The sequence below is a fragment of the Symphalangus syndactylus genome, chromosome 7, assembly GCF_028878055.3.
Source record: "Symphalangus syndactylus isolate Jambi chromosome 7, NHGRI_mSymSyn1-v2.1_pri, whole genome shotgun sequence".
Taxonomy (NCBI): domain Eukaryota; kingdom Metazoa; phylum Chordata; class Mammalia; order Primates; family Hylobatidae; genus Symphalangus; species Symphalangus syndactylus.
Genome location: NC_072429.2, coordinates 21,339,415 through 21,483,593, shown reverse-complemented (window position 1 = coordinate 21,483,593; position 144,179 = coordinate 21,339,415). Strand labels below are relative to the sequence as shown.

At 36.2% G+C, this 144,179-nt stretch overlaps 1 long non-coding RNA gene across 1 annotated transcript; it reads right to left on the bottom strand.

The window, feature by feature from the left end:
• Positions 1–43,936: 43,936 nt before the first annotated feature.
• On the bottom strand, positions 43,937–115,878 carry LOC129486051 (uncharacterized). The gene is made up of 3 exons (XR_008658842.2): positions 115,373–115,878; positions 71,270–71,327; positions 43,937–44,201 (listed from the first exon to the last, which is right to left on the bottom strand). It is a non-coding gene; the product is annotated as an uncharacterized lncRNA (long non-coding RNA).
• Positions 115,879–144,179: the final 28,301 nt, after the last annotated feature.

Here is a 144,179-nt window from a genome sequence, read left to right as displayed (position 1 = left end):
CAGTTTTATCTTGTTCTTTATTGTAACATGGCTTGCAACAGTGTAGGTGCCTAATTCATATTTACTGATTTAATCTACTCTTTAATTTCTTGTATGCAATTATCAAACATGTATATGGCATTAGTCTGCCCCAGGCATGTTTCTCAGCCTCTTATAACTAAGATAACAGTCTTATGAGGTAGGCCTGAGAAGTATGCCCATTTACAGATGAAGAAATTGGAGCACAGGGAAGTTAAGTTACCCACCAAATGTCAGAAAGCTGGTGAGGCAAAGCAGAGCTTAGAACCTGGACAGTCATGCATGTACCACGGTCTGTGTTACGAGGACAATACTGTGCCAACGTTACTGTAAGCTATTAAGACAATCGTAGACATAGAGAAGAACTGCAAGGTTTAGGATAGAGCCACAATTCAGTCTATAGGTGGAAAAGGTGGCTGGTTTTCAAAAAGTTTCAGAATGTATACGGCCATTAATTCTGGGGCTTCTCTTAAAGCAGTTTCCCCTTGCATTTTAGTCTTCAGCTGTTAGACTCTTGCTTGTTTTCTATGTTCTGTTTTCCTGACCTACTGTCTGAGTGATGGTGTTTTATTCAGGGAAGGGAAGAGAAAAACATCTTAAATTAGCATGTTTTAAATTATGCTTAATGAACAATAGTGTCCCATGATATCTAGATAGGTGTTCCTACCCTCCCTGCCAAAATGTTTCTGTAGTAAGAAAAAAAAAAAAAAGTATGACTACAGAGAAGTAAAAGGGCGTAAATAAGAATACTTTGTAGCACATATGAGAAAAAAAGTAATATGAGTAAATTGTCCCCAATTTGTGAAGCCATATGATGTTTACAAAAAGTTATTTTTATATATTTCCAAGGTCTTGTATATTTATTAGAATGCTTTAGGCTAAATTGAATTTTGAGCATTAAATGAGATGTCAAGTGACTAATTCTCTAAATTTTTGAAGAAATGAGAGCTGCATTTAAAAATATTTTAAAAGCATTTTTATTCCCATGTTATTATGCTACTTTTTCCTACTTCACCCAAATAGTGGATGCTGATTTGCAGGGTTCTTGTGATCCCAGTTTCTACCTCTTCATTAAGAAAATGCAAATGACTCTAGCAGCATTTTCTCTGTGGTCCTGCTTTGCCAGGGCTCCTAAAGAAACTCAGCTAAAATCTAAGATAAATGCCCAACACTACAGGCTGCAGAGCCAACATTTCATATAAGAGAGATTTATATAGTCTATCACCTAAATTTAGCTTTTCAACACAGTTATTAATCAGCCTGTTGTGATCCTAGTATTTCTGAATGACACTATTTTCTGTAAGCCAAGCAACCTACACCAAATTATGAGTGGGGACAAGGGGGTGGACAAGATATCAAACATGGCCAGAAAATGAATGACCCCTGGAAAAACTGTGAGCTAACCTGAACACTTGAAATTTTCAAAATGATCAACAATTGATGTGTGTGTGTGTTTTGTTGTTTCTGCTGTTCTCTTTCCTTTTCTTCTCCTTCTTCCATTTTACTTCTCCTATTCCTTACTTGCCAAGTTTTTCATCAGCCTTGTCTAATTTTCCATACAAATCAGTGGCATGATAGTGTCTATTTTAATATCATCTTCCACTTATTATTTAAATACTCTCATCCTAAGGACACAGGGCGTGGAGTCCTAATATGTTAGCATCAATGAGGAAAGGGCTCCAAGGTGGGGGAGAACAACTGTTCTAAGAAACGGCTAACCACAAAACAAACTGCTTGTACAGCATCCTGTTCCCAAATACTTCTTTCTGCAGGTAGCCCCAGCAGAATGACTACCTGCACCTAGCCTCTCCAGCATAACCCTATGAAACTTACCTACAAGCCCTGCCTCTTGACAGACAGCCTCCTCTCTGCTGTGCTGCCCACTGCTCTCTTACAACATGTCTTCATATTTTCTCTGATCAATATGCCTTTATTTGCCCACAACTGTCTTGGTAAATTCTTTTATCTCCCACAACGGCGACCCCAGCCAGTCACACCCACGACAAAGAGGACATATTTATTGGAGTTCATACTATAAACCAAAATAGAAATTGGAATTTTCTGTTTATAAAATTTAAACTTCGATGAGGAAAACAGAGTGTGAGCAAAAGTCAAGTATGTCATTCTTGTCGCTATGTTTTAAGGAGAGAAATAGTTTTAAGCAAACATTTAGAGTCTATTTGCCCAATTAAAATTGTTCTATTGTTTTTATATTTGAATGCCTCAGGGTGGAATCTAAATTATTTTAAATTTTACTTTTTTTTCTGTGTCCTCCTATAGTTTGCCCATCAGTAATATTCTTTGACAGTCTTTATTTTTCCTTCTAATTCCCATTAGTATTGTGTTCGTTTTTCTCCCTCATTTGTATCACCATCTCCCCCCCGCTTTTTTTTTTAACTCCTTGGCGTCTGTTGAGATAACTGCACTACAATCATAATCTGTGTCACAATAATTACTTGATAGGTATTTCTCCAGGATATTTATGTTAGAAATGCTTAAGATCCAAACAAAATGAACCAGCCGCATCTATTGTAGAACCTCTCCTGTGATCTCTCTGATTTAGGGGTGGGAGAAATTTAGGCAGGCTTAATTAACTGAAAGAGGGGGCAACTGAGGCAGAGTGTCATGTGATCTGAATTAAACCTTTCTATTTAAATGACATACACAGCTAGCAAATGCAGATGGGGAAAATATGTGGAACTGTAGCACCATCAACAGATATATGGTGGATTACTAGGAGGAATAGGAAGTGTTATAATATCGTGAAAATATTACTCACATGTATTCTTTCAATGTACCATGACCAACAGTCTGTCTGACCAGGTGCTTGTTTTTTCTTCAAAAATATTACAGGGAAATGAATCAATTTGTAAGTGGACAAGTGGCTTCATCATGGCAAATTTGAATTTTCTCACCATAAAATAATAACCAGGCTTTCTTCATAGATTTTGTACAAGGATTAAATGCAATTATACATGTAAAACTCTTAGAACAGTGCCAAGAACATGATAATTAAATATATACTTGTTATTATTACTAATTGATATTTATATCAAAATATATTAGGTCATGTGAAAGATCCAGAAATGTGTGGAACTGGCCCTGCCCTTAAGATGTTCTGAATCAAGTTGGGAAATATAGTGGAAATTGCAGAGTACTAGTCAGCATGTAATTAAGTGCTAAATCATGTGACAAGAAGTATAAATACTGGGGAAGATTAGAGGTAGAAATATGCATTAGGGATAGTGTCATTATGGAAGACAGTTGTACCTAAAACAAATATTTTCAGGAGTTCTAAATTATATACTAAATAACAAAAAACTTATAGCCTCATATTTAATGTCTCCTATTATGTCTGCCATGATGTACCCTTCATTCCTCCCATATCTGCATCTTCTAAATCCAACCCATCATTTAAGACTATTATTGTATATTGTAATAATTGTTCCCACCTCATAATAATTGCTCCCAACTCCATAGCCATGAAGTTGATTTTCATAAAATGTAAATAGCTTCCTCACAAATTTGGAATAAAATCCAAATCCCTCTCCCAGCTTCCTCACAAATTTGGAATAAAATCCAAATCCCTCTCTCAGCTTCCTCACAAATTTAGAATAAAATCTAAACCCCTACAGGATCTTTCCTGGGGCTGTTTTTCTAGCATCATCTCACAGTGCACACTCCTTTGCTCACCTGGCTGGAGTCTTTTTAATTAATTTTGAGAACAAGTCAAATTCTTCCCTGTGCCAGGGACATTTGCATTATCTGCCCCTTTGTCTAGAAAGTTCCATTTCTCTCATTTTCTTGTAATTCATTTATTAGCTAGAATATCACAACATTCCTCCAGCCCTTCCTAAACTCCCTACCTTACCCAACCATCCATACTCTATATTTTAGCTCCTTGTTTTCTTCATCACAGAACTTACTGCATTTTTAAAGTAATACATTTGTTTGTTCAGGAATCTTTTTTTGGTAGCTATTTGTCCTTTCCTCCAGGAGAATATCAGTTTCCTGAAGGTAGGAAACACATCTGTCTTATTTACCGTTGGATCACAGAACCACAATAAATATTTATTTTTAAAATGAACAAATCATTCATTACAATCTTTTCTGTCATTTCTATGTTCTATGTTTCTATATGTGTGAAGCAGGGTTATTCCTAACCACTGAGCACATATTGAACTTGTCTTCCCTTAATCACTTTGCTGGTGTTTGCTGTGTTCTCCTAATCTCTGAAAATTTTATTCATACTTTTATTTTCTCCATTAAATCTCTTTTAATTTTAGTAAACATGAGCTAGTTCTGCCTCTTTCATTATACCCCTTGTAATATGTTGTTTTTCCTTTATGGTACTTACATTTTTGCCTTGTAATATAGTTCTCTTAGCACTTACATTATATCTATGAGCTTTGCTATCACTTTTTTAGTATCAGTTAGGATTCTTTTGTTACAAATAATAGAAACCATCTATGGCTAACTTAAAAGGAAGAAAAAAGGAAGGAAGAGAGGGAGGAGGGAAGGAGGGAGAGAAGGAAGGTGGGGATGGAGGGAGAAAGAGAGAGAAAGAAAAAAATAAAATACAACCCCTATGGAAAAATGGTATGGAGATTCCTCAAAGAACTAAAATTAGATCTACCAGTAGATCCAGCAATCACAGTACTGTGTATCTACTCAAAGGAAAAGAAGTCATTATGAAAGAAAGCGAACACCTGTAGGCAGCACAAGTCACAACTGAATACATGGAATCAGCCTAAGTGCCCATCAACCTATGAATGGATAAAGAAATGTGACACATACATATATATTACATATATAATATACATATACACATATATCATACATAATTATATATTATATATTATATATAATTACATATTATATATAATTACATATTATATATGATATATATGATATATCATATATATGATATATGTGATATGATATATATAATATATAGATATATATCAACTATATATAATATATAATAATTATATCAATAATTATATATAATTATATATTATATATGATATATTATATATAATTATATATTATATATGATATATTATATATAATTATATATTATATATAATATATCATATATAATATATTATGTATACATGCTATATAATATATATTATAACTTATATAATATATATTATAATTAATATATAATATATAATTATAATATATAATATATAATTATTAATTATAATATATAATTATTATATATTATAAATTACATAGACATATATAATATAATATATAATTATATACTATATAATATATAATTATAATTATATATTATATAATATATAATATAACATATTTTATATTATATATGTATATGTATATGTAATATATATACATATATGTATATATACACACATATATAATATATATAAAATATATACACATATAATATACATAATATGTATACACATATATAATATGTGTATATATACACATTATATTATATATGTGTATATATATACACATTATATTATATATGTGTATATATATACACATTATATTATATATGTGTATATATATACACATTATATGTATATATAATATGTAAATATGTATTATATTTATATACATATATTATATGTATTATATATGTATATGTAATATATGTAATATATGTATATGTAATATAATTATATATTATATTTGTAATATATGTAATATAATTATATATTATATGTAATTACATATTTGTAATATATGTAATATATTTTATATATATTATATATTTGTAATATATATTATATTATATTATATATAATATATATAATGTAATTATATATTATATATTTGTAATTATATATTTGTAATATATGTAATATAATTATATATTTGTAATATATGTAATATATGTATATGTAATATAATTATATATGTATATGTATTATATTATATTTATATACATATATTATATGTATTATATATGTATATGTAATATAGATACACATATATAATATATAATATATATACACACATATCTATATAATATATATATACACACATACACCATGGACTACTACTCAGGCATAAAAATGAAGAAAATAATGGCTTTCGTAGCAACTTGGTTGGAACTGGAGGCCACTATCCTAAGTGAAGTAAATGAGGGACAGAAAACCAAATACCACATGTCCTCACTTGTAAGTGGGAGCTAAGCTATGGGTATGTAAAGGCATACAGAGTGATATAATGGACATTGGAGATGCAGTGGGAGGGGCAGGGGTGGGAGCAGAGTGAGAGATGAAAAATTACCTATTTGTTGGGTACAATGTACACTATTCAAGTGACAGGTACACTAAAAGACCAGACTTTATCACTATACAATTCATCCACGTAACCAAAAACCGCTTCTTCCTCTAAAACTACTGAAATTTAAAAAATAAAACATATGGGACAGCTCATGGAATGGATGGAAAAGTAGAACAACCGGACTTCAAGAAAGATAGAAATAGGAAAACTCCTCAGATATCAGTATCTAAAACAAAGGAAGAGAATCATCAAGTTCCCCCCCAATGTCAGAATAAATGAACTCCAACTGTTTTCTATCCTTACTTCATTTTACTCAGGATTACAATTCCTGAGACAGATTTTGGTTGACCTAATTTGGGTTATTTGCCATCCCTTTGTCAGTAACTCAAATAAGTGTTCCACCAAAATTATAGCCAAATGAAAGAAATGTGATGAGATCATTTGCTTACAGAAGATGGAAAGATGGTTCTGGGTGGGCTAACACAACACATTTCTCCTGCAGCAATGTTCAGTTAGAGGAGAATAAACCACTTGTTCTGAACAGTTAATGGTACGTAATAAAATATATGATATGTGTAATGGTACATGTTTGTTACATTGATGGCTGAAACCATAAAATAAATTTCAAAAATTTTAAATGTTATTGTTTGACTAAATTATTTCTTTTGGAGGTTTTAGACTGAGAAGCAGTTATTTTTTTCAGTTGGATGCTATAATATGACTATAACTTAATGGACGATTAGTGATAGCATTTAAAATTTAGCATAATATGATGTTTTACAAGTATAAAAGGATACAATATAATTTCTATGTATTATCATGTACTAGGGATTTATAACAACCAATGTTTACCAGTTTGTTAACCTGAACTGAACTATTTTCAGTTCTATTCAGCAGAACTATGATTTAGTTCGTTCAATAATTCTGTTTCTAGGCAAGGTGTGGTGGCACACATCTGTAATCGCAGCACCTTGGGGGGCCAAGGTGGGAGGATCACTTGAGGAGTTTGAGACCAGCATGGCAACATAGTGAGACCCTATCCCTACAAAATATGAAAAAAAAAAATAGCCTGGCATGGTGACACATACCTATAGTCCCAGCCACTCAGGAGGGTGAGACAGGGGGATCACTTGAGTGGGGGAGTTGGAGGCTAGAATGAGTCATGTTCTCGTCATTGCACTCCAACATGGGTGACAGAACAAGACCCTGTCTCTAAACAAATAGTAATAATAATTATATTTTCAGATCACCACGTAGGTATTGAAATGCGTACAACTCAGTCTAATCCAAGTTGATGGAATAGTAGTTTAAATCTAGTGCACAAAGTTCATTTATGAGATCAGAAACTACCTATAGGTTCAGCAATTCTACTTACAGTTAGTAAAACACAGTATCCGTTTGTACCCACCACCTGCAATATCTAATCGTTTACAGTTCTTTTTTTGTTTGGAGTTTAAGGCAAAAGATAATTGGATGGGGGCTCTGAAACTATCAACAGAGAAGCAAGCCCACGTGGTGACTAGTGTTCTCCTGTGTGAGAGGACAAAAATCCAAAGAGTTGCCACCGTGCTTATACATCCCAAACATGGGCTTCTCTTCCCTCTTCCCTCTTTGTCAAGAAATTTAGTTTGTGGCGATTCCTCAGGGATCTAGAACTAGAAATACCATTTGACCCAGCCATCCCATTACTGGGTATATACCCAAAGGACTATAAATCATGCTGCTATAAAGACACATGCACACGTATGTTTATTGCGGCATCATTCACAATAGCAAAGAGTTGGAACCAACCCAAATGTCCAACAACGATAGACTGGATTAAGAAAATGTGGCACATATACACCATGGAATACTATGCAGCCATAAAAAATGATGAGTTCGTGTCCTTTGTAGGGACATGGATGAAACTGGAAAACATCATTCTCAGTAAACTATCGCAAGGACAAAAAACCAAACACCGCATGTTCTCACTCATAGGTGGGAATTGAACAATGAGGACTCATGGACACAGGAAGGGGAACATCACGCTCCAGGGACTGTTGTGGGGTGGGGGGTGGGGGGAGGGACAGCATTAGGAGATACACCTAATGCTAAATGACGAGTTAATGGGTGCAGGAAATCAACATGGCACATGGATACATATGTAACAAACCTGCACATTGTGCACATGTACCCTAAAACCCTAAAGTATAATAAAAAAAAATAATAATAATAATTACAACAACAACAAAAAAAAAGAAATTTAGTTTAAAAACTCACTTTACATAGAGAATCATGCAAATCCACGTTTCAGTCCAATAAGTAGCTCAAATGACTTTGTTTCCACACTTTAGATCAAATAGACATTAATACTTAAAATATACTTTTTATTATTTTGTTCAATTGGCTGTTGCATGTTCATTAGATAAAAATAAGTTACCTTGCAACATATTTAGGTTTGCCCTCATAGTTCCAAAAGATAGAAGAGTTTAAAAAAAGAAACAAAGAACAAATGAAAGAAGGAGAAAAAGAGGGAGAAAATAATACATGTACATACATATGTGTATGCATATTTATATGAGAGCCTATATATATCACTCTGTGGACACAAACTGGTCCATTTGCAAACAGCCATCTTATCAGCATCCCAGCTTAGCCAAATCCAAAGAAAAACTTGTTTCTTTGTTCAGTCTTTAAAAAATAAAAGCTGGTTTCTTTTTTTAAAAAAAATTACATATGTTACATATATTCATTTGATTTAAGTCCCAAAAGACATTAAATTGAAACTCTTTAAAATTAGCTTTAGAAAAACTTTTATTAATGAGTTAAAAGTAAGTTGGTTAACATAATTCAGTAAGACTTTCTTAAGGCCTCCAGTGAGCCTGACACCCTGCTAGGCATTGCTCTTCTTACTCAAAATCTGATTGTAATTTGCAAGTTCAAGTCGCTCCTCTTAAACAAGGCGTAGAAATCAAGGTGAGATTTGTCTCCTCACCTTTCCAGTCTTTCTTACATCTTCATGCTCTTCATTTTCCCCTTTCTTGTACACGCCTCTCTGGACCTGCAGCTCTGAGGTTCTAACTTGTTTAAATACTGCACTTCGTTCAGCTCTCTGGTTGGGTGACTTTTCTGCTGGGAAGGCTTCCCTGACCCTCTTCTTGCCTCCCAAGTTTAGGAAATTTGTAACCTCCCACATAATCATGCACATCACCTACCATCACATTTATCTCATTTCACTATAATTGCATGTTTGCTTATTTTTATCCAGTTGCGGTGTAAACTCTGGAAAGGCATAATCTGTAACTACTTTGTTCATCATTGCAACTGCATGTAGAAGCCATTCCTTATATAAGTATTGAATAATTACATTGCTCAGAATTCTCCCTCCAACTCCTCTCACCCTTGCCAGCCCTGTTCTCAAACAAAATGCAGCAACATCCTTTGTAAAAGCAATTCTCAAAACAAAACTGGAGTTGTATACAGTAAGAGTCCTCTGTTATTTATTTTTTTTCCTTTTTATACTACCTGGATGTGTCTTAGCCTCTCCACCCTTTCCCCGCATTGAGCAAGTTGACTGCTATAAACAAGATGTTTCTGTTTTACATTCCGGAATGCACAACAACTGAAGCAAAGGCAAGGTGACTTTTCTGTAACTCAGCAGTCTTTTTAAAATGTTATTTTCCCCCCTCTGTAGGTCCTCAGAACACTGCCATAAAGGGCTTCGAGGTGAAGATACATAGATTAAAAACATGGCAGACAGGGACCCTGAAGCACTTTAAGAAAGCTTGGTCTGCAGGAAATCCTCATCTTGGCTCCAATCGTCAGAAAATTTGATCTTTACCAGAGGTAGGTTCATCAACCTGCATTTCTTTAAGATTTTTTTTTTTAACAAATTCCTTTCATAGGAAAAAGAGTTTTATTTTTCCCTTATTTCTAAAATGTAAAAATAAAATTAACTTTCAATATGGGAAAGATCTCACTAAAGTCTTTCTAAATTGGAATGATTTTATTCAGTAGAAAATGTACTCGTTTCTTTCGGAATTCCACAGGTGACTTATGGTTTATTCTAAAGAAGGCTGCTTTAAACTATGTAGTCTGCTGACAGCCATTTTGATAAATCTGCATGCCTCTAGCCGCTGAATATCTATGGATACAAAAATTGTGTTTTTTTTTTTTTTGAAAGACAGGTTATTCTGTTTATGAACGCAAAAACAGAAGCATTTTAGAGCTGAGTGAAATGGTCTGAGTAAACAATTTTCTGTTACTCTTGTCCCATCATCTCCACAAGGGAGATAAACTCACTATGACAGAAGGTTAGGCTTTTTGTTTGTGATTTGCAGACTTTCAGGAAAGCCACACCAGGTTAGCAGCACTTTTTCTAAGGATCTGTTTCTTAGATTCCCTATATAAAATTGGTTGGATTTTTTGTTTTTGATTTGTTTTCTCTTCTGGAATGATTCTCGGTAAATTTGCCAATCTCCAGAAGGGGTTATAGATACATTCTACCCGAAAAGAAGTGACACTTGGATTCAGTTGAAGATGGCACTGAATCTTCAGGATGAATAAGCATCTGCAAGGATTGTGGAAGGAGAAACATCAACCAAAGTCAGTAGTTCAAGCCTTTATTAAAAAGTTACAACATGGGAGGCAGCTTAAAGTTTGTACAGGATAAATTAAGGAAGGGCATTGAAAGTTCAATTTTGTTCCAAGAATAGTTCACTGTTTGATTTCTTGGAAGCTATGGGGTAACTTCGGTTGTGTTAATCATAGTGTCTCTCACAGTATCAAGCCATGGTGCTTCAGGTTACAGAATTATTATCAGTATTATCATATTACTTGAATATGTAATCCATTGGCATAATTGATAAGATTTTATAATAGATAATTTTCTGAAATGATAGATGTACACTATGTTTTCACCGTATTATTTGCATCATACCCTTTGAGAGGGCAGAAGAGCGTTGTCTTCAGCTCCTGGAATACTGAGAAATAAATCTGAAACTGTATTTCACTCCCACCACTTTCACTCATACTCACACGTAAATGTCTACAATGTAGATTTCTAAATATTGAACAGATATAAATGTGTCATTGATTCAACTTACTTCAATTAAGCTAATTATCTTTCACTTCATTTATTTTCCAATTTTGCTGTTCTCTGTTTTCCAGGATGTATGCCACTATCATGTTTTTGATCTCTCATCTTTTTAAAAATCCTGATTATATAATTAGTCATTTATGCTAAATGTTTTTACTTTCAGATAAATGTTTTACTCACTCTTTGCAGAGTCCCAATGCAACTTAACTGTCTTCAAGTTTTCATGCTCTCTTTTCTGATCTAACACATTTTATTCCTAATAGGTCTCTTTCTCTACACCCCCAAACTGAAACTCAGCCTATACTCAAGTAAAATAATTGGATTTCTTAAATAGTACTTCTGTTGTTTCTACCATTTCATAAAATTTTACATGCATCTCATTGCCTTATTTTTAATCTCGAACTGAATGGCATTTTCGTCTCTGAAATCCCATACCATCAGTCAATGCATGGCTTTATACTTTGAAAGCATGCAGTTGAATGTACCAGGAATGAAATAATTTCAGTTTCTTGTTTTTTTGTTTGTTTGTTTGTTTTAGATGGAGTCTCGCTGTGTGGCCCAGGCTGGAGTGTAGTGGCACAATCTCAGCTCACTGCAATCTCCAACCTCCAGGTTCCAGCGATTCTCCTGCCTCAGCCTCCCAAGTAGCTGGGATTACAGGTGGACACCCCCACCCCGGGCTAATTTTTTGTTATTAGTAGAGACTGGGTTTCACCATGTTGGCCAAGCTGCTCTCGAACTTCTAGCCTCAAGTGATCCTCTCGCCTCAGCCTCCCAAAGTGCTGGGATTACAGGCATGAGCCACCATCCCTGGCCATGATTGCAGTTTTTAAAGGATCTATGTTCCCACAAATTTGTAACTGCCCATTCCATTTATTAATTAGAATTTGTAACCTAGTAACAAGACCTTTCAGTTTTAAGGCTTTGGATGTGGGAAAACAGAGGTGGAAGTTTGGAAGCAATATAAGGTAAATTACTAGTTAAAAAGGAGCCCCTTCCCACACAAAATACAACTTCTCTGTGACAAGTGGAAGTGTGATGGAGGGGACATGGGAGAACAGATTTCAGGTAATTTAACATTGATAAAATGAGTAACAATACTCTCTTTCTCTTTTTAATTCAAAGTATAAACTTTCTCAGTGGGTCTCTTTCCTAAAGGGAATAAAGCTGCCTACATACACAGCTTCGTCATTGGCCTGGGGGCATTTTAGTTTATTTCAGCCAATTAAAATAGCAATTACTGCAGGAGGTGCTTACTGGAGTACCTTCTGCTGGTCGAGTCCCCACCACTCCTGGTATGATTAAAACTCCTCAACTTCAAGTTTTCATATTGCAATGACTACTTCTACTTCAAAAAAAATACTTGTACAGTAATTTGGAAGAGTGCATTCTATTTATTCCCTTCATTTTCAAATTCTCTTCTTAATGTTTTACAGACTCCTTTCTATAGTATTATAGCCTGGGCTTCACCTCTTCTTACTCTTCTCAGAAACAGTTTGTACCTACTAAATTATTACATAAAAGCCCACACCATTGTTAAATATGATTTATAATGAGCTGAAGTCAGTAACCGAAAAAGCAAAATAAAATAAAATGTATAAGAAACCACCGTTTTGGCCTGAAGTCCTGCACTAGGTCCAACAGACCAAACCAAAACAGTCACTCAGACTAAACTTCCATGTAACCAAGCCAAAACTAAATGGCTTATCTAAGCTTCCCAGAAATCAGAAGAGAGATAATAGCCAAATTCCCCAGCAGGCCAGTTTTAGCTGGCATGTTAAGTCCCCTCTGCTTTAACCTTTACAAGGGAAATAACTTTGAAAACCCAAAAAGCTTTTTGTTCCTCTGTTTCTGCTTTTCTCAGCCCTTTTCTCTCTCTGAAGCCAACCTCTTCTTTTCAGCTCATTGGAACACTCTGTTTTGTAGGATGAGGTATTGCCTGATTCTAGAATGGCAAATTAAAGCCAATTAAGATCTTTAAATTTGTTACAATTTTGTCTTTTGCCACGACGCTTGCTTTATTCTGTCAGGAGAACTCTGAGTTCCATTTTATTGAGTTTGTTGAAATATTTCCATAATAGATTTCCAGTGTAAGCTGCTTTATTGCTGACAGCAAAATGATAATTCCAAGCATCCTAACTTGACATATGAAAAATCTTAATGCTAATACTGATTAACATATCTTTTGCATTTAAATGACTACGTTTTTTAAGAAGAGAAAATTGTACATTTGGTGGGTTGTTTGTATAGTCAAATAAACATACATCAGGATGTGCAATCTAGTAATTAGGTGCATTTATCTGTTTGTGACACCACTGGAAAATAGTTTGAATGAAGACTTTAGGGGCAAAATACTCCCACTTGAATTGTCATTTCAAAAAACATGACCTCCCGTAGAAAAATCAGTGCTTATGCCTAAACATAGGAAGCATATGCCTAGTGCTTGGTTACTTCAGCTACATATATTTATGAAAAATCTTTTTTTGAAATAATATATCATTTACATTTTATAGATTTGTTTGCCTTATGTGTCATCATACTTTATTTAGGGAAAAAAAGACGTATTGGACTAAGGCATTCCCATTGTCCTAAGAATTTAGGTATTTAGAAAATATTTAGCATTTTAAAGTACTTGTACTGACCAAGTTCAAAGAAAGGAAGGCTGAAAAACACAAGTCATTTCAGTGTGACATGACTGTCTACACAAAAACATGGCAGTTCAGATATGGAGGTTTCCAGCAAATACTCTACGTAGGATTAAGCAAAGTTAGATTTGTTTTTTGGAGGACTGTTTGTTTTTGGTGAAAATTCCACAGTGATCATAATATTTGCTTTTTTCTAAAACATGTTTAAATCTTATCATGAATATTTATCAGTTCAACAAGTACAGATCCATTTTAGTGTGTCAGTGAACTTGATAGTGACTTTTAAGATTGAGGCCAGACCAAAGCAGCAAGTTGCCCTTTCTCCTCCCCTCCCCACCTAGCAAAGGTAAGATAATACCCATACTTACTATTTTTACCCCTACAGATTCAAGTGCTCTAGATAATCTATGGGAAGTTTGTTCTTCCTGATGCCTCAATTTTCTGATCTTCTTTTAACAGCTTTCTTCTTTTGATACCATGTAACTTTAAATATACTAACATAATAGACTATACACTATATTCAAGTCAGGCATATGTTTTAGTTGACTCCATTTTACTGAAAGGAAAGAAACATGAATTTGCTCTTTACTTGTAAAGAGGGGGGTAGATCTGAAGAAGAGCAGCTTTTGTTCTTGTGAAGTGGGAGTGGATGGAATGTCAGTCTGAGAATTCATTTACTGTACATCAGAAGGGTATGTCAAAATGTGAGGTGAGGGATTGTGTGCCTTAGAATAAAGAGGGGATTTCAACAAGAGAAAAGGAAAGAGAGAACGAGAGAGAGAACATGATTGTGAGAGAGATACAGACATTTTAAGAAAGAAAAAAATTAAAATGAAGAAATTTTTCTCTGTTAGGTATAATTCACTCATGACATCATGAAATCCTCAGTTAGAAACATTACTCAATAGTGCTGTTGGAGAATTTGCATTTCTAGTATTAGCTTGATTAAAAATGCATGCAGACCTGGTTGTAGGAGTCGGTTGAGAGCAGGATGATAATTTTATTATACTAATTTGCATCCTGGAGATGACCTCTTCTCACTGTCTATAGCTGTGGTTTTCAATTTAGTTGAGGGGCCAAGAGGTATAAATCTGAAAAATTCTTCCAAAACTAATACCAGATGATACTTCCAATAAGATTTCAATCTACAAAAGTAGATAGGCCTGTGGATTTTGAAACTACTTTGCTAGTGATTTTGATATGCATCTGTTATGGCAAGAGAAAGAAAACTAATTACCATGATAAGCAGAAAGAAGAAATACACTAATGATAACTATTTTATTTATTATACCTGAACATTCAATTTTCTTTTGGACTTTAAGCAGTACTTTAAAACATATTTGTATATTTTCAATAAAACATGATATTTTATGATATCAATATTTGATTTAAAGAATATTATAATATTTTGTGAAGTAGTACCCCCCTTATCCATGGTTTTGCCTTCCATAGTTTCAGTTACCTACAGTCAACTGCAGTCCAAAAATATTACATAAAATAAGATTATTTTGAGAAAAAGGAAGACCACATTCACATAACTTTTATTACAGTATATTGTTATAATTGTTCTACCTCATTATAAGTTAATGTTGATAATCTCTTACTGTGCCTAAATTATAAACCAAATTTTATCACAGGTATTTATGTGTAGGAAAAGACACAGTATATATAGGGTTTGGTATTATCTGCAGTTTCAGATATCCACTGTACGTCTTTTTGTTTTGTTTGTTTGTTTTTTGTGACGGAGTCTCTCTCTGTCGCCCAGGCTGGAGTGCAGTGGCGCCACCTCGGCTCACTGCAAGCTCCGCCTCCCAGGTTCATGCAATTGTCCTGCCAAGGCCTCCCGAGTAGCTGGGACTACAGGCGCCCACCACCAAGCCTGGCTAATTTTTTTTGTATTTTTAGTAAAGACGGGATTTCACCATGTTAGCCAGGATGGTCTCCATCTCCTGACCTCGTGATCCGCCTGCCTCGGCCTCCGAGAGTGCTGGGATTACAGGTGTGAGCCATGCGCCCGGCCCATCCACTGCAGGTCTTGAAATGTATCTCTTGCAAATAAAGAGAAACTGCTGTAGCCAATTCTTATATCACTAATTAAAGCTAGATGTATAACATTAAATTCAATAAAAATGTTTAAGAGCAGGTTATGGAGGTAGAAAGCGAAACAGCTATTGCCTAAAGTTTGTTATATATTTAGAGTGAAAAACAAGTATTGCCTAAAAAACTTTTATATAATAAACATGCAGTGTTTATTATATGACCTAAGAATGGCTAGCTGAAATACTATGTGGGTTACTTGTTTCAAATGCAAATTCTAAGTCCTTATAGACTTCATCATATGGAATTAGACTCTCCAGTGTGGAATTCAAATTTTTACAAGATCTAAGTTCAAATTATGCATAATAAAATTTGATAGCTAACCTGTACCTTAAAACTTCTAGGAAGCTTTAGATAGGCACTCAGAAGTAGATAATTCAAGATACTGCCCTTCGCTACAAGCAGGAAATGTTGGCATTCAATAATGCTGACTGAAGGAAAGTAAACTTCTTACTTTGATTTGCCCTCCTGTGGAACTATTTATTCTACTTGGCACAGTACCCTCCACTAAAATAAGAACAACAGCAGCAACAATCAGAAAGAAAGTAAAACAAAAACATAACCATTGCTGTTATATACACATGCATTTATTCTATATCTATTGAGTGACTTAACTGCACATAATGACTTCTTAACATTACAGTTGCATTATTGGAAGTGAAATGACTAGTATTTTACAGTATTTTGTTAAGAATAAAGTTTGACAGTAATTCATTCAATAAACACATGCAAAGTCCTTAATTTTCTTGATAGTTTGGGCTAAAATACTGTTTTCATGGATTCCTCTGGAAAATCACTTCAGTAATCTCCTTCTCTGAAGTAAGGGACTCAAGAGACTATTTTGGATGAATTGGGATAATGGAATGAAAATATAATTTAAAAATTACTTAGTAATTTAAATCTTATTTACCTATAAAATATGTAAAGCCATTTGTTAGTTATTTCACTTTCTGTTAAATAAGAATTAAATCAAGACTTAGCAGAAGCTGTTTTTAACTCTGAATTTCCTAAGTAATTGTAATTTCATAGACCTAGTCTCTTGACGTACAACTTCATGTTTTTAATAATTAGAAGTAACAGTTGATATTTGCAAAATATCTAAAGACATAGATGATTACATGACAATTATCTATGAAAATTATCTCTTGAATACAGTATTTATGATCATGTTATTTTTCTTTTGAAAAGTCTAAATACTGTATGTAGAGATCCACTTTTTAATTATTACAATTAAATTAATTATATATTATCATACAATAAATAAAACCATTTTGATACTTACTACAAATGCTGTTTAGAGCTAACCAAGTACAAGATCTGTAAATTGGAGATGTTTTTTTCCACAAATACTTATAATAAATCAAACACTTTAAGCTTATAATACAATACTTATAATAAATCAAACACTTTAAAGTGTTTGAATACTTGAAGCTAAATATATCAGTGTTATGACTAAATAGCATGATATTATCAAATAGAATAAACTGTCTAAAAATAAGATAACTATAAAAGCAAGTGAAAAACTGAGAACTGATTGAAAAGAAATTACCAAGAAGTAGGTATGAACCTACTGGCAGGATGAACATAAATTTGTAAGACCTATTTGTGGATATCACCCAGAATACCTATACCTGATGTTATGTACATTTCATTTAATCATAGAAAATATTCTGAGTCAAAATTAAAATGAAACACTGAAGGATAAAGTTAGTGAAAACATTTAAAAGGCAAATAGGAATCACCTAGAAATAGTACAATAGAGATTTATATGATGTGATCATAATAGCTGTGTTACTAAGACATGAAATATCTTAACTAACAGTCCAAACATTAGGATAAATTGTTCTATGTTAGAATCAGCAACCTATTGATTGAGTTTTTTCCACTTTTCATCCAATTATATTGTGGATTTTTTACTTTTACCTTTTTCGAAGAATTTGTCTACTGGTATTCGCATAAAGTTAAAGAATAAAAATTTTCCATGACGCATTCAGGACTATCAGGGTAGGTAAAGAAGGCTACTGCAGTGAGGTTTTGCAGTAGGGAAAGAGAGATTGGGCTCAACTCTGGATACAACAAGAAATAGTGGGGATTTATAGCCAAGGAGTAGAGTCAGGGGAAGCGGGGGCTGGTGGTCAGAAAATTACTGTGAGGGCAGGGTAATTCTCTGCTAAACCACCTAACAGCATTCTTGCTCAAAGACAGCCAGAGTGGTAAGATATTAACTAGGGGATAATGAGGGATGAGATATTTGGTCAAATATCAAGAATGATCAGACACCTGGGGTTTGTCGGGTGGGGATTCTGACTTAGGATGCTTGCTAAAACTGGACTCTACAAGGCCATTTAAGTACAGTTAATGAGTGAGGTGGGGTGGATAAGACAAGAGAGTCTCTGGTAGACTGGAGAGCAAAAGCTCCACCTCGAGGAAGCGATAGCTACTTAGATAAATTTGCCATGTAGATGTTCTGGTCTAATGCTGTGAGATTTTCCAGTTTTTCAAGAGAGATTTAAAATCTAAATCACTACTTCTCAAGATTTCTTGAATATTAGCATAGTAAACCAAGGCTTTTATTTTTATGTTTTTTTTTTTTTTTTTTTTTTTTTTGAAACAGTTTCTGTTGCCCAGGCTGGAGTGCAGAGGTGCAGTCTCAGCTCACTGCAACCTCCGCCTCCTGTGCTCAAGCGATTCTCCTGCTTCAGCCTCCTGAGTAGCTGGGATAAAAGGCATGTGCCACCACCTGGCTTATTATTATTATTATTTTTTAATAGACATGGGGTTTCACCATGTTGGCCAGGCTGTCTCAAACTCTGGGTCTCAAGTGATCCACCCACCTTGGCCCTCCCAAAGTGCTGGGATTACAAGCGTGAGTCACTGTGCCCAGTCCAAGCCTTTTAAAACCGTTTAAAACAGTGGTCCCCAACCTTTTTGGCACCAGGGACCAGTTTTGTGGAAGAAATTTTTCCAAGGACCAGAGGAGGGGTGATGGTTTGGGGATGATTCAAGCACATTACACTTATTGTATACTTTGTTTCTATTATTATTACATTGTAATATATAATGAAATAACTATATAACTTAGCACAATGTAGAATCAGTGGGAGCCCTGATCTTCTTTTCCTGCAACTAGACAGTCTCATCTGGGGGTGACAGGAGACAGGGACAGATCATCAGGCATTAGATTATCATAAGGAGCATGCAACCCAGATCCTTCACATGTGCAGTTCACAGTAGGGTTCCTGCTCCTATGAGAATCTAATGCTGCTGATCTGACAGGAGGTAGAGCTCAGGTGGTAATGTGGGTGATGGAGAGTGGCTGTAAATACAGATGAATACACTCACCTACTGCTCACCTCCTGCTCTGCAGCCTGGTTACATTGCTCAGGGGTTAGAGATCCCTGGTTTAAAACATTTGCCAGCAAAATATCTTTGTGGGCTGGTATTTAGGGTGCACCCTAACTACATGTGCAGGGCAAATTAGGGTGAAGGACACCCTAATACAACCTAAGGTTTTCCTTTCCCAAAATCTCCTTTTGTGTTTTAGAATTTTCTTCCCTGCTATAGATGAGGAAAATGTAAAAGAAAGTTGCATATTAGCCTTACAAATTAGTAATAGACTGAAAAGAAAGCTACAGGAATTCAAAGATTCTGGCTGTCCTTTAAGTTATTGAATCTACTACTCTGTGTAATTAGGAGATGGCATTAATCATTAATTAGAAAACAAACCCTAGGTGAGCAGTGTGAGGTATCTCCATGGGAACACCACTGGCTCAATCTCAACCACAGTGAGTGACACGAGGGTATACGAGCAGATTTCGTGCACGACTAAGCAAGTCTGATTTAGGCAACTAATGTATCGGTGTAAAAATCAACTAAAACACATTATTTTCTGTGTATACTCACATTTCCTCTTTCATCTTTTCCTTTTAAATCTTTGGTGATATGTTTCTGTTTGAATGCAGAAGTCGACCTGTGGTACTCAGGAGTGAAGTATCTTCTCTACCTGTAACATCAAACATTGAAACAAAAGAGCAGTTGTAGTGAGTTCATTGAGATTCACTGAAAAGTGTGGCTTGCCTGCAGAGTAGGTGAAAGTTTCCTGCCAGCTTCTCATTTAGGAAGAACCTCTTGGTTTACTCCTCAAAAACTGTACAAGCCTCTAAAGAGCGGCAGTGGAAACTAGATACTTTTTTTTTTCTTTGCCTATAGAGATAGTTGTTAAGTTATACAATGGAATAAGGATCAGAGAATTAATGAGGAAAGAAAAAGACAGCTGTGATGGACTTAACAGTCTGGGTCTTTCTCTAACAAGCTGTCTGCATGTTTTTTGCCCATCTGCTGGGGAGTTTGAAATACCACCTTGCTGGAGAAGTGCATAAAGAATGTGTTGCCACTTGTCTCCTCCTTAGAAGCCGGCTACATTGTACCTTACATTTGACTGGAAATATTTGCACCAGTTCCTATAACATGATACAGTGATTTCAGATCATTGCATCAAATCCTGAGAAAGCCCCATATATGATTTGAGCAATGGGGGATTATCTGGATGTACTCAGCGAAAAGATAACTGATTTTGGTAGAATTTGTGAATTTAAAAGGTTGGAAAACACAAGGAAATTTTATTTGCTTAGATAGATTTTCTTATTTAATGTGACAAAAAGTATAATGGAAAAATGTTTTCATTGTCATCATTGTAAACAGCTAAACTGACTGTGTGCAGACACAGGAGTGGCTTATCCCACATGATCTCAGCTACTTTTTCCCCCGCCTAAGGAAGATACTGTTATTATGCCCATTTTACAGATGCTTAAAATGGCTTACGATCACCCAGCTAACTGGTGGCTCAGGACTTGAATTCAGTCTCCTCTGACTCCATAATTAACTCTTAAATAATGACAAGAACAACAAAATAGTAGCAACCATTGCATTACATTCACTATGATCCAGGAACCCTTCTAAGCACTGCACTATATATTAACTATTTAATCATCACAGCAACCCTCTGAGGTGGGCTTTATTATTATTATCCTTGTTTTACAGAGGAAGAAACTGAGTCACAAAACACTAAGCAACTGGCCCCATTACCTCCAATAATTTATTAACATGATATGTAATACACAGAGTAAAACTGGTCTTTCTGAAAAGAAAAACATTAAATTTACAAACTGCATAAAAGCTTGTGGATGGGATTTCTAACAAACAATGGCCAGAGAAAATGATTTTTCCTCTTTCACTGCAGTAACACAATTAACTTATTCATTATCAACGTTTCTTGCTTTGCAAATGTGGAGCCTGGAGATAGTTACTTTAGTCAAGGGACTGCCCTCGTCAAGGTCCAACATAATTTAAAGACAAGGTACCATTATCATCCTTAAGTTCTAAAGAAGATTCTCTCTTGACGATTTGTGGTTTTGTCCTTCTGGTGCTGTTGGTTTCTGTTCTGCTCTTAAAGCCCATCTGTTAGTCCAGCTGTAGGGACTGAGTACCTCTTACATCCGACTACGTATATATAGTTGATTGAATAATTACTAACAAATTTCGAAACTTTTTTGTTGTTCCATTTCAACATGATTAAAAAGCAAGCTCACACTTTCTAGAAGACTGCAGAATAAGAAATAAATGATCTGAAGAATACACATCTCATGATATCTGATCGAATAGCTTGAAGTCTATAGATCCCTTCTCATGAAAATAAATAAGTCAGCTGAAGGCTAGAATCAGAGTGACTAATGTAGTACAGCAATGGAATTGTGTCCTTTCCCCCTACTTAAAAATAATGATAGGTTCTTCTGGAACCTGCTTAAGTAAGTGACACATGGAGAGATGGATTGCGATGCTGTGACATATGGTGCACTGGTATTGCAGTCGTATTGTAGAGATTATTACTAGCAGCAAGATTTTATAGTTATTGCCCTGTCAAGCTGGTGTTTTAATCACTATCATCAACGCCGCCTTCATGTTTTACCTCATCTTCTTTTCGGCAAGGCAGACCAGTGTGTCATCCAAAGAGAAACTCATTTGTTTGGACCGATTATTTCATTAAGATATATATTTCAGAGGGACATGTGAAGGATGACTTTATGAGGCGGGGGAAAATACTCACCGTAAGGAATAGAATTTAAGGACTGCAATTATTGATCTGAGGAGGCACAAGACTAGTGAGTCTGCTAAGAATACCACAAGCCTATCTTAGGGATGAGCAAGGACTGAGGGTGCAGGTGTTTCCTCTTGTTCCTGAGAGCAATTAGAGATCCAAATGATTTCCACTGTTACCTAATAAGGCAACAAGTGTCACCTGTCGAAGTTGATTCCAGGCGCTATTAATGCAAACATAGCTCAGCTTCTCCAGCTCACTAACATTTTGTGTATTTTACAGGCTCAGAGAGGAGAGGCAAAGAATGTAAACCATCACAAGTAAAGGAGAATATGAAAATGGGTTAAGCATTGTTTGTCATTTGATCTTTAGTTATTTTACTTTATTTTTTAATAAAGTAAAATCCTTTTTATATCAACCAGATCCCACCTTCACCCCACTCCCAAAGTTTTCAAAGGTAACTATTCTCAGTGTGGGTTGTCAGTTTCACATGGTAGAATACACCATAATATTTTCATTTTGTCTTGTTTAGAGGGAAACTAGACTGTTTCCTCAAACCTTTTTCTGCCTCCCATTTGAAATACAAATCTGGTTGAGAAGCTTTGATGGTGAAAGTTACAGCTGTGGGGCTCTTTTCCCCTCTGTTTGTTACAATTGACCTCTTTCCAAGCACATTAGATTCAGCCTCAAACTTAAATTGCAAGGTGTTGTGAATAACAACGCACGTCACTTCAGGCTTTGCTGGTAGAGCTGTTCTTTCCCAGTGTCTCAGCACATAGCACCTCTTAAAAAGCCAAGAGAGAGAAATTTCTCATTTGTGGAGCACAGCAGGTCAGCCCCTTCCATATGCTCAAGATTTGTGGCTTGTGTCATAGGCAGCCCATTCCCATCTTTCAAGTCCTAACAGTTCAAGAACCCCAAATCCCTTTGAGCCCAGATTAAATGGGTTCTGGAAAACATGCTACTGTGTGTAGCGACTTACTGTTTTCCTGAAGAACAATGCATTCTGAGCCCTCCTGGACTACCCTTTGACTAAGGAGCTCCATACTAATCTTTCATCTGTTTATCACCCAAACATGGTATGTGGGGGTGGCTATGTATATATTCATATTTATGTAGAATTCAGCATGCATATTTGCATCATTTTACTCTCTTGGCAAGCACATTTCAAGACCCAGCTTTCTCAGCCAAGATGAGTTTCATGATTTAAGTACGTTATAATGCCACATCTCTTTCTTGCCAAGTACAGGGGACACATCAGGATGATTTCTCCCCATTGAGCTTCATCTGCAAGTACTATAAGACACCTTCACTGCAATGTGATCCTAAAAGAAGAAATACCTAATCGATCTAACCATTCCCGATGACACATCAGGAGACGTGAGGTCATTTTAATCTCCTTTCCATCAATATCCGTATTTTAGGAAGGCATCCCAAACATTCTGGTTTATCTTAATGATGCAATATGTTTTCTCATTGATTAGCTTAATCCCTTTTAGGTTTATGCTCTGTCCATTTTAAGAGTAATTTTTATTTTATTTCTCTTTGAGACAGGGTCCTCCTCTATTGCCTGGGCTGGAGGGCAGTAGAGCAATCACTGCTCATGGCAGCCTCAACCTCCTGGGCTCAAGGGATTCTCCTACCTCAGCCTCCCAAATAGCTGAAATAGCTGGGATGGCATGTACACACCACTATGCCACACTATTTTTTTTTTTTTTTTTTTTTGTAGCCATCTTTCTGAAGCTGGCCTAGAACTCCTGGACTCAAGCCATCTCCCCACCTCAGCCTCCCAAAGTACTGGGATTACAGGCATGAGCCATCATGCACAACCGTTTTAAGAGTAATTTATTTCGACCTTTGTTCAAGGTTATATCTTTTTTATCATTGCTAAACATGCTTATTGAAAGAATATTTTGTTCTAGATGCCTAGAAACAGTGAACAACTCTGTTCTGAATATTAATGTTTCTACAGAACCAGCATCCCATCTTCACTTCTTTGTAAGAGCCCCTCTTCCATCCCTCCGCTCCTTTGGGAAACTTTTCTTCTATCAATACTTGTGTTTCTGGTACAATCATAGTAGTGGAGACAATTTCTCATTATTATTGCTTTTGAAAATGTTTCTGACATTCCTTATTCACATATTATTCCAGATGAAATTTAGAATACATTTCATATACTGTATACTCCCACATTCCACCAAAAAATGAGATGTTGGCTCACATTGATTTCTATTAAAATAATTAGGGAAGAATTGAAATATCCCTATCTTAATTATTACTACTGTTTACTTTGACAAGACTCTCCATTAATTCTACTGCATCTATGTTCATTTTTCCAGTTTTATAGTTTTGTATTTTGCACATCACTTACTCAGTTTGTTTCTGTGACTTTTTAAATTCTGTTGCTATTCTGAGTTAGATCTCTACTTTACTCAGTATCTTCTCTAATTGGTTATTGATGATTTCTAAGACAGCTGTTGATATGGGTATCTTTTAGCCTTCTATCAAGTTATTAATTATAAAATATGTGAATTTAGTTTTTTGTTTAGGTGAACAACTATCATATGTGGAAAGATGAAGATAAAACAAAAGACAGTGATAAATTTGAGTCTTTTGTTCTTAGTATGTACATTTCTCATTTTTTCAACCATTATCTGGTTGAAAATGCCCTCCAGACTGTCCCAGTGTGAATATATCCTATGCATTAAGACTCAGGTCAAATACTTGCTTTAGAATAAATACTTTACTTACCTTGACAAGCTGTAATATCTTCTAATGGAATCATTGCTTCTCTACTCACAACACTTCTGACACCAAATGTGTGGGTTTTATTTCACATCAACAACCAGTTGTCCAACCATGTGAACACCAACTGGGTATCTGATGATTCCATTCAGTTCCGATACCAACCAGTCCAAGTTAGTGCAGACCCACAGGTTGAGGACTCAGTCCTGCAAGACTGCCCCCTACTTCTGATGCCAGTCGCAAGTAGTGGATCCCCAGATTACACACACTTCTGTCCAACTCGGGTATACATCGAATATTCCCAGGACCTCCTCTTCATTTTCAAAAATTTGCTATAATGGCTCTCAAAACTCAGGGAATTACCTTACTTACCTTTTCCCATTTATTATAAAGAATACAGCTCACAAACACCCAAATAAGAGATGGGTAGGAAAGGTGTATGGGTGGGAAGTAGAGGGTTCCCATGTCCTCTCAGGTGTGCTGCCCTCCCAGCATCACGACATGTACACCAACTGGGAAGTTCATGAAATCTCATTGTTCGAGATTTTTTACAGATCTTCGTCTCCAGCCACCTCCTACTCTTTTCCAGAGGTTGGTAGGTGAAGCTGAAATTTCCAACCCTTTAATCAATTGGTCTTTCTGGGGACCATCCTCATCCTGAAGCTATCTAGAGATCCCACCCTGATTTACCATATTAGCATAAACTCAGGTATGATCAAAAGTACACTTCTTTTATAAATAATAAAGGACACCCCTATCACTCATAAAATTCCAAGGCTTTTAGAAGCCTTGTACTAGGAACAAAGACTAAATATGTTTCTTATTATACCACATCCCCCTTCTGGAAGTCTCTAAACTATGTTACAAATCCCTCTCTTATAGACTATAACACTATAGAGAAGAAAATTATGATTATATAAATGGATTAACATAATCAAATTATGAATAATAGGCGTAACATAATTTTTCTTTATAAATGTATGTCACTTTCTCCCACATTTTCTTTAATTGCAGATCCCACCAGCTTGCCTTGTGTAGAGGAATCTGCAATTAAAGAAAGAAGGAATGGCTCTGGCACTCAAGAGCCATTCCAGAACCATTTTTTATGGATTAGTGTTATATTGGCAATGCACATGTCTCCAGCTTGTTAGCCTGGTTGTAAGGACAAGCCATACATTTTATGTAACAGTTAAAATTTTACCCTTCAGTTTTCTCAAAACGTTTCAGTGTGTGCCATCCACATGCTGTGATTTATCTATATCAGGTGTATCTACTTCATCTTCTGCGCATTTAACAAAATTTGACCTAGTATCTCTAAGGTGAATGGTTCAAAATCCTTTTTTTTCTTTTTGGCTTACACTCGAGTCTTTCAATGTACACTGAAGCAAATTAATTTTTTTTGCTGTACTATTTTTATCCCTTACTGCACGTTTCATTCCAGGATCATCAAATGGCCCCATTGTTTCGCTACATCGTATATAAAGATTATTGTGTTGCTGACTTTGAAGTGTTTGTAAAGTTATCACTCGATTTACTTTATTGGCCATTTTTCATGTCTAATTGCATTCACACAATATGTGTTTCTATATTCGCCTCACTTTGACTGCTCTTCCCTTTAAGGTGGTGTATTTTTACTTCCCATACACACGTGGAAGCTTTTTGCATCTTTTCAAGTCCTTCCTGACCAGTATCCTATGGTCCTCCTGCCCAGGGTTTTAAAAAGGTTTTCAAGTATTCTGTAAATTTTCTGTTTTTCTCTGCTTTTGACATTTCAAAAATTCTATTCTTCTGCTAATTAACGTTTTTGCTAGTCATAGTCTATATTTCATGCTTACATTCCCATAATCACCGGTCACTTAATTACTTACTAGTCACATGCTGGGGGAAAAGGCTTCTCTCTCAATGCTTTGTCTCCATTCTTTTCATCAGGGTCAGTGACAGCAGTTAGTCGTGTCCTTCACTTGGATACCAAGATGAGGGGGCAATGTAGCTGAATTTTCAGTCTGTTTTCTTCCTGCAAAGATGACCTGGACCATGTGCCCCAGGGAAAAAGATGCTTTTTGATAACTTACAGAAAAGTCATTGTATATGCTAAATGTCATCTTGCCCTCCTCATCTGGAGACAGTATTCTTTAACCAAAATATTAAAGGTTAATGAAAGAAAGGAAGGAAAGATTAAAGGAAGAAAGGAAGTGGGAAGGGAAAGAGGAGAGGAAAGAAGAGAGGCTTGGAGGCAGGGAAAGAGGAACAAAGAAAGGAAGGGAGGGAAAGAAGGGAGGGAAGGGCAGGAGGGAGGAAGGGAGAGAAAACAGAAAAAATGAAAAAATAAAATCAGATAAATAAATGAACTACACTTCTGACTATTAACATATTCAAAAGAATTAGTTAACTGTGATGATAGAAAAGTGCACACAAACACACACACACATATATATATTTCTTTTGTTCACAAGATCTATTAGAAAAGAAATTAAAATGAAAGACCTGGGATTATGCCCCTGAGTAGATACTGGAGTTAGAATGTGTATTTCTGCAATTTTAAAGCTATTTTTTAGTGTATGTGTATTACATTAATTTTTTTAAATATCAGTTTCATTTAGGGATCTGATTATGAAGCAATGTGATTAAAATACTGTTTAAAATACATTTACTAAATATGTCAATTTTTAGAAAGTTTATTTTGTAATTAAGTACACTATAATGTTTAAAATATCTGATGAGGCATATGTATAGATAAATTTTATATTTTTACAAAAGCCTGCATCATTTAAACATAGCTCAATGTAGATATATTAATGGTAATGAAACCATGAAAGTCGAGTTCATTACTTGTTGTTTAGTAACCATTTCACAAACACCAGAACTCTATTAAATCATTGTTGAGCTTTGTCTTAAAAGCAAATATATATGTATTTTTAAACTTCAGTGTAAAATATATCAGTAGCTATATTTAATAAGTTCAGTTTATTTTATTTATTTATTTATTTATTTGAGACAGAGTCTCACTCTGTCACCCAGGCTGGAGTGCAGTGGCATGATCTCCACTCACTGCAATCTCCGCCTCCAAGGTTCAAGAGGTTCTCGTGTCTGAACCTCCTAAGTAGCTGGGATTACAGATGCATGCCACCATGCCCACCTAATTTTTGTATTTTTACTAGAGATGGGGTTTTGCTATGTTGCCCAGGCTGGCCTCCAACTCCTGGCCTCTCTGATTCGCCTGCCTCAGACTCCCTGAGTGCTGGGATTTACAGGTGTGAGCCACTGAGCCCAGCCAGTTCAAATTATTTTTATCTGTGAATCTTATTGACATATGTATGGAAGAGTTTACTGATCATATATTCAATTAATTGTTGCAGTGTGAACACCATGCAACAGCCAACCAGATTGAGAACTAGAGCATGACCAAAATGTCAGAGTCCACACTTAAACATTATCTCAGTCTCTATCCTATTGACCTAAAAGGAAACCACTACGCTGGCTTCTGATGTTGCTTTCCATAGATTAGTTCTTTCTATTTATAAACTTTGCTATGTTGGCTTTCTTCACTCAATATTATCTTTGAGAGTGTTGTCTACATTGCATAAAGAAAATAGTTTTTTCATTCCCATACTATAGAATACTTAGCAATTTCTCTCCCCATTCTACTGCTGATAGATTGAGGTATTTTTGAGGTTTTACTATTATAAATAGCACAGCTCTGAATATTCTTGTATATGCCTTTTAAGCACGTATTTACATATTTCTGTTTAGTATTTTCCTAGACTGAAATTGATGAGCCATAGGATATTTCTAGGTTCAGCTTTCGTTTTTTCCTTTTACTATTGTGTGGAGAAAGCTCTCTCTAACCATGTTTCTCTCTACTCTCACACCACAAGCATCAACACAGAAGACATCCATGACTAAATGTCTGGGGGCTTCTCCCCACACTCTGAGCAGTGGACACCAGCTTAGTGTCCTCTAACTCAATTCTGACATCATCTACCTGGAGAGAGTGTCAGATCCCACAGGCTAGTTGCTCAGTCCCCAATATTGTCCTTCACAACCCCAAGCAACAGTTACAAGTCTGGGCCTCCGAAATTTCTGATTAACTGGTTTCAAGTTGGATTTCCCATGACTTTGGGTTTCGTTAATTTGCTGGAGTGGCAAAGTCAACCTCTTTGTAGATTTGAATTTAAACTGGGTCTTCTGTAGGCAGCATATAGTTGTATGTTGTCCTTAGTTTATTTTGACAATCTTTGACTTAATTAGATAATTTATTGAATGTATGTTTAATGGTATTATTGATATCACTGGATTGATATTTTCCATTTAAGTTTTTTGTTTTCTGTATGTCTTTTTAAAATCATTTTTGGAGACAAAGTCTCTGTCCTATGGGTGGAAGCTGGGTGGATGAAATAAACCCCAAACGTTTAGCCATATTCATGAGGAATTTAGCCTCTTCAACTTGGGGTTAGAAGAGATAAGAAATGCTGGGGGCTTACTGCTCCAAGTGAGATATAGTTAACCCTGACTGACAACTAAAGGGGAAGAATGCTCTGTTTGTGGGCCACATCTTCCCATAATGGAGCCTGTATCAAACTGAGTTGAAAGTGGGAAGGTAGAGATCATGCTATGGCTAAAATACCACAGGTTCTTGATTTTTTTTTAAGCCCATGTTTTAGTAGATTTTCATTAATACATGTTTTACAATTCGTCCTATTCCCTTAGAACAATGCCAAATATATTAAATTGTGGGGGTTAGGGTTTCACTTGAGTTTTTTTATAGTTTTCATCAGCTTTCTTGTTTCTCTGAGAAGTAAGTCTACATAGCTCCTCATACTATTTTCCCAGAAGTGGAGCCACTTGTATTTTTTTAAGGCCACTTTTTATTGTTATAGAATTCTATGTGTTTTTTTTTTTTTTTAGCACTTTAAATATGCTTAACAGTTTTGAGTGTAGACTCCTGGTTCATTGTTGTACCTTCTCTCTATTATCTTGAGCCCTCAGTTTCTGCCTACTTTAGCTGGACTCCTAAGCATCCAAAATACTTTTAAAAATATATTCAGCTTTTTTAGTTGTTCTCAATGGAGTTTTGGTCTCTTCCAAGCTGCTTCATCATATGCAGGACGTTTTAATTAATGTACTTAAAGCTGGAGTCTGGTGAAGTGACCAAAATTTTTTAAAAATATGAATATCAAAAAATTAACAGTAAAGCTAAAGATATTTTTAAAATGACTCAATAATGGCTGATTTAGGTATTTTCTAAATGAATATTAAGTAAAGCTTCAGGAAATTGAGAAATGTAACTTTCAGTTTTTCAAATAGCCCTTTTCTGTTCCTCCCCAATACCAGATTGAATAAATTTTGATGGTCTCTATGGCACGAACAGTTTATGGAGTGAACACTTAAATGAAGAAGGAAATGTCTCTGACTCCTGATGTGGTATAAACACCTGTCTAAATCATCCTGACAGACTTCAGGTCCTCTTATCTTTAACTCAAGTGTTAAAATAATGATTAAGTTCATTATCATATATAAATAACAAATCTTCCTGACAAAGCAAAAATAAGGGAACTAAATAAGAGCTTAAAATTTTAAGATACTATGAAAAACAGACATCACAATTTTACCTCTAAGTGTCAACAACTGACATCCAGCAATTGTTTTAGAACTTAAAATATTTAAAAGAAATTATTTATATGCCTGTTTTTTTATACAGTCATTGAATCTACTCAAAATATTTAGCTATATTTAGTGATTTAGTGTTCAGTGCTATTTAGAAGAAATGAAAACAGTAAAAAGAACTTAGTTACAATAAAAAGACCCAGTCAACATAAATTTAACTTAAAACACAGTTTGACTTTTTATTCTAGGAGGTCAGCTAGCATGTAAGTTTCTATGTTATAATTAAGGATAATAAAGATTTCCCAATCCTAAATTCTAACTTCTCTGATCATCTCTAACTTAACTTGTAATTAAAAAGATCACAAAATAAAGAAGTTGATGTCTCTATTTACTTGCTAATCAATTGTTTATTTGTTCACAAATTCATTATTTTTCCAAAATGCTGATCTAATTTTCAGTCTTGATTACATGGAGAACCAAATTAGAGGGTTTGTTTTTTTCTTCAATTCTTATGTTACATTGTATGTACAATGTACAAAGGATGAACAAAAACATACAGAAAACCTGTCCATCTTTGGGTGAGATTTCTTTGCCAGGTTTAAGTATTTGTCAAAACAAAATCTGCTTAACGTGTCAAACTTGTCTATTATTCTTACTGTAAAATGTGGAATGAAAAGGGCTTAATAGATGCAAGTAAAATAATCATAGCTAATATTTACTCACTGCTTATTATTTTCATTGTGTTAACATGCTTTGTGTACCTTGTCTTCTTTAGCTGTCACCCCAACCCTATGCAGTGTTTTATTTTTATCTGTATATTACAGACTGGATAAAAAAATCAACCTAGAGAGGTTAGAGAAATTGCCTAATGTCATGTGGCTTTTAAATAAGTAAATCAAAACTCTTATTCGCATAATTTGACTTCAAAGCTGGTATACATAAACAGCCAATAATTCTACCATCATTTTTTCTTTGATTTTAAAAAATTGTTTAGTTTTCTTCACTTCATTTCTGAAGGAATAGATTCATGTGCTATTTAAAATATGTAATTTATGCATATTATCAACATTTTTTAAAGTTTGTAGTTTCTCTTGTTTGTATTTTGAGAGGTTAGTAGAATCAGAAATTGTATAATAACTGAATCCATATAAAACATTTTAGCAAATTGGAAATCCAATTGGTATTTTCAAACTATTCTACAAATTAAACTAATAAAATGGATTAGGTACTAACCTATTGGTCTGGTTGAGATAGTAAGATTATCTAGATCACAAACCGTCTGCACAATTGTTCTATTTATTTTGTTTGCTCTAGAAAAGTGAATCACATTGACCATGGAGGAAGTGAATCAGTTCTATCATGGCATCTAATCTACTGTGCAGCTTCAGAAACTGACCCTTGTCTATAAATTGTAGAAAGTTTGAAATGATAGTAAGGAAAAATATATTTGGATTCCAAATAAACTACCGATCTTTGTAGGTATCTGCATAAATCACTGCTTCTTGAGCGACTCCTGTCCTACTCTTTCAACTAGGTATCCAAAGTTGTTGCATAAACTATGAATTATTTTAAATAACAGTAAGAATGCTTAATCACAAACACTTGCTTATCTTCATGAAATCCGAAATGAAAGCAGTAATAGTGTCAATCACTTATATATGCGTGTAGATAAGACAGTATACAAGGTCAATGCTGAAAAGCAGGATTTCTTTTTTTGTTTTTTTGCCTCTTCCAAATTCTTAAACCCTTACTCATTGGAGCTTTCAATGCATCTCATACAATGAATATTTCTTAGTCTCTGAACCCAGTAAAATTTACCTATATGGTACCCACATTTTTGAAAACATTTTCTGTAAACTCTCTGTTAATATCTTGGCTGGGTGCGGTAGCTCACGCCTGTAATCCCAGCACTTTTGGAGACCAAGGTGGGTGGATCACCTGTCAAGAGTTGGAGACCAACTTGGCCAACATGGTGAATCGCTGTCTCTATTAAAAATACAAAAATTAGCCGGGCATGGTGGTGTGCACCTGTAATCAATCCCAGCGACTGGGGAGGCTGAGGCAGGAGAATCCCTCAAACCCAGGAGACAGAGGTTGCAGTGAGGGAGATCGTGCGCCACTGTACTCCAGCCTGGGTGACACAGCGAGACTCCATGTCAAAAAAAAAAAAAAAAAAAAAAAAAAAAAATCTTGTTTGACAACTGTTCACCAGTTACCATATTTAATGCACTTAAATATAATGGGATAAACTATCACTTCTTAAGCAGGTGGTATGCACCAAATCTTTCTTTCTTTCTTTTTTTTTTTTTCTGAGACAGAGTCTCGCTCTTTCGCCCAGGCCGGAGTGCAGTGGCGCTATCTTGGCTCACTGCTAGCTCTGCCTCCCAGGTTCACACCATTCTCCTGCCTCAGCCTCCCGAGTAGCTGGGACTACAGGCGCCCGCCACCACACCCGGCTAATATTTTGTATTTTTAGTAGAGACGGGATTTCGCCGTGTTAGCCAGGATGGTCTCGATCTCCTAACCTCGTGATCCGCCCACCTCGCCTTCCAAAGTGCTGGGATTACAGGCATCAGCCACGGCGCCTGGCTGCACCAAATCTTATTTAAGATATTTTACATGTAGTATCTCTAACCCTCACTACAAATCTGTGATAAAGCTATTATACTTCTTACAAATAAGAAAATTGTTCCTCAGAAGTGTTAACTTACTTACTCATGGCCACATGGCTACCCCAAGTAGTACGAGAGGATTTATATTATAGTGTTTAATTTTTTAAATGGGCATTCTTTCCATGACACTTGAAAGTCTGAACCTGAAAGAAATGACTCTGATGCCACATGTGACTTATATCATTCACTCAGGGGCAGTGTTTATAAGATGTACAATAAGAGTCCTAGGGAACCTAGGACTTTGGGAAAAATATCCCAGCCAAGCTACATGGCTGGTTTGAAACCTTGCTCCTCCTCCATACGAAGCTGTGAATTACATTTATCCCTGGATTGAAATAATTTTTAAAAATTCTCTGCATCCAGCAAGCCAACTGACATTATTAGTGGTTAGGGACTCAGGGATCTCCACAGCCAGAATTCAAACTACTGGCACATCGCTGTTTAATAGCAATCGCGGTTCACTCTTAATCACTAGAAGCAGTATATGGTAATTAGAAATAGCACCCCAGAACAGGTGTATATGGAATCCCAAATACGAATATTAACACAGAACCCAAAATTAACGAGCATCTGAAGAAATTGATGAATTAAAAGATAAACAGTCAAACTGAAAAATGGAAGAATGTCCAAAGCCTCAAAGTTAACAGGGCCAATGCAAATTTTTTAAAAAATATGTTTTATATTCTCAAACATTCAGAGTGGATATTATATCCTTGGGGATATGGGAGTGACTATTTTAAAAGGAAGACAATACACATATTTTAAAAATTGTATTAATTATTTACTTTTAAAGAGACGAGGTCTCACTCTGTTGACCAGGCTGGTGTCGAACTCCTGGATTCAAGCGATCCTCCTACCCAGGCCTCTCAAAGCACTGGGATTACAGGCATGAGCCACTGCACCCAGCCTGCAAATCAATATCTTGAAAAAATAAAAATATTATCAAAGAGGAAAACATTTAATTAGGCCCATGGATAGAGTAGACGAATTTTTCAAAAACTGAAAATGAGAAGAAACTTACTAAAAATAAAGAAGAACAAAGTTTAATGATATAAGAATTTAAAGTGCCTAAAGGAAAGAAAAATCATTATTTATCTAACATGATTTCTAAGAAGAGAAATTAAAAATATGGAAAAAGAAATAAATCAGAGGTAATAGAAAAACATATTACAAGCTAATGAAGTCATAATTATTCACGGGAGGGGACTGCAAATGCTCATGGAAAATAAATGAAAAACTACATCATATATGTTGTGCAGAGATGTCATTAAATCAAGAATGATAAAAACATCTTAAGATTTCTAAAAAGAATTTAAAAAATAATGAACTACAAAGAATAAGAGTGTCCCAACAGAATCATGACAACCACTGAATGATAGATGACAATGGAATTCTGTACTGAGCTGTAGCAACATTCAAGAGAGAATGAAAAGCAAGGATAGTTTCAGTGATACAAGAACTGAGAATCCTTACCTCCCACAGACATATTCTAAAACATTTTATGAAAATAAAGGTTAGCAAGACAGATTTAAACATTCAAAAGGCAGATGTAGAATAAGAAAAATAAAAAAGCAGAGAAACCAGTGATATGATTAAATATAAAAGTCATTCAGTAGTAAAATATAATCTGGAAAACATTTGAAGGAATTAAAATGGTGGGGAGAGAAATTCTGGAATTTTGTTAGAAGTCTGAATAACTTAAATGTAAATCTGAAAATCATGGAGAATTCTCATATTTAATCTTTGTGACTACATACAAATGTAGAAAAAATACAATCACATGAATGTGAATGATGACCAGCTGCTTCAGGACAGTAATAATCTCTAAATAGAGATGAGAATAATATCAAGAATGGAAGGGACTAGTATGTATACTGAATTTTTTCTCCTATAATCTCAAACAAAGAAAAAATGTTGTGATTAAAAATGCAGCTGGATGGTGGCTACCTAATTTGTTGCTATAATATTCACTGTGATTTCTGGATGTCTGTAATATTTCATAATGACATAATAACTAAAAAAATGGACCAACTGAACTTTTCTTTAGAAAACAAAGTCAAAATTCTAAATTATAATATAGATAAAAATACTTTCCAAATGGGCTAAAAATTTAAGGCCAAAGTATGAAAGCATTAATAAGAAGTTTTGAATACCTCCTGTGATCTTCTGGTAAGAGCAAGGCTGCCTAAGCAAAAGAATGCACCTGAAATCCTAAAGGAAAAGATTGATAAATTTATATAAAAATGAAATACTTTGTAGAAATGAAACATGTCAACAAAGATAAAATTTAAACTGACAGATTCAGGTAAAATATCTATTTCCCCTCTATAAAATAGATAAGCATTAATATCAATAATATAAGAAAACTACTAAGATTGATAAGAAACTGACAGTTATATAAAAGAAGACAAAATATATGAATAGTCTGTGCAAAAGATAATATATTTTAATAACTGACAAAATAAAACAAAATTAGGTTTAATTTGCTTATTACATTCACAGGAATAATAACAAATGATTGAAATCAATTTTTGTTAAGGTGGTGGTAAACGACAATATCTCATGTATCAATAAAAGTATAAACTTATACAGCATTTACAGTAACTATCAAAATTTAGAATTTGCTTATCTAATCATCCACTGACTATTGTATTGCTAGGTACATAGCCCAAAGAAGTAGATACACATATGCACAAAAAATATATGTGCTTGAATGTTTAATGTAGCAGCATTTTGAATAGCATGAAATACTTGAATATCACCTAAGTTTCATTCAACACGGAATATAAAACAGTGGTGCTTTTATGAGTTACAAGACAGCAAATAAAAAGTATGAAATTACCACTGTATGAACACATCTGGATTTTCGTGTCACATTAATAAATGATGAAGAAATGTTTCAAAATGGTACACACATTATCATTCCTGGCTAAATCATATAGAACTAAACCATATATGTATATATGCTACATATATAGGGATATAAATTCTTAAACAGAGATATTGAACAGCTACTTATTTTCAATGATTCCTCTTGATAAGGGAATTGCGTCTGGGGTTGAGGAAAGTTGTATGGTGTGTGTTTTTCACTTAATGTACTTTTCAGTATAATTTGGATGTTTATCATGAAAATGCATTCACATATTTTGTTATGTTTATTATTTATTAGATCAAATGTTTTAGCACCAGCTGGAGACTCTCTAGTTTTCCTTTGAGGCACTTGTCTGAACTATAACACTTGAAATTATTTGAGCAAATCTCTGTTTAATAACTGCAGTCCCCTTGGCCCTTCCCGCCTGGCAGCTTGAAAAGCTCCAGGCAACATCTCTGTGTTGAAGGCAAGAATAAAGTAGGAAGGGACGGTGCTGGGTATATCTGTCTCTTATTATCAAGGAAGCAGAAATTCCCAGAATCCCAAGAAACTTCTACTTAGATCTCATGGTATATAACTGTGTTGCATAAGCAAACCCAGCTGTAAAGAAGACTGTAAAAGTGAGTACTTAGTTTTCCAGACTTTATGCTTCTAAAGATCAAAAGAAAAAGCTTGCCAAGGGCTGTCGGGTCAGCATCTGTCACATCAGGTTTTACAATTTTTACCTGATAATGTAAATTTTACATAAATTCTGTCGATTGCTTTTAACTGATAGCAGAAAGTATCTGCCCTCCAGACATGCCGGATAATATAATTTCCAACTCACTGTGTCTAAGTAAGTATTCATAATTAGACATAACTTTGGCTAAGAGAACCAATGTTTAGGAAGGCTTTACTGAGGAATGTGGCCTGCCCATTCCAAGTTCTTTAAGTTCCATTCTGTAAATAAGCCATCCAGCTTAGCACCATGCACTCTCCTACCTCCCTTTTTTTGTGTGTGCTAAAGTATCTTTGAATTGCTTTTCGCAAATTGGTCTTGGCAGTGACACCATCATTCATTCATGAAGAATATAATAAGAAACCACCCTGTGAAACTAATTACTACGTTTCCTTATAAATTATCTCTGTAGTGTTGCATAATACACAACTTCATCAATTAAACAATTACTATGTTTTTAAATCGTTTTTCTAAATTTAAGAATAAACACTAAAATATTTACTGCCATGATTTTTATAGTCGTGATTTTTGATGCCTGCTTTAGTGTTGTGTTGATGTGTTGGAATTCATTTAACTTATTGTCTTCTAATCATACAGCTGTTTCTGATGTTGTGTCTATTATAAACAAAGTTTCAGTGAACATCTTTGTCACTAAATCTTTTTGATCCTCAATGACTATTCCCAGAAATGGATCAATGAGTAAGGATGGGTGTCTTTTAATTTGCAGTAAAGTGGTATTTTAAGGAAAGTCAATGACATGAGCTGCTGAGGGGGAGGCTGGGGAATATTTTATTTGAAAGAACTATAATGATCAAGGAAATAGCAGTAAGTCTAATATGCGGTTTGACACAGCAAACATTGATTTGGTGGGAATGAGGGTAATACTGAGGAGTTGAGGTTAGAAATGCATTTATAAAATAAACTGAGAAACAAAAAAGAGGTCTTAGAGAGATGATAAGACAGAATCTTCCACCATAGTTTGAGTGAGTTGAACTGGATTTGCAGATGGTGTAACACCTCTGATGCCATTTGTAGAAGGATGATAATGTGAAAATAGGTTTGGAGGAGACTTAACCTGTGGTGCATGCAATGAAATTAAGTGGGAAATGATTGAGTGCAGAAAGTTGTGCTAGAGGGCAACTGGAATAATAGAGGCATGAAATAATTATCACTGGGATCATAGTACATTGCATATTAATACTGTACGTGTGTTTTCCCATGTAATTTTTATTCAGTAAGAAATATGAAGAAAGTTTATATGAATGCCAGCAGTGCTTATGCATTTGGATTTGTATTCTTAGTGTAGTCTTATTTTTTTTGATCCTACCCTTCATAATTCCTAGTGTATGAGTGCGTATTTTTTCTATAAATACAGTCATCCATTGCTTAATGACAGGGATACATTCTGAGAAATGCATTATTAGGCAATTTTGTCATTGCGGGAACATCTGGCGAGTGTACTTACATATAGCTAGGTGGTATAGCCTACTGCACCCCTAGGCTATGTGGTATAGATATAGCTTATTTTTCCTAGGCTACAAACCTGTACAGCATGTTACTGTATTGAATACTGTAGGCAACTGTAACACAATAGTAAGTATTTGTGTATCTAAACATATCTAAACATAGAAAAGATACAGTAAAAATATGGTATTATAATCTTATGGGACCACCATACTATATGCAGTTTGTTGTTGATAAAAACATTGTTATGGGATGCATAGCTGTTCAAGGACTCCTATCTATTCCTACATGTACATACAACTATGTATACATACTCAGGTATACATTTCCATATAGTGTAGTCATATATATATGTTTATATTTTCACTATCAATTCAGGAGTATGCCTTTTTACACATTCCTACTATGGAGTGTTATAGCTCCTTATAATTTATGCTAAGTAGGTAGTTGTAAAAAATAACTCAGTATCACTTTAGTTTTATTTTAGCTGACTACTGGTAAATTATAGCATTTTAATAAGTTAGTTGGATATATGCTTTTTCTCTTCTGTGAAATGTTTATTCATGCTCTTTATATCTCAAATGAATTATTTGTGTGTAACTTGTCAATGAAAATTTCTTCGGGTATTATAGTCACAACCTTTGTCATCTGATTTTCAATTGTTTTAATGTCTTTACTTACATATGAATTTTTGTCAGTTTATTTGTCACAACTTTTTAAGCTGTATATTTTCAAATTTGGCTCTATTTATTTTGAAACTTCTGGAAGTCCAGTCTCATAGTCTGTCTCACTTTGTGTACTATGTACCCATCACCCTTTTTATGATTATTTTTTGCAAGAGTTTAATATTGTGTATTATTTAAATTTTTGCTTTAATCCATCCATAATATTTAATTTTGTAAATGTAAGAACTAAGACATTTTAACCCCCCTCGCCCCAAGGATAGCTAGCTTTGTCAATACAATTTATCGAGAATATTTTCTCATTGAGTAACCACCAAAGCTCTATATGTACATCTTATATATAGGGGTCTGATTCTGGATTCTCCACTTAGTTCCACTGATCCATATGTATTTTTCTGTACTAACACCACATTAAATTTATCACAGACACTTTACAGCATATTCTGTTGCCTAGGAAGGTAGTTTTTTTCCTTCACTGTTCTTTTTCTACTTTATTTGGCTATTTGTAGGTATTTGTTCTTCGATTTGCGCTTCAAAATTATTTTATTCAGTTGTTCACAAAATACGCTTTTGATAGTCTTTTTTTTTTTTTTTTGAAACACAGAGTCTCACTCCATCACCCAGGCTGGAGTGCAGTGGCACAGTCTCTGCTCACCGCAATCTCTGCCTCCCAGGTTCAAGCCATTCTCCTGCCTCAACCTTTCGAGTAGCTGAAATTACAGGTGTGCACCACGTCCCTCAGCTAATTTTTGTATTTTTAGTAGATACCGGGTTTCACCATACTGGCCAGGCTAATGTGGAACCCCTGGCCTCAAGTGATCCACCCACCTCGGCCTCCCAAAGTGCTGAGATTATAGGCGTGAGCCAGCACACCCAGCCCACTTCTGGTATTCTAATAGAAATTGCATGGAATTTATATACTAATTTGGGGAAAATTACTATTTCATGATAAATTCGTACACAGTTTTCCTTAGTATATTCCTTTAAATAGGTTTTCAAATTTTATAGTTTTTCCTGTTACTATAAATGAAATTATTCTCTCTTTGATTTATAGCACTTATTTATAAGACTAGAGAAATGCTCTCATTGCTTTTACGTTTTACTTTTTTTTTTTTTTTATTTGGAGACAGAGTCTCACTCTGTCTCTGAGGCTGGAGCGCAGTGGCACCGTGTCAGCTCCCTGCAACCTCCGTCTCCTGGGTTCAAGTAATTCTCCTGCCTCAGCCTCCCGAGTAGCTGGGATTACAGGTGCCCACCACCGTGCCTGGCTAGATTTTATATTTTTAGTAGAGACGGGGTTTCACCATGTTGGACAGGCTGGTCTTGAACTCCTGACCTCAGGTGATCCATCTGCCTCGGCCTCCCAAAGTGCTGGGATTACAGACGTGAGCTACTGCACCCAGCCTATATTTTTCTTTTATTCAGCCATCTTACACATTTTTGAAATTAAACCTAGTGATTTTTACTGAAGTTGTTGGGTCACTAGAAAAAATTAAAGAATTCAATATGTGTTCTAAGTATTAATTTTCCTGTCATTGCATTTAAAAATGTAGATACAATATTAAATCAAAATTATATTAGCAGATATTACTCTCTAATTTCTGATTTACTGTAAAATAAGTTTAATATCTCAACAATATTAGTACAATATGTGCTTAGAGTTTATAATAATTGGGTTCTTTTTCTTTAAATGTAAAGCCATTTACTTCTATTTCTATTTTAGTTAGAATTTCCACAAAGAATGGCTGGTTAATTTTTCCTGATGCTTTTCCAACATTTAATTGATATGACATTTTTTTCAAAATGTCTATTATAAGATTTTTTAAGCTGGGCATGGTGGCTCATGCCTACCATACCACCAATTTAGTAGGCCAAGATGGGAGGATTGCTTGAGCCCAGGAGTTCAAGAACAGCCTGGGCAACACAGTGAGACCTTGTTTCTACAAAAAAATTTATGTAATTGGCCAAGTGTGGTGGCACCTAAGCTCAACTCTTCTTGTGGGAGTGTCTAACATTGCAGGTATCCTGTCTATGGTGGAAGGAATAACATTCCTTTAAGACTGACTTTTGTAGAGAAGTTGTCATCCTTTAGATTGGCACTCTTCCGGTGCTCGGGTCAGAAAGACTCGGCTGTCCTGGCCTGGAATTCATGGAGATGTTTGATCCTTTTGGAGTTCAAGCATACTCATGCACATTCAATAGTGACCACCCTGTAAGAGGTCTACAAGTTCTATAAATTGAGAACTTTTACCTGGATTTGCTGCCTTCTTGTCCTTGCCTTTGCCACTTAATGTTCTCTTGTCCCTCTCAAGAACTTCTGAGAGGAAGACCCCATCACATTTCTGCCATGATCTTAGCAGAGCCCAATGTATCAGCACACCGACTAATGTACGTGTCCAAATAGCTGCTTCACTCTTAAAGTGTGACAGAGTTAGAAGTGCAGATAATCCATTGTTGTCATAATTTCCCAGGTACTGCAAGAGTCTTGTTTTCAAAGAAAAGCAGTAGCCATATTTATGATGGTCTTAAGGATTTACACACTTCTCCTGAGAGTGTGGCTTGGATTGCACAGAGCCATGTTGTCTACGTATTCATAATACTTTTCATTAGAGCTTTATTTTTAAAAATAATTGGTTCTTTTACTCTATAATGGAACATGGACCGTCAATAATTAAAATTAAACCTTATTTGTCTCTTAATATAGTGCTATGTTCTTGTGTAATTGAGTAGGGATCGATGCCAGCTGTGTGATGGACAGTAAACTTATACAACATGACAGAGATAGATTTCCAAGAAGACAGAATGTGATGTTTTTATGTAAAGTGGGATGAGCAGATGATATCAGCAACATTTAATTATTCTGTTGGTAATTATTCATTTGAGGAACACAACTTTTCAGAGAAACAGAAAAGAAGATAGACCAATAATACAATTACTATTTGTCTAAATATACTGGTAGAAAACCATAATTAGTTTTTCATTAAACTTGCATGAGGTGATTTTTTTTTAAGTAACAAGAAGTCAAATGCATGCATTTAAGAACAGAAAGTTTGATATGAGTTAACATTATAATGTAGGGTGATTTTTTGGGCGAAAGTGCAAGTGATAATTTCTCAGATTTAAATTAAAAGCTAATCAGAGCTTTAAAAAAAGTCACTTAAAATGCAAAGTTTCATGAAACATATTCTGATAACCCAGTATAAAATTCCATTATGAATATTTTCTTGTCTTACTTGTGGGCTAAATTTTAAGGGTTTATTAATGTGCCTTCAATTATGGGAGCTCAGTTCCTATGATTATTATCGCATCCCCAGAACAATACATAACTGTTTGTATTCTGTTTGCTAAACCAAGCTTTTCAATATGCTCTATTATTAATGGAAAAGAAAAAAAGCACTATTTGAGAAGTGTAGAAACTATGTTCAAACATATGTCCTTAAGCAGAAAGACTCACTATTTAATTTTACAGAGCAAAGAATCGCTTCAAAATGTAAACTGAATAATTGAAATGGAAAGGTGGATTACTGCACTCAGACAACTCAACTTTTACTTGAATTAACTTCTTTCTAGGTAAAAAATATTTTATTTCTTATAATAATTTCATAAAACTTACCAATACAGACTAAAGACTGTTTCCTTTGAACTACAAATGCATTTGCACTCAGTCATTTTCACCTGATAAAACCATGCCCTTGTTCAAATACAACCTGCTGCCAAACCACACCTGCACCTGCACAAGTGAACACAGGTGGAGAAACACACACAACTCGTACTCTGCCATGTTCTCAACTATTTTAAGTCTCCTTTTCTCCAATCTCAGTTCTGGCTTCCAGCAGAAGCACTCAGAAGAGAATGTCCATAAACCTCTACCACTGTGTACCCTGAACTATCTTATTCTTGCCAAACACTCTGCCTTCCTGGAATACTCTGAATGACTGATGGTTCTGGCTAAGGCCAACACATTTCTTGTGCATAGAATTTCTTCTGTTGCTTACCTTAGACCATTAGTCCCGCAATTCTCCCCTTTGTTCTACATTATTATTTTCCTCTGTTACGAACAGAAATGAATTCAAACTTTGGGATAAGGCAAGATTATTTTGTGCTTTCCTAAAGTAATACTGGAGCACTTTCTAAGAATTTTACTTAGGAGCTATTTAATCTTTGGCATTTTCTCTAAGCTTTTTGGTATTTTTCCTAAAATTTTTATTTAAAACTTTTCAAACATATTGCAGATTAAAAGAATTTTACATTGAACAACTCATGACCAAATTGATAATATTTTACCATGCTTGTTTTCTCACCTATCAATCTATCAATCTACTTTACTTTTCATCCATTAATTGATCTGATATTTGGTGCATTTTAAAATAACATAAAATCAGTAAACTTCAGGCCTGTAATTTTGTTAGATTTACTATCTACATTAGTTATATCCCCAAACCTGTAAAATTAGACATTAACTTGTGAATTGATAAATTTCAGATTATTTCATCTGTAAAGATACACATTATTTCTATCCCCCAGGGAAAAAAATGATTCCCAAAGATAATAATAGTTCAATTGCTGTAAGATATCAGTCAGTTTTTTATATAATTTTTCAATCTTGTTCCTACATTCTTATTTCTAAACTATCTTTTTCTAAATCTTCTTTACCACCTACTGATTTTCTCATTAATAAGTTAAATAAAGAATTGACAATCATTTGTTTGTGGATAACTTTTTTTTAACTTTTTGAAATTTGTATTTTCACACCCTCTATCAAATCTTTTTCATCATCACTTAAATATGCTATAATTTCTCCCACCTTCAAATATTCTTCTACTCACCCCACTTTCATCTGTAATTACCACTCCATTTATTTGTTTAATAGCAGAACTAATCAAAGAATTAATGCTCTCCCATATTCTCCTGAACTCACACTAATCAGGTTACCTCCGTCAGCTCTTTATCAAACTATCTCATCAAGATCACCAATCTCTCCACCATGTTTAATCCATCATTCCATTCCACGTTTCACTTATCAGCAACATTTCCTGCCAGTTAACGTTCGTTTTCCTTGAAACGCTTTCATCCTTGACTTCCAGAGCATCACTTTCTCCTGGTTTTTATCCTCTGTCTCTGGATGCTCTTAATCTCCTTTGCTGGCTTCTTCTCTCCCAGACCTCTAAATGATGATTGCTCCAGGGTAAATCTGAAGTACATGGATCTTAATGGATTTGGCTTGTGCTGTGCTTTCAATCTGCATGTAATCAAATACAATTTAAAAAAAAAATCAACCGGTTACTGGCCATTGTAGAAATGTACTCCTGATCTTTTGCATTCTGCAAGGATTGATCTCTACAAAAAATTTGGTCAAGTAGCAGTGCATTTAAATTAATTACATTAAGCCATCAGATATATTTGTTATACTGCAATTTCTAACATAACTGGGTACTACTCTACTGATAAACAAAGCAGAACTTTTATTCTAACCATATCTTCATAGTACTTGCAAATACTGGATTTATTATTATAATTACGGTAGACATTGTTTGGTAATTTGAGACTTTTCAACTACCCTAAGATCTCAAAGCAATTTTTTCAATTGCATTTTTTAAAATATAGGAATATTTAATATAAATTTACCCTTTTAATGTGTATTTTTAAAGTATACTAATTTTAGTAGCATATCTCTCAATTCAACAGGAATTTGAACATACTCTTGGAAATTCTCTGGTAAACTGAAAAGACGATTTAATTGTAATTTTTAATTCTGTGACCTCTAGCTTGACCGAAACGGAAAGCCACCAATGTAGGCAGTGGTTACCATTTTGCATTTGAATCTCTACTTAAAGTTTCTAATTCTTTTGTCTGAGTTCTAGCTAATGTGTGTTGTTTGTTAAGAATGGGGGACTTTAACTTATAGCATAGTACCACTCTGGTCATTTTCACCAGAGTTCAAAATTCTCTCAGAAAATATCTGGTTGGTTTGGGGATATATCATTTCTTGGCAAATCAGAATTTTCTTAAAAACTTCAAAATAAGTGATAGAAGTTTCTGTTTTATCACACTCATGATATCTGTAGGCTTTATGCACATTTGTCCATATATCTCTAAATTAATGAGGGATTAAATAATCCTTTTATGTAAGTTTAAATGCACAAATGAAGCATGTGCTTCAGAAAAATAGCCATAATAGGTTATAGATGTTTTCAGATTCCGTGGCCATTATCCCATGTATTTATAAAGTCCCTCTTGTGCAATTGTCTCTGTGACTTATAAGCTTAAAAAGTCTTACTGCAAATATAATTTTTTTAAGTCTCAACCATATGCTGTGTCTTCTAAATCACTCACATTTTAGCTCTGAATAACTTTAGATTGTTTTCAAAAAAAAGTAAAATATTCCAGGAAAAATTATTTGGATCATTAAAAAAATACTTAAATAACATGCTATGAAAAGCTGTTTTTAAAAAAGAAGTGACATGATTTTGAGGAAAGACAACATCACTGGAAAACATATAATCACTCAATATGACTGTATATATCCACATTCTTGGATTTCTAGCTTTTGATATATTCTAAGGATAATCATTTCTCACATATAATCAATAGAGGTTCTGTGTGTCTGGATTTAAGACTGCATTTAAGCAAATATATTACACTTTCTGAATTTGGAGATTGAATAATAGGCTCATTTTCCATTTAATTTGTTCTAGGCCAAGGAATAATTATTGGTTTATTTGTGGAGTGAAGCCAACTATGTAATTTTTATCTTGGGGGTAGGGGACTTCTAGATGTGGAATGTACTCATCTTCGTCCCTGCAAGAAATCTGCTGCAAACCCTGTCAGTTTATGGGTGCTCAATGCATGTGAAGGAAGAAGAATGTCAGTCTCATCTGAAGAACTGCAGAGTTAAACAAAGTTTCAGAGAAAGCTAGGAATTTGGGCTCCCTCACAACAGCAATCATCCTGAAAAGTATCTATGTGGAATTTTAAGGAAATTAGATCTTTCTACTTGTTAAAGATACCTTCTCTAGTGTCTTTAACTTCAGTTTTAGGCAAAATGACTTATTAAATCAAAGTATACACTTTCAATTTGTAATAACAATGTATCACTTTAGGCAATACATTTATGAAGAAATAGTGCTCTTAAAGATTAAAATCTCCTGTCCCTCCCATGACTGCTTTCAAACACACCTGAGGCATGAAATATGTACTCAAATATACTCTCTTCTTGTCCTAATACTCAGTAGTCCCTAATTCTGCTCACATGTATTTAACTAGGTCAAGCCATTTTTATTATTTTCAAAGGAATTCCACTGATAACTTAAAGAAATATCCCCTGGTCAAGTCTAAGAGTTTCTCCTGGTTAAAGTTCTATGTTATTTTTCCTGCATGTGCTTCCTAGTACTGCAATGAAATGAATGAACCAACACAATGCCTAATCCATGGAACCTATTGATCAGGTTCACTCATCATCTTACTCATAAAAATACTGCTACCATTTGGCAGATTTATATCTTGAAACTACTTTATTCTAGATTTTATTTTCATATGAGAGTAGTTCCTTTGCTGGCACCAACTACAAGAAATATTTCATTACAGCAACCCTCGAGAATCTTTTAAACACATTTTAAATGCATATTTTATCTTTCTTTTTCAGTAATCAGATAGCATGCGATCAAAAGCAGATGTCTTTTGAAAGAGCTCAGTCCTGAATTCATGTTTTTCAAAAAATCAGGAATGACTGTGAAATAAAAAATAATAAAATAAAATCCTTATTGATTTTAGCATGAACATTCAGACTGTGAAGGGCCATACCATCAGGAGAAAAACCTCAATACTTTGTTTTTTAGGACATGATTTTAAGTAAATTTTGATAAGCGTTGGCTTGGTTTGAAAACTTAGCGATTCTTTCAGAAGTAAGATTTCCTTTGAATGCCAGTCATCTAATCTTTTAACTTTGTATGACATAGGGTGGAGGCACTGGGTGGAAGCTGACAGAAATTTTACAGTAAAATGAGAATACTGTAATCAGCTTATGGGTGACTATTTTCCAAGAGTCAGCAGTCAGTGGATCGAGGAATAGAAAAGATCCTGGGGGGATCTGATGAATTACCAAAAATCTGGATTCAAATTTAGAAAGCTATTTTATCCTCCCCAGGATCATTTGCCCAACTACAAAATAGATGAAAGTCAAGCATTCGCTTTTTTAAGTTGTCACATATTTTAATGAGCAATAAAATATTGTGTTACCTTATACGATGTTATCTTTGCATATGCAGCTATCAATTTGTTTATTTTTTAGTGATAAGAAGTTTGTGTTTTCTTCCAAAGAAGTTTTTCCTTTTTAAATAGATTAGGGAACATGCAATCTTCATTACTAGAATTTATTTATTTATCTGATATTCATATTCCTTACTCAAAAATGGTCCACCAGCTGCTGCCAGTGTAAGAATTGTTCGTTGCTTATCTGCAATGTGATGCACGCAGAAATGGAGAATGACCGTTTAGAAACCTTTTTTTACAATTTGACATTGTTGTGTCATCCATGTGTGAGATCATTTTTCTAGTAATTCATGTATTTACAAAAGTATCACATTGCAACTGATAGGAAATTGAACAACAATAACAAGCTGGTGCTTTTTCACAGCAGTCTTAGAAGCACTGCCCTATAGACTTCGAATGATGCCGTGCAGTGCACTGATCTATCTATCTATCTGTATAACATTTAGGGCACTGCATCTTTTTGCTTACCTTTTTAGTGCCCTACTCTAATACCAGTAGTGTTGGGAAAAGAGAAATGCAGAATAATGAAATGAAAGTAAAGGGAATAATTGTCTTCTTTCCCTTTTAGTTAATAATTACACTATTATCAATTACATCCACTGCTTTAAAAAATATAACTGCTAATCCTTCTAATTATTGTTCTTTCATGTTTCCCACAAGAAAAGAACTTCAGTTTGTTAGATGACATTTTCTACAATGGGCATTCATAGAAGTTTCTGTTTTATCACACCCATGATATCTGCAGGCTTTATGCACATTTGTCCATATATCTCTAAATTAATGAGGAATTAAATAATCCTTTTATGCAAGTTTAAATGCACAAATGAAGCATGTGCTTCAGAAATGCACTGCACTCCAGCCTGGTCCACAGAGTAAGAACTGTCTCAAAAAAAAAATGAAGTTAAAATTATAAAACGGGATTAAATAAAATAAAATACACTTGTTATCTTGCATAGGAAAGCTAAGAGAAATGAAACAAAATAAAAATTTCAATTTAGGGAATTCGGGAAAATGAATTAAGAGATGGATTGTAATATGTTCTGCCCCTCATTTCACCTGAAATAATCTTTAAAAAAATCCTGAAGATAAATGTTTGCTAAAACTATTTCCTAAAAGTTGCATATGGTGTTCGACATGTTCATATTTTTGACAACTATAATTGTTTAAGTTAAGCCACTTCAAACTCATTTTTATAAATTTATGCTGAGAATAACCAGGTAAAATGTCCATTGTTAACATAAAACTCAAAATGTATGTTTCACATTATGTCATTGTTGCATGTCTATAATTGTTTGATGGCTTCATTAATGATCACCATTAAACTTAAATCTAGTAAAGCAAAATGTCCTTAGCCCACAGTCTCACAGTTACCAAGGTGATGTTACCATCAACACCATATGAATGGAAACAGCCTCAAGGTCAGTTTATCTGGGTAAAAACGTTGAAAAGTCCTTTGGCTTTGTAGGATTAATATTTACAATTCTTCACTGAGTACCTAAATGAAGATGGTCAATCATTCTCATATTAATTTCTGAATGTATTCAAAATGTGGTAACTTAACTAGCAAATTTTCTTGAGACTCAATCTCCTTTGCGAAAAAAATCTAACAACTGTTAGAAACTCCAGTCATCTACCTGTAAGTTATTATGGCAATATAATAATAATAGAATAGCAAAAATACTAATATTAATAGTATTGCATTTTGGACACTTATTATAAACCAAGAACTTTGCTGATCCATTTTTTTGTGTATATATATATGTATATATATGTATGTATGAGTATATATGTATATAATATACAACCTCATTTAATCTTTACAACAATTATATGATCAAAAACTTTCTCTTATTTTACAGATGAAGAAATTATAGCATAGGGCAATTAATTATCTTGTTGAAAATCATATGTATAGCAAAATGGCAAATCTAAGAGGTTGCCATATTCTGGCGAGAGTTGATTCATGGTTTTAACCTATTCTGTTTGGGAATGTATGATGGATTTTGAAAGGGATACTAAAAAGAAAAAAGAAAACAAAGAGAGTGTGAGAGAGAGAGAGCAGAGAGAGAGGAAGGGAGGTAGGGAAGGGAGGGAAGTCAGTCATTAGGAATACACTTTTACCACTAGTGTTTCCCTTACAATATATTTGTCAGAATTGAACATAATCTTTATGAGTTTCCAGAAGATAATTTAGTGTTGTTACCCCATCATCTTTATACCAAATCTCTATTAGAATAGTCAAAATCCTGTTTGCTTTTGAATCACATCATCATATGTTTAGTGTGTATCAACCTTTACGTGTCGTGACAAATAGGGATTAAGCCTTGTACTTGAAAGTTATTTTGTAAACTTACTAGATGTCACTAATATTTATTTAAAAGAGGAAATATACCATTAACTATGTTCCTAATTTAAAAAAAATTCCACAGTATCTTTATACAGATTGAGTTAATTAAACCTGGATCAGAGATGTCATAGTGAATTAATTATCCAAATTGTTTGTGGATAAAATCAACCACTGTGGTAAACATAGTTTAGACTTTCAAGTGAGTACAAACATTTTTCTACAACAAATATTTTAACAAATGTAATTTATTGTAACATTCAGACTTACCTAGGAAGAATTTAAGAAAACTTTCACAATTTCAGCAAAATTTTGCCCTCCTAAGGAAATAAACTTTTACAGAAATTTAATTTCATAACAAAAGGTTACACAATAAGAGCCTACTTAAAATAAGTTGCATAGTAACTGATATGTAAATATTTCCTAATCACTTCCCTCCCTTAATATAGCTAATATGCTGTAATGGGTATTTTAGAATTTGTCAGCTCAAAGCTTTCCTGTCAACAAATATCTATTATTTTAAGGTTCTCCATTACTTTGGAGATCAATTTGTTCCTGTTTCCTTTACTTTCTAGCCAAATTCCTCCTGGTCAACTTCCTTAGTGACTTTGTTCATAGGAAGTGCCTCAATCATATTTTCTTGAACAAATACTTAAGCAGTCAGTATTTATTTTCATTGAAATATATCCTGTTACATTGGATCAATGCTATGTACCCAGTTTTTCCTATCTATGAACTTGAGTTTAAAAAATACTAAGGTAGAATACTGACTTTAACCCTGCTATGTTTTCCTTGCAAACTGTCACTGAATCAGTTCTGTTGTTGCTCTTGTTGTTTTGTTTGTTTGTTTGTTTGTTTGTTTTCTTTTTGGTCTTCAAGGTCCTTTTCTTATTGAGCTACTCAGCCCTTTTATCAAGGGGCAACCATAGCTCCAAAAGGCTGATAAGTATTAGTCTAGTGCAGTGATTTTCTTTTTTTTAACTTTTAAGTTCAGGTGTACATGTGCCAGATGTACGAGTTTGTTATATCAGTAAATGTGTGTCATGGCAGTTTGTTGTACAGATTATGTCATCACCCAGATACTAAGCCTACTATTGATCAGTTATTTTTCCTGATCCTCTCCCTCTTCCCTCCCTCCACCCTCCAGTAGGCCTCGGTGTGTGTTGTTCCGCTCTATGTATCCATGTGTTCTCATCATTTAGCTCCCACTTATAAGTGAGAACATGCAGTATTTGGTTTTTTGTTCTTGCATTAGTTTGCTGAAGATAACAGCTTCCAGCTCCATCCATGTCCCTGCAAATGACGTGATCTAATTCCTTTTTATGGCCACGTAGTATTCCATGGTGTATATGTACCACATTTTCTTTATTCAGTCTATTCTTGATGGGCATTTGGGTTGATTCCATGTCTTTGCTATTGTGAATACTGCTGCAATGAACATATGCATGCATGTATCTTTATAGTAGAATGATTTATATTTCTTTGGGTGTATACCCCGTAATGGGATTGCTGGATCAGATGGTATTTCTGTCTCTAGATCTTTGAGGAATCACCACACTGTCTTCCCAATGATTGAACTAATTTACCCTCCCACCAACAGTGTAAAAGTGTTCCTTTTCTTCTACAACTTCAGCAGCATGTTATTTTTTTGACTTTTAATAATAGCCATTCTGACTGGCATGAGATGATATCTCATTGTGGTTTTGATTTCCATTTCTCTAATGACCAGTGATGTTGAGCTTTTTTTCATATGATTGTTGGCCACATATATGTCTATTTCTGAGAAGTCTCTGTTCATGTTCTTTGCCCACTTTTTAATAGGGTTGTTTGTTTTGTTCTTGTAAATTTTTTTAAGCTCCTTGTAGATGCTGAATATTACACCTTTGTCAGATACATGGTGATATGGTTTGGCTGTGTCCCCACTCAAATCTCAACTTGAATTATATCTCCCAGAATTCCCACATGTTATAGGAGGGACCCAGGGGGAGGTAAGTGAATCATGGGGGCTGGTTTACCCATGCCATTCTTGTGATGGTGAATCAGTTTTATTAGATATGATAGGTTTATTAGGAGTTTCCACTTTTGCTTCTTCCTCATTTTTCTCTTGCCGCCACCATGTAAGAAGTGCCTTTCACCTGCCACCATGATTCTGAGGCCTCTCCAGCCATGTGGAACTGTAAGTCCAATTAAACTTCTTTTTGTTCCCAGTTTCGGGTATGTCTTTATCAGCAGCGTGAAAACGAACTAATACACATGGTTTGCAAAAGTTTTCTCCCATTCTGAAGGTTGTCTGTTTACTCTGTTGATAGTGTATATGGTTATGCAGAAGCTCTTTAATTAGATCCCATTAATCAATTTTTGTTTTTGTTGCAATTGCTTTTGGCATCTTTGTCATGAAATCTTTACCCATGTCCAGGTCCCGAATGGTATTGCCTAGGTTTTCTTGTAGAGTTTCTAAAGTTTATGGTTTTAAATTTAAGTCTTTAATCTGTCTTCAGTTGATTTGTATATGGTGTAAGGAAGGGGTCCAGTTGCAATTTTTTGACTTGATCTTATATCTAGAAAACCTCATCGTTTCAGCCCCAAAGCTTCTTAAGCCAATAAGCAACTTCAGCAAAGTTTCAAGATACAAAATTAATTTGCAGAAATCACTAGGATATATAAACACCAACAGTCAAGCCAAGAGCTGAATCACAAATGAATTCTCATTCATAATTGCCACAAAAAGAATAAAATATCTAGGAATACAGCTAACAAGGGAAGTGAAGGATCTCTACCAGGAGAACTATGAACCACTGCTCAGAGAAATCAGAGCGGACACAAACAAATGGAAAAACATTCCGTGCTCATGGATAGGAAGAATTAATGTTGTGAAAATGGCCATATTGCCCAAAGCAATTTATCAATTCAATGCTTTTCCCATTAAACTCATTGGTATTCTTCACAGAACTACAAAAAACTATTTTAAAATTCATAAGTAAACAAAAAAGAACCTGAATAGCCAAGACAGTCCTAAGCAGAAAGAAGAAAGCTGGAGGCTTTCCGATTTCAAACTATATTACAGGGCTGTAGTAACCAAAACAGCATGGTACTGGTACAAAATCAGACACACAGAACAATGGGACAGAGTAGAGAACCCAGAAATAAGACCTTCCACCTACAACCATATGATCTTTGACAAACTTGACAAAAACAAGCAATGGGGAAATGATTCCCTATTTAGTTAGTGGTGCTGGGGTAAGAGTTCAAAAGACGCACACACACACACACACACACACACAAAAACAGCAACTCACTGGACAAATCCATCCCACAGATATGTTTGGTTTGGACTATGCAATATTTGTAATCTGAATTAGTTACCAACATTTAAAAACCGATTGCATTAAATGAGAACATCTGGCTTCTTTTGAAGAATCTAAAGATGTGGCTATATTGGGCCTACATTCTATTTCAATTTCCATGCAAATATTGACCAGAACTAGATTGTAGCTGCTTCCTGTACATGGGTACAGGAACTCTGTGCTTCATTCCTTTCCCCATCTCTCCCCTGAAGCAACCGCTCTTAAACCATTTATAATACCTGCTTGGCCCCTGCAAGCATTTGGGTTTGTAATCCTAAGTATTTAAAACATTTGCTCCAACAATAGCAAAGTGTGAATAACACACCAGACATGGTACACTTTATATACATGGAAATTATGAGAAACATAATAAATGTTCTGCAAAATAAAACTGTTCTATATTAGGGCACAACATCTGTGAATCATTTTAGAGCTTCCCAAGAATATATATTCAGTTTTAAATTTCCTAATTTTGCTGTGTGCTTTCAGGTCTTAATGAAAACAAAGAACCAACATGTAAAGAAAGTGACTAAAGGCTGAGCACAGTGGCTCATGCTTGTAATCACAGCACTATGGGAGGCCCAGGTGGGTGGATCACTTGATCTCAGGGGTTCAAGGCCAGCCTGTGCAACATGGTGAAATTCCATCTCTACAAAAACATAGAAAAATTAGCTGGGCATGTTGGTGGACACCTGTAGTCTCAGCTACTAGTGAAGCTGAGGTGGGAGAATCACTTGAGCCCAGGAGTCGGAGGTTGCAATGATCTATGATCACACTACTGCACTCCAGCCTGGGAAACAGAGTGAGACCTTGTCTCCGAAAAAAAAAAAAAAAAAAAGTGACTAACTAGAGGATAAATTAGCAGACAGAAATTTAAATTTTGTTTTCTAGGGTTTAGAAATGACACTTGATAACTTTGATGATTTTAAAAGAACCTTTTTTCTCACTGTATATTTCTATTAACTAAACTTATTGAATAACCTCAAATATCATTCAAAATGTGGATTTGGTGGATTTTTAATGTGTAGTATACCACTATATGCATGGGCAGTTTACACTAAGTCAGCAAAGAGGAAAAATATCGAAAAAAGAGAGAAAGAAAATAAACCTACTTGTGAATTCTTGGTTTTAATATTATTTTGTCAAGTATAATTTGTTAAAGTGGGACTTTTCTTTCATAAGTCCCAATATAGCCACGTTTCTGCATGCTAAGTGCTGCAAAATTTATGAAAGGCGTACATATGGCAATTCAAATTTATTTTCATTCATTGTTAAGTAACAATGGCAACAGAAGATAATAATAAACAATAATAATAAAATTGAGAAATGAAATATAATCAAAATTAAGCTTGCTGTATTACTTCTACATGTATTTTTGCTAATTTTTCCTGCTACATGTTTTGATCAACCTTGTGCTTAGGCAATCACAAGTCTAGAGGCACATTTAATCCACTATGTAACATCTTACTGATGCAGGGCAGATGAGTCCCAAAACTGGGGCTTAGCCTAGTAGGGTTCTTGGCTTTGCCCAGGAAGTAATTCAAGGTTGAACAGTGGTGTTACGCAGCAACGTTTACTGAAGCAACAGTACACAGCAGCAGCAGAGGTACTATTCCTTGTGGGGCTAGGCAGGGTGCCCAGAGTAGCAGCAGCACAAAGGCAGTTCTGCAGTTGTATTTATACTCACTTCTAATTTCATGCATATTAAGGGGCAAATAATGCAGAAATGTCTAGGAAACGGATAGCAACTTCTGGGTCATCTAGTCATTGCCATAGAAAGAAGCAGTACCTTCCAGGTGTTGCCATGGCAATGGTAAACTGACAAACTCTGGTGGATGGAATTTATAGAAAGCTGCTTCCACTCTGTCCCTTTTTAACTAGTTTCAATTTGGTCCAGTGTTCGAACCCCATCCCCGAAGTTGAGTCCCACTGCCTACCTCCTTACTATTTGTTAAGATTGACTATACAATCTTTGTACGTTGAATTGTGCAGCTAATCTGCATTTTAAAAATGCAGACATGGGATTCCCCTCTAGATTTAATAAAAACTTAAGAGCTGTGACACCAATATCCAATGTGGTAAAATTGCTTAAAACTAAAAGCTGCATCATGTCCCAAGGGACTGACAAACTTAAAGTGATGAAACACTATAAGCTATAAAAACAAACTGACAATATTGATGAAACACACACTAAGAGGAATTCAAAATGTGGGCTCTATATAAAATCAGTAAACATGTAAGAGAATAAGTGTAACTATTCTCTCATTAATTTCTTTATTTGCATTATTATCCATTAGGAAAAATATTGGGTCTTATTTTAGTTTTGTTCTATCCTTTAAGATATATGTTCCATTAATTTATTCTACTTAAAAATAAGTTTTCATTGCTTGTTATAATTTTTCTTATTCTACAAAGGAATTTGGCATAGCACTCAAGAAGGCAGACAGACATGAGGTGAATCCTAACTTAATACTGTAGCTGTGTAATCTTGAGCAAATTAATTAACTTCCCAAGCTTCAATTCTCTACCGCCAGAAATAACGTATATGAAGCATTTGGCCTGGCCTATTTTATAAATACATATACCTAACTGTGTCTCTGTCTACACTTAAAACTGTACTAAAAAGAGCATATATGTATTTGCATAAATTATGTTTTTGAAATCTAATAAAGTTAGAGGAATTGCAACATATTTTTATTCACCATGCTTTTGATGGCTGCCTATTCCTTCATCGTGTGGATTTATCATAATATGTTGTGAGTCTCTTGTTGTTGAACAGTTAGTCTATTTCCAATATATTGCTATTATAAACAAAGCTGTAATCATGGTTTAAAGTACATTTATTTCCAAATTTTCTGATTAAAAATAATTTATTGCTCTGTCATGTTCATGCTTGTAGGTTTAGTAAGTATTTTCCTTTTTTTTCCAGCCTGGCCAACATGATGAAACCCCGTCTTTATTAAAAATACAAAAATTAGCCAGGCATGGTGGCATATGCCTGTAATCCCAGCTACTGGCAAGGCTGAGGCAGGAGAATCACTTTAACCCAGGGGGTGGAGGTTGCAGTGAGTGAAGATTGCACCACTGCACTCCAGCCTGGGTGACAGAGCAAGACTCTGTCTCAAAAAATAAATAAATAAAAATAAAAATAAAGTGAAAATAAATAATAAAAAATATTTTTCCTTTTCCTTGAAGTAGATTTTTTAAAGTTAGAAAATTACAGAGAAATTATCAAAAAAGGAAATAAGAGGCTCTGAGAAGTATCATTTGTTAGATTATTGCCCTACCTTTTAGTTAATTGAGTTTTTTTAAATGTAGGCAACACTGCTCAGTGTGATGACACTGCTGAAATGTTTAATTATTTTATACCAGTTCAGGTTAAAGCAATTTTGTGTTATGCGGAGGATAACAACATCTCAGATATCCTCAAGAAATGCGGTCACTGTTGCTCTTCTAGTGAGAATCTATTTTATAAGTTGTTTTCACAACATTAATGTACTGTTCAGATTTCTAGAGTAATTGTACTTCAAAATATTGAAGGAAATATTTTTTTTCTACTAAGAGAGCACTTTTTGTGGAAGGAGACTGACATGGCATTTTTATATTTTAGCATTGTATCAAGCATTAGAAAAATATGGAAATCCTGCATAATTTTAAATAGGGCATGTCAAACTTATCAGTTATTGGGGAAGAAGAAACTAACCAAGCATGGGGGAAAATATCAGAAATTGGATCTCAAGTAGGAAGAAAATAAAAAGGTTCCACAAATGTTGACAGTTCAAAGACAAAATAAAGTGATTAATTGTATAATCTAAGGAAACTTTTTGAATACACACATATCAGCTTATTACAAAGGCAAATTTATGGTCATTTATTGTTGACAATGATGACAGAGAAATAGCTTGGAGAGCAACAAAAGAAATGTGTTTTCTAGCATTTTATGTTTATAGGATTTTGAAATAAATGATCCATAGCTATGAAGCCATAGTCAATTATGGGTAAAATTTCTGGATATAAATATTAGAATAATTGTATGTTTAAAATTGTGTCAACATTGATATATATGTTTAGCAGCAATTATAAAGGAAAACTATCTGTAAGCTGAAAGGTTTGTAGTTAAAGAAGCTAAAAGTAAGTAATACCCAATAATATTAGCTAACACTTATTGCACTTCTTGTGTGCCAGGTATAATTCTTAGCACAGTAAGTAAGTAACTGAATAAATGCACTCATTTAATCTACGAAATAACCCTAGGAGGTGGGTAATACTTGATTTCAAAACACTACCTCCATTTAATAGGAAAGGCCAGGGGGCAGTGGCTCATGCCTGTAATCCCAGCACTTTGGGAGGCCGAGGCAGGCGGATCACGAGGTCAGGAGATCGAGACCATCTTGGCAAACACAGTGAAACCCCACCTGTACTAAAAATACAAAAAATTAGCTGGTCATGGTGGTGGGCACCTGTAGTCCCAGCTACTCAGGAGGCTGACGCAGGAAAATGGTGAACCCGGGAGGCAGAGCTTGCAGTGAGCTGAGATCGTGCCACAGCACTCCAGCCTGGGCGACAAGCGAGACTCCGTCTCAAAAAAAAAAAAAGAAAGGAAAACTGATGAATGGAGAAGGTACAATATCTTCCCGAGGGTAAAATATCTCACTACAAATAGTAGCTGAAAAAGCTAGAATCTGAACTTGGGTAGCGTATGGTTCCCAAATGTAACTCTTAAAACTATATTGAACGATCAGGCAGCAGCATTTGCTGTTAACCAATATCCACTGTTCTGCAGCCTCCGCTGCTGATACCCAGGCAAACAGGGCCTGGAGTGGACCTCCAGCAAACTCCAACAGACCTGCAGCTGAGGGTCCTAACCATTAGAGGGAAAACTAACAAACAGAAAGGACATCCACACCAAAACCCCATCTGTACATCACCATGATCAAAGACCAAAGGTAGATAAAACCACAAAGATGGGGAGAAACCAGAGCAGAAAAACTGGAAACTCTAAAAATCAGAGTGCCTTTCCTCCTCCAAAGGAACACAGCTCCTCACCAGCAACGGAACAAAGCTGGATGGAAAATGACTTTGACGAGTTGAGAGAAGAAGGCTTCAGACAATCAAACTACTCTGAGCTAAAGGAGGAAGTTCAAACCCATGGCAAAGAAGTTAAAAACCTTGAAAAAAAATTAGACAAATGGCTAACTAGAATAACCAATGCAAAGAAGTCCTTAAAGGTCCTGATGGAGCTGAAAACCAAGGCACGAGAACTACGTGATGAATGCACAAGCCTCAGTGGCCGATTCGATCAACTGGAAGAAAGGGTATCAGTGATGGAAGATCAAATGAATGAAATGAAGTGAGAAGAGAAGTTTAGAGAAAAAAGAATAAAAAGAAATGAACAAAGCCTCCAGGAAATATGGAACTATGTGAAAAGACCAAATCTATGTCTGATAGGTGTAACTGAACGTGATGGGGAGATTGGAACCAAGTTGGAAAACACTCTGCAGGATATTATCCAGGAGAACTTCCCCAATCTAGCAAGGCAGGCCAACATTCAAATTCAGGAAATACAGATAATGCCACAAAGATACTCCTCAAGAAGAGCAACTCCAAGACACATAATTGTCAGATTCACCAAAGTTGAAATGAAGGAAAAAATATGAAGGGCAGCCAGAGAGAAAGCTCGGGTTACCCACAAATGGAAGCCCATCAGACTAACAGCTGATCTCTTGGCAGAAACTCTACAAGCCAGAAGAGAGTGGGGGCCGATATTCAACATTCTTAAAGAAAAGAATTTTCAACCCAGAATTTCATATCCAGCCAAACTAAGCTTTGTAAGTGAAGGAGAAATAACATCCTTTACAGACAAGCAAATGCTGAGAGATTTTGTCACCACCAAGCCTGCCCTAAAAGAGCTCCTGAAGGAAGCACTAAACATGGAAAGGAACGACCGGTACCACCCACTGCAAAAACATGCCAAATTGTAAAGACCATCGAGGCTAGGAAGAAACTGCATCAACTAACGAGCAAAATAACCAGCTAACATCACAATGGCGGGATCAAATTCACACATAACAATATTAGTCTTAAATGTAAATGGGCTAAATGCTCCAATTAAAAGACACAGACTGGCAAATTGGATAAACAGTCAAGACCCATCAGTGTGCTGTATTCAGGAAACCCATCTTATGTGCAGAGACATGCATAGGCTCAAAATAAAGGGATGGAGGAAGATCTACCAAGCAAATGGAAAACAAAAAAAGGCAGGGGTTGCAATGCTAGTCTCTGATAAAACAGACTTTAAACGAACAAAGATGAAAAGAGACAAAGAAGGCCATTACATAATGGTAAAGGGAACAATTCAACAAGAAGAGCGAACTATCCTAAATATATATGTACCCAATACAGGAGCACCCAGATTCATAAAGCAAGTCCTTAAAGACCTACGAAGAGACTTAGACTCCCACACAATAATAATGGGAGACTTTAACACCCCACTGTCAACATTAGACAGATCAATGAGACAGAAAGTTAACAAGGATATCCAGGAATTGAACTCAGCTCTGCACCAAGTGGACCTAATAGACATCTACAGAACTCTCCACCCTAAATCAACAGAATATACATTCTTTTCAGCACCACACCACACCTATTCCAAAATTGACCACACAGTTAGAAGTAAAGCACTCCTCACCAAATGTAAAAGAACAGAAATTATAACAAACTGTCTCTCAGACCACAGTGCAATCAAACTAGAACTCAGGATTAAGAAACTCACTCAAAACTGCTCAACTACATGGAAATTGAACAACCTGCTCCTGAATGACTACTGGGTACACAACGAAATGAAGGCAGAAATAAAGATGTTCTTTGAAACCAACGAGAACAAAGACACAACATACCAGAATCTCTGGGACACATTCAAAGCAGTGTGTAGAGGGAAATTTATAGCACTAACTGCCCACAAGAGAAGGCAGCAAAGATCTAAAATTGACACCCTAATATCACAATTAAAAGAACTAGAGAAGCAAGAGCAAACACATTCAAAAGCTAGCAGAAGTCAAGAAATAACTAAGATTAGAGCAGAACTGCCAGAGATAGAGACATAAAAAACCCTTCAAAAAATCAATGAATCCAGGAGCTGGTTTTTTGAAAAGATCAACAAAATTGATAGACCGCTAGCAAGACTAACAAGAAAAGAGAGAAGAATCAAATAGACGCAATAAAAAACGATAAAGGGGATATCACCACCGATCCCACAGAAATACAAGCTACCATCAGAGAATACTATAAACACCTCTATGCAAATAAACTAGAAAGTCTAGAAGAAATGGATAAATTCCTTGACACATATACCATCCCAAGACTAAATAGGAAGAAGTTGAATCTCTGAATAGACCAATAACAGGCTCTCAAATTGAGGCAATAATTAATAGCTTACCAACCAAAAAAAGTCCAGGACCAGATAGATTCACAGCCGAATTTTACCAGAGGTACAAGGAGGAGCTGGTACCATTCCTTCTGAAGCTATTCCAATCAATAGAAAAAGAGGGAATCCTCCCTAACTCATTTTATGAGGCCAGCATCATCCTGATACCAAAGCCTGGCAGAGACACAACAAAAAAAGAGAATTTTAGACCAATATCCCCGATGAACATCAATGCAACAATCCTCAATAAAATACTGGCAAACCAAATCCAGCAGCACATCAAAAAGCTTATCCACCATGATCAAGTGGTCTTCATCCCTCGGATGCAAGGCTGGTTCAACATGTGCAAATCAATAAACGTAATCCAGCATATAAACAGAAACAATGACAAAAACCACATGATTATCTCAATAGATGCAGAAAAGGCCTTTGACAAAATTCAACAACCCTTCATGCTAAAAACTCTCAATAAATTAAGTATTGATGGGATGTGTCTCAAAATAATAAGAGCTATCTATGACAAATCCACAGCCAATATCATACTGAATGGGCAAAAACTGGAAGCATTCCCTTTGAAAACTGGCACAAGACAGGGATGCCCTCTCTCACCACTCCTATTCAACATAGTGTTGGAAGTTCTGGCTAGGGCAATCAGGCAGGAGAAGGAAATAAAGGGTATTCAATTAGGAAAAGAGGAAGTCAAATTGTCCCTGTTTGCAGATGACATGATTATATATCTAGAAAACCCCATTGTCTCAGCCCAAAATCTCCTTAAGCTGATAGGCAACTTCAGCAAAGTCTCAGGATACAAAATCAATGTACAAAAATCACAAGCGTTCTTATACACCAATAACAGACAGAGAGCCAAATCATGAGTGAACTCCCATTCACAATTGCTTCAAAGAGAATAAAATACCTAGGAATCCAACTTACAAGTGATGTGAGGGACCTCTTCAAGGAAAATTACAAGCCACTGCCCAGTGAAATAAAAGAGGATACAAACAAATGGAAGAACATTCCATGCTCATGGGTAGGAAGAATCAATATTGTGAAAATGGCCATACTGCCCAAGGTAATTTATAGATTCAATGCCATCCCCATCAAGCTACCAATGACTTTCTTCACAGAATTGGAAAAAAACTACTTTAAAGTTCATATGGAACCAAAAAGGAGCCTGCATCGCCAAGTCAATCCTAAGCCAAAAGAACAAAGCTAGAGGCATCACGCTACCTGACTTCAAACTATACTACAAGGCTACAGTAACCAAAACAGCATGCTACTGGTATCAAAACAGAGATATAGACCAATGGAACAGAACAGAGGCCACAGAAATAATGCTGCATGTCTACAACTATCTGATCTTTGACAAACCTGACAAAAAGAAGAAATGGAGAAAGGATTCCCTATTTAATAAATGGTGCTGGGAAAACTGGCTAGCCATATGCAGTAAGCTGAAACTGGATCCCTTCCTTACACCTTATACAAAAATTAATTCAAGATGGATTAAAGACTTGAATGTTTGACCTAAAACCATAAAAACCCTAGAAGAAAACCTAGGCAATACCATTCAGGACATAGGTCTGGGCAAGGACTTCATGTCTAAAACACCAAAAGCAATGGCAACAAAAGCCAAAATTGGCAAATGGGATCTAATTAAACTAAAGAGCTTCTGCACAGCAAAAGAAACCACCATCAGAGTGAACAGGCAACCTACAGAATGGGAGACAATTTTTGCAACCTACTCATCTGACAAAGGGCTAATATCCAGAATCTACAATGAACTCGAACAAATTTACAAGAAAAAAACAACCCCATCAACAAGTGGGCAAAGGATATGAACAGACACTTCTCCAAAGAAGGCATTTATGCAGTCAAAGGACACATGCAAAAATGCTCATCATCACTGGCCATCAGAGAAATGCAAATCAAAACCACAGTGAGATACCATCTCACACCAGTTAGAATGGCGATCATTAAAAAGTCAGGAAACAACAGGTGCTGGAGAGGATGTGGAGAAATAGGAACGCTTTTGCACTGTTGGTGGGACTGTAAACTAGTTCAACCATTGTGGCAGTCGGTGTGGTGATTCCTCAGGTATCTAGAACTAGAAATACCATTTGACCCAGCCATCCCATTACTGGGTATAAACCCAAAGGATTATACATCATGCTGCTATAAAGATACATGCACACATATGTTTATTGCGGCACTATTCACAATAGCAAAGACTTGGAACCAACCCTGATGTCCAACAATGATAGACTGGATTAAGAAAATGTGGCACATATACACCATGGAATACTAGGCAGCCATAAAAAATGATGAGTTCATGTCCTTTGTAGGGACGTGGATGAAGCTGGAAACCATCATTCTCAGCAAACTATCGCCAGGACAAAAAACCAAACACCGCATGTTCTCACTCATAGGTGGGAATTGAACAATGAGAACACATAGACACAGGAAGGGGAACATCACACACCAGGGCCCGTTGTGGGGTGGAGGGCAGCGGGAGGGATAGCATTAGGAGATATACCTAATGTTAAATGATGAGTTAATGGGTGCAGCACACCAACATGGCACATGCATACATATGTAACAAACCTGCACGTTGTGCACATGTACCCTAAAACTTAAAGTATAATTTAAAAAAACTATATTATACAACTTCTTTCAACAAGTTGCCACTTTGATCCACATGAAACTGTAGATACTAAATCCAGATAATATTAGATTCTCTTCTAATGAAGAGAACTGCGGTCTAATAGCTTAAGAAATGCCACATTCTCAAATCCTGTTTGTAAATTCTGATTTAGGATATTTGTCTATTTTTTGAAAAAAGTTTTAATGCAATACAACTTAAAAGTACTTGATCCTGTCCAAAAATAATCAACCTTTTCGACTGAACTGACTAAAATATCTAAACTAGCTATTTAATCAAGAAAGAGACAGAACATGTCATTAAACCAGTCATAGGATTTTTTTGCTTTTTAATCTCCTTAGGCTGACATGTCATGGCTCAGTCAACAACAAGCACAATTATCCTTAACCTGAGGACATATATTAACAAGAAGCCATCTATTTCTGGTTTTAGATACTCTTCTGCACGTGCCTGTGGAAAAAATATGGATATGAATTAAGCAGATTATTGGAGCTATATAAAAAATCATGATATATTCTTAGTTATTAGGGATGTTAGGGAAAAAAGAAGTGATGAAAATTGCCAACTCAGGACATCTAACTTGACAGTCAGTGCAATCAAAGTTGTGATATTAATGGCACGTTCACAGTTACACTTCTGATTTTCTGATTCTTCCCTTAAGCATTTGCATTTCTAGTGACATAAATTATGGTCAGATGTGGGTACCAAAGTGAAGAAGAAAAAAAATAGAGATAAGTTTCTTAATAGTGGAAAAATAGAATATTGTTACATTAATTTTCTTGGTCAGAGGAACTTAACCTATGATCTCTGTATGTTTCAAAAAGAATATGGCGTGCGTGTGTGTATTTTTGTGGGTATGCATGTGAGTGCACATATGTATGCATGGGTGTGTGGTGCGTGTTGGTTTGTAAAAAGAAAGTTCATAGTTTTCAAGAGATATTTCCTCTGGAATATATGGAATAACAGACGTTTCAATGTTTGCTATTCCATATATTCAAGAGGGAAGTATAAGCTGAATTAGGTGGATGACTTTTAAAAAAAATTAGTATTTTAGCAAAGACATCATATAAACTTGGAGCAAAATAGAACAAAGTCACATTTAAAAGAAGTCACACTACACCAGTCATATTCTTCTGCATCCTATTTTTTATAATTTTGTCTAGCTTACTACAGTTCTGACTATGGGCTTCTACTGAGCGTAAAACCCATACTTTCTTTTTTCTGTTTGGATTTTGCTGGTGTGGGTGTTAGTTTGCTTATTTGGTCCTAAAGAACTAAAAGGATTGCATTTTGTGAGGAAATTCCAAAGAAATGATATAAGTGAACATTTTTTTTCTTTCATTTTATTCATTGTATAGACATAATGGACCAGGAAGTTGTCTGATATAAAATAATCTTGAAATGGAGCACACACAAAAGATAATAAATATTGAATATTTTTGTTCAAAAATGAGTTTATTTCAGGTAATACTTTAAGAAGATATGAAATATTTTATACGTTATTATAAAGAAATCTACAACTGAAAAATTTGGCTTTTCTGTATGAAGTATTTCTTATTAACATGTAATATATGAACAGTTTTGCATCTATACTTTATTAGTAGTAAGCATAGACATACCAGTTCATTGTACAGCTGTTTTTAAAATACCCAATTATTTTATATTTTTGGTCTTTACTATGTATTTGGAAATAGAGGACTATTTTGATGTCAGTCATTCATGAAGGTAAATCAACTAAAACTTGGCTAGTCTAGAATGTACTCAAAGCTGCATAAATGCTTTATAAAATTCATATGCAAAACCATTTGGACAAGTGGATGCAGCAGTTAGGTGATGTTATATAAATTCATCATTTATATTAAAGTCTCATGATCTCGTCCTCACGGTTTCTGTAGATGTCAAGAGGATAAAAGGCTCAAAAGGGTGAGGAAAAGAGGATGTTTTCATTACAAGGGGTACTTAAGGCTCTTATATATTCATATTACCAGACATGTTAAAGGCTCATTTGTCTGCCAAGAGCATGTGAACATAGTACCTGAGTTATTTGAAGTTGCCACACTTATGAAAGAACCATTGTCCTAAGGAGGAACTTGAATAAAAGCCTGCCAGGTTAAGGTTTCCTTGGAACTGCTTTGGAGTTTTTATAAAAACTCACAGGACTTTCTGAAATTCTGATTAAATATTGTACTTCTGAAGGTTAATTTTCCAACAGTAACACATCATGCTGTTTTGGAATTATCTTAGTTGACTTTCTAAACTCTTAATTTTTAGTTGAATCTTATTTTTCATATTTCTTCTCTCTCTCCTCTCTCTCTCTCTCTCTCTCACTCGCTCTCTGTAATGTAAAAAAATTGAAATGTTAAAAGGCCTTTACAGCATTTCATAAAAGGTTGGCAAAATCATCAGACGAGGAATTATATTAATGAAGAGAAAACATTGTTGTTGCCTAATAAATTTGATGATTCTATTTTCCCTTGCAAGTAGATTATTAAATATCCACATTTAATTAAAGTAGGGAAAACTTATAAGGGGGAGAAGGAATAATAGAACAGCAAACAAGAGTAGCAAACTGATATGATTAGAAATATCTTTGAATTCCAGAAAGCTCTGGACAAAATAAGGACATAGGAGACAAATAATTTTCAGCAAGAGATGTGCTGAATACTGTCAAATATTTTAGGAATGAGTTAGTGAATGTTATGACCAGTAGTGACGCTTATATAACAGATTTCAGCTTTAAAATAGGTCTTTATTTGTGATGTTACTATGACATTTTTTCTAAGAGGTCTTGTTGCCGAAAGACTGAAAATCAGTGACATGGGTAATAGCTGTGTGACAAAATTGAATTTCAAAATATGAAAAACAAAACTCCTGAATATCTATCAGGTCAGTGACCCTATATAAATTACTTGTTCCCAAGCTGGGTTGTTGAGATACCATTTTTACCAAAAAAATCCACATCTCTCTTTAAATATATGTTGACTGGTTAAAAATTACCATTTAAAAAAATACTTGAAAATAGTTTCATACTTGCAATGATACGATTTTCGAAAGTGTAACACTGCATTATTTGATAGTTTAATGTGAATTTATTATATCATAATGTTTGGCAAATGCCAGAAAATCAATTAGAATTTACTTAATTGTTGCCCATAGACCATTCTTTCATGGAAATTAAAGCAGAACATTATGAGGCGCATCTGATAAGTAGGTGATTCCTTAAAGCAAAGTCTATAAATATGTTTAGTCACCTTCTATCAATTTTTCAAAGAAGCATATTGCCACCAAAATGGAAACAAGTATATCTTAATTTGTTTTGAAGGATCATTATTTGTTTAATGGGTAGCCAAGAAAGGCATTTAAGGGCTTGGTATGGAGCCATAAAACATGTATTTTTGTGAGTTCATATGAATGGGGTGAAGGGAATGGAAAAATGAGTTTAGTGAGAAAAATATGAGTGTGGGTTCCTGGGAAGAAACAAGGGTTATATTTATTAATAGGCTTGTTTTGTTTACCCAGCATGATTCCATCTGTCAGAAAGAGAACTATACATAAAAGCTGTGGTGGATAGTTTTCTTAAGGATTCTATAAAAGCAGATGCCCAAGCTGAGATATTTGGAAGTCCCAGAGTCAAAGAGACTCAAAGTTAAAGAGATCAAGCGGCCGGGCGCAGTGGCTCATGCCTGTAATCCCAGCACTTTGGGAGGCCAAGGTGGATAGATCACCTGAGGTCAGGAGTTAGAGACCAGCCTGACCTACATGGTGAAACCCTGTATCTACTAAAACTACAAAAATTAGCTGGGCGTGGTGGTGGACACCTGTAGTCCCAGCTACTAGGGAGACTGAGGCAGGAGAATCGCTTCAACCCAAGATGCGGAGGTTGCAGTGAGCCGAGATTGCACCATTGCACTCCAGCCTGGGCAGTAAGAGCGAACTCCATCTCACAAAAAATAAAATAAAAAAAGGCCAACTTCCCACCACCTCTCTGCCCTCTCCCATTTCTCATGGGATATGCCACGGACCTGTCTCTGTAAGAATAAAGAAGAAACAAGTGTCCTTTCTCAATTCGCAGAAAGCACATACATGCAGTGGAAAGAATGATGTTCAACAGAACAAGATCATATTCCTAAATAACACAAGCATCTATAGTCATTGATCATAAAAATTGATTCACTTTTTCAGCAAGAACCTGGGATGCTGGTGGTCCATATGCTGGAATCTTTTTAAAGGAGTGAAGGCTGAATTTCCTAGTGTCCTATGTTAAAAAAAAAAAAAAAAAAAAAAGCAAAAAACAAAAAATTGGTTTTTGCTTGAATAAAGATCCAGCCCTCTTTTGGCACAACAACGTAAGTTCTGTAGTGGGCAAAGAGAATCAGTGAAAATACCTCACTTTAAAATGTGATAAGGTTTTCCATAAATCAGTGCCTTTATTAGACTCACTGTGTCATTGACAATAAAATAGCAGAGCTGGATGTCTTCACCAATATTTCATAGTTTTATTTTGAAAAAATATCTCCAGTGTTCTGCCAGTATTGTGTGATTTACTGTTCTACACTTAATTTTGCAATATCCATCCCCATCTCAGCTATTCTATTCTTGGCACCAGGAAAGATTTTGCTTCAGGTTTTATTTATTCAGAGCCTGTTAATGTTGTAATTTTTATATCACTGTCTTGTCATTTTGTCACTATGTCATATATCTGATAAAAGAGCACAGGGAGAGAAGCTGTGTTCTTAATAATTAGAGAGGTCCGATAAATGGATTATCTTATTTAGTAAGCAAGTTCTTGACAAGCAGGGGAATACAGATGGGCTTATTAATGCCGGCTTCTCAGTTTGCTGCTGTGTTAACACTAGTTTCATTCTTCTTGGTAAATCTGAATATCTTCCTAAATCCTGCTTTAGTAATAATAGCTAAACATTATTGAATGACTAGCATGATTAACTATATATACTATATTAACTTGAATTATTTCATTTATTTCTTATACCAACCCTATGATCAATGACCTGTTATTACAATCTCCGTTTTACAGATGAGGAAAGCAAGTCAGAGAAAGGTTATAGTCACATAAGATTTCACAGCTAATAAAGCTAGACTTGAAATGAGTGCTGGTAATTCTTCCTTAGAGATACTTTTCTCACACTCCTGTCTTAGATAATGTTCACCTCCAATTATTCTCAGGCTGACCTTGTGATGGAAATAGAAATATTTATATAAGATACAAGTTGGTACAGGCTGGGCGCAGTGGCTCACGCCTGTAATCCCGGAACTTTGGGAGGCTGAGGTGGGCGAATCACAAGGTCAGGAGATTGAGACCATTCTGGCCAACATGGTGAAACCCCATCTGTACTAAAAATACAAAAATTAGCTGGGCATGGTGGCACGTGCCTATAATCCCAGCTACTCGGGAGACTGAAGCAGGAGAAACGCTTGAACCCGGGAGACGGAGGTTGCAGTGAGCCGAGATCGCACCACTGCACTCCAGCCTGGTGACATAGCAAGGCTCCATCTCAAACAAAACAAAACAAAACACAACAAAATGAAAAAAGAAAAGTAGAAAAAAAGATATAAGTTGTTATAAAACAAATGGTAATTTTGTCATCTGGATTTTTATTTTATGTTATTGTTTGCTCATTGAGGAAACATGCAGTTTCTGTTTCTGTCCTATAACATAAGGCAAACTTGTTCATCATGTCTTCGGCTGGGGATACTAAGTAATACTGTATTTTAAAATGTAACAGAATTTTATCAAGACTTATCTTGCTTTTATATGGAAAAGGTATTTTTTTCTCCAGTGTCATTATTCAAATAATTTCAACTTTGAAGATAAAAAGTGGAATCTACTTCCTCCTTATGGTTTCCTTTGTTTTCAGTGGCTTATTCCCTGACTGGTTTCTTGTACAGAAGGTACGTAACATGCTAAGTTTCTTACCCCTGTGGTATAGTTTTTGTATTTTAATATTTAGCTGCTGGAACTTTCATTAACACTCACACACACCGAAACACACACATACACAGAAATTGGGTTTTTAGCTTTCATTTTAGGAAAGCTATGTGAAATAATAGAAAAGTATGATAATCCCTGGGTAGATATTTATTATTTTGGGGCGAATAAAGAGCTTTCAAGAAAAAAAGAGATTTCAAGAAAAAAGATATATTTGTTTTAAAAGCACTATAAGACAAAATTGGATGCATTTCTAAAGAAAACTGAATTGTTTCTGTCTTACCTGTTGAATGATTCTTGCTCATTGTGCCATAGCCCATTCACTGCCATTTCTTGCCCCAGATTTGTAGGGTGTTAATAACCCTGTCCAATCCTAACCAGCTGGACTTCATGATGCCCTGGTTTTTTTTTTTGACATGGAGTCTCACTCTGTTGCCCAGGCTGGAGTGCGTTGGTGTGATATCGGCTCACTGCAACCTCCGCCTCTTAAGTTCAAATGATTCCCCTGCCTCAGCCTTCCAAGTAGATACGATTACAGGTGCCTGCCACCATGCCTGGCTAATTATTGTATTTTGGGTAGAGACGGGGTTTCACCATGTTGGCCAGGCTGGTCTCAAACTCCTGACCTCAGGTGATCTGCTCTCCTCAGCCTCCCAAAGTGCTGGTATTATAGGTATGAGCCACTGCACCTGCCCCATGATGCCCTGCTTCTAAAGGCTCAGCTACATCTAGTTTCTGTGTCTCACCGAACCAACTCAGGGAGAGCTTTTTCATCTTCCACACTCTGGAAAAACGGGTCAGAGTGGAAATCCATTAGGGTTTCTTAGACCTAGCACTTTAATTTCCTCAAATGTGATACTTGTATTTCAGTTTTTAAGACTGCTCTTCTACTTTGACTTCCATTTTAGTATGATAGTTGTTAAATCAAGTTTGGCCTGGAGTCCTCTCCTTACATATTTTAAGTTAGGCCCAAAGGGTTCTCTGTACATAGTGAACTATAACCTAAATGAACTTAGATTATAGTTATAACTTAGGTTATAGTTATAACCTAAAGATACTGTAGGCTGTTCATGTTCTGATCACCAAGTTTGGGCCAATCAAAGGTGGCCAGCTGTTCAAACCATGTTCAAATAAGGCAGATGCTGAGCTGTAACCAATCTGGCTGTTTCTGAACCTCACTTCCCTTTTTCTGTAGGTCACTTTCCTTTCTCTGTCCATAAATCTTCTACCACATGACTGTGCTGGAGTCTATGTGAGCCGACTCTGGCTCAAGAGGCTGCCCAATTCGTGAATCATTCTTTCCTCAATTAAATATTGTTAAATTTAATTCGGTGCAGGCTTTTCTTTGAACACAGTCTTTGATGGGGGCTTAAAGTCACTCTCAAAGCTATAACTTCCTCAGCAGGGATACTAACTCTTTACTGTATTGTCAATGCCCTCTTTGGATGCTTCTCCCTATTCTCCCATTCCTCTCAGTGGCCCTTCCTGTCCCCAGTAATTGGTCATCTGGGACCAAGCATTAGACTCCTCTGACTTTGAGGATTATCAATTTTAGAAAACCCTTGCTGTCCCCAATACCAGAGAGCCCCTCTTGGACAATGGCCCTGGCCTGGTTCAAACCTGAGTGTACTGAATATTATGATTTAAACTGTGACCTGGGGAGCTCAGCCATGGGGATGTTTTGTCCTAGTTTATGGCCCCCTCACTTTCCCCATTAGCTTTTTAGGCTACAAGGTCCCAGCATGTCTGTGAACTGAGCCCATCTGGGGAGCAACAGTAAATATATGGCATTTCTTCTCAAGCACTACTGGCTGTATCTCAAATAAAATATAGCTGACCCTTGAATAACACAGGTTTGAACTGTGCAGGTCCACTTATATTTGAATTTTCTTCTGCCTCTGCCAACCCCGAGACAGCAAGACCAACCCTCCTCTTTTTCCTCCTCAGCCTACTCAACAGGAAGATAACAAGGATGAAGACCTTTATGATGATCCACTTAATGAGTAGTAAATATATTTTCTCTTTATGATTTATCTAGCTTATTTTATTTTGAAAATACAGTACATTATATATATATATAAAACAAGTACATAATGTGTATATATAACAGTACATAATATATATGCCAAGTATGCATTAATTGACTATGGCAGCAGTCTCCAACCATTTTGGCACTAGGGACTGATTTTGTGGAAGACAATTTTTCCATGGACAACCAGTAGGGGATGGTTTCAGGGTGATTCAAGTGCATTATATTTATTGTGCACTTTATTTCTATTATTATTACATTGGAATATAAAATGAAATAGTAATACAACTCACCATAATGTCGAATCAGTAGGAGCCCCGAGCTGCTTATCCTGCAACTAGATGGTCCCATCTGGGAGTGATAGAAGACAATGACAGACCATCAGGCATTAGATTCTCATAAGGAGCACTTACCCTAGATCCCTCACATGTACAATTCACAGTAGAATTCGCGCCCCTGAGAATCTAGTGCCACTGCTGATAGGAGGCTGAGCTCAGGCATCAGTGAGCAATGGAGAATGGCTGTAAATATAGATGAAGCTTCACTTGCTCAAATGCTGCTTACCTCCTCCTGTGTGGCCTGGTTCCTAACAGGCCAAGGAATGGTACCAGTCTGTGGCCTGGAGGTTGGGGATCCCTGGTCTGTAGTATCAATAAGGCTTCTGGTCAAGTAGGCCAGAAATTTTGAGGGAGTTGAATTGATACATGGATTTATGAGTGTGCGAAGGGTCAGTGTCTCTAACCCCCATGGTTATTCAAGGGTCAACTGTACTCATAAATGCATCCTGGGTATTGAATACCACTTCCACTTTTGTTTTTGAAATGTAAAGGCCAAAACAATCTGGAAAAGGCCAATAACATCACTAGGTTTTTGCTGATAGGAAAGCTGGCAGCTAACTTGGTAAGATGCTCCCGGTGTGCACCACTACTGTGACACACCCAGCAGTGAATTTCTTGTAGAAGTTTGTAAGTGACAGAGCTGGAATTTCAACTCTGAGGTGCATGATTACAAGGTCCTGCCTTTTGTATTAATACCTTCTCTCACTGCCTCACTTTCGGTAATGCTGCTAAAATTAGCCGTTCTGACGTGGATCAGTCCCTCACCTTTCTAAGCTCGATAGTTTTCGTTATATCAGGAAGGTGGATAAGATGCTGTCTCCTTTCAGTCTCTGATCTAAGATGCCGTATTAAGTGTCAAATTATAATTCTAGTGAGCAGCACCCTTGAAGCAGCTTCTAAAAGATGAGGGAATTGCCTCTGCCCAGGTGACTGTCTCTACTGGGGACTAGCTCAGGCTTGAATCTGTTTCATTGTGATTTGGTATTTTGCATACATTGCTATCCTGCCTCTTATATTGAATGGCTTTATTTTAAGTTTGTATCATGAATATTTTCAAATTTCTATGCAAACTGTATGAGAAATATGATTTCTCTATCATCTGTGTTACTCAAGAAAGGCTTTCAAAATGTCTTATAAAGGAAAAAAGCCATGTTTTTATGACAATTTGCATGAGTCACTTTCCTACTTTTTATTTTTGCTTAACTTATTACCAATACATATATTGGAAATCTTTCTACTTAAGAAAACCGAAAAAGAGGGAAAGAACCTCTTTTTAAAATTTGCATGGATTCTCTTTTATTCCTTCAAGTCATGAAGGTCTGGACATATGGTCAAAATTTTCAGAGGTAAATTCTTAGAATTCTGAATTATATTTGTAATAACAAAAGTATCCCAACAATTTTTTTTAAGGATTCAGCTAATTACTACAGATTTGGTTGCAATTCAAGTAACTTTAGTTAGTTAAGTAAGATGCTTCAGGCAAGACTATCAGCATAAGAATAAGTGAGTTAGCAAGCATTAATAAACCTGGAGAACAACAGTGTTAAATGTTTCACGCCCTATTTGAGAACATGCCACTGCAGAAAATTGAATGAACAGCTCTTTGGCTATGAATGTTAGAAGTAAAATTTTTAAGCATTGTTTTGCTTTTCTTTTGGTGACAGACTTATCAAACTGAACATTTTCTGATAGAGAATGCCTTCTAGGCATTCTTTCTCTTAGAGCTTAGCAGTATATGTAAAAACTGTAGTCACATCTACCTTCTTTCTCTCCCAAAAACCATTCACCTGTTAAGTGTTTACTGAATGCCAACTCTGTGCCAGAGTTAGGGATACACTATGCTCAGACTTGGAGTTAGAACAGTGAAAAAGAATTACGTCACATACTCTAGAAAGTCACAAAGTCCACACTGGTTCTGAGCCAATATTTAGTGTTCAAGTTTCACTGGATTCTTGAACAATGAATGATGAAATAATATCAATTATTTTCATTACAGCAAAGGTTTGCTGAATGTCTACCATGCCCTTAATGATCTGCATTTCAAATATAAGATGTACAATTTCTACCTTCAGAGAGGGTATTCTAGTGAGTTTACATATGGATTTTCTGTTCCCCCATAAGTAGGAGGAGAAACATGAGCAGGAGGAGGAGCATAGGGAGGAACCATATTTAAAAAATAATTTTTAAATCTAATTTGTGCTAGGAATTCTTTGAATTTCAAATGAAGTATAATGTGCTTTCTTAAAAATTACTTCTCATCTAGCTAGGGTAGAAACTAACATTTATTGTGTTCTTGTATGTATCAGGGACTTTATATAGTAATAGCCAATATTTATTGAGAAGTACATAAGTGACTCATAGATTATCTTTACATAGATTGCTTAATCCGTTAACATGATTTTTTTTCAATTCTGTTTATAAAGGTTGTTTTATCTAATCATCTCTAAAATGCCTTGAAATGGATATCATGCCTGTCCTCGTTTTCTAGATGGAGAAACCTAGGCACAAAGAGATTGATAAGTTAGACAAATTCACATAGTTAATAAAGTATGGAGCTAGGATTTAATTTTAGGCAGAGAAAGAGATTTCCCAGGAAACAAATAAAATTTAAAATTCAGGAGCAATTACTTCTAAAACCTCCTTCCAAGAACTTATGCTTAAATCACATTTGTAACTTTGAATTATTTATCTCAAAAAGGACCCTAAAAAGTTTGCTAAGCTTCTGCCGGGCATGATGGCTCACACCTGTAATCCCAGCACTTTGGGAGGCCGAGGCGGGTGGATCACTTGAATTGAGGTCAGGAGTTTGAGACCAGCCTGGCCAACATAGTGAAACCCCGTCTCTACTAAAAATGCAAAAATTAGCCGGGCGTGGTTGTGGTGCCTGTAATCCCAGCTACTTGGGAGGCTGAGGCATGAGAATCACTTGAACCCTGGAGGCGGAGGTTGCAGTGAGCGGAGACTGTGCCACTGCACTCCAGCCTGGGCAACAGAGCGAGACGCCGTCTCAAAAATAAAATGAAATAAAATAAAAGTTGTCAAGCTTCAGACCCAGACAATTGGAACTTACATGACAAATTCAACTTCCCATTAATAAAACCTCCCCTCTGCTTATTGAGCCATCTCCAATTTTCCTCCTCTGACCAAACGGATCCCCTGGAAATAAAGGCCAATTTGGCCACTTCTCCTCTGGGCCTGTTTTCTTTCTGTTTCTCAAAGACTGCAATCTGCCAGTTATATTTATTTTTATTCCCTCTCCTTCATCTCTATTATCAATCTATTTCTCGCCATTATATTAGTTCCATCAGCATTCAAACATGCTCTAGTTTCACCATTTGAAAAGAGAGTTTAAGAAAGGAAAAACATTTTAAAGCTCTCCATTTCCATTGCAGCTATTTTTATATCTTTTGAATCACTTTCCTCACTAGCAAAAAAGCTATTGACTTGATCTGTCTTCACTATGTTATTTCCTCATTTATTCAACAAATACATATTTATACCTGCTAGGTGTCAGACATTGTGCTAAACCACAGGATAAAAACAACAACACCAACTTCATAGGTATCACAGCTTATAACCGAAGTTTGTGTCGGGTGTGTACTATTATCTCAAGTGCATTCAAGAAATAATAATATGGATCTTAGTTTTCCGATTTTCATCCTAGCTCTTATGAAGTAATTTCAGGTTTTGGGTATTTGGTGTTCCCATATTTGAGAAAAATCAATCTTCTAAAAAAAATTGCAAAATTTAAAGAAACTTTTAGATGTCAAACCTGGTATTTATTTGATCTAAATTTATCATGCATTATCATCTAAGGGCATTAGTCTGCTTTTAATTTAAGACCTTGGCTTCACCTAAATATTTTGGTTTGGTGATCAAAGTGGATACACACTGTTCTTATCATGCGCCAAAAACAAGAGGGATGCTAACCCACATAATGGAATTTTTCTGGCATTTCTATTAATATAGGTACGTTTTATTGATCCCATTTTACAGATAAGGTAAGCATTTCAGATAAGCTAAAATTTGCCCAGTATAACCTAATCAATTATGTACAAAAACAAGATTTGAATACAGTTCTCTTAATTACACAGCCCAAAGTTTTTCAAATATATTTTATAAGTGCAGCAGACACAGGAGACCGAATGGGTGAGATTAGATAGGGACAAAAGAATCATAAAGGTGAACATTGTGGAGCATGGCCTCAGAAAAAGGAGACAAGGAAGACACCTGCACAGAAAAACTTTATGTAGAAAATGTCCAATTATTTATGCCCAAGCAAGGCAAAACCACAAAAAAGTAGCAATAGACAATTTAGTGTCGTTTGAAATATTTCCTAGTCTGACCCTCGTCCTTATCAATGGAAGAGAAGCTTTTTAAAAGTTCCATCCAAGAGTCTTTAGTAGACAAGTGACTGAGCAGTTGGCAAATTGTTTGTGTTTCATCATCGTGTTCTATGTAATCAGATTGGTAGTGTTTTTGTAGAATACTCACAAGCTCCTGTTATGTTTTTCTTTCCAAAATATTCTATTCCTTTGCTGTTTTAGGAGAAGCATTTTAAAAGGAAGATTTGTTCCTAGTTTCATTTAACTGAATTTAAGCTTATTTGAAAATCTCATGATTTAGTGTTCTGCAGAGAGTTTTGTTGTATTTTTTTCTCCCTTTAATTTTAACTTGAACAGCTTGATGAGAGTTTAATAGAATTTGTTTTAAAGTTATTGCCGACCTTGAATTAAATGGGAGCCAATGTATCCCCATGCAGGTGTGGGCTTCAATTTATGGCAAATATGTTTGTCTTTACAGTCATGCATAATTTCCAAATTCCAGAAATTACTTCTGTTTTATAGCTGTACCTTCTAAACCCGTCATAAGGAGGGCTCTGTCAGCACTTCTATTACATTCTTTACTTTACAGAGGTTTATAACATAGTCATAAAACTCACTCTATGATTAGTTTTGGCAGATAAACTCTCATCTAGGGGTGGAAGATGTTGTTTTTTCCAACAATTTAAAAAGAATATACTGGCTTGCCTGTTCTCACACAACTGGAGTTCATAGACTCATTTTTGCTACAAAACCTTTCTTTGGGTTTTCTAAAAGTGGATGCCCTAATTAGCCTTCATGTATTTGTGCATTAGAACCTCTCTTTTCTCCCCAGGAAGGAGAACTGCATAGTAATTCAAAGTTTGGATACCAGATGTTAGTTCAAATCCCTACTCTATGATTTTAATAGGTCTGAGATTGTGAATGAGCTATTTATTATATAAAATAAGCATTTAATAAGTAATAGCTATAGAGGTATATGCTATCTCATTATTTTTAGTCCTGTTATCACTTAGGAACTTAATGAGCTCCTTAATCATATGCATGTCTGTAAATAATGAATCAAATTTGTTCTTTCATGTTGTTGTTCAGTAATGATTATAAGACTGGATATTAGAGATACAAAGGTAATGAAACACGGCTCCTGCCCTCAAGGGATATGTAGTTCAGTAAGAAAAAGTCAGACTTTTTTTTTTTTTTGAGACAGAGTCTCGCTCCGTCACCCAGACTGGAGTGCAGTGGCGCAGTCTTGGCTCACTGCAAACTCCGCCTCCCGGGTTCACGCCATTCTCCTGCCTCAGCCTCTCCGAGTAGCTGGGACTACAGGCGCCCGCCAACACGCCCGGCTAATTTTTTGTATTTTTAGTAGAGACGGGGTTTCACCATGGTCTCGATCTCCTGACCTCGTGATCCGCCCGCCTCGGCCTCCCAAAGTGCTGGGATTACAAGCGTGAGCCACCGCGCCCGGCCAAAAGTCAGACTTTTAAGGAAACAATTCAAATCCAATCTATTTAGTATTTCCCTGGAAGCTTGGACAGCTCAGAGCAAAGACAGCTTACTCCGACTAGGGCCTCAGTGAAGGTTTTTTTATATGGTAAACGGAAGGGAGGAATTCCTTCATACTAAAGAATGGTAAGATGATTGCAAGCCAGTTAGATAGACATCCACAAGTAAGTCATGAAGAGGAAGAGCTTGGGGTAAGCTGGCAACTAGAATATGACTGGAGTTAAAAGTATGGGAGGATGGCAGGTAGGAAGGAGGGATAGCAAAAAGCTGTAATGGAAAGATCTTCCTATTCCTTCTCCCACATGGGAAATGTGCTCAACTCTCTCTTAGTCAGATATCCTGTATGCCATATATTCATTACTATTTATTTTGGTGGAGCATGTTCACCAGTAGCTAAGTGTGGGAGGTATTTTTAATCTTATTTTTTTTTTCTGAGACGGAATTTCACTCTGTTGCCCAGACTGAAGTGCAATGGCGTGATCTCAGCTCACTGCAACCTCCACCTCCCAGGTTCAAACAATTCTCGTGCCTCATCCTCCCAAGCAGCTGGGATTACAGATATGTGCCACCACACCAAGCTAATCTTTGTATTTTTTAAAGTAGAGATGAGGTTTTGCCATATTGGCCAGTGTGGTCTCGAACTCCTGGCCTCAAAAGATCCACCTGCCTCGGCCTCCCAAAGTGCTAGGATTACAATCGTGAGCCACTGCTCCTGGCCTTTAAATACTTTATGTCTTGCAATGGCTTTATTCTACCCTCTCCCTTGACATATAATTTAGCTAAGTATATAATTTTAAGTTGGAAATTATTTCCCTTCAGCGTTTTTTTTTTTTAAGACGGAGTCTCGCTCTGTCACCCAGGCTGGAGTGAAGTGGCGCAATCTCGGCTCACTGCAAGCTCCACCTCCCGGATTCAGGCCATTCTCCTGCCTCAGCCTCCAGAGTAGCTGGAACTACAAGCGCCCACCTCCACGCCCGGCTAATTTTTTGTATTTTTAGTAGAGGCAGGATCACACCGCCCTTCAGCATTTTGAAGGTCCAAATGCACTGTCTTCAAGCATGAAATCTAAAGCACTTCTGATTTCTGATCTTTGCATATGACCTGCACGTTCCTCCTTCAGTGGTTTTCGAATGTTCTTTTTGCCAATGTCTTTCTGATACTTAACCTACTTTTACCAGCTGTTCTAGACAATCTGTTGCAATTATAATTCAGAAACCTACATCCTTCAGAGCTGGGAAAATTTCTCAAAATATTAGATTGGTTATTTTTTCAATTTCCTTCTTAATTTTTTGGAATGCCTCTTATTGAGATGTGAGATAGTATTGTCATTGCTCTGATTTTCTTATTCTTCCTCTCTTCCATTATTTTGTCCTTTTGATCTACTTTTGTGTCATTTTATTTTCTTAACTTTATCTTTCAGTCCTTCTACTGATTTATTTTTTTCCCATTTTGGCTTTATGTTTTAAATTACCAAAGGGCATTATTATTATTTTTTTTTTTTTATTATTATACTTTAGGTTTTAGGGTACATGTGCACAATGTGCAGGTTTGTTACATATGTATCCATGTGCCATGTTGATTTCCTGCACCCATTAACTCGTCATTTAGCATTAGGTATATCTCCTAATGCTGTCCCTCCCCCCGCCCCCAACCCCACAACAGTCCCCAGAGTGTGATGTTCCCCTTCCTGTGTCCATGAGTTCTCATTGTTCAATTCCCACCTATGAGTGAGAACATGCGGTGTTTGGTTTTTTGTCCTTCCAATAGTTTACTGAGAATGATGTTTTCCAGTTTCATCCATGTCCCTACAAAGGACATGAACTCATCATTTTTTATGGCTGCCTAGTATTCCATAGTGTATATGTGCCACATTTTCTGAATCCAGTCTATCGTTGTTGGACATTTGGGTTGGTTCCAACTCTTTGCTATCATGAATAGTGCCGCAATAAACATACGTGTGCATGTGTCTTTATAGCAGCATGATTTATAGTCCTTTGGGGATATACCCAGTAATGGGATGGCTGGGTCAAATGGGATTTCTAGTTCTAGATCCTTGAGGAATCGCCATACTGACTTCCACAATGGTTGAACTAGTTTACAGTCCCACCAACAGTGTAAAAGTGTTCCTATTTCTCCACATCCTCTCCAGCACCTGTTGTTTCCTGATTTTTTAATGATGGCCATTCTAACTGGTGTGAGATGGTATCTCACTGTGGTTTTGATTTGCATTTCTCTGATGGCCAGTGATGATGAGCATTTCTTCATGTGTTTTTTGGCTGCATAAATATCTTCTTTTGAGAAGTGTCTGTTCATGTCCTTCGCCCACTTTTTGATGGGGTTGTTTGTTTTTTTCTTGTAAATTTGTTTGAGTTCATTGTAGATTCTGGATATTAGCCCTTTGTCAGATGAGTAGGTTGCAAAAATTGTCTCCCATTGTGTAGGTTGCCTGTTCACTCTGATGGTGGTTTCTTTTGCTGTGCAGAAGCTCTTTAGTTTAATTAGATCCCATTTGTCAATTTTGGCTTTTGTTGCCATTGCTTTTGGTGTTTTAGACATGAACTCCTTGCCCACGCCTATGTCCTGAATGGTATTGCCTAGGTTTTCTTTTAGGATTTTAATGGTTTTAGGTCTAACATGTAAGTCTTTAATCCATCTTGAATTAATTTTTGTATAAGGTGTAAGGAAGGGATCCAGTTTCAGCTTTCTACATATGGCTAGCCAGTTTTCCCAGCACCATTTATTAAATAGGGAATCCTTTCCCCATTTCTTGTTTTTGTCAGGTTTGTCAAAGATCAGATAGTTGTAGCTATGCGGCATCATTTCTGAGGGCTCTGTTCTGTTCCATTGATCTATGTCTCTGTTGTGGTACCAGTACCATGCTGTTTTGGTTACTGTAGCCTTGTAGTATAGTTTGAAGTCAGGTAGCGTGATGCCTCCAGCTTTGTTCTTTCGGCTTAGGATTGACTTGGCGATGCGGGCTCTTTTTTGGTTCCGTATGAACTTTAAAGTGGTTTTTTCCAATTCTGTGAAGAATGTCATTGGTAGCTTGATGGGGATGGCATTGAATCTATAAATTACCTTGGGCAGTATGGCCATTTTCATGATATTGATTCTTCCAACCCATGAGCATGGAATGTTCTTCCATTTGTTTGTATCCTCTTTTATTTCATTGAGCAGTGGTTTGTAGTTCTCCTTGAAGAGGTCCTTCACATCCCTTGTAAGTTGGATTCCTAGGTATTTTATTCTCTTTGAAACAATTGTGAATGGGAGTTCACTCATGATTTGGCTCTCTGTCTGTTATTGGTGTATAAGAACGCTTGTGATTTTTGTACATTGATTTTGTATCCTGAGACTTTGCTGAAGTTGCCTATCAGCTTAAGGAGATTTTGGGCTGAGACGATGGGGTTTTCTGGATATATAATCATGTCATCTGCAAACAGGGACAATTTGACTTCCTCTTTTCCTAATTGAATACCCTTTATTTCCTTCTCCTGCCTGATTGCTCCGGCCAAAAATTCCAACACTATGTTGAATAGGAGTGGTGAGAGAGGGCATCCCTGTCTTGTGCCAGTTTTCAAAGGGAATGCTTCCAGTTTTTGCCCATTCAGTATGATACTGGCTGTGGATTTGTCATAGATAGCTCTTATTATTTTGATATACGTCCCATCAGTACCTAATCTATTGAGAGTTTTTAGCATGAAGGTTGTTGAATTTTGTCAAAGGCCTTTTCTGCATCCATTGAGATAATCATGTGGTTTTTGTCTTTGGTTCTGTTTATGTGCTGGATTACATTTATTGATTTGCGTATGTTGAACCAGCCTTGTATCCCAGGGATGAAGCCCACTTGATTATGGTGGATAAGCTTTTTGATGTGCTGCTGGATTCGGTTTGCCAGTATTTTACTGAGGATTTTTGCATCAATGTTCTTCAAGGATATTGGTCTGAAATTCTCTTTTTTGGTTATGTCTCTGCCAGGCTTTGGTATCAGGACGATGCTGGCTTCATAAAATGTATTAGGGAGGATTCCCTCTTTTTCTATCGATTGGAATAGTTTCAGAAGGAATGGTACCAGCTGCTCCTTGTACCTCTGGTAGAATTCGGCTGTGAATCCATCAGGTCCTGGACTCTTTTTGGTTGGTAACCTTTGATTATTGCCACAATTTCAGAACCTGTTATTGGTCTATTCAGAGATTCAACTTCTTCCTGATTTAGTCTTGGGAGGGTGTATTTGTCGAGGAATTTATCCATTTCTTCTAGATTTTCTAGTTTATTTGCATAGAGGTGTTTGTAGTATTCTCTGATGGTAGATTGTATTTCTGTGGGATCGGTGGTGATATACCCTTTTTCATTTTTTATTACATCTATTTGATTCTTCTCTCTTTTCTTCTTTATTAGTCTTGCTAGCGGTCTATCAATTTTGTTGATCTTTTCAAAAAACCAGCTTCTGGATTCATTAATTTTTTGAAGGTTTTTTTGTGTCTCTATTTCCTTCAGTTCTGCTCTGATTTTAGTTATTTCTAGCCTTCTGCTAGTTTTTGAATGTGTTTGCTCTTGCTTTTCTAGTTCTTTTAATTGTGATGTTACGGTGTCAATTTTGGATCTTTCCTGCTGTCTCTTTTCGGCATTTAGTGCTATTAATTTCCCTCTACATGCTGCTTTGAACGTGTCCCAGAGATTCTGGTATGTTGTGTCTTTGTTCTCGTTGGTTTCAAAGAACATCTTTATTTCTGCCTTCATTTCATTATGTACCCAATAGTCATTCAGGAACAGGTTGTTCAGTTTCCATGTAGTTGAGCGGTTTTGAGTGAGTTTCTTAATCCGGAGTTCTAGTTTGATTGCACTGTGGTCTGAGAGACAGTTTGTTATAATTTCTGTACTTTTACATTTGCTGAGGAGAGCTTTACTTCCAACTATGTGGTCAATTTTGGAATAGGTGTGGTGTGGTGCTGAAAAAAATGTATATTCTGTTGATTTGGGGTGGAGAGTTCTGTAGATGTCTATTAGGTCTACTTTGTGTAGAGCTGAGTTCAATTCCTGGATATCCTTGTTAACTGTCTGTCTCATTGATCTGTCTAATGTTGACAGTGGGCTGTTAAAATCTCCCATTATTATTGTGTGGGAGATTAAGTCCCTTTGTAGGTAACTCAGGACTTGCTTTATGAATCTGGGTGCTCCTGTATTGGGTGCATATATATTTAGGATAGTTAGCTCTTCTTGTTGAATTGATCCCTTTACCATTATGTAATGGCCTTCTTTGTCTTTTTTGATCTTTGTTGGTTTAAAGTCTATTTTATCAGAGACTAGGATTGCAGCCCCTGCCTTTTTTTGTTTTCCATTTGTTTGATAGATCTTCCTCCCTCCCTTTATTTTGAGTCTATGTGTGTCTCTGCACGTGAGATGCATTTCCTGAATACAGCACACTGATGGGTCCTGACTCCTTATCCAGTTTGCCAGTCTGTGTCTTTTAACTGGAGCATTTAGCCCATTTACATTTAATGTTAATATTGTTATATGTGAATCTGATCCTGTCATCATGATGTTAGTTGGTTATTTTGCTCGTTAGTTGATGCAGTTTCTTCCTAGCCTTGATGGTCTTTACAATTTGGCATGTTTTTGCAGTGGCTGGTACCGGTTGTTCCTTTCCATGTTTCCTTGCTTCCTTCAGGAGCTCTTTTAGGGCAGGCCTGGTGGTGACAAAATCACTCAGCGTTTGCTTGTCTGTAAAGTATTTTATTTCTCCTTCACTTATGAAGCTTAGTTTAGCTGGATATGAAATTCTAGGTTGAAAATTCTTCTCTTTAAGAATGTTGAATATTGGCCGCCACTCTCTTCTGGCTTGTAGAGTTTCTGCCAAGAGATCAGCTGTTAGTCTGATGGGCTTCCCTTTGTGGGTAACCCGACCTTTCTCTCTGGCTGCCCTTAACATTTTTTCCTTCATTTCAACTTTGGTGAATCTGACAATTATGTGTCTTGGAGTTGCTCTTCTCGAGGAGTATCTTTTTGGTGTTCTCTGTATTTCCTGAATCTGAATGTTGGCCTGCCTTGCTAGATTGGGGAAGTTCTCCTGGATAATATCTTGCAGAGTGTTTTCCAACTTGGTTCCATTCTCCCCGTCATTTTCAGGTACACCAATCAGACGTAGGTTTGGTCTTTTCACATAGTCCCAAATTTCTTGGAAGCTTTGTTCATTTCTTTTTATTCTTTTTTCCCTAAACTTCCCTTCTTGCTTCATTTCATTCATTTCATCTTCCATCAGCGATACCCTTTCTTCCAGTTGATCGCATCTGCTACTCAGGCTTCTGCAATCTTTGCGTAGTTCTCGAAACTTGGCTTTCAGCTCCATCAGCTCCTTTAAGCCCTTCTCTCCGTTGGTTATTCTAGTTATCCATTCTTCTAATTTTTTTCAAAGTTTTTAACTTCTTTGCTATTGTTTTGAATTTCCTCCCGTAGCTCAGAGTAGTTTGATTGTCTGAAGCCTTCTTCTCTCAACTCGTCAAAGTCATTTTCCATCCAGCTTTGTTCCGTTGCTGGTGAGGAATTGCGTTCCTTTGGAGGAGGAGAGGTGCTCTGCTTTTTAGAGTTTACAGTTTTTCTGCTCTGTTTTTTCCCCATATTTGTGGTTTTATCTACTTTTGGTCTTTGATGATGGTGATGTACAGATGGGTTTTTGGTGTGGATGTCCTTTCTGTTTGTTAGTTTTCCTTCTACCAGACAGGACCCTCAGCTGCAGGTCTGTTGGAGTTTACTAGAGGTCCACTCCAGACCCTGTTTGGCTGGGTGTCAGCAGCAGTGGCTGCAGAACAGCGGATTTTCGTGAGACCACAAATTCAGCTGTCTGATAGTTCCTCTGGAAGTTTTGTCTCAGAGGAGTACCCGGCTGAGTGAGGTGTCAGTCTGTCCCTACTGGGGGGGTGCCTCCCAGTTAGGCTGCTCAGGGGTGAGGGACCCACTTTAGGAGGCAGTCTGTCCATTCTCAGAGCTCCAGCTGCGTGCTGAGAGAACCACTACTCTCTTCAAAGCTGTCAGTCAGACAGGGACATTTAAGTCTGTGGAGGTTCCTGCTGGTTTGTTGTCTGTGCCCTGCCCCCAGAGGTGGAGCCTACAGAGGCAGGCAGGCCTCCTTGAGCTGTGGTGGGCTCCACCCAGTTCCAGCTTCCTGGCTGCTTTGTTTACCTAAGCAAGCCTGGGCAATGGCGGGTGCCCCTCCCCCAGCCTCGCTGCTGCCTTGCAGCTTGATCTCAGACTGCTGTGCTAGCAATCAGGGAGACTCCGTGGGCATAGGACCCTCCAAGCCAGGTGCGGGACACAATCTCCTAGTGTGCTGTTTTCCAGGCCCGTTGGAAAAGCGCAGTATTAGGGTGGGACTGACCCGATTTTCCAGGTGCCGTCTGTTACCCCTTTCTTTGACTAAGAAAGGGAACTTCCTGACCCCTTGCGCTTCCCGAGTGAGGCAATGCCTCATCCAGCTTCGTCTCGCGCACAGTGAGCTTCACCGACTGTCCTGCACCCACCGTTTGGCACTCCCTAGTGAGATGAAACCGGTACCTCAAACAGAAATGCAGAAATCACCCGTCTTCTGTGTCGCTCAGGCTGGGAGCTGTAGACCAGAGCTGTTCCTATTCGGCCATCTTGGCTCCACCTGGGCATTATTATTTTTAAGTAATCCTTAAAAATTATATTCTATTTTATTCCAGGTTTTTGTAGGTATAAATGACAGATAATATTGCATATATTTAAGAACTATAATGAGAGGAATTCATATACATATACATTATAAAATGATTACCACAATCAAGTTAGTTAACATATCCACCAATGCACAGTTACCTTGTGTGCATGTGTGTGTATTCTAAGAACACTTAAGATCTACTCTCAGCAAATCTCAACTATACGATGCAGTATTATTAACTACAGCCACTATGCTGTATGTTTGAGCTGCAGAACTTACTCATCTATAACTGAAAGTTGTATTCTTTGACCAGTATGTTTTCACCCACTCTCTGGCTCCTGAAAACCACCATTCTACTGTATGTTTTTATGAGTTAGACATTTTTACATTCCAAATATGTTGCCCACATGTAAATGAGATCATGTCTTTCTGTGTTTGGCATATTTCACCAAGAAAAATGCCCTCCAGTTTCATCCATGTTGTCACAAATAGCAAGATTTCCTCCTTTATGGCTAAAAAGCAGTTCATTCTCTCTCTTTCTCTGTAATATTTCCTTTATCTATCTATTCATCACCAGACACTTAGATTGTTTCCATGTCTTGGCTATTGTGAACAATGCTGCCATGGACGTGAGACTGTAGGTATCTCTTATACCTCTTCAAGGTATTGGTTTTGTTTCTTTCAGTTGTATATCCATAGCAATAATTTGTTGGATCATATGGTAGTTCTATTTTTAAATTTTTGAGAAATTTTCATACCATTTTCCATAGCAAATGTACCAATTTACATTCCCACCAATATTGCATAATGTTTCCTTTTTCTCGACATCTTTGTTAAAACATGTTATCCCTTGTCTCTTTGAACAGCAATTCTAACAGGTGTAAGGTGATATATTTCTGTGGTTTTGATTTCTGTTCTGATGATAAGTGATGTTGTGAACCTTTTCATATTCCTGTTGGCTATGTCTTCTTTGGGAAAAAAAAAATCTGTTGAGGTCCTTTAGCCCGTTTTTTAATCAGATTTTTTTTTTGTGGGGGATGCTATTGAGTCATATGAGTTACTTATGTATTTTGCATATTACGTTCTTATCAGATAATATGGTTTGAAAATGTTTTCTCCCACTCCATAGATTTTCTTTTCACTCTGTTGTTTCCTTTACTGTGTAGAAACATTTAAGCTCAATATAGTCCCTTTTGTCTACTTTTGCGTTTTTTGTCTGTGATTTCATTGTCATATCCAAGATGCACTGACCAATGTGAAGGAGCTTTTTCCCTATGTTTTCTTTTAAGAGTTTTGTAGTTTCAGGTCTTAAATGTAGCTCCTGTTCTTCAGCTTCTTGGAGAATTAGAGTAGAATAGGTATTAATTCTTCTTTAAATGTTCAGTAGAATTCACCAGTGAAACCATCAGGTCTTGGGCTTTTATTTGAAGGAAGACATTCGGTTACTGATTAGTCTCCTTATTCAATATTGGTCTGTTTAGATTTTCATTTCTTCATGATTCAGTCTTGGCAGGTTTTATGTTTCTAAAAATTTATTCATTTCTTTTAAGTTATTCACTTTGTTGACATATAATTTTTCTTTTTTTTTTCTTTTTTTTTTTTTTTTGAGATGAAGTCTCACTCTGTCACCTAGGCTGGAGTACAGTGGTGCAATCTCAGCTCACTGCAACCTCTGCCTCCTGGGTTCAAGTTATTCTCCTCCCTCAGCTTCCCAAGTAGCTGGGACTACAGGCGCAGGCCACCATGTCCAGCTAATTTTTGTATTTTTAGTAGAGATGGGTTTCACCATATTTGCCAGGCTGGTCTCAAACTCCTGACCTCATGATCTGCCTTCCTCAGCCTCCCAAAGTGCTGAGATTACAGGTGCTGCCGTGCCCAGCCAACATTTAATTTTTCATTATACTCTCATGATACTTTGTATTTCTGTAGTAACAGTTATAATATCTTCTCTTCAGTTCTGATTTTATTTACTTATTTTTTCCTTCTTCATTAGTCTATCTAAGTTTTATCAATTTTGTTTATCTTAGTAAATAAACTTAGCTTTTAAACAGTAAAACCAACTGGTAGTTTTGCTGAATTTTTTTCTGTTGTTGTTTCAGTCTCAATTTCATTTATTTCTGCTCTGGTCTTTATTTACTTCTTTATAATAACTTTAGATTTTGTCTATTCTTTTTTTATTTCCTTGAAGTATAAAATTAGATTGCTTATTTGAGACCATTTTTCTTCATGTAGGCATTTTTCTCAATAAACTTTCCACTTCAATCTGCTTTTGCTTTATCCCACAAGTTTTGGTATGTTCTATTTCCGTTGTCATTTGTCTCAAGGTATTTTTTGATTTCTCTTTTAATTTCTTCTTTGATCCATTTCTTCTTCAGGAGTATGTCACTTAATTTGCACATATTTGTGAATTTTCCAATTTTCCTGTTACTGATTTATATTTTCATACCATTGTGAAAAGATACTTGATGTGATTTAAACTGTGAATTTGTTAAGACTTGTTTTGTGGTCTGACATCTGCTCCATCCCAGAGAATATTCTGTGTGTGATTGAGAAGAATGTTTATTCTGCTGTTGTTGGATGAAATGCTCTGTATATATATGCTAGGTCCACTTGGTCTATAGTGTTGTTCAAGTCCACTGTTTCCTAATTGATCTCTGTCTGGATAGTAAATCCATTGTTGACAGTGGGTGTATTAATGTCTTCTAATATTATTGTATTGCTTTTTATTTCTCCTTTCAATTCTGTAAATATTGCTTTGTATATTTAGGTGCTATAATGTTGGTTGCATAAATATTTACAATTGTTATATCTTCTTGATAAATGAACTCCTTTTACATTATATGAATTTCCTTGTCTCTTGTGACAGTTTTTGACTTAAAGCCTATTGATACAAAAAAAGCCTCCATGATTGTCTTTCTGTTACCATTTGTGCAGAATATGTTTTTTCACCCTTTCATTTTTACCCAATTTAAAGCAAAGAAAGAGAAGTATATAGGTGCATTTTGTTTGGTTTCTGTTTTTAAATTTATTCATTTTGTTAGGATAACAATTTGTTTACATTTAAATTAATTATTAATATGTAAGTACTTACTATTACCATTTTTTTATTGTATTATGACCATTTTGTAGTTCCTTTTGTCCTTTCTTGCTGTGCCTTTGTGATTTGATGACATTTTGTGTCTGTATGCTTTGATTCTTTCTTTTAATTATTTGTGTACTTACTACAGTTTTTTTTGTGTGTGCATGATTATCCTGAGGCTTACATAAACTATCTTATAGTTACAGTATTCTATTTTAAGGATAAATTAACTTTGATCACACACCAAAATATCTATACATTTAATTCTACCTCATAACCTTTTAGGTCATTAATGTCAACCTCTTTTTTGTTTTGTATATTCATTAACAAATTATTCTGATTATATTCATTTTTAATGTGCTTGGCTTTGAACTTTTGAAATTGAAAGTAATGTATGGACCACCATTGCAATATTAGAGAATTTTGAGTTTGACTATATATTTACATTTATCAGTAAATTGTATATATTAATATGTTTTTATAATGTGAATTAGCACCCTACATTTCAGCTTCAAGAACTTTCTTTAGGCCAGGCGTGGTGGCTCATGCCTGTAATCCCAGCACTTTGGGAGGCCGAGACAAGCAGATCATGAGGTCAGGAGATTGAGACCATCCTGGCTAACACAGTGTAAACCTCATCTCTACTAAAAATACAAAAAAATTAGCCAGGCATGGTGGTGGGCGCCTGTAATCCCAGCTACTCCAGAGGCTGAGGCAGGAGAATGGTGTGAAGCCAGTTGGCAGAGCTTGCAGTGAGCTGAGATCAGGCCACTGCACTCCAGTCTGGGCTACAGAGCAAGAATCTGTCTCAAAAAAAAAAAAGAAAAAAAAAGAAAAAAGGACTTTCTTTAGCATTTCTTGTAAGGCAGATATCATAACCATTAACTCCCTTAGCTTTTGTTTGTTTGGGAAGTCTTTATCTCTTCTTCCCTTCTGAAAAATTGCTTTGCTGGATATAGTATTCTTGGCTGACAGGTTTTTTTTGTTTTCCTTTCAATATTTTGAATATATTACCTTACTCTCTTAGAACTTGACAAGTTTTTGCTGAGAAATCTGCTCATAGTCTTATAAGGTCTGACTTGTATGTGATAAGTCTGTTTTTATTTTTTTGTTTTCAAAATTGTCTTTAATTCTTGGCAATTTGTAATGTGTCTTGATGTAGATCTCTTTGGGTTCTATGTATTTGGGAATCTTTGAGCTTTGTGAATCTGGATGTCCATTTATCTTCTCAAATTTGAGAATTTTCCAGCCATTATTTCTACTAAAAATATAAAAAATAGCTGGGTGTGGTGGCATGTACCTGTAGTCCCAGCTACTTGGGAGGCTGAAGCGCAATAATTTTTTAAACCCAGGAGGTAGAAGTTGCAGTGAGCCAAGATCGTGCCACTTTACTCCAGCCTGGGTGAGAGAGTAAGACTCTGTCTCTAAACAAAACAAAACAAACACAAAAACAAAAAAAATAAATATTCTTCCCTTTTCTCTCAGTCTTCTCATTTTGTTCATGTGTTGTTTTGCCATTTTAATTTAGTTTTCTATCTGTGTTTTTTATTTTTTTGGTAGTTCACTGAACTGTTTTAAGAGAATTGTTTTGAATTATTTGCCAGTTCATATATCTCCATTTCTTTTAGAGTCAGTTATTGGAGGTTTAGTAGGTTTATATTTTTGTGTGTGTGTGTGTGTGTGTGTGTGTGTGTGTGTTTGTGTGTGTGCAGGTGCTGGTGGTAGTGGTTATGTTTCTTATTTTTTTGTTTTGGCAGAGTTTCCCTATCACCCAGGCTGGAGTGCAGTAACACTATCTCAGCTCATGGCAAACTCTGCCTCCCAGTCCCATTGAAGTGATTCTCCTGCCTCAGCTTTCCAAGTAGCTGAAATTACAGGCATGCACCATCACACACCTAACTTTTTTTTTTCTATTTTTAGTAGACATGGGATTTTGCCATGTTGCCCAGGCTGGTCTTGAACTCTTGAGCACAAGTGATCCACCCACCTTGGCCTCCCAAAGTGCTGGGATTATAGGCATGAGCCACTATGCCCAGCCTCCCTGATTCTTTATCATCCTGAGTCCTTGCATTGGTATCTGAGACTTTTAGGAAATAGTCACTCCTGTTAATCTTCAGAGGTTTGCTTTGGCAGAAAAGAAAGTCTTCTTTTCAGTCATTCCAGCCTGGGGTTTGTGATGGGACACACGGTGGCAGCTGCAACCATACAGGGTTTGCTGTCATGGTCTCTGTAGATAAGATTATGCTTAACTCTGCGATCAGGTGGAGCTGCTGGCTGAGCTTTGTGGCAGGTTGGATCTGCTGTCTGGACTCTGTTCAGGTAGGGCTGCTGCATGAACTCCATAATAACCTCTGGTCGGATAGGGTCACAGCTGTGCTCCCAGGCCAGGCAGTGCCACTAGCTGGACTCTATAATTAATTGGGGCTGCAGGCTCCACAGTTGCCCCTGATCAGATGAGGCCACAGACTGTAATCCTTGTTTTGAGGTGCCATTAACTGGACTCTGCATTCAAACAGGGCCACAAGCTGGACTTTGAAATCATACAGGGACCAGACCATGATCCACAGTTTGATAGGGTCATTGCTGGGCTCTGCTATAGGCTGTGCTTCATGGTTTGACAAGATCACTGATTTTGCTCATGATTGGGCAAAGCCATCAACTTGGCTTGCAGATGCGCAGAGCTGCTGGCTGGCTCCTCTGGTTGGGTGCAACCACCAGCAGGTACACAGTGCCACTGCCAAGATTCACATGCTACTTCTTTGTTCCTCACTGAGCCCAGGTGTTCCAGACTTGCCAGTTCCCCCAGTGATTCTCATAAGACAAACACAGAAATGTGTCTCCCAGGAAGCATCTCAAAATGCTGGGGAAGCTGGATACCCAACATAGCCTCTCCTTTTCCCACTAAAGAAACCACTGGTCCAGGGCATTCTTCTCATTCTTCTCATTGTGGCTCTGTGCCAGCCCAGGGGAGGGGCAAATGAGGTTAAAGTGAAACCACTCTTTTTACCTTTTTAATTCAGCTTTCTCCATGTTGTTTTGTTGAAGGGGGTGCATTAGCCTCACCTCACATTCTGGGATATTCACTTAAATGTTCTTGTCTGTGGATAGTTGTTAATCAGTATTTCTGTGTGGTAGACTAAGGCTGATGACCCCTTATTCTGCCATCTACCTGATGTAACTCTCACATTAGAATTTGCTATGAGGTAGATATAAGCTCCTATTAAACTGATGGTAATGAGGGGTTTTTTTCTGAATAGTTTCTATTTCATACATTTTTCATTGTATTGATTATTTCTTATTGGTCTCTATCTTCCATATTAGAGGCTTTCTTTGGATATTTGGTAATATTGGCTATCTTCTCATGATTAAGAAAGTTAAGATATAATATGAAACTATGAAAACTTAAGTAGTATTTATTTACTCTGGGCTTCAAAGTGTACTTTACTGGGAAGGTCATTTTGGGGGAATTCCTTACATCAGTATTTTTTGGTATATCTTCTTTGACTAGTCAGGTTCCCCAGAGAAAACTTTTTAAACTTCTACTAGAAAGTAAAAGTTCAAGTATTGACACTTTGAGAGTTTGTGTTCTGGAAAAAGTGTTGAGATTCTATGAGTTAAGCATTTTATATATGTATATCACCAATTTGAGGTGCAAATCAAGTTAGTTTCTAAAATTTTCAATGCCAGTTTACAATTTTTCTATCTCAGGTTTGGTAAATTGCTTTCTGCTCATCCATCAAATTTCCAGCTTCCACAATGTTGTTGCAGGTTTCTTCTGCTCTTCCCACTTCATGGGTTTATGTTTGAATTGCAAACAAACACACAAGAATGCCATTGTAGTTTTATGGTGTTTTGAAGGAAAAACATTTACATAAATTTTTTCAATCCTCATTCTTAACTTGAAACCATTTCTGTCTTGAATACAAATCATTCCAGCTTTTCCTTTCACCACTCAAAACAAACTGCATTTATTGAGGTCACTAATTGTACTAGTCCATTTTCACACCGCTGATAAATACATACACAAGACAGGGCAATTTACAAAAGAAAAAGGTTTATTGGACTGGGGAGTTTATTGGCCTGGGGAGGCCTAACAATCATGGTGGAAGGTGAAAGTCATGCCTCACATGATGGCAGACAAGAGAAGAGAGCTTGTGCAGGGAAATTTCCCCTTTTAAAACCATCAGATTGTGAGACTTATTCACTAACACTAGAACAGTACGGGAAAGGCCTGCTCCCATGATTCAGTTACCTCCCACTCTGTCCCTCCAACAACACGTGGGCATTCAAGATGAGATTAGGGTGCGGACACAGCCAAACCATATAATTCCACCCCTGTCCCTTCCCAAGTCTCATGTCCTCATATTTCAAAACCAATCATGCCTTCCCAACAGCCCCCGAAGTCTTAACTCATTTCAGCATTAACTCAAAATCCACAGTCCCAAGTCTCATCTGAGACAAGGCAAGTCCCTTCCGCCTCCGTGCCTGTAAAATAAAAAGTAAGTTAGTTACTGCCTAGATACAGTGGGGGTACAGAAATTGGGCAAATACAGCCATTCCAAATGGGAGAAACTGGCCTAAACAAAGGGGCTACAGGCTCCATGCAAGTCCAAAATCCAGCAGAGCAGTCAAATCTTAAAGCTCCAAAATGATCTCCTTTGACTCCATGTGTCACATCCAGGTCACACTGATGCAAGAGGTGGGCTCCCACAGCCTTAGGCAGTTCCACCCCTGTGGCTTTGCAGGGTATAGCCCCCTCCTGGCTGCTTTCACTGGCTAACATTGAGTGTCTGTGACTTTTCCAGGTGCACACTGCAAGCTGTCAGTGGATCTACCATTCTGGGGTCTGGAGGACATTGGCCCTCTTCTCACAGCTCCACTAGACAGTGCCCCAGTAGGGACTCTGTGTGGGGGCTCCAGCCCCACATTTGCCTTCCACATTTGCCTTCCACATTGCAGAGGTTCTGCATGAGGGTGCCATCCCTGCAGCAAACTTCTGCCTGGGCACTCAGGTGTTTCCATACATCCTCTGAAATCTAGGCAGAGGTTCCCAAACCTCAATTATTGACTTTTGTGCACCCACAGGCTCAGTACTACATGGAAGCTGGCAAGGCTTGGGGCTTCCACCCTCTGAAGCAACAGCCCAAGCTGTACCTCGGCCCCTTTAGCCATGGCTAGAACAGCTGGGATGCAGGGCACTAGGTCCCTAGGCTGCACACAGCACAGGGACCCTGGGCCCAGTTCACAAAACCACTTTTTCTTCCTAGGCCTCCAGGCCTGTGATGGGAGGGACTGCCATGAAGACCTATGACATTTCCTGGAGACATTTTCGCTATTGTCTTGGGGATTAACATTTGGCTCCTGATTACTTATGCAAATTTCCACAGTCAGTTTGAATTTCTCCTCAGAAAATGGGATTTTTGGCCAGGTGTCTCATGCCTGTAATCCCAGCACTTTGGGAGGCTGAGGTGGGCGGATCATGAGGTCAAGAGATCGAGACCATCCTTGCAAACATGGTGAAACCCCATCTCTACTAAAAATACAAAAGGAGACTGAGACAGGAAAATTGCTTGAACCCGGGAGGCAGACGTTGTAGTAAGCCAAGATCGCACCACTGCACACCAGCTTGGTGACAGAATGAGACTCCGTCTCAAAAAAAAAAAAAAAAAAAAAAAAGAGAAGAAAAAAGAAAATTGGATTTTCTCTTCTATCACATTGTCAGGCTGTAAATTTTCCCAACTTTTATGTTCTGCTTCCTTTATAAAACTGAGTGCCTTTGGCCGGGTGCTGTGGCTCACAGCTGTAATCCCAGCACTTTGGGAGGCCAAGGCAGGTGGATCACCTGAGGTCAAGAGTTCAAGAGAAGCCTGCCCAACATGGTGAAACTCCACCTCTACTAAAAATATAAAAATTAGCTAGGTGGGTGCCGTGCACCTGGGAGGTTGAGATAGGAGAATCACTTGAATCTGACAGGCAGAGGTTGCAGTGAGTAGGGGTCATGCCATTGCACTCCAGCCTGGGAAACAAGAGCGAAACTCCGTCTCAAAAAAAAAAAAAAAAAAACTGAGTGCCTTTAACAATACCCAAGTCACCACTTAAATCCTTTGCTGCTTACAAATTTCTTCTGCTAGATACCCTCAATCATCTCTCTCAAGTTCAAACTTCCTCAAATCTCTAGGGCAGGGGCAAAATGACACCAGTCTCTTTCTTTGCTAAAATATAACAAGAGTCACCTTTGCTCCAGTTCCCAACAACTTACTCATCTCCATCTGAGACCACCTCAGCCTGGATTTCATTGTCCACACCATTATAAGCATTTTGGTCTAAGCCATTTGACAAGTCTCTAGGGAGTTCCAAACTTTCCCTCATTTTCCTGTCTTCTGAGTCCTCCAAACTGTTCTAACCTCTGCCTGTTACCCAGTTCCAAAGTCACATCCACATTTTCAGGTATCTTTTCAGCAGTGCCCCACTCTCCCAGTACCAGTTTACTGTATCAGTTCATTTTCACGTTGCTGATAAAGACATACCCAAGACTGGGCAATTTACAAAAGAAAAAACTTTAATTAGACTTAGAGTTTCACATGGCTGGGGAGGCCTCACAATCATGGCAGAAGGTGAAAGGCACATCTCACATGGTGGCAGACAAGAGAAGAGAGCTTGTGCGGGGAAACTCCCCTTTTTAAAACCATCAGATCTCCTGTGACTTATTCACTGTCACGAGAACAGCACAGGAAAGACCTGCCCCCATGATTCAATTACCTCCCACTGGGTCCCTCCCACAACACATGGGAATTCAAGATGAGATTTGGGTTGGAACACAGCCAAACAATATCACTAATGAATCTAAATTCATTGCTAAATTCAGTGATATTTTCTCAGTCATTTGGGCAGTCTGTAGCAGTGGCACAGTTAAATGCTCCATCTTTCTTAAAACACTGAAAACACTTTCTGAAATTGGCATTAAAAAATATATATATATAATCTCCTGGCTTTTCTTCTAACTCTCATGATCGCTCCTTTTCAGTCTATTTTTCAGCTTTCTTATCTCCTCATTCTTTAACCAGTGGAGTCTCCCAGGGATTAGTCCTTGGATTGCTTTACTTTTTTTTAGTTTCATTCTTTTTCTTCCTATTCCTAGCCAGTGTCATAACTTTAAATACTATTTGTATGCTAATAGCTCACACATTTTTATTTTTAACCTTATTATATCCTCCTTGAACACCAAATTCACATATTCAATGTCTACTCTTATATGTGTAAAGCCATATGAAACATAACATTAAAAATACTGAGTTCTTGATCTCCTTTCTAAATTAGTTTCTCCAGAAATTGTCCCCATTATAATAAATTGTAAATGTGTTCCACCAGTTACCCAAGCCAAAGTTGAGTTGTCCTTGACTTCTCTTCCTCATAACATTTTTAACCTATCAGGAAATCTCATTGACTTTACCATAAAATATATCAAAAATCTGATCATTCTTATTACTTTAAGTGCTATAACCCTGATTTAAGCTACTATTTTCATATCTTGTATTATATTTGTATTTTGTGTCACTCCAACCACATTGCTTTTGTAGTTTCTTAAACGTCTTCTTTTGCATCCATATGAGCACCTCTATACTTGCTGTTCTCTTTGCCCAGAATGTCTCCCAACCTCACCACTACTCTCCTGCAATAGTCATGCTTTCTTCAGATCTCCAATGAAAAGTCATCTTCTCTGGCCGGGCACAGTGGCTCACACTTGTAATACTAGCACTTTAGGAGGCCGAGCTGGGTGGAACACTTGAGGTCATGAGTTTGAGACCAGCCTTGCCAACATGGTGAAACCCTATCTCTTCTAAAAATACAAAAATTAGCTGAGAGCTGGGAGCAGTGGCTGATGCCTGTAATCCCAGCTGCTTCGGAGGCTAAGGCAGGAGAATTGCTTGAACCTGGGAGGTGGAGGTTGCAGTGAGCCGAGATTGTGCCACTGCACTCTAGCCTGGGCAACAAGAGCAAAACTCTGTCTCCCCCCAAAAAAGTCATCTTCTCGAAAAACACACCCTATTGAAAACTGCAACCCCTTATCTAAAATAGCAAGTCTCCCCATCCTTCTATCATTCTGCACTTCCATCCTTGCTTTCACTTTTTATCAATGCTAACATGTTACCAAATATGTTTATTTGTTTTGATTAATAACCACATATTGCAAAATCCTTGTGAATAATAATTGTTTGTTTTGTTTACTGCTATACCTCCAGTGTTTACAGCATGGCCAGACACAGAATAGACTTTTAATAAATATATGTTGAGTAAATAATTGAATGAAGAAGACTTCAAGGTAGATTAGTTCCATCTTCATTTTCCATGTGAGAAAATTGAAGCTCAGAATTAAGTGAATTGCCAAAGGCTTCAAAATTTCTTAATGTATATAGCACAATTTAATTCAGATCTCTCCAACCTCAGTGTCTCTGTTCGATCTGAAGAGTAAACTGCAAGTGATAAGTAACTAGGATAAAAAGTAGAAATTCTCTAGTGGACTAAAGAACAAACAAATTTACTGGTGACTTTGTCAGCAGTAATCCCATAAAAGTAATAAGATAGAAGCCGTAATGTAATGGTTCAGGAATTAATGCAGACAGTTGGCTATTTTTTCAAGGTCATAAAAAAGAGGAAACAGGTATGTAAAGTGACTTTTTCTCTAAGATGTGAGAATTATGAATGTGTTTATATGCAAAAAATTATGAGCCAGCTAAGTGTGGATAAAGTGCTAAGGGAAGGAGGGGAGAAAACTGATGAAGAAAAATTGCTGAGTGGATGGAAGAAATTGTGACAGGAAACAGGCAGAAAGATTTTCTTTTAAAATAATATTTATAATTATACATTATTGTATTCATTCAGTAAATATTTCTTAAGTTATAAGGCTCTAGGCCCTGTAACTAGGTCTTGGATATATAGTGGTGAATAAAAATGAGTAGTATTATTGAGACTTACTCATTATCTTGTCCTATCCTCAAAACAACCTTATGAGATAGATGCTTTTATTATCTTTTTTTTTTTTTTTTTTTTTTTGAGACGGACTCTTGCTCTGACTCCCAGGCTGGAGTGCAGTGGCGCGATCTCGGCTCACTGTAACCTCCGCCTCCTGGGTTCAAGCGATTTTCTTGCCTCAGCCTCCTGAGTAGCTGGTATTACAGGTGCATGCCACCATGCCCGGCTAATTTTTGTATTTTTAGTAGAGATGGGGTTTCACTATGTTGGTCAGATTGGTCTTGAACTCCTGACCTCATGATCTGCCCTCTTTGGCCTCCCACAGTGCTGAGATTACAGGCATGAGCCATAGAGCCTGGCCCATTATACTCATTTTTTTTTTTAATAGAGGAGGAGACTGAGTCTTAGAAAAGTGGATGGACTTGCCCAAAGTAACACATTTAGAAAGTGTTGGTGTTGGGTGGCTGAGGCAGGAGAGTTGCTTGAACCCGGGAGGTGGAGGTTGCAGTGAGCAGAGATCATGCCACTATATTCCAGCCTGGGTGATAGAATGAGACTCTGTCTCAAAAATAAACAAAAACAAAAAAAAAATATCAAGAAAGTGTTGGTGTCTGAATTCAAACCATAGCAGCCTGACACCACCGTCTATGCTTTTGATCACTTCTCTCTCTCCACAACTTAGAAAGAGAAAAATAATTAAATATTTCACAAAGATCATTACACATTCTGCAGAGAAATTTAACATAGGCTCATAGGATAGTTAAAGTCTTCGTAGCTATTTTGGGTGATCAGAGAGAGCATCTCTGAGGAGGTGGTATTTAGGCTATGATATACATGATTTTTTTATTGTACTCATATATGAGTATAATAAAAAGTGCTAGAAGACTTTCCACTAAAAGACTTGGAAAAGAGCACTCCAGCTACATGAGAGAGCTAGTGCTAGCAGATACGTGGATTTAAGCTTTCTATAATTGGGAATTGGAAAATTTGTTGAGAAGGCTAGTGTGTCTGGAGAATTAAAGAGTGAGGATGAAAAACAGTGGAACTTCGGATCTCAGTCAGTTCACATAGTTATATAGGCCCCAGATCAGGCGCAAATTTGTAAGCCTGTGGAGTTTGAATGGTGTATTAAGTGTAAGAAAGTGTCATCAAAAAGTTTTAAGTATTTAATTAATGAATTTATGTTTTTGAGAGATTAGTCTAATTTTAGGGGGACTAAGTGACTGGATTTCTTCATGCAAAGTAAAATAGAATTTCAATTTAACTTCTAGTTTTAAACAAGTCTTTACAGACTTTTGCAACTAGTAGTTTATTCATTGCAAAAATAGAGTGTAAATCCATCTCTACCTATCTTACTCAGTGACTATAAAGACATTCAATTCATCTTCCCAATTTTGTGAAATTAAGAAATGGATAAAAGTTCCTGGAACAAAACATTGGGAGGAAAAGTAAATTCATCCCTTAATTTTGTCATAATTTATTATTTATGAAGTCCTGTGCTAAGTGCTGGAGGCAACAGAGCCCTAAGAACAACATGGCAAATTCCCATGTAGGGAAGAAAGTGGGCTATTAAGTAGTTAATAAAATAAGAACCAAAGGTTGATATTATAATCATTTACTATATTTATCAACTGAATTAGGGTTACCAGTTTTAGAATGAAATGGAATTGCGTAGGTTAAATTAAAAAAAATACTTTGGCCATGTCTTTAATAGTCACTTTGCAAAGACAAAATAAAGAGAATGAATTCTATGTAGAATCAAAATATAGTATATGGGGCCCATAGATGTACCTAGTCCACATGATACTTCACACAGAAAAAACAAACAAACAAACATATAAAACAGAGCAATACAGAACAAGCAAACAAAAAGATACAGGAGATAGTTTGAAGAATGACAGAATGCAATGCATAAATGAATGCTATTTAGAAGAATACTTCAAAAAAGATGAAATGCAAGAATAATTATGTTAGGCAATTTGTTAAAGCTTACTTTTTATGGAAATTCTTTCCATGTCATTCTCCTAGCAGACTAGGCTATGCTGTCCTCCAAAGCAAAGAACATTGCCATGGAAAATAATGTTGCATGGTGGTTAGGAGCATGAGCTTTGGTGGCTAAACAATAACACCACCAACAAAAACTGTATTTAAACTCTGTCTATAAAGTTTGCTATCTGTGGAAACTTTAACAAGATAATCAGCAACACAGTAACTCCTTTTCCAAAAGAAAGAACCAGGGGGACAGATATTTTAAAGCTAGAAAGGAACTTGATACAATCAACAGTTAAGAAAATATTAGATAATATTGGAAATATAGGAGAAAACACTTTCAACATATACATATGGTAAGAGGTTACTATCCAGAAAATATAAGGAACTCATACAGCTCTATAGTAAAATAACAAATAATCTGATTATTTTAAATAGGCAAAGGACTTGAATAGACATTTTATCAAAGAAGGCATACAAAGGTCCAACAGGCAATTGAAAAGGAATTCAACACCACTAATTATCAGGGAAATGCAAATGAAAACAACCGTGAGATTTTACCTTATACCTGTTAGAATGGCTGCTATCAAAAAGAAAAAAGATAACAGGTGTTGGCAAGAATGTAGAAAAAAGGGAAGCCTTGTGCACTGTTGGTGATAATATAAGCTGATACAGACATTATCAAAAACAGTATGAAGGTTCCTCAAAAAATTGAAAATAGAACAACCGTATGATTTAGCATTCCTATATCTGGGCATCTATCCAAAGGAAATGAAGCGAGAATTCTCCAAGACCTATCTGATTTCTGCAGTCCCATGTTCATTGCAGTATTATTCACAGAAGCAAACTAAATGCCTCTCAGTGGATGAATGAATGAAGAAAATGTTTATATACACAGTGCAATATTTTCAGTCTTAAAAAAGGACATCCTGCCATTTGAGACAACATGGACAAAACTGGAGGACATGATGCTAAATTAAATAAGCCACACAGAGAAAGGCAAATACAGCATCCTTTATATATGAATTTAAAATAGCCAAACTTATAGAATCAGAGAGTAGGATAATAGTTGCCAGGGACTGGAGGAGGAGGAAATGGGAAGATGTTGGTCGAGGGGTACAAAGTTTTAGTTATGCAAGGTGGGTAAGTTCTGGGGATCTAATGTACAGCATGGTGACTATAGTTAGCCACACGTGAAATACTTGAAAATGAGTAGATTATAAGTGTTCTTTTTTTTTTTTTTTTCCTGAGACAGAGTCTTGCTCTGTTGCCAGGGTGGGGTGCAGTGGCAAGATCTTGGCTCACTGTAACCTCCGCCTCCCAGGTTCAAGTGATTCCCCTGCCTCGGCCTCCCACGTAGCTGAGACTACAGGCGTGCACCACCACGCCCAGCTAATCTTTTGTATTTTAGTAGAAACAGCGTTTCACATATAAGTGTTCTTAACACATACATACACACACACACACACACACACATACACGTAACTATGTGAAGTATTGGGTAAGTTAATTAGCTTAATGTGATGATCATGTCATAATTTATACATATATTAAAACATCATGTTGTACACCTTAAATACAGTCATGTGCTGCCTAATGATATTTTATACAATGACAGATCACCTATATGATGGCAATATCATAAGCTTTTTAAAGCAAACCTCTGCTTTATTTCTGCATGTGTTTCCCATTGCTCTCTGCTCTTCCTTATGCGTCTACATTGAAGTGGGAAAAGTTTCTCAAATAAAAGAAGGTATAGTATCAAAAGAAATGTATAGCGTAGTGAGAACAACTGCAGACAAAAAAAACAGTAAAGTGCTAGGCATCTTTCTACGCATAATTAGTGTTATATAAATATATGTATATATGTATAATCACATATATTTATGTGATTATACATATATTTGTTATTTATACATATATTTATGTTATTTATACATATACACATGTATATTCATGTCTATGTCTGCATATCTCTGTCTATCTATCTATCTATATCTATTAGGACACACATACCAAATTAGGCTATTGCCAAGTATATATAGAATCCTAAATGGGGTAAACCAGTCATTTGCAATTATCATCTCAGTGTGTTTCATTTGAATACCCTTCATATCTATTTGCTTCAAGAGAGAACTCAAGTTTAAATGGGAACAGATGCCAGTGATTAAACTAAATTCAAAGTTTGGGGTCCTCTGATCCTCAAATATCAATACCTGCTTCATACTTCAGTGATGTTTGTTGGAACATGAATATGCAGGAAAACACACTATAAATGGTGAAACAGCATTTTTCCCTGCTCTGTGGTGAAGCCCCAAATATATTGGCCTTGTTTTTGTCACATCAGACATTTGTGCCAAAACACGAAGTCTATTAAAGATATTTGCCATATCCATAGAGTGATTTGAACCCTTTTAAAATTTGCTCATCACTAACTTAATGCATAATAAGCATCCGATTAAAGTGATTTTAGAATTGGCATATAAAATATGTCACTGTTACAGCCATCTTTTCAGGAGTGAGAAAAATTCCTGCTGAAGCTACAGCTGGAAAATAATTTGCTGAAAAATCGGCTGAAGCGGGAGGTTCCAGCTCATTGAAACTCAATTTATTATATGCTTAAATGACTCCTGGAACAGTGGAATATGTAGGCAGTACAACTAGACAAGGCAAATTCTGTGCTGATAACAAATGTGTAAAACTCCAGTACCTACTGGAGAAGTGATAGCAGCCAAAATCCTATACTTGCCAACTAGTAGAAAATGTGAACACGCTGTTAGATAATTAACATTTTTCTTATTATGCAGGACTGGGTAGTGAATATGTAAGTCAACTTTTTCCCCCCTGGATACACTGCAACTTGAAAAAGCATATGATCAAAGCAAAGCACAGTTTTCTGAGAAAGCTTGGGAATATATGCTGTAAAGTTGTGATCTATTAGCCTGTGGCTTGAGTGTTTGAGCAGCTATTTAACATCCTGATTCCCATTTGCTTAATATACAGGTGACTACAACTCTATGGTGACAGATCTGTAATCTCTCAGGGAGAGGTATCTAGGACTTCAGTTAATAAGGTGGTAGCTTAGACATTTTATCTTGCACAATTCTATTAAATTCGAACTTAATAGTAGTGAAGCACTTGCTATGCTGATAGTGAAACCTACTTGCTGTATCTTACTATTGTCTATGTGTAGATAACACTGGAATTGAAATTCTCAAAGCTATATAACTTAATGTAGATTTCAAAATGGCCAATAATAATAATTAATAATATTGTGACATTTTGAGCACTTGTATGCTTTTAAATATTTTGTAAAAGTTGATTTGATTTTCCAGTATTTTATGTAAAATGGAATTTATTTCCTGATGATGGCCAAATAATGAGAAAGTGATATGATCCAGTGCTTTCCAGAGGTAACAAATGGAGTAAGCATTTAATGCATATTTCATACGTGGATAATTGAGCATATATTTGCAAACAAGAATTTTTTTTTACCTTTCTCTTTACCCAGAAGATACATTATTTTGAAAATAATTATCTGATTAAGAAAGGTAGCCTTATAATACAACTTTGTTCAGTCATTTCCCAAAGGTTTGGCACAGACTAAATTTCAAATTGCAAATTGGTGTGTTTAGTAAACATTTCTTGGAATTAGTTAAACTTGCACTTATTTTCTTTTCATCAGTTTATCAAGACAGAAAGGCCTCAATGGTCTTTATTCTCTCTTTCTGCCTGTCTCTCACTCTCTCTCTCTCTCTGACACACACACACACACACACACAAACACTTTTTTTTTCTTTTTTTGCTAAACTTAAACACATAGCCAAGAAAATCATCACGATGACTAACCAGCCACCATGGCCCTAAGCACAGCCATTGATACCATCAGTTGCTTTTATGATGATAGTGATGATTAGAATCTGACTTCACTTAAACTTTTTGAAAGTGAAGATCAGAATGTTTAGTAGCTAGACAAACATATAAACCACAGGCTAATAAACTGTAATTCCACAATTTGTGTATCATACAGATTGACTCTTTTTAAAAATGTTTGCTCAGAAAACTGTTTTATCATGATCACCATCTTTGTCATCTCCTCTTCCTATTTATAACTTTTTTTGCATCTGCCAGACACCTGATCCTCTACCAAGACTTTCTGGTACATAATTTTATGCTAAATATAGCTCCTACCATCTCATGAACCTACCTTCCTTTCCCAGAGTCCTTCAGCTTCACTGGACTTTTAAAAGTTCCTCAGTTTCTCATCCTCTCAAATTCTGAGGTTGCTATACCCTCAGTAAGTATTGTTCTCTTCTATATCACCTGCTGTTTCCTCGATAGGCTGTCATGTTTTGGCCTTTAATTTTATATAATTACAGAAACATCTCCTACATCCATTGACAAATTTAGGTTCCCTAAACTTCTTTTTGTAATTATTTACATGATCATTTATGTAATGCACGTTTCCTCCGTAGGAATGAAGCTCTGTCAGGGTAGGAACTCTGTAACTTAGGCACTTATGTACCCCCTTTGCCCAGAATAATATCAAATACATAGCTGAATAATAATCTTAAATATGTAAACCATCTCATTTATTCACCATGTTTAATTCTCCCAACTCCCTATCTGGTAAGTAGGATTATGTTTAGTTAACAGACAGGAAGTAAAGTTAGAGAGGTTAAATAAATAAATAATTTGTGAGTAGTAAGACAAGGATTCTGATGTCAATTTTTCGGTTCTCAATTCCAGGATTTTTAGCCTTAGATTATGTTTACTGAATATCTGCTAAGGCATTTACTCACCCAACATCAAGTGTCAGACCCCATGCTAAAGGCGAAATTCAAAGATGGCTAAGACTTCATCTTTGCCTTCAAGTAATGTAGATTGTAATAGATCAAATGAAAAAGCTTAAACATTTCCTATAGGAAAATAGTCCAAATTTTGATTGAAATTTCAAATACATTTTTCCTTCCCACACGGATGATAAAGTTCATCTGCAGGGAATTTCTAGAAAATGAAGCCGTTAAAAACAAGAGATGTTATCAGTTTTGATCCTAAATGAGAAAAATGCAAGATGTGTAAAAAAGAGGATTCTTGTCACAATGACACATAATTGGGAAGGTGACACCTTCCTGTTTCATAATAATGACCAGAGACAAGAATTTGTCAATTCAACAATACTAAGCAAATTTAAAATTAGATTCTAAAATGTGGAAGTTATTGTAAAGTTGTGTGTTTTATAATATGTGTGAGCAATATATATGTAGCATAAAAATTACATATTTTATAATATATATTCGCTAAAATAATAAGGTATGTCTTGTTACCATTTTATAGCATCTCATGTCAATAATAATAAGAGATACTAATAAATGATTACTGATATTTCTCTTTAATTGGCATTTTGTCTTCATATTCCAAATTGTTTTATTTGTTTGAAAAAAATGGGGCCGGGCATGGTAGCCAAGGCCTGTAATCTCAACGCCTCTGCAGGCCAAAACAGGAGGACCACTAGAAGCCAGGAATACAAGACCAGCATGAGCAAAATAGTGAGATACCAATCTCAACAAAAAAAATTTAAAAATTAGCCGGGTATGGTGGCAGATGACTATAGTACCAGCTACTTGGGAGGCTGAGGCAGGAGGATCACTTGAGCCCAAGAGTTTAAGGCTGTAGTGAGTCAGGCTGCAATGAGCCATCTATCTTACCACTACACTCCAGCCTGGGGAACCGAGTAAGACCCTGTGTCTTAAAAAAAGGGGGTAAGATGTTGAAAAGTAGAGAAAAATGGGAAATGGGCCACAAAAATATTAAGTTCATGAATAAGTTTTGAGATTCATGATTTATGTGTGAGTTCAGTCTCATTTTTAGAATGCCCAACTTACACTCTGTTTCCTCTCAAAATTACAGCATAACTCCAGAAATATCCACAATCTATGCTTAAAAAATTATGAAAGTATGACTTAATATTCTTCTTTAACATGAAAAAGATGGTTACAGTAAAAATGAAATGCCCTCTTTACCCTCTGTCACTGCAGAGTTCACCTTCCTTCACAAGGGTTAGATTTATTTTCTTGTGTATTTTTCCAGGGCTTTTTTTCACAGTGCATTTACAGAAATACAGAATATATAGTTTAGGGTTTTGTGTGTGGGTGTGTGTGAATCTGTGTATGGTTTTACATAAATGTTCTTAAATAATAGGTTTGTATTTTTGTTTCAGTTTAAATTATCTCTTGGAGAAATTCCTTTATATATATCACATATGTATATTACTTTATATATTATACACTATATGTAATTATCTATAATACATACTATATATATTGCAAACTTGCAGATAGATTTTATTACATCTCTTTCAAGCTCATGGATACTAGCTTGCATTACAGACAATAATTTATTAAAGCATTAGCAGGGAATGGTGGCCCATGCCTGTAATCCCAACACTTTGGGAGGCCCAAGTGGGAGGGTCCCTTGAGCCCTGGAGTCAGAGACCAGCCTAGGCAATGTAGTGAGACCCACACGCAACCAAAAAAATTTATATATATATACAGAGAGAGAAAATTAGCCTGGCATGGTGGTGTGCACCTGTCATCCCGGCTTACTTGGGAGGCTGAGATGAGAGAATCACTTGTGCTCAGGAGGTCGAGACTGCACCAACCCATCATCATGTCACTCTACTCCAGACTGGGCGACAGAGAGAGACCTTGTATTAAAAAAATTAAAAATAAACACAAATTAAAGCTTTATTCTATTGATAGAATTCACTATATTTCCTTTTCATATAGATAATAAGAATGGTGAACATCTTTGTACTTGCCTAGAGTATAAGTATTTCTCTATAAGAAATCTCTAAGCAGAATCGCTGAGTAAACAGAACGTGCTTTCAAAATTTTGATAGATACTTAAAAATTGGATTTCAAATATACATGAGAGTTGATTTCTTTATGCCTGCCTGGGTCAACATTAGGTATTTTCACTCATTCATATATTCCATTGTTTTAATTTGCATTTTTCCAATCATTTATACTTGTTAGCCATTTGAATTATTTCTCCTTTGATAAATTTGATGTTCATTTTTTTCATATTTTGATGAGATCAATTGTCTTTATTCTATTGAATCCTAGTTCCTCATATAATCTGGATATGCGTATATATGTATGAAAGAGACAGGGATTATGTATGTTCATGAGAGAGGTAAAGGGAAATGTTGCAAATATTTTATTTTATACGCTTACTTTCATTAAGGTTGATGGCACCTTGCTCAGTGGAAGGCTGGTAAATTTACAGTAATAATATTATTTGTCAGATATTGAATTTTACAAAGATAATAGATACTGAACTATGTTCTTACATCTATCTATATTTTTTAATTAGATTCTTTCAGATAGGAATTTACATTTACACTTTACAATCATGAAAACTGAGGCTTGGTGGAATGATATGATTTACCTAAAGTCAAATATTAGAAAGTAAAAGAGTCACAATTTCAGTCAGGGTACGCTGGCCCTCCTCATTCCACTATGCAACTGATATCTACATAGATCATGATGTTATCTATATCTTACAGCTACATATATGTTATACATAGCTATTGTTATAGCTGTATTATCTATACCTATATCTATGAATTCATTATGTCTTAATAATTTAGGTTTCTCCTAAATAACTTTTTACCTGTTTGGTGTTATGTTACATTATGTGTCTTTGAAAATTTTAAGTTAGTATAGAAAATGCTATATTTCACTACACTTAATTTAGTACCAACCAGTTTCCATTAGAAAGTAGACTGTTTAAGTTGCAGTTATGCTTAAGGCAAAACAAGTAGGTAGGTGTGGCTTTGTTTCATCTTTCTATACTTCCCATTGTGAACAATACTTCTCTTAAGCTCACACTATTCCTCCAGCCTAAAACCTCCCTACTTTCCCTCAGAATTCATATGAATCCCTCTAACCTCCTCCCCATTATACCACACCATGATAGAGTAGGCTCTCACATACACCTGCTTTCGAGGGCCTAACACCACAATCCTAGACTTGTGTAACTTTAGAAACCTGCCAGATAATGAATGTAAAAGCCAGAGAACTAGCAGGCTTGGCTGTTTAGGGTAACTCAATACTGTGAGCCTTTCGAAAGAGGCCAGTGGTAAAGGGTGGCAATGGTGGGCTTCGGAGTTGTTCAGGCCATGATTTTATTTAATTTTATTTTTTTAACTTTGGTTTTAGGTTCGGGGTACACGGGCAGGTTTGTTACATAGGTAAATTGCATGTCACGGGGGTTTGGTGTACAAATTATTTAGTCACTCTGGTAATAAGCATAGTACCCAATAGGTAGTTTTTCAGTCCCCTCCCACCCTTCACCCTCAAGTAGGCCCCAGTGTCTGCTGTTCCTTTCTTTGTGTCCATGTGTTCTCACTGTTTAGCTTCCACATATAAGGGAGAACATGTGGTATTTGGTTTTCTGTAATAACCAGTTAGCAACATGATGACAGGATCGAACCCACACAGGCCATGATTTTGGACAGATAACCATGTAACCTCTCTTCTCCTGTCCTCTCATCTGTAAAAGTAAAGATTGTCATAATTAATTTTAGGATTTAAGGAAGTAGTTTGATATATCAGGGATAGAGAAGACTACAATCAACATTGATGATGATGATTATTATATAGATAGTTTGAAAAAAGTTACAGAAATCTTGACTGTCTTTTTTTTCCTCCCAACCCATGTCTTCCCTCCTTGAACTTGGTTCCATATAACCATTTTCTTGGCCTCAGCTTACACATCTTTTCATCAAGAAGTTCTACGCAGGCCGTTCAGACTGTCTCTCAATTCCTGGATGCACTGCACATTTCATTTCATTGAACATGCTACATTATAATTATTTATTTACTATCTGAATCCTTCTCTAGACTTTAAGTTCCATGAGGGCAGGGACTTTGGCAGTTTTTGTTATTGTTGTTGCTTTCTTGCTATATCCCTCATCATGCAAGCACACTATGCAAATTTTGTTAAATTTAAAAATGAATACAGGCATAAATAGGTGTGCTCAGGCATAAATGTATGTATGTCTGAATGAGTGGACAGTGAATGAATAAATGGTTACATGATTGGAAACATGAGTGAATGGATAGGCAATCAACTTAGCACAGAGACTTAGAAATGATTGCAATGTCAGTTACAATGATAGCAAGTGGAGAATATATTTTTGGATTGGCCTTTGAAATCCTTTAAACCATACCAAATGGCATTCTTTCATATGATTCTGACCCTGACTGCTTCAGTGAGAGAAAATTCAACGAAGTTGGCAATATAGTGAATTTTACTTGGCATGTGGCAAACAGAGTCTAGGGAATAAATAATATGTCACACTAGGCCTGCATTTTCCTCTCAATACCTTAGGAAAACACTTTTATAAACACAGTTCTACCTCTACCTGCTATTTTCACTTAGCATAAAGGTTAAAATATGAGATGTTTCACTTCATATATTGCACATTTCATTATTCTACATTATAAACTCAGTGAATTCTTTGGAGGTGATTTATTATGCAATTTAATTTGTTATTGAAAATCCTCCCAAAAACAATCTACAAACTTGCAACGAATTTTAAGTAATACATCTTGTTTAATGTGTGTGCTGACTTACCCAGACCATTGAAATAGTTTGTCAGGCATTTGGTGGTTAGAAAAACTGTAAATAGTCCACAGTGTTTGGTATATTTCCAGATATTAAAACTTATTAAAACTATTGTTCAGCATGACTTGACACCATTGAGATTTGACAATGGGCCATATCTACATCAGAATAGCTCTGTGGATACAAGAGCAAAGGGAAATGTTATCTACCACAGCTGTGGTGCTGACCCCTATTGGCTAAATATAAGAAGAGTGAAATAACAGCTTTTTTCCTAAAGTGGACCTTTCCTGGATTAATTACTCACATCCAATCTTCATTACATTTCATCTGTCATTCATCAGTAATAATTCCCTGTACAACACGGTTGAATGCATGTGAACTTGTCAGCCTCATTTTGTATAATTAATGATGATTGGACATATGAATTTTAACAATTTTGAGACGTGCCTACTGACTGACAATAATTTTTCTAACCTGCTCTGTTTCTATTGAAACAATGTCTTATGTTTCTCTCAAGAGAAGCTTCAAAATTATGTATATATCCAGCAGGCACATGTAAGTATATGTGTCTGAGAGTCATATGTCCTGCAGATATAAAGCACTAAACCTGAAAATACACAAAAAGAAAAACACTTTCTCGACCAAAGTATGACAGGACAGATTTTATATTATTTATTTTTAAAAGTAAGCCATGTTCAAATTAAATGTCAAACATAATTTTGTATTTGAAATTTGAAATATGTGATTATCCTTAGAGAAAAATCATAGCACACATCTTCTTGCCAAATTTGTATTTGCGTAATAGTGAACTATGAGGTTATAGATCACTTTGTGGCAGAGTGCCAACCCATAAACTGCTTGGTAAGGCTACTAAAAACTTCAATCTGAAATGGATTTATCTCAGTTAGGAGTTTGGATCCTCTATAGAAAATAAAATGCACTGGAGTCTCTTAGTTCTTAAAAAAGAAAAGACGGAGAGAAAATACTGAATTCTGTTTATTTCCACATTTCTTCCTTAACCGCTACAGACATAAATGCAGAATGAATGTTGACATATTTGTTTAGCATCCCTGAACAGATTAAACTGCTTTAGAAGTTCTTCTGTAATCAGGCTTGAAAAATGGAAACTAACATTCACATCCTTGGATAGATTAAATTGTTTCCAAAGTTTCTCTCTCATTAATCAGACATGAAAAATAGTTTGTAAACGTAGAAGTAGGTCCTTTGAAAAGTACTCAAAATTTTTCTTGCGACAAAATTTTTGCAATTTCACTAATGCTATTTTTGTCATATACGTATTAAAAATATGTATACCTGTGTCACTTGTCTGTGTCCTTTATCGGCAAGTTGCTAAATAGGAAAAGATTTTGATCCATTGTGGAGGACAGTGTGTGTATAAAAAGAACACTGGGTCTGAACTGCAAAGCTGACTGCCAATTACTTATGATGTGTCTTTGGGCAAAGAAAATAGAAAGGAAATATAATTTTTTTAAAGTTTGAACTTTGTTCCAAGTGAATTCCAAGTACTTGAGTGTTCTTCTTCATAATAACTCTGTAAGTTTAACAGTGCAGCACACATTTTAGGAATGAGGAAACTAAATCCTGGAGATATTAATGGACTTGTGTGATTCAATATAGCTAGTAAGTAGTGCAGTCAACATTATATATTAGAACTATCTCACACCAAACTTCCTGTTCCTCCTAGGCTACGATGTCTTTCTTATCCTGCTTTTCTCCTTTGTTAGAAGAAGGAATTGGGTTATATTATCATTATTTTTGTATTTCCTATAGCTCTCATGTACATGGGTCTGTGTTTGGGGATTTTTGTTTGTTTGTTTGGGTTTTTTTTTTTTTCTTTTCTTTGACAAGGTCTTGCTCTGTTGCCTAGGCTGGAGTGCAGTGGCACAATCATGGCTCACTACAGGCTGGAACTGTAGCTCAAGTGATCTTTTGCCTCAGTATTCTGAATAGCTGGGACTGCATGCTCATGCCATCATGCCTGGCTAGTTTTTTGTTTTACATTTTTCTTATGTAGAAACAGAGTCTCACTATGTTGACAAGGCTGGCTTTGAACTCCTGGCCTCAAGCAATCCTGCCATCTTGGCCTCCCAAAATGCTGGAATTACAGGCATGAGCCACCACGCCAAGGCTATGATTCGATTTAGTCTCCCATTTCCAAATAAAGGTGTATTACCTGAATATTATATAATACACGGAATTCATTGTGTCACTTTCACTTCATCTTCCGTTCAAATTCTCTAAATTCTTGCTGAGCAGGCTCTGACAGATGGGATAAGGAATGATTCATCTATTGTAGAAACTGATAGTATTCCAGTAGTGTGAGCTCTTGACTTTATTTCCATCACTCAGCCAGTGAATATCAATGATTCTTGAACTTTGCCAGATACCATGGCAGGCAATAAAGACATACGCACCACCAGATTTTTATTTGACTTGATAAACTTACCCCATACATTTCAAGATATTTTACAGTCACCACCAGTAGTTCCTTTAAAAGTCCTGTCATTCATGTATTATTCTTTCTAAAATGGTATGACATTGAGTTGTTTCAATTGCCAAATAGTAATTAGGAAAGAATATAGTCTCTCAGTTTCAGGGAATTTTTTAAATGAAAAATGCATATAAATAAATTTAATTTCTATTTGCTTTTCCTCACATGCCAAAATTATTTGATTTATCTTTAGGCATTTAGAAAGGCTTATAGTGTGCGTTTCAATATGAATTTAATATGGCATAAGCAAAATTCTGAGCTTTATTTCAAAAAGACAATTGTATTAAAGAGCAGCTGGAATAGTCAAATAAGAGGTCAAACTATTAAGTCAAATGTCTCATGACAGAAACAATGCCAAAAATATTAATATGGACAGATTTTTATTTTAACTATGATGGAGTAATGGGAATGTCTTACCTGCATAAACACTGTAAACCTGGACAAAATCTGTGAAGACAATGTACTCGGATATTGAATAATAGGCAGCTTATGAAGGAGATCCTTAAGAAGTATGAAATGCACAAGATGTATTCAACCTTCATGGCTGCTTTTTAGGTGGAGAAAGTTTCCAAAATGTGGAACAGGGAAGTAAACAGAAACCAAGGATCCCATCAAGTAGAGAAACTGGAAATCAAAATTTGGGGCCATTGAGGATGTTGGAATCTGTAGGACAGTGTAGTGGAGACAAGAAATCCATTCAGAGAAAAAATCTTAGAAATCTACATAAGGTTACACTTGAGTCTTTAGCCAGTGACTCATGTGCATGTGAAACATTGCAGGACTGGACAGAGAACAGCTACCGAAGGTCTGTGAACTGAAAATAATAAATAAATAAATAAATAAATAAATAAATAAATAAATAAATATGCATTGCTGGAAGACATTGGTTTTCAGACTATCGAGACTGGAAAAAAAGCCTTTCTAAACTCACCAAGGATTCAGTCTATTCTGTAGGATGGTCAAACCTCACCAGTAAGTCTACTTAAAACTCACCCTAAAAAAAGCTTAGTCACTCTTCGACAGGATGAATCTGTACAACTCAGTAACTGTTAAAGAAATAAAACATAATTTAGACTCTGAAAATATAGTATCTGCAAGATTGAGAATATCACTATAATGAGTAACTATACTGTACTCTCCCATAAAGAAAAGAAGAACCATCATTATGAGAAAAAGTAGTCAGTGGAAATAGCCTCAGACATCCTGTGTATGTTAGAATGAACTGCCAAGAACTTTAAAACAGCTATTATTAAAATGTTCAATGTTTTAATGGAAAGGTGTACAAAATAAATGACCAATGGAGAAACTAAACAGAGAAGTGAAAAATACAAAACAGTACCAAATAAGCATTCAACAACCAAGAATTAAAATATCTAAAATGAAAATGTTTCTGTGCAGCTCTAGTCAAGATTAGATAGTGCAGAAGAAATAATTCAGTAAGCTTAAAGACAGATCAGAAGACATGAAATATACATAAGAACAGAAAGGAAAAATACTAGAAAATAGATGTATGCATCTGTGACTTATAGGAAAAACAATTATGCTATCTACTGTGTATGTAACTGAAGAAGCAGAAAGAAAATAGGGATCTTCCAAATCTGGTAAAATATAAAATACAGTTCCAAAAAGCATATTGTATACTATGAAAAAAGTGAATAAATAAGACCTACTATTTGATAGTACAGTAGTGTAACTATAGTCAATAATAACCTAATTGTATATTTCAAATAAGTTAAAGAATGTAATTGGATTGTTTGGAACTCAAAGAATAAATGCTTGGGGGGAGGGCTATCCCATTCCCTATGGTGCATATTTCACATTGCATGTCTACATCAAAACATCTCATACACCCCATAGATATATACATCTACTCTGTACCCACAGAAATTTTAAAAAATAATGTTTTTCTAAAAAAAGGAAATCTAACTCTGGTCAAATTTTTAAAAATCAAAGGCAATGAGGAAATATTAAAAGCAGCCAGAGAATAAAAGGAAGATTTTATATATAGGAGAAAAAATAAAATACTAATATTTGACTTCTTATTAGAAACATCATAAATCAGAAGGCAATGGAATGACCATTTTAAAGGATCAAAGAGAAAAAAGCCACATAGAAATCTAAACCTATGGGCCATAGCCTTTAAAAATACAATAAAACAAAGACTTCATATAAACTAAAGGTAAGAAAATTTGTTAAGATAACAGCATTAAGAAAATGTTAAGCATCTTCATCATTCCTCAAGGTGAGTGAAATGATATGAGAAGAAACTGCAGGTCTATTTGAAAGGATAAAGAACACAGGAAACCATAAATATGTGAATAAGTAAAAAAGTCTTATTTTAAAAAATTATACCTGGCCTAATGGCAAGTGTTTTTGATTTAAAACATATGTAAAATAAACATATATGTCAATAGTATCATGAGGAACTGGATGGCGACAAATGGAAGTATACTGCTGTATATAAAAACATAAAAGTTAAACACTAAAGCTTCTAAATCAAAACACTAGGGGGGCAATATTTCTTATGAAAAAATAAACAATGGATGATTAAAAAATAGATAAACTTAATTCCTGCCTCACGATGACATATGGGGCAGAAGTTAAATTTATTTCTTATTAATTAAGAAAATTAAAAAGCAAGCCAGAACTGGCAGAAAATATTATTGAAACATATATGTGAAAAACTTCTGTCTAGAATATAGGACTAATTCTTACAATTTAATTGTAAGTAGAGAAACAACTCATCTCTGTGTGTTTTTTTTTCCATGTGCAAAATATTTGAACAGAAACTTTAAAAAGATAGTTATAAAAATGACAGCTAAGAACATGAGAGCATGCTCAACTTCATTAATCATCAGAGAAATGCAAATTAAAACCACATGGAGATAGCATTAAGCACCCTTTAGGATGGATTATGTTAAAAGATTGACCACACCAAGTGTTTGAGAGAATGTGGACAACTGAAACTAATGGAAATTTACAATAATATAACCAACCAAAATGGAAGATGGTATAGTTGCTTTGGCAAACATTTAGTCACTTTCCTATCAGTTTAAATATACGCTCACCATTGACCCAGCCATTGCATTCTTAGGTATTTTCTCGAAAACAAACGAAAACATATCTCTACATGAATTGTACATAAATTAAATATATAACTTGTATGTGAATAGTAATATCAGATGTATTTTTACTAACCCAAGCTGGAAAATAGTAACTACACATAGTAACATGAGAAAATAAATTCTATATTACTCTAATGGAATACAGTACAATAGTGATTACTTAGTTATTAGAATGTGTAAAAATATGATGTTCTTACAAACATAAATTGAGTGAAAGACATATACTTCTTTCTTGTATAAACTGTATGATTACACTTATTCCAAACTGCCTATGGTGTGAGAAGTCAGGAGGCTGGTTATCTTTCTAAGGGACAGTTACACATGGGCTATTGTGGCATTTCTGGAGTTCCAATAATATGGGGATTAATTATTAGGTGCTTTATTTACTTTGTAAAATATTAATTGTGCTCTAAACCTATGATGTTTTGCTCTTTTTTTGCCTTGATGTTATTTTCTAAAACTTGCACTGAAAAGTTACAGAATTTCAGAAAGAGAACAGAGATGGTCATATGAGCTTGAAGTAAAACTGAGATTTAATCTGGCTTTTGAAAGCTGATTAGAATTACACTACTCCACATATTTTTACACCACTTGTCATCATTTTGCATATGACATCTAATACAATGCTTGAAAAATTGTAGGCATGCAATGAATCTTGTTTGAATATGAAATTCTAAGGGAATGAGTGTGTGACTACCATACATAAAACCAAGAGCACGGATTGGATCATCATGGCGAACAGGAGGCAGGACTAGATTGCACATCTGACTTGGACGGACAGAGCAGTGTGCAGAGGAGCGCATCATGGATTTTAGCTCCAGGTCAACTGTGAGATCGAACCAGGAATCCCAGGAAGAACCACAGACCCTCTGAAGGAAGTGGACTGCTCATGCAAGACCCTGGAAACACCCCAAATACTGTGAGTGCCCCAACTGCGGAATTGGGGAACAGAGATCCTCCTCTCCCGAACACACATCCCCACTGGGGAAGCTGAAGCTCTGTTTGCGAGAGATGTTCTGACCTTACCTGGAGCTGATTCAATCTAGAGAGCGGAGCGAAATACGGGAGTGGAGAACGCAGCGGGAAAAGCCCTGGAAGCTCTCTATGTCCCCAAGCAGGCCATTCCTGCCTGGCACCACAGGGATCCTTCTGGAGGATGGCCAGAGGAGCAGCGAAAAACGCCATAGGGAGAGGAGGAAATCTCTAGCTGAACTTTGTAACAATTTGAACTGGACGAGAAGCCTCCTTACCAGAACTCGGAGGAGTGCACGAATCCAGTGTGCAGACTTCACAGGTGGGGGAAGAACCTAGGCGGGTAGGCTGGGGCAACTTCTCAAGCCTGGCTTGCCTATCGCCTGGAAGCAAACTCGGAGCTGTTGGAGCGGGGGGCATGGTGGGAGTGAGACTGGCTCTTTAGTTTGCGTGGGAGCTGGGTGAGGCCTATGACTGCCAGGTTTCCCCCACTTCCCTGACAACCTGCATGACTCAGCAGAGGCAGTCATAATCCACCTAGATACACAACTCCATTGACCTGGGAACCTTATTCCCATCTCCCAAAGCAGCCGCAGCAAGACCCGCCCAAGGAAAGTCTGAGCTCAGACACGCCTAGCCCTGCCTCCACCTCATGGGCCTTCCCCTATCCACTCTGGTAGCTGAAGACAAAGGGCATATAACCTTGGGATTTCTAGGGCCCTGCCCACCACCAGTTCTTCTTCCTATTACCACAGCTGATGCTTTCTGGAAAGCACCACTTCCTGGTAGGAGGCCAGCTAGCACGAAATTAGTGCATTAAATCACCAAAGCTAAGAATATTCACAGAGTCCATTTCACCCCCTGCCACCTCCACTGAAACAGGTGCTGGCTTCCATGGCTGAGAGACCTATAGATGGTTCACATCACAGGACTCTATGCAGACAACTCCCAGTACCAGCTTGGGGCTGGATAGACTTGCCGGGTGGCTAGACCCAGAAGAGATATAATAATTACTGCGGCTCGGCTTACAGGAAGCCACATCCGTAGGGAAAGGGGGAGAGTACTACATCAAGGGAACACCCTGTGGGACAAAAGAATCTGAAAAATAGCCTTCAGCCCTAGGCCTTCCCTCTGACAGAGCCTACCCAAATGAGAAAGAATGAGAAAACCAGCTCTGGTAATATGACAAAACAAGGCTCTTTAGCACCCCCCAAAAATCACACTAGTTCACCAGCAATGGATCCGAACCAAGAAGAAATCCCTGATCTACCTGAAAAAGAATTCAGGATGTTAGATATTAAGCTAATCAGGGAGGCACCAGTGAAGGGTGAAGCCCAATGCAAGGAAATCCAAAAAATGATACAAGAAGTGAGGGGAGAAATATTCAAGAAAATAGATAGCTTAAAGAAAAAAAATTAAAAATTCAGGAAATATTGGACACACTTATAGGAATGCAAAATGTGGCCAGGCGCAGTGGCTCACGTGTGTAATCCCAGCACTTTGTGAGGCCGAGGCAGGTGGATCATGAGGTCAGGAGTTTGAGACCACCCTGACCAACATAGTGAAACCCCGTCTCTACTAAAAATACGAAAAATTAGCTGGGCGTGCTGGTGGGCGCCTGTAATCCCATCTACTCAGGAGGCTGAGGTAGGAGAATTGCTTGAACCTAGGAGGCAGATGTTGCAGTGAGCCGAGATTGTGTCATTGCACTCCAGCCTGGGTGACGTGCGAGACTCCATCTCAAAAAGAAAAAAAAAGGAAATGCAAAATGCTCTGGAAAGTCTCATCAATAGACTTTAACAAGTCGAGGAAAGAAATTCAGAGCTCGAAGATGTCTTCAAGTTAACCCAATCCAAAAAAGACAAAGAAAAAAATAAGAAAATATGAACAAAGCCTCCAAGAAATCTGCGATTATATTCCTTGATCAAAACTAAGAATAATCAGTGTTCCTGAGGAAGAAGAGAAATCTAAAATTTGGAAAACATATTCTGGGGAATAATTGAGGAAAACTTCCCCAGCCTTGCTAGAGACTTAGGCATGCAAATACAAGAAGCACAAAGAACACCTGGGAAATTCATCACAAAAAGATCGTCACCTAGGCATGCTGTCATCAAGTTATCTAAAGACAAGACGAAGGAAAGAATCTTCAGAGCTGTGAGAAAAAAGCACCAGGAACCCATAAGGAAAACATCAGATTGACATTAGATTTCTCAGCAGAAACCCTACAAGCTAGAAGGGATTGGGGTCCTATCTTCAGCCTCCTCAAACAAAACACTTATCAGCCAACGATTTCGTATCCAGGCTGGGCGCGGTGGCTCACACTTGTAATCCCAGCACTTTGGAAGGCCGAGACAGGCAGATCACGAGATCAAAAGTTTGAGACCAGCCTGGCTGACACAGTGAAACCCCATCTGTACTAAAAATATAAAACTTAGCTGGGCATGGTAGTGGGCACCTATAATCCCAGCTACGTGGAGGCTGAGGCAGGAGAATAACTTGATCCCAGGAGGTGGAGATTGCAATGAGCAGAGATTGTGCCCCTGCACTCCAGCCTGGGTGACAGAGCGAGACTCCATCTCAAAAAAAAAAAAAAAAAAGAATTTTGTATCCAGTGAAACTAAGCATCATATATGACGGAAAGATGCAGTCCTTTTCTGACAAACAAGTGCTGAGAGAATTCACCACTACCAAGCCACCACTACAACAACTCCTAAAAGAAGCTCTAAATCTTGAAACAAATCCTGGAAACACATCAAAACAGAACCTCTTTAAAGCATAAATCACATAGAAACTATAAAAGGAAAAACAAACAAAGAAAACAAGGAACACAGGTAACAAATAGCACGATGAATGCAAGGGTACCTCACCTCTCAATACTAACATTGAATGTAAATGGCCTAAATGCCCCACTTAAAAAATACAGAACTGCAGAATGAATAAGAACTCACCAACAAACTCTCTGCTGCCTTCAGGAGAAGGACTCACATAAAGACATAAAGACCCGCATAAAGTAAAGGGGTGGAAAAAGGCATTTCATGCAAATGGACACCAAAAGCAAGCAGGGGTAGCTATTCTTATATCAGACAAAACAAACTTTAATGCAGCAACAGTTGAAAGAGACAAAAAGGGACACCATATAATGGTAAAAGGCCTTGTCCAACAGGAAAATATCACAATTCTAAATATGCATGCACCTAAAACTGGAGCTCCCAAATTTTTAAAATAATTACTAATGACATAATAAATGAGATAGACAGCAACACAGTAATAGTGAGGGACTTCAGTACTCCACTGACACTACTAAACTGATCATCAAGACAGAAAGTCAACAAAGAAACAAGGAATTTAAGCTGTACATTGGAACAAATGGACTTAACAGATGTATACAGGACATTTCATCCAACAACCAGAGAATACACATTCTATTCAACAGCGCATGGAACTTTCTGCAAGGCAGACCATATTATAGGCCACAAAATGAGCCTCAATAAATTTAAGAAAATTGAAATTATATCAAGCACTCTCTCAGACCACAGTGGAATAAAACTGGAAATCAACTCTGTTTCATCCAACAACCAGAGAATACATATTCTATTCAACAATGCATGGAACTTTCTGCAAGATAGACCATAAGATAGGACACAAAATGAGCCTCAATAAATTTAAGAAAATTGAAATTATATAAAGCACTCTCAGACCACAGTGGAATAAAACTGGAAATCAACTCCAAAAGGAAAACCATGCAAATACATGGAAATAAAGTAACCTATTCCTGAATGAGCATTGGGTCATAAATGAAATCAAGATGGAAATTAAAAAATTCTTCGAACTGAACAACAATAATGATACAACCTATCAAAACCTCTGGGATACAGCAAAGGTGGGGCTAAGAGGAAAGTTCATAGCCCTCAACACCTACATCAAAAAGAATGAAAGAGCACAAACTGACAATCTAAGGTCACACCTCAAGGAACTATAGAAACAAGAACAAACCAAACCCAAACCCAGCAGAAGAAAGGAAATAACAAAGAACTGGGCAGAACTAAATGAAATTTAAACAAACAAACAAAAAAATACAAAAGATAAATGAAACCAAAACTTGTTATTGGAAAAGTTAAATAAAATTCATAGGCCATTAGCAAGATTAACCAAGGAAAGAAGAGAAAAAATCCAAATAACCTCATTAAAAAACGAAACAGGAGCTACTAAAACTGACACCACTGAAACACAAAACCATTCAAGATTACTATGAACACCTCTATGTGCATAAACTAGAAAACCTAGTAGAGATGGATAAATTCCTGGAAAAATACAACCCTCCTAGCTTAAATCAGGAAGAATTAGATACCCTGAACATACCAATAACAAGCAACGAGATTGAAATGGTAATTTAAAATTTTAAAAATGTCCAAAAAAAAGTCCAGGACCAGAAGGATTCACAGCAGAATTCTACTAGACATTCAAAGAAGAATTGGTACCAATTCTTTTGACACTATTCCACAACATAGAGAAAGAGAGAACCCTCCCTAATTCATGCTATGAAGCCTGCATCACTCTACTACCAAGACCAGGAAAAGCCATAACTAAAAAAGAAAACTACAGACCAATATCCTTGATGAACACAGATGCTGAAATTTTTAATGAAATACTAGCTAAGTGAATCCAACAACATATCAAAAAGATAATCCACCATAATCAAGTGGGTATCATACCAGGGATGCAGGGATGGTTTAACATAAGTCAATAAATGTGATACACCACATAAACAGAATTAAAAACAAAAAACACCTCATCATCTCCATAGATGCAGAAAAAGCATTTGACAAAATCCAGCATCCATTTATGATTAAAACTCTCAGCAAAATCCGCATACAAGGGCTATACCTCAATGTAATAAATCTATCTCTGACAAACCCACAGCCAACATAATACTGAATGGGGAAAAGTTGAAAGCATTCACTCTGAGAACTGGAACAAGACAAGGATGCCCACTCTTCCTCTTCAACATAGTACCAGAAGTCCTAGGCAGAGCAATCAGACAAAAGAAAGAAATAAAACACATCCAGATGGGTAAAGAGGAAGTCAAACTCTCACTGTTTGCTGATGATATGATTGTTTACCTCGAAAATCCTAAAGACTCCTCCAGAAAGCTCCTAGAACTAATAAAAGAAGTCAGGAAGATTCCCAGATACAAGATTAATGTACACAAATCAGTAGGTCTTCTATACAACAAGAGCAACCAAGTGGAGAATCAAATCAAGAATGCAACCCCTTTTAAAATAGCTGCAAAAAAAAAATACTTAGGAATATACCTAACCAAGGAGACAAAGACCTCTATAAGTAAAACTACAGAACACTGCTGAAAGAAATCAAAGATGATACAAACAAATGGAAGCACATCCCATGTTCATGGATGGGTAGAATCAATATTGTGAAGATTATCATGCTGCCAAAAGCAATCTACAAATTCAATGCTATCCCCATCAAAATACCACCATCAGTCTTCACAGAATTAGAACAAACAATTCTAAAATCCATACTGAACCAAAAAAAAGAGCCTGCATAGCCAAAGCAAGACTAAGCAAAAAGAACAAATCTGGAGGCAGCACACTACTTGATTTCAAACTATACTATAAGGCCATATTCACCAAAACAGCATGGTACTGGTATAAAAATAGGAACATAGACCAATGGAACAGAATAGAGAACCCAGAAATAAACCTAAACACTTACAGCCAACTTATCTTCAACAAAGCAAACAAAAACCATGAAGTTGGGAAAGGACACACTATTCAACAAATGGGATAACTGGCTAGCCACATGTAGGAGAATGAAACTGGATCCTCATCTCTCACCTTATACAAAAATCAACTCAAGATGGATTAAGGACACAAGCCTAAGACCTGAAACTATAAAAATTCTAGAAGATAACATTGGAAAAACCCTCTTAGACATTGACTTAGGCAAGGATTTCGTGACCAAGAACCCAAAAGCAAATGCAATAAAAAATAAAGATGAATGGTTGGAACTTAACTGAAGAACTTTTGCACAGCAAAAGGAACAGTCATCAGAGGAAACAGACAACCCACAGAGTGGGAGAAAATCTTCACAATCTGTACATCTGACAAGGGACTAATATCTAGAATCTTCAATGAACTCAAATCAGCAAAAAAAAAAAAAAAAAACCATCATAAATTGGGCTAAGGACATGAATAGACAGTTCTCAAAAGAAGATATACAAATGGCCTACAAACATATGAAAAAATGCTCAACACCACTAATGATTAGGTAAATGCAAATCAAAACCACAATGCAATACCACCTTACTCCTGCAAGAATGGCCGTAATCAAAAAAATCAAGAAACAGTAGATGTTGACATGGATGTGGTGATCAGGAAACCCTTCTACACTGCTGGTGGAAATGTTAACTAGTACAGCCAGTAGGGAAAACAGTGTGGAGATTCCTTAAAGAACTAAAAGTAGAACTACCATTTAATCCAGCAATCTGACTACTGGGTATCTACCCAAAGGAAAAGAAGTCATTATACGTAAAGATACTTGCACGTGCGTGTTTATAGCAGCACAATTCACAATTGCAAAATCGTGGAACCATACCAAATGCCCATCAATCAACGAGTGGATAAAGAAACTGTGATATATACCCACACACACACATATACACACACACAATGGAATACTGTGATATATCACAGAAGAAACTGAGATATATATATGTATATATATATATGTGTGTATATATATGTATATATATGTGTGTATATATATATGTATATATACACACACACACACACACACACACACACACACAATGGAATACTGCTCAGCCATAAAAAGGAATGGATTAACAGCATTTGCAGCAACTTGGATCAGACTGGAGACTATTATTCAAAGTGAAGTAACTCAGGAATGGAAAACCAAACATCGTATATTCTCACTGATATGTGGGAGCTAAGCTATGAGGACCCAAAGGCATAAGAATGATACAATTGAGTTTGGGGACTTGCAGGGAAGGGTGGGAGGGGAGGCAAGGGATAAAAGACTACAAATAGGGTGCAGTGTATACTGCTCAGGTGATGGGTGCACCAAAATCTCGGAAATCACTACTAAAGAAAGAACTTACTAATGTAACCAAATACCACCTGTACCCCAGTAACTTATGGAAAAAATAAAATTAATAAAAAGAAAAATGATTAAAACCTAAGTGTGATATTGATAATTATTTCACAAAAATGGAAATATACTGGGAATAAAATCACTTTATGTTGACTAGACAATATATTTTCTTAATGTATTAAATTCTAATATAACAGGATATATAGATAATTAAACATGTAGGGGTTTATTTTGCACAACTACTTTTCAGTTAATTATTTGTTGCTGTAATGGCTCTTGAGAAGTTAAACAATGGCTCCTTTTTCAGTATAATGAATTTTTTATCCTAAACATACTAAATATACTATAAGAAATGATATTTTGACATGACTATGTCAGGCAATGAAACACTCATCAATTTTCATGGCACAATAGTTTCTATCCAGAGCAGTTCATATGGAACAAAATTGCACTGTGCACTATTCAACTTTGAATGTACCCCAAATGCTTTTCTTTTTTCTGTGTATCACAAGAAAGAAGTTTGAAGAGGTAGCATCTTCTCTAAATATTTGTGTTGGTTGTATGTGTTCTTCCCACTTGCTCTGAAGGGCTTTGGTGTTTGTCTTTATTTACCTACAAAGGTGCTTTAAGTTTATATTAAAGTAAAGGTGAAGTGCAAGGTAACAATGAGCCTGTAAAGCCTAAATAGTTGTTTAGAAAATGTGTCAAAAAGAAGAATGAATTTACTTTCCAGGGAATGACTTCCTTCCCTACCTTCTGTGCCAGTCACCCAGTCATGTTTTCTTCTTTGGTGAGTAAAATATAGATTTATTTTATTAAATGTCATATACCAACTCTTGTGTTTATTCATTTTCAAATACTTGCTTATGACTTGCATAAACATTTTTTTGCTATTGTCTTTTCTATCTGTAAAAGTTATACATCTTGGGTTAGGATGAACTATATCATACCACATCATATTTTTCTTTTCTTTCTTTTTCTTTGGAGACAGGGTCTCTCTCTTGTCACCCAGGCTGGAGTCAGTGGCACAATCTCGGCTCACTGTGATTTCTGCCTCCCAGGATCAAGTGATCCTCCTGGCTCAGCCCCACATGTAGCTGGGACTACAGGCACACACCACCACACCAGGATAATTTTTGTGTTTTTTGTAGAGATGGGTTTTCACCATGTTGTCCAGGCTGCTCTCGAACTCCTGGGCTCAAATGATCCTCCTGCCTCAGCCTCCCAGTGTGCCTGGACTACAAGTTGAGCCACAACACCCGGCCCATATTTTTCCTTATTAAAATTAATGAAAATATTCTTTGATGTCATGACTTTTTTACTTAGCAGCAGGGTTTCCAGGAATAAATTGAAGTGACTAAGCTCTAGATGGGTAAGTGTGATCTCCCAAGACCGGTGTCTTTGGTTACGAACGGAATTCTTAATTAACTAACATTCTTCAGACAAAGCACATTTTTCTTAAAATGGAACCATCAACTGTTACAAACTGGGGGTTCTTGCCTTCTACATTTGTCCACCTAAATTGCATTCAGTTTCCCATATTCAAAAACAAACTTATGATGAACCATCCTCCAAAAGCAAAGACTCCTTTGAGTTTCCTATTTATATAATGACCTCAAACTCATTTAGAACCTAAAGACTAAAATCAAACCTTATTGTCTTCTGTAAAATACTTTCCTCAAAATGGTTCTTTTTTAAATTCCCACAACAATCCAGGCATGTGGATGAATGAACCTGGCTCTCTTCACTAATTTATGAATGAACATTTTGCATGTGTATACTCAACAGTCAACAGTTACCTGTGCTTACATTTTTCGTTATTTGGGAAGTTACCATCTGGCAAGGTAGAATGGTTGTGTGATTTCTTCCTCTCAGCATCTAACTTTTTTTTTCCTCCATGGACATGTACTCATCAGTAAAGATCTTATAATTGTGGATCCTTCATCATCATTATCAACCTTTTGGCAATATGTCCAGGAAAAGCCAGGATACTCAATAATGTATGCATTCGTTTTAGAACATGGAATATCTTTTCTTGTCAGGCCCAGTGTTATTTGTAGGAGGATACAGTAATGAACAATATCCAAGATCTGCCTTTAATGAATCTATTTTTCTCTACAAGAGATAAGTATTAAACAAATAATTAAATAAAATATATAGGGTGAACACATACCCTGTGGGAAGATAGTGAAGAAACCTCAGAACTTATCTTTGGAATGAGAGAGAAGGCATTCTGCTGGAAATAAATTTTAAGCTATGGATAACATGCATTACCTGAAAAAAAGTGAGGAGAATATTTCCCATTTGAAAAATATAGAGAAAAATGAAAACAAAAAAAGGGGGGCCTATTCTTTTTCTCTTCTCTCCATTGTGGAGAACTGTAGATGCTGTTTATCACCTGCTTGATATTCAACACCCACTCATCCTCCCTTTTTAATGGTGTTCAGAGTTTCATTTGGCCATCCTCCTCTCTCTCCATATAACCCAGTCGATGGTGACTCTTCCTTAAGCTTCTGGGGTGGACATTCATTTTTTAAGCCAATAAATACTTTCCAACACCCTATCTTATGAGCGATGAGTCCAATCACAGTGAAGTTTATTTGGAATATCTTTCTGGATGGGAGCATATGCAAATGTGATGACTGGAAATGCTGTAACCATTTCTCCACTATTGCAAGAAATCAGCCATTGCATAAAGCTGGTCCTAAAAGGCAGATCATAAAACAGAAGGAAATTAAGTCCTAGCCTCTTAAATACATGAATTTGGCAGACCTACTTGCCTGTGGACTTCCAGTTGTATGGGCCAAAAAAGTTTGCTTTTATTGTGTGTTGCAAGTTAGGTTCCCTGGGAAGCAAACTTTGAGATGAAGGTTAGCCTGCAAGAAATTTATCAGGGAATGTTTATGGGATCAACACCTGTGTAAAGGAAAGGAGGCAGGATCCCATAGAGGAAGAAACTGGGCAGTGATGCACTCTCAACAAACGCCTCAGACGATCCACAAAGAACTCTGAAAGAGGCATGTTCTTCCAAAGTAGTCCTGAGCTAGGGCAAGGAGGCTGAGCATTTATATTCCTACATCAACTGGGTGTGGACTATCCTGAAAGGTGATGTGATCTTGACCATGGCAACTTAATCAGGCAAGGCAATCCCAAAGGGAGCTGACAGATGAGGTTGTCTGTTGGAAGCATTCCTAGTGATTAGGAAACAATGGCCTTCAATTCTGATGGGGGGGGGTCTGGGTGGTGCATTATAGTGACCACTATATTGTTTAAGCTAATTTGTGTTTGGCTTTCTATTACCAGCTACAAACCAAAGGCCTCCCGACTGCTAAAAGGAGATATCATGAGTAGGAGGAAGGAGCATATATGTATATCCTCCTGTGTGAGCTGATAAGACTGAAAGTAGATTCAGGAACTACATTGCCTGGGTCAGATCTCATCTCTGTCACTTGCTCTGTCACCCTGAGTATGCAACTTACTCTCATTGTGACACAATTTCTTCTTTTTTAAAACTGAAATAGTGCAAAACCTCATAGACTTCTCAGGCTATTAATTAGTTAATACCTGTAATGCATACTACCTGGAACACAATATGATCTTTATAAGCATCTACTATTATTAATTTTATTTTATAAACTGAAATTTTCTATGGCACATTTTGCCCCATCTGCACAGTTTCAATAAAACATTAACATAATAGGCAGATAACTAATAGTCATATTTAATGTTTTATTCCAAAGATGTGTCTAAGAGATTTTAGTTAATCACATGATAAAACATTAAATAGAATTCTTACATTCAACTCCAGTAATTTTGGGTAGATGGTGCAAAGTTTAATATGGAAACAGAATCACTATGCATGTGAAGATTAAGGGTGGGGGAGGCTGAGCAGAAAAAGAAATGAGCTCACAATAGCATAGTCACTCTTTCAGGTGTCCATTTGTAGATTTGTCCATGGTAAAATGTTTATCTGATTCTTTAATGGCACTTAAAATATCAACTTATGAATATATTATTAAAATATTCACTGCATTGACAGGCTAGGAAAGAAATAAGAGAAATTTACACGTGGGTAAAATTTATTCTTAACGTAAGTCACAAAGCAATTTCTGCACATTTATGAAAACTCTTAAGAGAACTAATTTAAAGCTAGCACTTTATCAAAAACTTAACAAATAGTGATATATGTATATATGAAGTGTGATATGTATGTATATGAATCACATTGCTAACATTATAATTTAAAATTGATATTGTGCTACTAACAGAAAGTTGGCGACATCATGAAGTTAATGAGAACATAGACTTTTTCTTAATAAATGAAGATGATATGTTACGTTTTTATATCTTATGCTTGTCTAAATGGTTTGAAACATAATTAATTGAGATTATTTCTGCCTTAGTTCTTATTTTAAAGATTAAAATTTCCCCCCAAAATAAGACCATTATTATAGCTCCTAGATGTGTAAGGAATTAAGTCTCCTATGCTTGTTAATTTTTAAAAATTTGATTTAAATTTGACTTTGGTATAAAATATAATTGTCAGAAGGAGATGCTGCAGAAAGTTCTTTGAACAAGATTAATGCAATTCTATATTTATTATTCCTGCCTTAAGCATAAAATCCAGAACTCCATGATGACATGTGCTATCTCAGAACACTACTTTTTAATACATCTATTTTGAGTTATTTCAAAGTTTTCAAAGTATGAGTATTAAAGTAGAAATCTGATTCAAAGTGAAAGTGTCAGAAGTAAGAATCTAAATCATTTTCTTAGAAGGCAAAGATCAGAAGTGATACGGATAAACTTGGATTCAGCTCAGGATGTCCTTTGAGCTTTTTAAAACAAATGTTATTTAATTAAGAAAATACTGGGCTTGACAGCCCAGTATAATAATGAAATGCATTTTATTTTCCACTTTCCACTCCTGTTTTGAATCTTACTTGGGGTAATTATTTGGCTTGTTATCTCTTTTCTTGAGGGTAGATTTTAATTTGTTTTCCTCTGGCCTGCTGTATTAGATGAGTTTCTTTTGGTTACAAGTAATAGACACCTCAATCAGATTAACTTGTTCTTAAAAGAGAGTAGAATTTACTGGAAGAATACAGGCCATCTCAATCAAAGGTAAAGAAGTATAGTTCTTCCTCCGAAAAGGAAGGAACAAAGAACTGGAACAACAGAAACAAGGGAATCTTTGTCTCTCGGATACTACACGTTTTTGTGGCTCTCCTTTTCTATGGAAATAGGCTAATTTCAGTCTCTACACAGTGGCTTTCTCTGCTTCAGTGTTCTAGTTTTGCAGAAGCGTAGACTTTCATGGCTACATAGAATCTTTGAATTCTAATTCTAAATCCTATGTAGAGAGAAAGTGAATGGTCCAGTTTGTATGAGGTGTCCACCTTTAGTCCAGTGGGCTGTGGCCAAGGCTGGTGAGAAATGACTTCTGCTGCCTCTCAGCAGGAGCTGTAGAGTCACAGTTACTTCTGCGGGGAAGAGGATGCAGGGAATAAGCAGTTTTAAGTATAGGAGGCATAGACTCAATGGGCACACAGAAGTATTGCCTACATCCATACTGGCAATTTTCAGTTACCTACATAGTTCAATTTCCCAGGATTTCTTGAATTAATTTGTACTTACATTGAAAAGATACCTACATATGCATTGGAAGGAAAAATACTATTAATTTCATTTTATATGCTGAAATTTTCTATGGCACATTTTGCCATAGAAAGTTCATGTCAACAATCTCTAACGGGTTTTAAGATTATGAAGTTTTTCATGACACTCTAATTTGATTCTATAGAATTTAAGAGTTTATAAATCTGTTAACATAAAGTCCATAAGCTACTTTAAGTCATTATTAGATCATTGATGTACACAAGGGAATCTTAAATATTTCTAAAATAATTAAGATAGCTTTAAGGCTACTGGCAACAATATATAATTAAAAGAATAAAAAATGATGGAAATAATAAACTGAATATTGCATACAGAGGACATGAAGTTTGTTTTTATTTGGCTTTTACAGATGCCTTAAACATTTTTCCCCCTGGTTCAATCTAGAGGTTCTGGCATACCTTGCTTGAAAGAAATTTTCCATTTCTCATTACTGGAAGGAGAAGAGCAAAAATCCAATTTGGATTTGTTCAGCATCCTCTTCACCTCCCGAGACAATCAAAATGCTTCCAGGATCTCTGCAACAGGCAGAATGTTGCCAAATGAAAATGTCCACAGGATCCTACTTTCTCATTTTAGCTGTCGGCCTCAAGGAGACAGACAGCTCCAGTGCAAACGTCCCATTGTCCGCCCTATAAGTGTCTCATTCCAAGAGAGTTGTGGGTCAAATGTGAGGGCAGCCCTCAGTGAAACCAAAAACACAATAGTCTTTGGATGATTTAATCACAGGCCTCATATTGCAGATTATATTATCTTCACAAACTGTTTAATTTAAATTTGAATTTAAATCAAAACAAGAAACAAGTAGATCATAAAGTGTTCTTAATTTTTCCCTTCTAACATTGAATAGCCTGGACCAAATGTAGTTTAATGGCTTCGTCTTAAAATCCCATCAAAAAAGCAACAAATAGGCTTCTAGCTCAGTAGTTGTCCAATGATAAGAGACACTTCTCAAAAATGAAATTCTAAGTCCTAGTGACAGGAAATAATATGACTGTGTAGGGTACTCTATTTTTTTCTTTTCCTGACACCTGCAAATAATTTTGAATAGCATTTTTATCTAATTTGAATGAAGTGTTTTGTCCTTTTAAAAAATAAACACATTTAGCACCTGAAAATATTATCTTGGCCTCTGTCTGACATAATTCTGCAGCTCTCCCTGTAATTTAAGAGCACAGGGTGACTCCCTGTATGATGTGTACATCATATGAACTATAACTGTAACTCAGCAAGTGAAGGAAATCTGAGCAAACATTTGGCTGTATAAAAAAATTAAGTCCCACCGTCTAGATAAACCCCCTAAATGGAGTTATAATTTTTAGCCATGAACAACCCCTCTGTATTATGTGAAAGCAATCCTATCTTGGACAAATTCCTGTCTTCTTAACAACATCTTGTTGAAAGACATACTGAAAAGAAGGCCAGGTTTGTTTGTATGTTATGAGTAAGTCAAAAAAGGTGATAAAATTCATTTTTTTTTTTTTTTTGGAAATGGAGTTTTGCTCTGTTGACCAGGCTGGATGGCAGTGGTGCATTCTCGGCTCACTGCACCCACCGCCTCCTGGGTTCAAGCAATTTTCCTGCCTCAGCCTCCCGAGTAGCTGGGACTACAGGTGCGTGCCACCATGCCTAGCTAATTTTTTGTATTTTATTAGAGGTGGGGTTTCACCATGTTGCCCAGGCAAAAGGTGATAAAATTCAAAACAGCTTAATGCATGAGAAAAGGAACAAATGAATTAATAAATAAATCCTTTAAATCCCATGAGATCACGTAGTTGGGAGGTCAAATGAACATAAAGAAAACCCAGTCAAGCTTCCTTGCTTTTATAAATTAGGAAATGAAAACATTTAGGGACAGGACAAATGACACAACTTCATGGAGTTTTTCTTTAGTCTACTAGTTTCTCCTGTGTACCATGTTTTTCTCATTATCTGGCTTTGATTACATTTGTATACAGATTTTGACAAAATCAAAGTATTAGAACTCTGTAATGGTCAAGTTCTCTTAGTTGTGTTAAATTACGTGTCCTCATTGTTTTCCAAGAAGAAATCATACCAAAGAAGTAGGAGAATGCTTCTCTTTGCACTGAATAAAGGCTCCCAGGTAGAGTTAACTCTTACTATGTTACGATATTTCCCAATGCGATGTAAGACTAACAGGAGGGGAAAAAAATAAAATTTTTGATTTCTTTATTGGATTAGATTACACTGTTTCAAAAAATCTATCTGTTTCTGGGATCTTACTTTTGATTTATTTATTTTTAATGACACTTAATATTAATATAGAGTAGGTCCCTAATGATCATGAATAAATGAGCTTAACTACCCTTGAGCTATATGAAAAGGAAATTTGATAAACAGAATTACCTTGTTCTCATGGTGATACTTTAAACTTTTCTTTTAGTGAAGCTTTTATTGAGAGACCAATTTATCTTTTAGTTTCTATAGTATGTATAACAACTAAATCAATAGACATTTATTAGTTTCAAACAAGCTAACATTGTAATACAATGACATTTTCTAGACCATTTTCCATGAATTTGGTTTTTTACTTTTAAGTAAACACTTTGAATAATTGTATTATATTGTTAAATCTATGTTCATTTCCTTAAATGGAAAAAGTAAATAAAATTAGTTAATGTAAAGATGTATGACTCTTCATTTTCAAGAACTATAAATAAAAACTGAGCAACTATTCAGTAGGTGCAAAAGTAATTGCCATTTTTCCAATGAAAGTAATGGCAAAAACTGAAATTACTTTTGCATCAACTTAATATTAGATTAGACATTTGAATCTGTTACAGAGATTTTAAACCTCGGTAATTGATTTTTAAAAATCGGCATTCCATAAGACTGATCACATCATCAATACTAGTCTTATTAGTTAAAATATTCCTGAAAATTTATGAACCTTCATTAAAATTTATTTTTCTCACCTCCTGGAAAAGAATCTATTGAAAAGCTACCAGGTCTTTATATGGTACCCTATAAGCTAGACATACAGATTGTCTCATGCTAATTGTGACAGTTTTCAAATAAAAGCATCCTCCAGACATACTAAAGGAAACAGTAATGAAACCCAAACCACACCATCTCTAATATATGCTACTGCACTTGGAGTTTTTCCCTTTGAATTCCTTAATTTAAAAAACCTTTTAATGAGAGGCAGCCTGAGTGTGAAGCTATCAGTTCTACCCTTGTCCTTGATGCATAGCAAAAAAAAAAAAAAAGGAGAGATTTCACTTTTAAAAGAAGCTCCAGTTTCTTGAGACATTTGTATTCAAACATGACTCTCTCTTTCTCCTTCTTTCTCCTGGGAAAACAGCTCTACTCTTCAAATGAAAAAGAAATAATAAAACACATCAGGAACAGCAGACCTCAGACCTAACGTTTCTCTCCATGTCTTGGAATGTTATTTCCATATAGAAAGCTACTCTAACGGGACACTTGTAAATGGCAGGGAATTTAGCCCTTGTGGAGTCCTCTCCAGAAATTGGATTTTTGCTTAAGCAAACAGCAAACCATGCAGCGGGGGAAAAGCTATTTATTTGGCTGCCTGTTGAAGAGCCTTACAAAAATACAATTCAGTCTGCTCTAACCGTTGAGTCAATCGGCATGCATTGGAAAGCAAAATCCAGTTCGTTGTGTAAGGTATCAGGCATGCTCTTTCATGTATCAGTTAATCTCAAACACACTTTAATGATATTTTTCTTGATTACCCTTTTCTTAGACATAACGGCTTTTGCAGTTTACTTTCACATTAAGGAAGGGTAAAAAGGCTTATACAAGCTGCCAAATTCTACCCAGTCTTTTGAGGGATTATTTAGAATCTTTACTGTTCAAATACAAGCAAATTTATACTAAGGGAATTTAATCTTCAGTTTACGACATTTAATAATGTCATTCAAAACGACTTATGACAACAAGTTTAACTTCTTAAATCAGATTTAGTTTCGAAAAGGTTCTTATGATTTATATAAGAAATGTTTCAAAATCTTCTCATTTCCTTCATAATGTATTAGACATCCTTCTACGCAGTGATACTTTCCTTCTTTAAGCAAATATCCCTTTCCATCCGCCACCTCCTTCACCCCAAATCTTCTAATGTCTCCGAAGTACCATTCTAAAGGATAAGAGGACATATCTCTGCTGGAGGATCTTCTTTAGGAATAAGAAAGATAAAGGTAGTTCTTAAGAGGTGACAGATCTACTAATTTAAGCTTTGTGAATACGTGCTTACACTTGCTAACATTTCAGTGTGTCCTTTGCAGAGAGCAGAACTTCTTTCACTGTATTTCTCAGAAACAGCTTTTCTATACTAAAATGATTTCCTACTTTCTACTAACAAGTTTTATAGTTAAATATCAATGAAGTAATTGAATACTTCTATTGGTTTTTCCTCCCGCTCACCCCTCCAACCTATGAAAACTAAATATTTCACTGCAACCACCATTCTATACCCCAAAGGAGAGTATTGAACAATGGCAACTTTCTAGTCCAATATGCTCATGATTCAGGAAAGTAGAAGAGCCAGCTTTCTCTCATAATTCTATGCATGATTTACTCATGCAGACATCCTTGTTGTTGAAAAAAGTTGGAATGTAGATCATTTAGAACTATTGTGGCTGGCCATTTCCCAGGAATTATGGATATAATAAATATATATCCAATTATATGCCAGGCAAATATTTAGTAAAAACCCATGGGTTATATTATAGATACACAAATTTTAAGTATTTGATATCCTTGATGAACATATAAATAATTTGTATATATATTTTGTAATGATTTAGAACACATTCACATTAAAGCCCATTTTTTTAAATTGAAGTGGTCATATATGCCCATAGTAAACATGCAAATACCTCAAAAGGAATGCATTGGAATATATATTTCTTTAGCATATAGAAAAAGCCATGATTTGAAGTGAATTAGGAAAGAAAAAGTTCAGCCTTCTTCTCTTTCCTCCATGAAAACTAAATGACATCAAGCCTTACACATTATGAGGAAGGAATTTACACAAATTACATTGTTAGCTGACATTTCCAAATTGCAAATATTCTGTTCTAAGTTTTATGGAATATAATAAAAATTATCTTTGTTTTAGAAGTTGCAATTTTAATTCCTATGATAAAATATGTAAGCAATAATTGAATTCAAGAAAATTATATGGTAATAAAGCAATACATGGACATTTCTTTAGAAGTTTTTATTTGTAGCCGGGCGCGGTGGCTCAAGCCTGTAATCCCAGCACTTTGGGAGGCCGAGGCGGGCGGATCACGAGGTCAGGAGATCGAGACCATCCAGGCTAACACGGTGAAACCCCGTCTCTACTAAAAATACAAAAAATTAGCCGGGCGCGTTGGCGGGCGCCTGTAGTCCCAGCTACTCGGGAGGCTGAGGCAGGAGAATGGCGTGAACCCGGGAGCCGGAGCTTGCAGTGAGCTGAGATGGCGCCACTGCACTCCAGCCTGGGCAACAGAGCGAGACTCCGTCTCAAAAAAAAAAAAAAAAAAAAAAGTTTTTATTTGTAATTATTGGATTTATACTTGTTCATTGTATAAATTCTTAAAAATACAAGAAGAAAATTAAAATCTCACATAATCCCATTTCACTAATCATCAAAATGTGCTAATTAAAACTACAAAAAAATACTATGACATGCCTGCTGGAATGGCTGAAATAAAAGATAAAGAATGGCAAGTCTTGACAAGGATGTGGAAAAACAAGAATCCTGCTCATGATAGTAGAAATTGGTGAAAAACACTGAAAACTCGTTAGCCCTTTTTACTAATGCTGATCATATCCATTCCCTATGACCCTATAACTCCACTCCTAAGCCTATAAACTACGGACATGCATAAGTATGTGTACTGGAAGATATGAACATCAAGGATCTTCATAGTGGCTATATTTGTAACAGATAAAGCTGCAACTACCCAAATGTTCATTAACAGTAGAGCTGGTGTATATTGTGGTGTATTCATACAATGAAATACAGTAAAGCAATGAAATGCATGAATTACAATCTTACACACCAACATGGATACATTTCATGAATAATACAGCACTGGAGAAGCCAGACACAAATAGTACATGTGGCACTATTCCATTCATACAGATAATTCAAAAACAGACAAACATGATTCATGGTGTTAGAAGTCAGAATGGTAACTACATTGTTTTCAGGAAGCAGCAACTGGAAGAGGGCAAAGGTGGCACCTGGAGTTCATCAGGCTCCACACTTAGGATTGGGTATTTTCTGTATGTGTGATAATTTACTTCAACAATAGTTACAAAAGAAACTACGTCCACTCAAACACAAAATGTTTTGTGTATTTATCTGCAAGTATTTAAAAGGCACATTTTAACTTAAAAATTGAAATCAAAGCATAGATAAGTTGTATTATGTTTTTTAATTGACAATATAATGTGTATTTATCTTTGGTTGTTGACGTCACTACTTTTATAGGTTCGTAGTGTTGGATTATATACTTAAAAACAATTAATTTAAAATCATTTCTCTCTTTTTGGATATTTAGTTTTCTTTGCATTTTAGTAGTATAAACATTCCTTCCACAAACATCTTTTTGTACTGCTGATTTTTCTTCATGGTTAAATCTAAGTAGTACAATCACTGAGTTAAAAATACAAACAGGCGGGGCTCAGTGGCTCAGGACTGTAATTCCTACACTGTGGGAGGCCGAGGTGGGCAAATCACTTGAGGTCAGGAGTTAGAGACCAGCCTGACCAACATGGTGAAACTCCATCTCTACTAAAAATACAAAAATCAGCTGGGCATGGTGGTGAGCACCTGTAATCCCAGCTACTTGGGAGGCTGAGGCAGGGGAATTGCTTGAACCCCAGAGGTGGAGATCGCAGTGAGCCGAGATTGTGTCACTGCACTCCAGCTTGGGCAACAAAGCGAGACTCCATCTCAAAAACAAAAACCTATATTGGGCTTTTCATATTATTGTCAAATTGAATTATAGCAGTGTTCTTCCAACTGATACTCCCATAATTGTTAGGATCAAAGAAATGAAAGTGTAAAAATCTTTACCAAATGATCAGAATAGGTTCATTATTATTATTATATGAATTACTTTAATTTTTATGTAGTTTAAAATGTTAGTATATTTCGTGGATAATTTTATTGTTTTCTGTAGCTAATTTCCATGCATGATCCATCTATTTTAGTTACGAGAGTTTTCTCTTTTTTGCATGCCTTTTTCCTTTTCTTGATTTGAAAGCATTCTTTAGCAATCATAACAGTTTAATTTTTGCACCTGTTTTTTCATTTATTTCTATTTCACTTTGTTTATTGTTTTATAAGCAGGGAAGTTGGAAATGTGTAGTTCAGGATCTTACTGAGATTTTCCTTTAAAACTCCTTTATTTGGAATTTATTTTGGCAGCATTTGTAATAGTTTTATCAGTTACAGTAATTTCCCTCTTGCATGTCATTTGAATTAAGGTGTTCTTGATACACAGTGGCCCCAAAGTAGAAATTTAATAATTTAAAAAATAAAATTTTTGAAAAATAATGAACTATGATCCCCATCAGAATTTTATAGGGGAGCAAATACAATTCTCATTCAGAAATAAAGTAGCTGGGCTTAAGTAGGCATCGCATAATAATATATCTTAATAATAAAATTATATTTAAGGTTGGAAACAAACTTTAGCATTTATCTAGATAAATCCATCACAGGATGATAGAATTCACTATCTAATATTCTTCCAGTTTGTCTTTGCTTTCATTTGGATGCACAGCTTAGAACTGAATATACTCCAAGAATGGTCTCTGACTTTAGACGGGTCTAGATCCTAGTTTCAAGTAATGCCATTAGAAATCCCTGTCTTTCCAGCTCCCACCTCTGCTTTCCTTTATCTTACAGGCTGGATTCTCAGACAGGTTCTTCCTATAGTTATTCTAAGATGGCTGGCGGAAGCTCCAGGTGTACATTCCTGCAGCTGGGCAATCTGAGTAGAAAGAATCTTCTTTTCAATATTTCTAGCATATGTCTCGTAGATTGATTCACCCATCTCATACTACTTTTCTACATCTGAACCAGTCTGTATGGCTACAGACGATCGGATTACTCATTGTCTACAACTGAATTGCATGCCCACACCCAGAAACAAGAAAATGAGGTCCAACATTGAAAGTCAGACATTGGTCTGAGAGTTGAGTAAGGTGGTTCCCTGAAAGAAAACCATTGTGCTATTATATGAACAGTAAGTGTATTTGGGGCATTCAAAAACAAAAAGAGAGACAGAGAGACATCTCCTACATATATACAGGTTGCTTTTTTTAATTACCCCAAGCCTCTACTAATACAGTTGCTTATTAAATAGATCAAAGTGCAGGAAGTGCATGTACCTATTAAATGTCATCATTACACTTCCTCTGCTATTCTCACCATTTTAACTCTTAATGGATCATGTCTTCTAAATTAGGAAAAAATGAAAATCTAATCACAATTGGATTAACGTCTTTATGCAACTCATTCAGAAAATGTTATATAAAGGAGTAAGTTTATACAAATTTAGAAGTGGAGCTGCACACAATATCTCTAAAAAATTTTCTCCAGATTGTCACATATCATCTTTCATAAGGAACCTCATGATACAGATTTAGGACTAGTAGTTGTAAATCCACCTAATTATATCATCAAAGCATGTTTCTCCATTATGTGGTATAAGTATATAGTTAACTGTGTTATTAAGTGCCTTCTCAACTTTATTCTGTGTGTATATAATTTTCTATCAGTCTAGTTCCATTATCAAAAATACAATAAGCTAGTCTTGGTACAAACATTTCGATATTGGGCACTATTTTTTCTTTCCTTTTTTTTTATTATACTTTAAGTTCTAGGGTACATGTGCATAACATGCAGGTTTGTTACATATGTATACACATGGAAGAAGCTGGAAACCATCATTCTGAGCAAACTATCACAAGGACAGAAAATCAAACACCGCATGTTCTCACTCATAGGTGGGAATTGAACAATGAGAACACTTGGACACAGAGTGGGGAACATCACACACCGGGACCTGTCGTGGGGTGTGGGGAGCGGGGAGGGATAGCATTAGGAGAAATACCTAATGTAAATGATGAGTTAATGGGTGCGGCACACCAACATGGCACATGTATACATATTTTTGCTTTTCTAAACACTCATATATGATGCTTTTTTGACATTTCTGCAGACTCAATTACAAGCTCTCTGGTCCATAGTTTATTTCATCCCACCTTCTTCATGTTTTAGAAAATATCCTCTTGTATAAAATTATTTTAAAAATTGACTATCTGCCAACAATCACATTTCTTTTTTTTTTTTTTTTTTTTTGAGACGGAGTATCGCTCTGTCGCCCAGGCTGGAGTGCAGTGGCGCAATCTCGGCTCACTGCAAGCTCCGCCTCCTGGGTTCACGCCATTCTCCTGCCTCAGCCTCCCGAGTAGCTGGGACTACAGGCGCCTGCCACCACGCCCGGCTAATTTTTTGTATTTTTAGTAGAGACGGGGTTTCACCGTGTTAGCCGGGATGGTCTTGATCGCCTGACCTCGTGATCCGCCCGCCTCGGCCTCCCAAAGTGCTGGGATTACAGGCATGAGAACAATCACATTTCTAATTTTTTTCAGGATCCTAGAATACAACTCCTCTCTATCTGAAGACTTGAACTCATTTAGATAAGTTTTTAAAAATAATTTATTCACTTAATTAGATTTCAATTATTGTTCCACATTTTGTAGTCTAACAATTATTTTCTTGAAAAATAATATTGAACAAAAATCATAGTAGACTTTATTATACCATTTGCACTTTATCAAGCATCAGTTCTTCACAGGGTTGTTGTTTCTATCATGAGTATTACAAAATTGCCCATTGTTACTTTTAGCATTCTTCACCAGCTTAATTCATTTTTATCTTTTATCCTCCTATTACCAGTTTTATAATCCAGTCATCCATTTCCCTTTACTTCTGTGGGTTCCCATCCTTTTGTATCCTGTTGTGGAGTTCTTTTTTAATGCTTTCCTGATTTCTTCTTCTTTAGATCTCTCCTAATTGTACTGTGGTGTTATTTTTACGTCTCTCAAAATTTGTGCCGTAGCTTCCCCATCTGAAATGATGCATTATCCCCATAGGTTATTTTTCCTCTGATTTTTATAAAACTAGATTGAACTATGCCCCAGATTCCCTAACTCAAATCTTATAAATTTTAGGCAACATGTTTATTTGGTCATTTAGACTAAAAGAAAACATTTTTAGTGTGTAGAGTTGTAGACTTGAATTCAAATTCTTCGTGGGCTCTCTGCTATCTCTGTGTTCAGGGATCTATGACAAATAACTCTGGGTTTCATTTTTTTTCTCTCATTTGTAAAGTAGGAATTAAAATTGAGTCACATGAATAATATAGTATGATAAAGATCCTGCAAATAATAAATTAAGACACATTGAAGATAAGGCTGAAAGGGAATGAGAGATGGAGAAGCAACTTTTCCTTGTATTTGTTTTTGCTACTAGTTCTATATCGCTCAGAATAGAAGTCAGCTTGTCATTTTCTCTGTATTCTAAAAAATTTAGTTCTTGGCAAGCCAATAATTTATTGTAAGTGCTGTTTTTAAGTTTAAAATATTGGTGTTTTTTGGATTCCAAAGCAACACACTCACATTACAAAATGAATTTAGACATTCTAGAAATATAACTTGTAGACATGTAAAGACCTCCATAATTTCACTCCCAGGATAATCATTACTGATGACTGCTAAAAAGCCCGTGTATATTTTCTCATGTTTTTTCTGTATATTGACTAATAAGCAGACTTATAAGAAGTAAGCAACGTGTTTACTTTAACACATCTTAGATATCTTTTCATATCATGATTTGTTGATGTGTTCATTCTTTTTAACAGGATGTACTGCCGCCAGTGAAATGAAGTGATATGTGACAGATCTCTAGAAAGCTGAAGTGTCCCACTCCACTGGCTATTACACCATGCCCATTTAGTAGAGTGTCTTACATTCCCATAAAATTATATTTTTTTCTCTATTCTTTCTTCTGAGCTTTGGGGTTGGCCCACACTCAATTGCCAATAATCAACAATTTTGGATCCACTAAATAGCAGTATGTTATATTTTAAACTAATACTTGAGGTGGGCATGGCATGGTGGCTCATGCCTGTAATCCCAGCACTTTGGGAGGCTGAGGCAGGCATATCACCTGAGGTCAGGAGTTCAAGACCAGGCTGGCCAACATTGTGAAACCCCGTCTCTACTAAAAATACAAAAATTAGCCAGGCATGGTGGCGGGAGTCTATAATCCCAGCTGCTCGGAAGGCTGAGCCAGGAGAATTGCTTGAACCTGGGAGGCAGAAGTTGCAGTATGCCAAGATGGTGCCACTGCAATCCAGCCTGGGGAACAGAGTGAGTGAGACTCCCTCTCAAAAAAAAAAAAAAAAAAAAAAAAAAAGCTAATACTTGAACTATTAATTTTGTCAGCCCACTTGTTACTGTCTCACACAGTGCTTGACCAGCCCCCCATGTTGGTAGGATAAGATGCAAGAAGAGAGGGTGCTCACCCCGTTGCTCACAGGAAGACATCTAAATGGAAAACGAGTCTGTTGATTTTCCTCCAAATTGAGATGATTTTTCCCTCACCAGTGAAGCTCACCAATTTGAAGTTATAAAGACATGTTTGTCTTTCTTCTCTTTCTTACTCTCCCTCTCCCCTCCTACAATAAGTGGATATTTTACTTCAACAAGCCATGCAACTTCAAAGTCTAAGGCTATTGGTCTCAAAGACTCTTTTCAGCCTAAAAGGTCATGAATACTTCTACTCTGTCCAAGCCCTTACGGATCAGCTTCTTTGTAGGATTCCATTGCTTTGATCTTTGATGGATTACTGGCCGAATCAGGATTTCTGTGGAAGCAGATCTGAGAGCTTTTTGCTGTGGGGAGAAATTTTGGCAAGGTGTTTTTAAAAAATCTTGTTAGATATAGGACATATCCTCTAGGAATAAAATATGATTTATTGTTAGCCTCAATAAATATTATCTAGATTATAATTTAATAGTGAAAATGATTTCCTTATATCTAGAGACAAAGTATGGTATGTCTAGACCATCATGAATTGCTAGTTTGATTGATATAAAAGCAGAGTGTTACACAATACTTCCTGACTGAGTAGCATAACTATTGCTTATCTTTCTCTATTAAATAACATCAACAGTCAAATGTCCTATGTGTATAGAGTTTGCTAATTCCTTTATACTAAAAAAGTAGACTTAGCCCTTCTAGAATACGTTAATTTACTCCAGTCAAAAAAGTAATTGACATTTTGACTCTAAATTGCATTTTTAAAATTTTGTAATCCTAGTGTTATGTTTTATTTTAATTTTCTAGTGGTCTTTTGATTTGTTTCTAGTGCAGCAGAGAAATTTGCTTCTTTTAGATTATGCTAGTTTGAAAAACATAATGAAAAATTCATTTCATTTATTTTTCATTGTTTAATATTAAGCATCCCTTGTGGATTTGCATTTTGTGTTTTAAAACAGATTAGTGGAATGAGAACAATGACAAAAATCTTGTTCGTTTCCGACTGTTCTTAAATCACTTATATTTCTGCCTTATACATTTGTTACAGTGGTAGGAAACCATGACATGCTTTATACTTTAACTGAAATCAAAACAGAAAACATTTTAATGGTGGGGTAGAAAAATCTCTCCAAAGACTTTGGTCCTGTTGTGGTGTTTACCTACTGATTCAATTAGAGCTAAGTGAATATTCACCAAGAAATAAAGTGGACTTTATAAATTTAGCCAGGAGGCAGGTGATGATTAATTGTTTGACTTCTTTATTTCCTGCTTAATACTGAATTGACTCAAATGCATTATAGAAATACGAAACAATCAGTTAGATTTTCCTTTCTTTACAGAAGGTATGAAAACAAAGTCGTACTTTCTAAGCACTAACTAAAGTCAAAATCATGATTTTTGTCTGTTCTCCTCGATATTCATTAGTGGTCTGGAGAGCAGGTGATAATTCAGAAGAGGTCACAGAGGATGCCTAGTAATCCGATGGCTGAATTTGTGAATAACTGTGATTTTCCCCAGTACCAGTAGTATGGAAATGGAAATGCCTTTCTTTACAACTTTTTAAAGCATTTGTGGAGAAATCCAAATGCAAGTATGATACTTAAGAAATGAAGTGTTTCTAATGATGAGAGTTATATTTCCTTTCTCTTTCAACTACTTTCCCTAGTTCTTCCCATGGGGGTAGGACTGCACTATATATTACAGTTTAGCCTATATGGCTGTACTCCCGTGGAAAGTGGCCTAGTGACAATTACAAAAATAATGAACATTTATGGAGTCCTTAATGTATGCCAGGCCCGTTTTCTAAGTGTTGAGCATATATCATCTCATTTAATCCTTGCAGTGACTTTATGTAGTTGTTGTTTTACATTCGCATTTTACAAGTGAGGAACTAAACTGTAAAAAAAATCACAATGATTTTCCAAGGTCACAAGGCTAGCTGATGAGGGATCTGAGATTCAAAACCAAGAAACATGATTCTAGATCTTGGATTTTATTTCATTTATTTATTTTTTGAGACAGAGTCTCGCTCTGTTGCCCAGGCTGGAGTGCAGTGGCATGATCTCGGCTCACTGCAAGCTCTACCTCCTGGATTCATGCCATTCTCCTGCCTCAGCCTCCCGAGTAGCTGGGACTACAGGTGCCCGCCACCACACCCAGCTAATTTTTTGTATTTTTAGTAGAGATGGGGTTTTACTGTGTTAGCTAGGATGGTCTTGATCTCCTGACCTCATGACCCACCCACCTCAGCCTCCCAAAGTGCTGGGATTACAGGCGTGAGCCACCATGCCCTGCCGATCTTGGATTTTTAATTGCTGTGTTGAGGCAGGCCTTCTCTGCTGCTCCATATGAAATAGCAATCACTCCTCCTACCCCACTACCATCAAATTTGCTTTCTGCATCCTCTTTTCTTGTCTCTGTTTCTCCATTATATAGCTTTAATGGTTTATGTATTTATTTTGGCCTTTTTCTCTTTGAATTTTATGTCCTCATGGGCAGGGACATGGTTTCTTTGGCTCTTGGATATATCCCAATTTCCTAGAACAATGTCTGGCTGAAGTAGGACCCTAATAACAATTACACGTATAATGAATGTACGTCTTAGGAGATTCCCAGCTGGGATAGAACTGAGATGGTTCAGGGAGGATTCAAGACTTTCACAATAATGAGCTTTAGATAAATAGATGATTAGATAAGATGGAATGAGAGGAATTTTAGGACTAAAGTGCCATGGGTGGCCAACAAGTGGGATCAAACCAAATAAGAGCATGGATCACGAGCCAGTGCTAGGAAGTTGGTATGATACCGAATGAGACAGGCTAGAAATCTGCTTCTAAGGCAAGCATCATAGATGTTCTAAGAAATGTATTTGCTTCACAAGACATGAAGTTAATGATGCCCTTTATAGTAGCCATGTTCAGTCTGCATGGCTAGCTCTAGGCTGAACAAATTATTCTCCATCTTGAAGAAGCAGCTCCCTGCTGTCTAAGGCTCTACTTTCAAGAACACCAAGGACTTCTTGTTTCCTATTTCTTACATTGGAGAAATCAGGAATTTGGTCTTTAATATCCTCTGATTCTTCTTTTGGAAGTCCTCTTTTGCCAATGGTCTGACATGCCTCCAGGAATAGATCTGGGTCACTCTCATCCTTTCTTTGATGAATAAGAATGTTAGTCATCTCTGCCAGGTGGTGGAGGCTCAGTCCTGTAAATCCCAGCACTTTGGGAGGCCGAGGTGGTAGGACTGCTTAAGCCCAGGCGTTCGACACCAGCTTGGGCAATAGTGTGAGACTCCATCTCCACAAAAAATAGAAAAACAAATAGCTGGGCATGGTGGCACACACATTTAGTCCTAGTCACTTGGGGGGCTGAGGTGGGAGCATTGCTTGAACTTGGGAGGTTGAGGCTGCAGTGAGCGGTGATTGTGCCACTGCATTCCAGTGTGGGTGACAGAGCAGGACCCTGTCTCAATATTTTTTAAAACAATATTAGTCATCTCTACAAAACAGGCTAGAAAATATTTATGACAACAGACTATTAGGCTAAGATCTTTGTCTAAGATCAATCTACAGATTGAAAGATTAATCACAAGTCAACTAATATGCTTTTAGCAATTTCTATTCAAAACATTGGTAGCCATTTGAAGAGAGACAAAAGATAATATCTTGGTCTCTGTCCTCAAGAATGCGATGGTTCAAGTTTAAAGAGATAAGTAATGTATAAATAAGTAACTCTATAATAGAATAGAACATAATTTTATAGCAATAAACAGTATAAAAAAATTCATTTTGACTCAAGCAACGCATTCCAAGGAAGGCTTTAGTAAATCCCTCGAGTTAAAGTTAGGCCTTGAGAAATAGTTTAGCAATCAATAGACAGTAAATGAGAAGGAAGGCATCCCAAGTGAGAAAGAACAATAGTGTGAGCATGTGGACCTTTATTGGCATTCTTTTTTTTTTTTTTTTTTTTTGAGACGGAGTCTCACTCTGTCTCCCAGGCTGGAGTGCAGTGGTGCGATCTCAGCTCACTGCGACCTTCGCCTCCCGGGTTCAAACGATTCTCCTGCCTCAGCCTCCTGAGTAGCTGGGACACTACAGGCATGCACCACCACACCCAGCTAATTTTTTGTATTTTTAGTAAAGACGGGATTACACCATGTTCGCCAGGATAGTCTTGATCTCCTGAACTCGTGATCTGCCCACCTCGGCCTCCCAAAGTGCTGGGATTACAGGCGTGAGCCACTGTGCCCGGCCAGTGGCATTCTTTATTAATGTCTGCTTTCCTTCTAGGCTGTAACTTACATAAAGGCAGGGTCTCTTTTCAGTTCTGTATACCTCCACATTGGCGCTGCCCAGACTGGAGAAGTTAAGTGCTTCATTAAGAGTTTGTAAAAGGATTCACAAGAAAATGAATGTTTGAAAGGTATGATAAATACTCCAGAATATTCAGTAGACCTATTTGAAGTAGATATAACCATTAATAATTAATAATAATTACTTTTATTGAGCCCTTGTGTATCAAGCATCAACCTAAACATTTTATGTGTTAACTCTTTTAGTCCTCAGAACATCCCAGTGTGGTAGGTACTTTCATTATCTCCCTTTTATCCTTGAGGAAAATGAAATAGAAAAGTAAAGTAACTTCCTCTGGGTCACACAGGAATTACTGTTAAAGC